The sequence below is a fragment of the Perca flavescens genome, chromosome 19 (genome assembly GCF_004354835.1).
Source record: "Perca flavescens isolate YP-PL-M2 chromosome 19, PFLA_1.0, whole genome shotgun sequence".
NCBI classification, from domain to species: Eukaryota; Metazoa; Chordata; class Actinopteri; order Perciformes; family Percidae; genus Perca; species Perca flavescens.
Window position 1 is genome coordinate 25,184,152 of NC_041349.1, and position 141,602 is coordinate 25,325,753.

At 41.1% G+C, this 141,602-nt stretch overlaps 13 protein-coding genes and 2 long non-coding RNA genes across 26 annotated transcripts in view; 7 read left to right on the forward strand and 8 right to left on the reverse strand.

The window, feature by feature from the left end:
* efnb3b (ephrin-B3b) overlaps nt 1-3,514 on the reverse strand; it is a 76,279-nt gene extending 72,765 nt beyond the window's left edge. Inside the window, exon 1 of the mRNA XM_028564441.1 lies at nt 2,180-3,514. Within this exon, the coding sequence (XP_028420242.1) occupies nt 2,180-2,328 (149 nt within the window). The 5' untranslated portion in view covers nt 2,329-3,514. The remainder of the gene's footprint in view (nt 1-2,179) is intronic.
* An 11,724-nt stretch (nt 3,515-15,238) lies between these two features.
* wrap53 (WD repeat containing, antisense to TP53) lies at nt 15,239-29,860 on the reverse strand. Of its 2 annotated transcripts, none has more exons than XM_028564318.1 (11): nt 29,582-29,860; nt 28,728-29,185; nt 28,381-28,567; nt 26,795-26,890; nt 26,288-26,396; nt 24,155-24,243; nt 20,252-20,475; nt 18,126-18,337; nt 17,124-17,227; nt 16,847-16,990; nt 15,239-15,860 (listed from the first exon to the last, which is right to left on the reverse strand). In XM_028564318.1, exons 2-11 carry the CDS (start codon nt 29,008-29,010, stop codon nt 15,611-15,613), a joined length of 1,698 nt encoding a protein of 565 aa, XP_028420119.1. In that variant the 5' UTR covers nt 29,011-29,185; nt 29,582-29,860; the 3' UTR covers nt 15,239-15,610. The 2 variants fall into 2 exon arrangements, with proteins under 2 accessions (XP_028420119.1, XP_028420121.1); XM_028564320.1 differs by lacking the exon at nt 29,582-29,860 and adding an exon at nt 29,444-29,566.
* Nucleotides 29,861-30,214: 354 nt separating this feature from the next.
* LOC114545645 (uncharacterized) lies at nt 30,215-33,919 on the reverse strand. Its single transcript, XR_003690918.1, has 2 exons — nt 32,717-33,919; nt 30,215-32,590 (listed from the first exon to the last, which is right to left on the reverse strand). It is a non-coding gene; the product is annotated as an uncharacterized LOC114545645 (long non-coding RNA).
* A 1,961-nt stretch (nt 33,920-35,880) lies between these two features.
* On the reverse strand, nt 35,881-51,898 carry gigyf1a (GRB10 interacting GYF protein 1a). Of its 5 annotated transcripts, none has more exons than XM_028564054.1 (24): nt 51,557-51,898; nt 51,393-51,456; nt 48,798-48,927; nt 48,413-48,508; nt 48,104-48,221; nt 47,287-47,395; nt 46,931-47,133; nt 45,292-45,521; nt 44,962-45,082; nt 44,450-44,641; nt 43,170-43,324; nt 42,695-42,860; nt 42,295-42,596; nt 41,679-41,779; nt 41,427-41,527; nt 41,255-41,328; nt 40,853-40,990; nt 40,269-40,481; nt 39,955-40,175; nt 39,608-39,765; nt 39,290-39,456; nt 38,877-38,921; nt 38,166-38,310; nt 35,881-36,034 (listed from the first exon to the last, which is right to left on the reverse strand). In XM_028564054.1, exons 2-24 carry the CDS (start codon nt 51,425-51,427, stop codon nt 35,970-35,972), a joined length of 3,285 nt encoding a protein of 1,094 aa, XP_028419855.1. In that variant the 5' UTR covers nt 51,428-51,456; nt 51,557-51,898; the 3' UTR covers nt 35,881-35,969. The 5 variants fall into 5 exon arrangements, with proteins under 5 accessions (XP_028419855.1, XP_028419854.1, XP_028419857.1 ...); XM_028564053.1 differs by having other exon boundaries at nt 44,962-45,079; nt 45,292-45,554; XM_028564056.1 differs by having other exon boundaries at nt 42,430-42,596; nt 45,292-45,554.
* A 197-nt stretch (nt 51,899-52,095) lies between these two features.
* On the reverse strand, nt 52,096-55,861 carry LOC114545646 (uncharacterized). The gene is made up of 2 exons (XR_003690919.1): nt 55,580-55,861; nt 52,096-52,173 (listed from the first exon to the last, which is right to left on the reverse strand). It is a non-coding gene; the product is annotated as an uncharacterized LOC114545646 (long non-coding RNA).
* A 2,430-nt stretch (nt 55,862-58,291) lies between these two features.
* si:dkey-85k7.11 (endonuclease domain-containing 1 protein) lies at nt 58,292-60,079 on the forward strand. The gene is made up of 2 exons (XM_028563695.1): nt 58,292-58,585; nt 59,426-60,079. Exons 1-2 carry the CDS (start codon nt 58,292-58,294, stop codon nt 60,077-60,079), a joined length of 948 nt encoding a protein of 315 aa, XP_028419496.1.
* Nucleotides 60,080-63,474: 3,395 nt separating this feature from the next.
* On the forward strand, nt 63,475-65,301 carry LOC114545640 (endonuclease domain-containing 1 protein-like). Its single transcript, XM_028564058.1, has 2 exons — nt 63,475-64,071; nt 64,238-65,301. Exons 1-2 carry the CDS (start codon nt 63,781-63,783, stop codon nt 64,826-64,828), a joined length of 882 nt encoding a protein of 293 aa, XP_028419859.1. The 5' UTR covers nt 63,475-63,780; the 3' UTR covers nt 64,829-65,301.
* Nucleotides 65,302-66,095: 794 nt separating this feature from the next.
* si:dkey-85k7.10 (endonuclease domain-containing 1 protein) lies at nt 66,096-67,809 on the forward strand. The gene is made up of 3 exons (XM_028563696.1): nt 66,096-66,125; nt 66,324-66,572; nt 67,149-67,809. The coding sequence occupies exons 1-3, from the start codon at nt 66,096-66,098 to the stop codon at nt 67,728-67,730; spliced, it is 861 nt and encodes a 286-aa protein (XP_028419497.1). The 3' UTR covers nt 67,731-67,809.
* Nucleotides 67,810-68,606: 797 nt separating this feature from the next.
* Nucleotides 68,607-69,583, reverse strand: ufsp1 (UFM1-specific peptidase 1). Its single transcript, XM_028564059.1, has one exon. It carries the CDS (start codon nt 69,389-69,391, stop codon nt 68,636-68,638), a length of 756 nt encoding a protein of 251 aa, XP_028419860.1. The 5' UTR covers nt 69,392-69,583; the 3' UTR covers nt 68,607-68,635.
* Nucleotides 69,584-69,970: 387 nt separating this feature from the next.
* On the forward strand, nt 69,971-73,045 carry LOC114545639 (zona pellucida sperm-binding protein 3). The gene is made up of 8 exons (XM_028564057.1): nt 69,971-70,384; nt 70,563-70,690; nt 70,842-70,945; nt 71,467-71,644; nt 71,891-72,008; nt 72,253-72,344; nt 72,485-72,594; nt 72,772-73,045. The coding sequence occupies exons 1-8, from the start codon at nt 70,070-70,072 to the stop codon at nt 72,858-72,860; spliced, it is 1,134 nt and encodes a 377-aa protein (XP_028419858.1). The 5' UTR covers nt 69,971-70,069; the 3' UTR covers nt 72,861-73,045.
* Nucleotides 72,810-90,132, forward strand: epoa (erythropoietin a). Of its 3 annotated transcripts, none has more exons than XM_028564062.1 (5): nt 72,810-72,887; nt 86,266-86,396; nt 86,972-87,058; nt 87,361-87,525; nt 88,703-90,132. In XM_028564062.1, exons 2-5 carry the CDS (start codon nt 86,286-86,288, stop codon nt 88,853-88,855), a joined length of 516 nt encoding a protein of 171 aa, XP_028419863.1. In that variant the 5' UTR covers nt 72,810-72,887; nt 86,266-86,285; the 3' UTR covers nt 88,856-90,132. The 3 variants fall into 3 exon arrangements, with proteins under 3 accessions (XP_028419863.1, XP_028419862.1, XP_028419861.1); XM_028564061.1 differs by lacking the exon at nt 72,810-72,887 and adding an exon at nt 81,610-81,670; XM_028564060.1 differs by lacking the exon at nt 72,810-72,887 and adding an exon at nt 81,908-82,105.
* Nucleotides 90,133-90,213: 81 nt separating this feature from the next.
* pop7 (POP7 homolog, ribonuclease P/MRP subunit) lies at nt 90,214-92,245 on the reverse strand. Its single transcript, XM_028564063.1, has 2 exons — nt 92,102-92,245; nt 90,214-91,277 (listed from the first exon to the last, which is right to left on the reverse strand). Exon 2 carries the CDS (start codon nt 91,255-91,257, stop codon nt 90,799-90,801), a length of 459 nt encoding a protein of 152 aa, XP_028419864.1. The 5' UTR covers nt 91,258-91,277; nt 92,102-92,245; the 3' UTR covers nt 90,214-90,798.
* Nucleotides 92,246-92,557: 312 nt separating this feature from the next.
* LOC114573959 (interferon-induced very large GTPase 1) lies at nt 92,558-104,975 on the forward strand. Of its 3 annotated transcripts, none has more exons than XM_028606220.1 (7): nt 92,558-92,657; nt 93,671-93,727; nt 93,999-94,076; nt 94,207-94,285; nt 94,381-94,644; nt 94,909-95,166; nt 99,392-104,975. In XM_028606220.1, exons 3-7 carry the CDS (start codon nt 94,035-94,037, stop codon nt 104,065-104,067), a joined length of 5,319 nt encoding a protein of 1,772 aa, XP_028462021.1. In that variant the 5' UTR covers nt 92,558-92,657; nt 93,671-93,727; nt 93,999-94,034; the 3' UTR covers nt 104,068-104,975. The 3 variants fall into 3 exon arrangements, with proteins under 3 accessions (XP_028462021.1, XP_028462019.1, XP_028462020.1); XM_028606218.1 differs by having other exon boundaries at nt 92,565-92,657; nt 93,457-93,727; XM_028606219.1 differs by lacking the exon at nt 92,558-92,657 and having other exon boundaries at nt 93,381-93,727.
* A 6,545-nt stretch (nt 104,976-111,520) lies between these two features.
* Nucleotides 111,521-124,016, forward strand: LOC114573960 (interferon-induced very large GTPase 1). Its single transcript, XM_028606221.1, has 6 exons — nt 111,521-111,746; nt 112,027-112,104; nt 112,244-112,322; nt 112,418-112,681; nt 112,979-113,236; nt 119,234-124,016. The coding sequence occupies exons 2-6, from the start codon at nt 112,063-112,065 to the stop codon at nt 123,895-123,897; spliced, it is 5,307 nt and encodes a 1,768-aa protein (XP_028462022.1). The 5' UTR covers nt 111,521-111,746; nt 112,027-112,062; the 3' UTR covers nt 123,898-124,016.
* A 5,534-nt stretch (nt 124,017-129,550) lies between these two features.
* The window catches only part of nlgn2a (neuroligin 2a), a 214,469-nt gene continuing 202,417 nt past the window's right edge, over nt 129,551-141,602 (reverse strand). For all 3 annotated transcript variants that reach the window (XM_028564269.1, XM_028564268.1, XM_028564270.1), the window contains 5 exons: nt 137,858-138,043; nt 134,107-134,372; nt 132,739-132,892; nt 131,367-131,733; nt 129,551-130,564 (listed from right to left, as the gene is read on the reverse strand). In XM_028564269.1, coding sequence (XP_028420070.1) covers nt 129,730-130,564; nt 131,367-131,733; nt 132,739-132,892; nt 134,107-134,372; nt 137,858-138,043 — 1,808 coding nt within the window. In that variant the 3' untranslated portion in view covers nt 129,551-129,729. The remainder of the gene's footprint in view (nt 130,565-131,366; nt 131,734-132,738; nt 132,893-134,106; nt 134,373-137,857; nt 138,044-141,602) is intronic.

Below are 141,602 nucleotides of genomic sequence, written 5' to 3' on the forward strand. Positions count from 1 at the left end.
TGAACCATACATGTGCTCCTGCACCTGATTGACACAGACTACTGCTTCTGCTTACTTTGTGCCTCATTTCAGAAGTACAAACCAGATGTGTGTGGGCTCAAACTCTGTCTTTGGAAGATGCACACTATTTGGACAAGCATTGGCTCTCATATTTCAGCCCAGGGCCAAAACCTAGTCTGCCCCGAGGCAGCTGAAACTAGAGTACTCCTCTCGTCATGTAGAGACCGAGGAGAACCAAGTACATGGAAGTGTGTAAAAGAGCCAAGAAAATAAACTGGAGGAATGACTAAGCTGATTAACTATGAACAGTAAGCTTCATAGTATACAATAGGCTTTGTATTTTCAATATATGAGTGAGCAAATCTGTGGAAATGAGTATGGAGTCTGGCATCAAAGCCACCACCCTTCTAATTGCCAGCCATCCTGGCCCATTCACTAAGCCCCGACACCCACCTAATACTAAACTCCATTAGGAGGGAGACAATAGCGTGGAGTCACCTGTAAAGGCCCCAAACGCCTGAGCTGTTATCTTCTCAGTGGAAATTACCCTCCCGTGTCCAACTCCACTCCCTGTTGGGTGAATCCACCCACTGCTGACAAAAAGGCCTCATTAAGGGCTTCATGCCTGGCTCCACAGCGGGGGCCCACGTATAGTTGCATCTGTGGAGAGGGGAGAAACTGGGCAGGCCATAGCCTACAGCACATGGGGACGCATTAAAAACCTGTTTGACTCTTTAAAAAAAATTTTTTTTTAAAAAGCCCCCGGCATGGGTGTGAGCTAGAGATGGCAAGGTTTGGTAAGCTGCTACAGTAAGCCTAAGTGAGTCTCAATTTGCTTTTGTAGGGGGGTTTTGCATTATAAAGTGAGACATGTAGGTAAAGGTTCAAGAAATGGGAGCTACTCTGGACCAGTGTTCCCTTGAAGCTGATAGTCTGGTGGTTAGGGCTGAGCTTGATTTAAGAAATTCTTAGTCGACTAACACTCATTCAATTGTATCGACTAATCGATTAGTTGATTTAATTGACAGATCTGTAAATCTGGGTTTCTCCTCAAAGAGTCCTGCAAAAGCACCACTTTAATTCTTGTGTTTACCAGAGATGTGCTCGTACGTTTCTTGGAAATAAGTCATTAAGCGTGAAAAAAGCATAAAACATGACTAATTGACTAAAGAAATCTAAGTTGACTAAGACCAAAACGACTGATTAGTCGATAGCAGCCCTACTGGTGGCTTTCCTATCTGTTAAGATGAAAAATAGTAAGTATCATAGTTCATGTCGCACACACATGTAGTTGCATGTTGCAGAATAGAAGCTTGGTGCCACTAAAATCCTTCCATCACCTCCATACAAGCAGCCTTGTTATTCTCCAGCCCCCCCTCTCTCTAGCACCATGCAGGCTCTATTCAGACACTGGGAAATTGACAGAGGTGTGAGAAAAGTGGTGTGGGTTGTTAAGGTCGGACGGCCGAGAGGTGTTTAAAATGACATTTCCTCCGCTAATGCCTGGCACCTTCTCCAGAGGAAAGAGAAAAATGCAAATGAGCGTGGCCGGCCGGCCGAGCGAGCACGCAGGCTGTTTGAGAGGCCTGCGGGCCGGGGCCTGCACTCTAATCAACGGTCATCCAGCAACAGCAATTACAGCACCACGCGCGCGCGCGCACGCACACACACACACACACACACACACACACACACACACGTCTTTATTATGCGACACGCTGCCTGCAGCTTACAGGGACTTTACCAATAAGAACAACTACAGCTGGTTTATAGCCACATTAATCAATGCTGCTCGAGCTGTGCATTTATCTAACTAAACTGGTTCTATTGAACCCCTGCAGGACTGCAAACAATAACTATGATCGGCTATGATACAACTGTTATTTTCGGGGTTAGAAAGTGCAATAAATTGGCATAGTAATAAATTCCCGTATGGAACTTCCTGGTGTTTTTTGTATAGCATATATGCCATGTTGCATTACCAGGCACTTAAGAGTTACTCGCATTCATTAAAATGTTTTCTAAATCCCCTCTTCTCAGCGTGTCACACTTCGAACATGAAATTAAAGTAATTATTCGATCTTTTTTTTCGCTCTATCGTGGGCTGGAAACTTCAAGTTCAAACCTGCAATTAAGCGAGCAGTGAAATGCTGAGGTCTGCCTGCCTGCATGCTCCTACCTTTCGTTCAGAGAATTCCAGTAGATGGGCTCCATATTGCTGGCCGCCGTCCCCAGTAAATCCAGTAAGAATATTAGCAGGATCCACAATCCAATCCCACTTCCTCGACACGCCATTTCAACCCTGACACCCAGAATATGCAGCCACATTTAAAAAAAAAAAAAGAAAAAAGAAAAAGAAATGGGCAATACTTTAAATGCTGTGGCGAGGAGGTTCTCAAAACAATGGATGTGCGACCACAGCCGAGCAGGCTATAGGTAGAGGCAGTCAAAGTGTGGAGTGAAAGCCCGCTGTGTACAACCTCATGGATCCACAATTGATCAAAAATGGACTGGATCAAACCAAAAGCAGACTCTGAAACGTGCAGGAGAAACTTGTTCAATCCGTGCGTCTGGATCTCCAAAAAACGACGGGGTTTTCTGCGCGTCCACGGTCGTTACTATTTCAGTGCCAATCCCATGACTTTCCCATTAATTTGTCATCAGTCCTCCTTGTTTCCAAAGCAGTGCTCCTCTGCTCAAATATAACTCCACTGAATCAAATTTTCTGACATGTATCGCCACCCAAGAGCTATTTCTGTTGCCTTTCGGTGCGCCCTAATTGTCTTTTTCCGAACAATGTTCCCTTGTTCTCTGTGCCGACTCTGTGTGATTTCTCTCCCATTACCTTGTTTTCTCCAAAGAAGATCTACCTTCCAACATGTAAGGCTGGACCGAAAAGAAATGTTGTCAGTCTGTTAGAAGGAAAACAGTCGATATCGGACCAAAAACTGTCAGGGTCAAGCGTTTAAAACGGAAAAAGATGACACTCGTGTCCACAGCTCCATCCTCATAAAGACATGTTGATGCTCGGTGGGCTTGAGTCAATGCGCATTGCAATCCTTCTTCTCCTCTCTGTGAAAACGCACAGGTTCAGCGCGGGTTGTAAATCCGCAAATCCGTCAGCAAACAGATTCGTCGGAAATTAAAACAAAGACTAAATCCAAATCGATGAGTCGGACAATCAAACACAAGAAAACTGAGAGAAACAAACCAAAGAGCTCGAAAAGCACCTCCACTCTCGGAATGGCGCAAAAGACCAACGCGAAACTTGCTAAGTGATTTAAAGAAAAAAAAAGGATAAGATGCGAGTTGTTGGGAGCATCAGTCCCGGTTGGAAATTGACGCCTGTCTGATGTAGCGCATCATTTGGATTCGCTTCTCGGCCAGAGGGAAAAACGCTTCATTCGTTATCTCATCCGTCTCTCTGCCTCAGAATCCCTCTGCTTTGACTTGGCCTAATGCTCGCAGTACATTGACAGACCGACTGGCTTGTTTGAAAGGAGGAGGAGGAGGGAAAAAGGGGACGTAGTTGAATGGGGAAAGGAAAAAAAAAATCCCCATCCTCCGACTGGAAGGCAGGCAGGGCGCACTGACGGAGCGCAATTCTTCCAGGCTGTCCGGGGAGGGGCGGTATCGAGTCCCTTTTCAGCACCTCCTCTCTTGAGTTTCAGGGGGCCCCCCGACTCGGACCTCTGGACTCCCTGGCGCTCTATCCTGCCTCCTTTCAGACGCTGAAGAAGACCCCCCCTACCCCCTTCCTCTCTAGACGCTCACCAACGTGCGCCCCCCACCTCCCACCCCCCACCGCCTTTGCTCAGCGCCGTGATGGAAGAGCAAGAGCGCCCTCAATGCATTTAGTTGGCATCACACGTGGCACTGCAACAGGATTGTATTAAAATAATCCAGCTGGGATTTTTAGGAGGACATTATACAAACGGCACAGCAAAGCTCTAGGTCCCTATAGAAGTCTTTATGGTTTATTAAACATGAAATATGCCTAATGGTCCAGTAGGAGCTCATTATAGGTGCATTCAAGGAATATTATGACAGCATTTTAAAAGCAGAACACAGTCACACTAGTAGCACCTTGTGTATTCTTTGGAAAACATCTTGAAAAGGATGATGTCACGCATGACCACTGGACTGGATTCACCTCATAGTCAAGTCTGCAGCCCAGTCTAAACAAAAATAATCCCCCCCCTCTCTCTCTCTCCCTCTCTGTGTGGGAGAATGTGGTCCTCTCATCTCCTCTCTCTCTCTCCGTCTTCCCGTTGACAGCAGGGGAAGAGTCCTAACATCCAGCACCAACACTTCAAAGTGGGGCCGTTCCGCATGATGAGGTACAGGACGAGCCAGGTGACAGGCCCCACTGAGGGCCACACACACCACTGTTTACACTGAGGCCCCCGGTCGCCAAGAACACTGACACTGATTCATTTATACACTGTTAACAAACACACACACACACACACACACACACACACACACACACACACACACACACACACACACACACACACACACACACACACGAGGACTGTCAAAACTGTGGCTGTACTGCCCCCATGTGGTACACAGTGCATGAACCTGACTGCACTGCATAGCTCCATACATCATTTCCTACACATTAGAGTTATACATGCTCTCTATCCATCCACCACTTCCTGGGATCTTCTTCTCCCTTTCCAGAGTTGCACCTGAGAACAAATGTTACACGGACGTAAACCTAAAGAAGTACTCCACCAGTTTTTCACATGCTGTTCAGTTTACTCGTCAAGTACTCCTCAGCCTGTTGTATAATGTCGTTTGTGGCTCTGAGGGGAACTTTCTTGATATTGTGTGATATTTTGGTTTTGGGCTTGAGACTCTGATTTTTACTACTTTTTTTTTTAATCTGCACTTGGGAGTCTCCAAAATATATGGAAGTGCGATGCTAAATCGTTGGAGTCCCCCTTTAAGAATCTTAAGGTGCATTTGACTTCTTTTCTTCTATAAAAAAAAAGTGAGTGAGTTTTTACTAACATTATCGGACACAAAACATTGTTTTTCTGAGACGGAGATAGAGGAGAGCATATGAGGGGCAAGGCTTTAGTGTCTTGCTCAAGGCCACTTCAGCAGAGCAGATGCGTGATCTTACACAAGCTTTAACCAGGGTCTGCAGGCTGAAGTATTATCTGCAAGTAAGACGACTAAAGTGCAGGCATTTCCTCTGCAGTGCTAAATTACAGCATGCTTTCAACAAGAATTGTAATTGCAGGTTATGAGATCCAAACAAGAAACAAATACAGCGAGGAGATTTTATAGGGATGGTCAGAGGCGAAGAGAAAAAAAAAAAAAAAAAAAAAAAAAAAAAAAAAAAAAAAAAAAGAGAGCAGAGATGGAGGCGTTTGTGTTGCGCTGACCTCCCGAAACCTTGGCAAGGCAGATGACAGAGCTAAATGTAGTGCAGGAAGACCGACTAGTTTAGAGACAACAGTAGTTCAGAGGTGGAGCTGGCATGAAAAACAAACCTCCTGTTCTGTCTGGGAATCTGTGTGGGAAAACTGGCTGGTTTGTGGCTCTGCGATTGGAAGATGACTCAGGTTTTTTTAAAGAAAATGCACAGCTATAAGATCCCACCTACATCAGGTCTGTCATAGTGCTGAATAACTGCATGTACTTTCTGGGGGTGATATGTGAGCAGGAAGAAGGAGTTGGACAATGTGATTTATTTGTATGCTTAATATACAGCCATAGCTGGCATGTCAGTGTGTATCAGCGCTTATTTATCCATGCTGACCTCATTTGCCTGCACCATCCTTCAACTCTTCCTTATAAGCGCATCCTCTCCCCGATGACTACAGTCTGCTCCAGCTGCCAGACCTCACCACACACACATAATGTAATATAAATACACACAAGCATACACACGTCCACACAAAATCGAGCACCATTGGCACACAGTAGGTATATAGCTGCAAACATAAGCAATTACAGTAAGTGCATGGTTAACATTATGCATGTAGTGGCAAGGATTAAGGTTAAGGATAGACACAAACACACAGACACCCATGGTGGCGGCAATACAAAGACCTCAGACAGGAAAACATGCACCCTGGTGGGAGTGAAATTCAAACCGAGGGTGGTACAGAAGTCTGTGTGTGTGTGTGTGTGTGTCTCAGAGCATGGCACCCTTGCCCGACTTGCAAGTTTATAGATCTCAGCTGCATGTCTTTATTCTTTTGCATCTGTCTGCCTCTGTGAGCTTCCACCACACACACACACACACACACACACACACACACACACACACACACACACACACACACACACACACACACACACACACACACACACACACACACACACACACACACACACACACACACACACACACACACACACACACACACACACACACACCTCCTGTGACAGAGAGAGATGGGGGGGCGAGGGGATTGTGAGTGAGGGGTTGCGCAGCATGTGATGTGCGGATCACACGTGGATCATACTCGCTGATTCTGCATCAGTAAACAATTTGTACCTGACAGCTGATCTCTCCCACACACCTACCTACATTTGCATACTTAAGCAGTCTGTGTCATCTATGCTTCTTTCCCAGGACAATCTCTAATGCCAGCAATTTTCCAAATTGACCGAAATCTAGTTCTAATTCTACCCTAAAAACCTCAAATCTCAACCTTAACCTTGCAGCTGCACACAGACAGAGAGATTACACTGCATGGCTGGCAGGTGCAATTGAATGAGTTTCTCTATAGTCACTGGCCAGACACCTTCTGTACTTGATCTCTTCATCTCAACCTTCCTTCGGCTATTAAGAAAAATAAATTGATTTAGAAGAGTGCAGCTCAGTTTAGTGACATTATGACTCATAGTAGGTCATTCGAGGTGCATTCCACTCACCAACCTTCTGGGCTGGAAACCCTCTTAAAAAGAAGTGTCTGCCTGCAACCTTACTTATGGGTTGAATACACAGCATCTATGAGTTGTGAGCATTTAATCCTCTAAACCTCTCAGTTTGTTCTATCTCAATAATTGGAAGAGGCCTAAAGAGATTAAAAAAAACATCCAATATTTCACAAGAAAGAAAATATTAGAGTCATTAAAGTTGGACAAATAATCTGAATTGAATTAGGAGAACATCGTTTTTCTTCCAATTGATCAACTCCTCAGATTTGGCACTGCTGCATACTGTATATGGAATTAGGACACAGCACAGATTTGTAGTCCTTGCATCAACAGTAATTGCAGTCAACTGTGTTCACCTCATGTCCCGGAAGTAACCCCTTATGAGGTGAAGGCCCCACACAATGTGGACATTTGATGCAAGAACACACTCGCACACAATTCTTTTCACACTTGGGTTTTGGCTTTCATGTCCTCTGCGTGTCTTCGCCTCCCATCCCCTCTGCCTCCCTTTTCATTTTATCAACAGGGCGCCTCCTTGCTCCTCCTAATCTCCTCCTCCATCTGTCTCCTCGGCCGCGAGCAGGGCACCTCTGACCCGGCCCACTGCTCCACTTGCTCCCCCCTGACACCACTCTGCCTCCAAACTTCTCATCCGCCGAATCCTCCATAAACCTCCCCTTGCAGCCGCTGTGGAGAGGGGAATGAGCGAGGGAGGGAGGTTATGGAAGGGTGTAGAGAACAGACAGGCGCTGGGACAAGGGTTGTCCATGCAGCCTGAGGGCAGGTAGAAGGATGAATTTAGGCCCTACTGCTCTATCTTTCCCCAGAGTGCAATTACACATGCAATTATTCTCCGTGGGCATCGCACACCCCGCTAAACCGCCAAGATCACATCCAATCTGTCAGGGTCGGCTGGGATACTGGATGCTTAGTGTACTTCAATAGGCTCACCCTCATGATAACTAGCTACGGTGATGGCCAGAGGGAATGTGTGGAGGAGAGGATGAGAGGATGAATAGAGGCACACATGCGAGTACATGCCTTAAAGTTGATAGTCTATATGTATAAGGGCTTACACATCCGTGAGAGAAATGCCAATGCAGAGCTGCTCCTTTCAACCCGTCAGCAGCTGTAGAATATGATGATATGACACATCTTTCCTCTGTATTAATCCTCCCAGCCATTTCTGATAGATATCCATGTGTGCGTGTCTCCACATCTGGAGTGAATAGGTGTGGGGGGAAATCAGATTCCAGAGTGAAATGAAACCTCATGGTTCTGTGCTTTTCCCTGGCTTCAGAGCATGTGCAGCAAATACAGGTGCCAATTATTTTTCCCATCCAATGTAAACCAGAGAACAAGGACGCGTCAATCACCGCCGCCGCCTTTTGGAATGGAAATGGGATGTGTTCCGAGGAACGCAGCTATTTTGGTGGCTGATGAAATGGGTTGCTTGGGACTTGTAAAAATATCCCTGCATTTTCAGGCTTTTTAAGGAAAACCTCAAGTCATCTGAACTTCAGACTGGTCGGTCTATAATAAGCAGAAAATGGGGCTGTGTGACAATTGCATTCGACTACTGACTGAACAATAAGGGGTTTCATGTCATAATTTCACATTCCCTATTTTGGGATTTAGCTGCTATCCTAACTAGTGATAATAACAGAAGAAGTCAATGATCATCTGCAGGTCGGAAATGCACGTAGCCCTACACTAAAGAAATGCTCCCAGCTAGGCTAGCACCTCTGTGAGTTTAATGCTAACGTCAGAATGCAAACACACTCACATTGACGACGCTAATGTGTCAATAAGCAAGTCTAGTTACCATACTTACTTTAGCAGGTTAACATTTGCACAAAACACAAATGGCTACAGCTAGGGCTGATGGGAATGTCATTAGTTGTGCAGGTGCACCTGATGATGGCGCTCGATGAAAAGTTAAGGGGTCACCAAAATGGGTACAATACATACTGAGGAGATCGGGAATGTCTGTACTTAAATGCAGGGTAGAAAAAGGGTCGCCAAAGTAAGGAGTCATCCTCTGGGCATCACAAATATATCATGCTAGAAAATAAAAAGCAAAAAAACTGCGTTGCTAATTTGACTTAAGTAAAAGTACAGAAGTATCATCAGCATAATTGACTTTTTTTATGCACTCCGGCATCAAAATCAGTCAGTGTCATAATATTATTACTGATGCATCACCTTATAAAAAGGGATTTCATTTTGTAGCTGGTCGAGGTGAAGCCAATTTGGGTAGTTTTATCATGTTTATGTAAAATCTGAATCTACAAAGTGTAACTATAGTAGTCAAGCAAATGCAGTGCAGTAAAGAAGTATATTATTTCCCTCTGAAATGGAAATACTCAGATAAAGTACAAATACCTCAACCCTTGAGTAGGTGCACTTTTGAAGACTAAAAGTCAGGATGCTGCATCTACAGTGACCGTTATTTTTCTTCTCTCTCTACCTAGTCTCTCAACTTTATGAAAGTGCAATACCAGCTGTGTTCCTCACCTCATGCTGCTCTGAATGTTGTCAAACAGGTTGTAAACCTGGCTCATGCTGGGGATCTCAGAAGCCAACGCTGGAAGATAATCCTTCCACCTTTTGTGCCGTGACCAGGATGACTACAGTATATACAGTCAGTGGCCACTTCACTTCTTGTAGCTAACGCTGTCTAGTAACAGGTAGAGCCCATAATTGCCCCCTGCACAACCTAACGTGGGAAGCACGGATTCAACAAGTCACTGAAATGTTTCACTCTCGGAGCTTCATGATTCAAATTGTTTTGTAATGCTACATCTTGGCTCCAAATCTTGCCCCAATGCAGCCCAGATTTAATCAGGCTGAGCTAGAGCTGGGCAATATGGAGAAAACCAAAAACCACGATATTTTTGACCAAATATATCGATATCGCGGCGATATTGTCGGGTTAACTATTGGTGTTTTCAAAAAACATTAACACAATGAGATTTGTGTTAAATAATGAGCACTAGTGGGGATATAATGACTAAGTGGGTAAAGGCAGATATAGAACAGCTAGAACAGTCTGCTGAGGTTAGAAAACTGCATCACTTTCCTGTAATGGAGCCTTTAAAAAAGGGGTCTTCAGCGTTTTTTAGGCCAAGGACCCCTCAGCTGAAAAAGAGACGGAGCAGGGACCCCTGACACTATATATTGTATAAAATTGAGTTGCATATTAAACTGTAGAACTACAATAACGTGTAGGGTGGCTTAAAGCCTTTACACATAGCTTTTTGTAGTGCATACATATATATTTATTAGGGCTGTCAAAATTAACGCGTTAATTTTTGCGTTAATTTTTTAATATTTAACTCGTTAAAAAAAATTAACGAAATTAACGCAGCTGTTTGTTTACTTCATGTGGCGACTGAGAAACCTAATACGTCTCCATAACAGCAGGCGGCGCTACTCGGTATTGTTGCCCAAGTAATGAAAACTGGCAGCTGATTGGACGAACGCGTCACATGGGTTTGTTTTCTCCGGATGTTGAGAGCTGAGAGCCAGACTGTCATGGCGGCCGTTCAGAATACGATCTCATATTGTACTAAGATAGTTCACTGAAACGTGTTTCTGAAAACATTTTAAGCGAGAAATAGGCCGTGCAGTTGCTGAATCTGTCTTCATTTCAGCTCAACAAAAGGTCAGTTTAAAAGATTTTCGTCAGATTTTGAGACTAGTCACCTCATTCCGCTCGCCATTTCCGGGTGAGTCCCGACTGCCCCGCCGGCGACTAAACTCTCGGCTCGTTGGAGATGAACTGCTCCTCGCCTGTAAAGTAGACGAGAGCAGGCGACAGCAGCCGGGGACGGTGACAAAAATCTGCTCTCAAGTCAGACAGTTTGTAGCCGTTTCAGCAGCCTTCAGCAGGACTAAATAAGCCAAATTGTTGCTGCTGTTGTTCTGAAAGATATTAAACATTCTGAACTTAGCAGAACCTCAGACAGGTTTAAAAAAAAAAAAATATATATATATATTTAAACCATCGAACAATAATTTGGTGGCCCCCCTATTAAAATCTCTACTTTAAAAGCAGGAAAAGACAATACTTATATTGCAAAATGTAAGACAATATCTAGCCTCATATACTGATAGATATAGTGCCCAGCCCTAGGCTGCCATATCTCTCTGCATGATACACACTCATTCCTAAAAGCTTGAGCTGTACCGAATAAAGCGGCAGCGGGGTACATGCAGTACATGACCTATTAGGTCTGACGTAAACTGGATGTGACAACTCTACTCTACTGGTGTGTGTCAGAGCCGGGCCAGAGAGAAGCCCTGTGCTAAGCGCCTGCCCAACACATTCAAAGTTGGGCATCTCTGGGAGATAAAATGAGCAGCCCCTTTGACATTTTGAGAAATGCCATGTATGACAGCCTCTAAAAGCTAGAGTAAATCTGTTCCCTCTGCGTCATGTTCTAAAAAGCCTTTTCCTTTCAAAAAGGCAGCATGACAAACCAGAGTGCGGTCTAGACATTATAGCATCTCGGGCTTCAGAGCTGTGTTCCTCTTTTCCTCCGAGCCAATTCAGCCGGGGTCACACCGCTGAGTGTTTGCTTGAGTGCTTCGCTGTGGGATTAGGAGATTCAACAAGCAGAACAGCCATTTGAATAATTGTTTTCAAATGTCTTTCTTAATATCAAGATCCCATTACTTACTATTCTGCACACTCTGGTGCTGAGCGCTGGGACTGTTAAGTTTGTGCGCGCACGCCTGTCTAATGGAAGGCACTTATGCAAGGCCATGGAGACTCACTCAGGATGCGACGTAAATGGAAGCACAGAACACAGGAACACAAAACACTTGATGTGGATTGGCTCATTAACTGCACAAGTGGAAAGACTACACTGCAGCCACCTAGGGATGAAGATAATGGCTTTGCTGGCATCTGTGTGACAGCACTAAGGGTTGGCTGACACGGCTTTCTGAAGGCAGTTTCTACACCAACATACAGACGCACGTTCATGAAAACGAATGACAATCGTTCAATGTAACCTCTAGAATTTCACTGACGGCAAGGTGGACTTGGCCTATAATTAAATATTAGACAATGGAACCGCAAACCAGTGCACTCAATGTTGAAATCAAGATCTATCATAATTATGCTATTATTGTGGTTTTAGCCTTGGGGGACATTTTTGGACAATCAGAATACAAGCCTAATTAAACATTAGGAATAGTTGTACATTTCAGAGCTATACAGCTGTATTGTGGTCATGTTTTGGATGAGATTCGACCAACTTTGTTGTAAAAAAAAAAAAAAAAAAAACAGCATAAAATGTGAAAAAATAAAGTAAAAAAAGTGGACTAAAGATCATGGCAAAAATTAGCAGATTAGCCTTGGCAAGGAATCTTATTACAGCTGTCCAGCACCGACTCGATGAATGCCCAGATTTTAAATCAGGACAAGAACATATATTTTCCACACTTTGTTATAGGCTTAATTTAAAGTGGATACCTTTTTCTTATTAATCTACACCACGCAGCCCCAAAATTAGCAAAAATGTTTTCACCTAATCATGAAAGCAAAAGGGTTTTTCAGTGAACTACTAAAGCTGCATTGATAGATTGATATTTTGACCACTACAAACTGTAAACACAACATTGACATGACCTAATGAAGTGGATATGGCAAACGTGTTCGCAAAGTTGCCTATTTGCACACCCAGCAGATACAGAATGACATTAGCATTTATTTGGAGAGGCATTTTTCATTTACAGTATATCTGACAAACTTCAATCCAACATTGACTCTTATTTTTAGCTTTGTTTGCTCTCCACAAAGTCCAGGGACGAAATACAGCATCTTTTTAACTGCTAAATGCTTCATTATGTCCACCAACTTAATTGCTTATTTTGCCTAACTTGGATTGGGGAGAGTGGAAAAGGAAAAAAAATAAAAAAAGAAAGTTGTGGGCCATAAAACTAAAACAATGAGTTAAGAGAGGCTACACGTGAAGTTCGTCATAACCAGCAACCCTTTCACATTACACATAGTAATTGTATCCTTAGCCAATAATACATATTTGATTAGAGCAGCTTTAAAACTCAAATACAGGAACAGCCTATTGTGTTCTGTGTCCTATTCAGACCCCTTGCTCTGACACTTTGAATTGAGCTATAGGGGCATCCTGTTTGCTCTGACCATCGTTGTATAAAGACATAATTCTTTAGATCACTGGCCAGTTCTGTTAACTACATATGGTGTAGAAAAGATGACAGAATGTAAACATTAAGCCCAAGGAAGTGCCCATAGATGGACTTGATTCACAGTGCCAGCATCTTTGTGCCCTAAACCACTTCCTATCCCACCCACCCCCACACAGTACGGTTGAGATTAAGATGAGTCCATCAGACAATCAAGTAGCAATCACTGAACCTCTGGATTATTTATTACACCTGTTTGGCTTTTTTTTCTTTTCTTCTTTCTCTGCCCCCAATTTTCTTTCTTGTCGTCTTTTTACCTACTTTCCTCACCCAAGGCGGAGACGGTTGCTAAGCAACCTGCACAACACAACAGTGCAGCTCTCCAACTTGGCCCTCTACTCGGCGTGCCCCTGTGGTTTCAGACAATCAAACACATGAGTGTGTGCGCACATTGATACAGAATGTGTGTGGGAAAGGTGAAAGCTATGAATAGTTTCAATCTCATAAGCGAAAGCCAATAGTCCCTTTAGCTTTTGAGAGCTGCCTCTTGACTCGAGAAGAACATCATCTTGCATTCATAGGGGATTTATTAGAGGGCATCCGACTCTGAACTGCCTTAAACAGAAAGGACAAAAACGAATTAGACTGAATATGTGAAGAGATATGCTTTTAATTAACTGCAGCTCGACTAAAATAAGTAGAAAGCCACTTGTCGCAGACACAGCCATCTATCTAGAGACTATGTCACAGCATCAAAGGCCTACACGTGGTTCTCTAATGCTTCCTGGTAGAGCAAATCTGTGTAGTATTGTTTAATAGTAGCTCCACAATCGTAGCTACTATTGCTTGGCAACAAATTTGAGTTCCAAGAAGTGAAACCTGGATCAGCGGAGGCTTCAAAATGGATAAAATCCCCAGTGTCTAAAAGATACAAGGCTTTGGTTGGAGCTGTGCTTCCTCTGATCTACCTGCAAAGAAAGCCTAAAGCAAAGCACACCCCACTGATGGCAACATTAGCATTAAGCAAATCACTGCAGTACATTATTAATGCAATTTTACAAACAGTGTGTTTTGTGCTGCCACAGTCACAGTTGCCACTCAACACAGTTACAAATGTAATCCGAGCATAATCTGTAGAAAATAATAGATATCACTTGTTTTCCAGGTGCACCCAACGACCTAAAGACTTTCACAGATTGTTATGAGGTTACAGTTATCGGACTAGCTGCTTACAGAGTATACATTCGGAAAATTTTTAATGATCATCGTGGCTTTACAAAAATATACATTTGTGAGCATGCACAGAGCGACACAACACTTGGTGCGTCCAATAGTTTAAAAAAAGAAGGTAAAAACAGGAGATCCCCATCAGTTTACAAAAGCAAAAGCTCAAGAACAAATGGCACTTACTGTAACTATAGCAGTTAGGAATCTCCGGGGCAGTATTATAGACACACACACGTAAACAAACACTCCCACAGATACAACTCTGATCGGAGGTGCGATCAGTAGACACACTGGGCTGCTTCACACCAGTCAAGGTCTTCAATTCAACCAAAACAAAAAAGTTCCAATAAAGATTCATAATATTTAATCTTGTCCGGTTTAAAATAAATCTTCCACTAATTAAATAACAAAATTGAGAAATATCAGGTCTGAATTAGAGCCCGACCGATATATATCGGCGGGCCGATATTATCGGCCGATATTAGGCATTTTCCAAACTATCGGTATTTATAATGGCCAATAAATGAATATTTAAAACAAACAAAAACAAAACTGACGAAACCCCCTTCGGCCATGTTCTGAGTGTTGGCGTTGCATAGTCTGTCCCCCAGAGGGCGCTCTACAACTTCCCTTTTGGCTACACTCGCGTTTAACCCTTTAAGTTTCATATCTTAAGTTTGCATTTTATTTATCAGAACTTTAATATATTTTGATGTTCCTCTGTTCTGACAATAAAACAAGTTTATTATTAAACTGCATTATATTATTTTAGTGAGGACTCAAATAACTAATGGTAGATAGATTGGTAGATAGATAGATAGATAGATAGATAGATAGATAAATAGATAGATAGATATATATATATATATATATATATATATATATTTTGTTAAGCGTTTCTGGATTTTTTTTTAATCTATCGGCCGATATATATAGAATTTTTAAATCCCAAAATATTTGTATCGATATCGGCCTTAACAAATCGGTCGGGCTCTAGTCTCAATCCAATCCTTATGCAATCCACATCTTATCTGAGACATCTGTTCTGTACTGACCTGATGAACAATGTTCTATAATTCATTCATTTTAACTCTGCAGGTGAAATACTGCGTCAGTAAATGTGGTAAACTTGCAAGCGATATGTTAAGAATCTATTTCAGAAATTGATTTTGACTGTAAATGTTTAAGGGAACAATGAAAAATGAATAAATAAAATGATCCAGAAAATACTTCCCCACCTGCTGATGCCAAAAAGACTCATAATTTGCTTTATCCATACCAAACATTCCCAAAATAAATATCACATGGCAGGTGGAACTCCATCTGTGTCAGCGGGCTGAACTAACGGAGGCTCTGGGTCCCCCTCGGGGGCAGGGCCGAGCGGGCCGGCCCACCACAGGCTCAGGGCGTTGTCTTGCCGGACCTCCGGAGGTGACATCACAGCTTCACCTCCCTCGCCCTCAGAGGCAGAGTCGCCCTCACTCTCGCCGGGCCACGGGAACTGACGCTGCCCGCTGGATGTGGCCAACAGTGGCATGAAGGGATGAATACTGGGGGAGAGAAAGGATGGAGGAAGAAAATGGAGGGAAATGAAAATGATGGCGTGCAAAGAGAACTGATATGTCTGGTAGTTTGAACTGCAGCGCTGCACTTGTTATGCATTTAAAGTAGCAGTAATGCATTGAGATGTGTGTCTCACACACACACACACACACACACACTCTAATCACATTGAGATCAAGATCTCATTTACAAGTGAGACCGAAGTACACAATGATAAATCAAACAAAAATACAATCAAATGAAAATAAAGATTTAAATATCAAGACAACAGTATGCAGCCATAATCTGAAAAATGTATACAATTATTTTATACAAATAAGTTAAGAATGAAAAAAACATTTATATAAAAGTGCAATTACAAAGATGTGTGACTGTACTATGTAAAACTGTTGTTTGAATCGACCCATTGGTATAAGTGCATCCAATATTAGATTACTCTGTAAATTATTCCAGAGAAACGTGGCAAAATATCTAAAGGCTGTCTTTCCAAGATTACTTTTTTACTGGAGGGACAGAAAGTGTAAGCCAATCCTGAGAACGAGTGTTTTGAGTATGGTGTCTTTGGCTCAGGAGTAAAGACAGGTATGTAAACACTAAGAGGAAATAAGTCCTAAAACAACTAAATTCATTCAAGTCCAGCTTCTATACATAATTGCAGCACATTTGCACAGCCATGATAAATCATCTCTAGTTCATCAGCTACTTCATCTCTTCGACACAGAATACAGAGCCGTTTACTGGAAAGTTGTATAAATGCACACAGGCGCTGTAGTTGTTCTCTGTAGCAGCAATACAGTTGTGTGATAGAACTGAGAAGCTTCTGTTTTTACCTTTTATTTTACAAAGTACAAAAACAAAGAGCAAGCATTTGGTGCAACAGTGGCGAGGAAAAAAAATAAACGTTCTTTTTCCAGGCAGAAAGGTATGTGTCGGCCTATGGGATGGGTTAGCTTTTTACTTTTAGCTGTCATACCTGACGCCGTTGGTGCAGTCCCAATGGGCCTGGAACCTGAGCTGAGGCTGCAGTAGGTCCTCATTGCCATCAGGAGGAGCTGTCAGGGTGTCCCAAACCGACACCACTCCCTCGGTGTTGCCGCTCAGCAGGTACCTGCCTGACCTGTACAGAAACGCACAAAAACATCCGTACACAATCGTCACAACGCAACTACCGACAGGTCACAGGTGACTGATCGAGTTCAAGCTCACACACATATCACTGAGTAGAGTTGTAGTCAGTGAAGGAAACTTACAGGTCAAGATCAAAGTAGATGCGTTGGTTAGTGGCCACGTTTCTCTTAAGTGAAAACACAACCTTGCCCGGCTCTCTTAGGTCCCAGCACAGGATTTCTGGATCCTACACATATCCACACAGAGAGAGAACGTATCCACACATGATGATCAGTGGATAAATACAACAAAAGCACACTATGACAGAAACAAACACACACACACAGACAGAGACAGAGAGAGACCCCCCCCTTTGGCTATATTGATGAAATGTATTCCGTAAACATGAAGGATACACACTGCTGACCTGTATTATTATATTGTCATTAAAAACCAGCCCTACCAACAGACTTCAACTATGACTACATACTTGTTGGTTTCACACAGACCTGCAGTGTACAGTAAATCTGTACTCTTGACCCTGATGCTAAATTGTAGACAAATTAACTGGCAGTGACATACTACAGAGTAACTTCGTAGACTGGACTGCTTAAGTAGTGTATATTTAATCTAAACAGGGTAACAGGGATGAATGGGGGGCATTGAATCACACAGAGGCTGATGGTTGTTGAAGTTGCCAACGGAACATTGAGGACAACTTGTGTGATGTCAAACTAGGAGAAGACTCCAGATACTGTCTAGATCTGGAGGGAAATAAATAGGTGGAATTTCAAGCTCCTGTGATCCTGCAAACCTCTGCAGCACCCTTGTGAACCACAGTGAATCCTTTAGACTTTCCCTTTTGTGGGAATGCCGTAACATCTAATCAGATTGGTTACATGCTGACTCATGCTATCAAAGACAGGAAATTAGCATATAAAGCGCTTGTCCAAAAGCTTTGACAATACTTTTGTGAACCAATATTCCAATGTATCAGAGTAAAGTTATTTGTTACCTGCATAACACACAAAGCCTACTGATGGTGCGTGTGTGGGTTGTTCATTCAAACAAAGCAGCACTATTACCCTCAGGTCTCTTGTCTGCATGCAGTGCGTGTGTGCGTGCATGTGTGTGCATGGGTTGACCTTGCGCCCGCCGGTGTACAGGTAGTTGCCGTCAGGGGAGAAGAGCAGATGGGTGAGGCCTCCGTGGTGGCGGGTCGGCAGCAGAGCCAGCAGGGTGCCGTCTTGGCAGGAGTAGAGGCCAGCGCAGCGGGAGTACGAGCCACAGGCATAAACAGACTGGCAAGGGCTGAAGCCAAAGCAGGAGATGATGCCACTTTGGCCCTGCTTCTTCACTGCAGTTAAGACAACACAGTGGCATTTGGCAGGGCGGTCAGCCTTTTTAAAAAGGTTCAAAAGACACAACTCCCAATCGTTTCTACTCAAAGTTGACTTATTTGGCAGCTCCTGTATTCCTGATTACATTTTTAGGAGGAAAATATTTCTCAACGCACACATGAAGTCACATTTGGGTCATCTGGTTCTTTTCAATATCTGTTTTCCTGTAATGTTACCTCCTTTCCCAATCATCCTCATTCTTTACAAAACTGCTTTTAAGCACGTTTTAATGGACAAAATAGCAGAGCCGAGGGTTTGGCACTTGCATGTATCACATAACTTTTCTTTGAGATTAACCATACATTTCTGCATAATTTGCAGTTATTAATTATCATGCCGAGCTGATGGAGCCAAACAGACAAGAAACCGTATACAGCAATGATTCACCAGAGCACCACAGATGCCAGCATAGCAGAGTCAAGGTTTAGTCATTACATAAAAAGCCTTATTCCAGCCTCAGAATCGAGGGCAAAAAAAAAAAAAAAAAATAATAATAAATGTGTTGACATTTTCAAGGATAATTTTGGTGCTTCAGAATACTTTAGCCCGTTAACTACAAGGCAAGGTTCACTTGTTTTCAGTACTTTACAAAAGCCTGCCTAGTTTGAAGTGTGTGACAGATAAGGAATTCATCACAGTTAACATTTAGTTTCCTTCATTATTTGTTTGTCAGAAACACATAATAAAAACTTTTTGATTTGTTTGAGGAGACTTCAGCCCGTTGGATGGGGGAGCCAGTGACAGTTGAGTTTGGAGCGCCCTTCAACTGGGAGAGTTTTCAAAACTGTCCCTGCTTCTAAATTGGAATACACATCCTTATTATTCATAACCAATAGTTATCCTTCTTAGTGCACATGAATTTTCCACCACTTTCAAAAAGCTTTTATATCAATAAATAATGTGAGAGCACGGAATAGATCAAGTTTGTAATAGAATCAGAATGAACATGCCTGTTAGATTAGACCCTTGTACTGTCAAGTGGGGCTGGGTATTGGCATTGACCACACGACTCATGTCTGATACTTTGTGTCACGATCACAGGTCACAATACCATTCGATACATCACGCAAAATCAATATTCATACACGTAGGTGACTGAAATACCCGGAGAATTCATTACAGTACCTTATAGGGCTGCACGACATGAGGAGAATATCTAATTGCATTTATTTTGAGTGATATTGCGATATGATTCACGATACTAGGGAGATAATCATAATTGATTTATCATTCTCATTGAAAAATAATTAAAATAAATGTAAATGATTATAGTGTGATTTTTGCGAGGATCTGTACCAAAGATGTTTTCTTTAGTATGTAGGATATTTGTAAGCCAGGACATCTCTGCAGCACCACCACATGTCATTCAGAATGGTTAGACACATATTTTGCCTTTAACAAATATACCTTATGATATTTGTGATATAACATTATGTGCATCATTGATATGGTTTAGAACAATGTGAACCCAAAACTGATTCCATCATTTTTTATTAAGCAAAGAATAAACCATGATGATGTAATTAAGTACTACCATGCATAATGTCAATGCGCTCTGGTGCGGCGCTGGCTGAGTTCTGATCATCTTGTCAAGTGGGGAATGCAAAAATGACGCTATGTTGACTCCTACAGGAGTGGAAAATGAAATGTGCTTTTATTCTACACTTGTTTAACAACGTTAAACGTTACAAGTATCGATAGAATTTTCTAAGTCAATATTGAAATTGCCAAACTTACATTATAATACATGGATTCATTCATTTGTTTTACCCAGCGCCACTGTAAAGTAGTAGTAGTACATGATTTGTAGTTTAAAATCCCCAGCATGTTGCTTTAAGCTGAAAAGTGTGCGAGAGCGGTTGATAACTGACCTACGGTAGGCCGCTCCTCACAGTCCCTTCCAGGCCGATCGGTGTAGAAGACCCTGACAGTTTTGTCGAAGCCGCAGTAGAGCTGCGTTCCATCGGGCGAGAAGCAGAGGGAGTGGGCAGCGGTCAGCTCATCTAGGTGATTGTAGGGTCGGAAACTGGCTCGCACCTCCCCGTAAAATGCATCCCACACGTGGACTGGGTTGTCACGGCTACTACTGGCTAGACTAAGGAAGAGGAGCGAGAGGGCAGACAAAAAGATTGGCAAAGAGTGAGTTATTAAGACATATGGGAAGAGGACTGAAAGACAGGCAGGGAATAGAGAGTGAATGATACAAAAACACATTAGTGAGCTGTGACTTAACATCCCTATTTTGGATACTCCTGTGTGACTTACATACTTGACAAATTAAAAGTACAGAGTTTTTCCTCATTTTATTAACATTAGTGCAAAACATGCAAAAAAAGTGGATTCAGAACGTAGCGTCATTGAAATAATGATATACAAATATTGCTGTAATGCAATTCTGGGTGCTAGTATTGAGATGACATTTCAAAAACGAAGATATAGAAAAGTATATGAGATGTATAGAGATAATGTTTTGATTATATATATTGTCATATCGCCCAGCCCTAGTTGGATTGGACATTAAACAGGCTTTGCACTGCAGCTCGCTAGTAAAAAGTCTGTGTGATGTCCAGTTGGGCCCACGTGTGAATAGAGCAGCTCATTGTCCAGAGAATTCACAGCGAGTGAGTGGCGTGTTGATGACGTTTCTATCATGCGACTGGCCCGAAAGTGGAAGAATTCAAACATCCAAGTAGAGGTGCATGATATATCGACTCAATATCGTTATCACGATATCAAGTCGCGCAACATTATTTTGAAAGTGTCGCGATAAGTATGCTATATTTAGTTTATATTGTGGAGCGTTGCGTCCCGGCCATTGGCTGTGTGGCTTAGTTGAGTTTGATTTAGAGCCCGCTTGAAACGCTATAATGATCATCATTTAGTTGGCCAGTTACCGTGCCACTGGCAAGTTAGTGCACGTCATCGCATGGGTCCACTACGTGACAAACCCTATGGAGCGTACCACGGGTGTGCATATTTCAACAGAGTGACAGTGTAAGTGAGGAAATAGACAACAAAATGGAACTAATCAGAGAAGAGAAAGAAAAGTTGTGTCCTGTTCTCTTTATTTATTTCATACTGTCCAACCACTACAACATGTCCTGCTCTGTAGACATGGTCCTTATTCATTCATTCATTCATTCATTCAGGTTGGACCAGTCCAATATGACAAATGAAATAAACTGTGGGTTGTATTTGCCGTGAAAAAAGTCCAACTGGAGAGAAGATAAGATTCGGACACTTGTGTCTGTAAGGGCAGACACCGAAATCGTCAGTCAAACTCAGGGAATGGCAAGAGGCTCGGTTGTTTATCATCAAATTAAGACCTGGCTACATGACCGCGGTGTGGTCTGCGATATATGTCCTGCATGCTGCACCCAGGCGCCACAACTCCTCTAAACCAAACGGAGTATTTCCAGTGAGAGAAAACGCGTATGTGAGGAAGGGAAACTCTGGATAACATCCGGCCCTAATTGGAAAAATGGATATAGTGTCACAATCAGTCTATAAAAGCAAAACAAATTGACTAGTGAAATAAAAATAAGCGTTTTATCTGCATCTCCTAGCATATATACCAGATTTAAATTAAATACGCTGCCAAGATTCTTTTGAAATATACATTAGGTATGACCACAAACATCTTGTTGGATTTCTTTTGTTGTTTCTAACCTCCACTGCACCACATCCACCTGAATGTATTAATGCATCAAAACAAATATGCAGCATTGTGCTATGCCTCATTAAGGAGACAAGACCACAGCACAATATTCCTTTTGATTCAAATCAGGGCCAAAGACTGAGCCATGCCTTTTTAACTCTAATTACTGGCACCGAACAAATGCCGAAACATCACTGCGGCTCAATTAGACAAAGGAAATTAGCCCCTACCACTGCTGCCGTGTTCGGTTATGGTCCCCGCAGCTTTATTCCAGAGCAGGGAAATGCCCAATTATAATGCTAGACTGCTGCTAGCTTGGAGCAATGCCTAGAACTCAGTGCAACTTTACCGAGCCATAACAGGGGCCCTTACTCCCTCTCTACAGGAGGGGCATCAACAACACACGGCTTTTGGCAGACAGTGTTCAAGGAGGGCAGGGGAGGAATGAGAAACAAAGTGGGAGATGTGAAAAGAGGGGGGAGGAGGGAGGATAAAGACAGAAAGGGCACTAGAAAAACAGGTATGCCATGTATGAATTTAATAATTAAAACCATAACCTTTCATCTGCTTGCCTTGGCCCTTAACAGTCTACCTGAGCTTGAGCTTGTCCGACCCCGTGTGTGCCCTGCATGAGCTCCCCTGTGATATATAACATTGATCCGAGGAAGATGAAGAATATGTGCTGTCAGCTCTTCTTCATGACAGTCAGGTCTTTGTACAGCTTTGGCAGATCACACAGGCCTCTCAAGTGCTTCATTGTCCACATGAGGCGTTTGTTGATCATCGCGTTGTTTACACAACTCTCATCTCATCTTATCTCTTCATACAGCTCCTGACCCCCCACCCCCTCCTTCACACAGTGAAGGTTGTCTGGTGTTGGGGTGGAGTGTTGCCAATGCTGGGCCTTGATCAGAGGGATCTTTCAGAGGGTGGAGGTGGGTGGGAACTGGAGGATGATGGGAGCTGGGGGGAGGAGGGGTACACACAGAGTGAAAACTGTTGGCAACTTGACCTCAGCTCGTTAGCACGGCCCTGTCGCTCTCGCCACAGACGATATGCAATCTCCACGGTGATGGCTGAGTGTTACGGATGTTGGCTCTGTTTAACAGAGCACACACAGTCATGTCACAATTACCACATTTCAAATGCCTGCTAGAGCGTGCGCCTGCGCCTGCGCGCGCGCACACACACACACACACACACACACACAAGATGAAAAGAGAAGCCTCAAGTCAGAGAATCACAAGGCCCTTTAGGTGTTTGTCTGGACCCGGGAGAGCCGTTAGTGGGCTGAATCATTCTGAAAAGCACCGTGGGCCTCAAACAGCCGAGCGGATAGCGGTGGAGGCAGACAAGACGAAGGCCAACTCTTCACTCATAATGAGAGACATCGGAAAGCTTTTACAGCCATCTCCACGCTGCCAGCCGCAAACACCACGGGGATCAGAGTATGAGTCAAGCATAAAACAGTATCCTCGATATTCAGATTCAGTCTAACACACACACACACACACACACACACACACACACACACACACACACACACACACACACACACACACACACACACACACACACACACACACACACACACACACACACACACACACACACACACACACACACACACACAACTAATCACCAACTGAAACCAGCCTCGATTAACAACATAGTGCCTTTTCTGTGTATACATCCTTCACAGTCTGGCGGGCTGAACTTTAAATGTCTCACTTAAGATCGGAGGCTCAGGGCATGCTCTGGCATCAAGTCTTGCATTGCCAGACCTTCCTCCACAGCGCTGCTGAGGGTGGTATGGCTAGTCCACACAGCATTTTCTGGGATGGGAGAAAAACGTGCTCTGGTTTATTGGTTTATTATGTGTATTTCTTTAAACCAATCACAATCGTCTTGGGAGGCGCTAGGCCCCGGACGCAGGTACGGTGCCACTACAAAATAGCCTTGTTTCGGTGAAACATTTGCTCCTAGGAGTTTAGAATGCCAACACAAAGAAAGTGGAAGGTGAGGGACATCCGGGGGAACCTCGACGGCACCGGAACAATCCCGTAAACGAAACGCCGTCGATATAGACTAACTATAGATATCGAGTCTAACTCACAAGCACGTGTCCGCGTCCAGAGAGCTCATCTTGGGGTACCAGCAGTAGTCGTAGATGGTGTCTCCCTCTGCCATCCTCAGCACTGGACTCTGCCACAGAATGAGAGAAAGGAGCCAGTCAGGAACGTGAAGACTGAACACACAGTATAAACTAGTTGTAATGACAGATGGGATCTAAATAGGTGGCAACAAGGGAATGTCACAGGCTTTTGCTTTTAGTAAAACTTAATATAAAAAGCCAGTGGCATGAAATTGAGCAATAAAAGCTAAATTTTCTACCCTTTTCACAAGTGGTGAGAGATCTCTGTAATGGAGTAACGTGGATTTTATTTCAATTATTTTTGTTCAGTGATCCCAATCTACCAGCATGTAATACAATTAAGAGATTGGCCCGCCACATGATATTTCCCCAAACCTAAAAAGGACAGAATGTCTATTCTATTATAACTTAAATCTTCAGTAATACATTTTCTCAAGCTGCTGCCTGTATTTGATGGACATGTTTTTTAGTTAGCTGATTGTAACACAACATACTGTACATGCAGAAACAACACACTGACAGTCGGCAGGCTGATGACCTTTACTGGAAATATTTCACAGTTTAGACAATTTAGAATAAAAAAAAAAAAAAAAGTGAAATATCTTCATAAAACATGATTAAGGCATTAAAACATCCATAGTGGTGCAGAACACAAACCTCTAGAAATCTGTCGTATTTGCAGTCAAAAACTGGATGATTTCTAACACTGAAAGATGCTATTTGTTAGCTCTAAATTTCAAAGCCCTACGTATCAGACGACAAACAACTGGTGGATTTTGAATGCAGTAATGTGGTCAGTATTAATGGGAGTGAATCAAAAGTAAATTGTGCTCTCCATGCGTTTGTTTCACAGAATAAATGGTAACTTAACTTTGAAGAATGGGTTGCTGTGGGAACAGAAATATGAGTTGAAATCTTCAAACCAGTAGCCTGAAGTTTGACCGACACCCAGGTTTGGAGAAGAAGATTATGGCTTTACAAATTTTCTGGACTCCCTTGACAAAAACAGTCTAGCACTGCCTCGATTGGTTAGTGCGTTTGTGTAATCTGCGAGTTTGGTGAATCTGAACTAAGCCTTAAAAAGAAAAAAAGAAAATAAAGTCACACTTAAAAACACAAACAAACTAACCGATCAATGAAGCGCTAGACCAGCAACTCCCGTGTTCTGCGAGGTAAAATTACTGTTTTTGTTAAAAGGAGTCTGGTGGCTTTAAATAACAGCTTCAGTTCCCTGTCAGAAAAGGCTGTCTCACGGAACGGTAAAGTGGTGCACACTTAAACAGGCAAAGGGAAATTTAAGACCTTATCACAACATCAACTAAGCCCTAAATTCTAAATTATTTATTTAAATCAAGCCAAGTATCGCCAAACTTGGACTTCCCCATCGCTGAAGAATAAAAATCTGTTTTACGTCTGTACAATCTGAAAGAGACTCGCACCAATAACACGAAATCTGATTGGCTGCAATATAAGTTGCACGTTGGTCTCATTTGTAGTCGTGATACAGCGAAATTATATTTGGACCAGCGAAAGAAAGAACTACAACACCACTTAATAATAAAAACGAGAGCATTAGAGGTAGCGTTACATAGACGTAGGAAGATTGAGACCTGTTTAAAATCATTTAAGACCTAGAACACACACACTTGAGCGAATGTAAGACTTTTTAAAAGGCCAAACATTTAGATTTTTAAATTTTAGACTTTTTTTAACCCTGTTAAACTAATAGATGTTTTTAGGTGGCCCTTTTTTTTATTGTCTAAAATATGTTTAGCTGCTGCCCCTGTCCACAGCAGTACATTGCTTAGCTTCTGCATGCTTCTCCAAACCGGGGGCGTGCCGACCCACATCTCCTGTAGGTAATACATACAACCCCACTTCAAAAAATCCTAACTATCCCTGTAAGGTTTTCCAAATGTTGGAAGGATTCTCCCAGTCAGCTACTTCCTCCACCGCTACGCAAACATTTGGGGAATGAGTCAAAAGCATACAACAATATCCTCAACAATATCAGATACAAGAGATATAAAACAGGCTCAGGCACACAGAAAATCTTACACACACACAAAAACTCAGTGTCAAACTCTAACTCACCATCTCAGGAAGCACGTCCCAGTTGTAGCTGTAAATCTCTGGAGGGAGGTTGTACAACCGGAGCACATTGTCTGCACTGTTGGTCAGGATACAGGAACCATCGGGGGCCCTGGTTTAGAAAAGGAACGAGGAGGAGAAAAAGATGATGGTGTATTAACAGCAGTGAAGTGAGAACATGTACACAGGTTGGTTTTATGCTATTGTATGCACCTACAGTACAGTACTTTAGTTTGGACTAAAGGTGTCATAGCATATATTTTTTAAATCGTAACTGTACTCAATGGGGGGGAACTGTACTTGATTCATCTCAACTATGAGATAAATATTTTTTGTCACTAGTTGCCTCACTTATACCAAATGTACTGTCTGCCCTAGTGTTTCCACTATGGCCTGAAAGCCATTTTCCTAGCGTCATTTGCACAGAAAGAAAATCATATTATACTTAGCACCTCCAAAAGCTTATCCACATGGTAAATTATGCAACATGTTAATTCTAGAAGAGATTACCATTTGCAGCCTTTGAGGTAATTCTCTGGAACGTTGGAGTACTCGGTCCAGGAACCAGTCAGCATCTGGGGATTCTGGGTAAAATCTAGGCCAAGGCTGTAAGCAAAATAGAGAGAAGGGCAATTCTTCGGTTAAATCACTTTAAAAGACAGGAATGGGATCGTCACATAAACTGAAAGACTAAACTTACCATTTTACTAATGCTGAGGGCGTAACGTTATCAGAATGAATGCAACCACAATCCCAACATGTAGTTCTGCCTAGAATTTGTTTGATTAAGTTTAATACAATCCAATACATTTTCCTAACCTGGGGAAAAACTGTTGCTGTATACAAACCACAGAGTCAACTTGCACAAAGCCCGACAGGAAGATTTAGACAGTGTCACCACACAGTGGAGTGGATTGTTAATTACATTTCACACCTCTACAGGTTCATCCCATGTCATCGTCTCCAAATCTTTCCACTGTGAAGATTGACGGTGTTTTAATATTTAATCAGTTAAAGCTATGGTGCACTTTCTGCCCAACTTCAAAATCAGTGCTATTGTAAAATGCACAGAGGAAGCAAAGCAACCTTTAACACTCACAGGCAATTACACGTGCTCGAATAGCTGCCTGTGACTGTGCAATTACTGTAACATTTGGATTGCAATAACTATGGTTGATTGCATCAATGTGAGTCAAACTAATTATTTTAGTAAACTGCTTTTTTGACAATTAGTGATGCCAGGTGGAAGACATTTTCTACATTTTTTATACACATTAGATTATGGTGCATGGGTTGTTTTACTTATTAATACTAAAATAACATATCTAATATTTTATATCATATCATGTGTAGTCTACATCTACGATGTTCCACTTCGGGATTGTTCAAGTGCTGCCGGAAATTTCACCGGATATCTTTCATTTCAGGCAGCTGTCCGTTACCTTCCTCTTTCTTTGTGATGGTGTTCTAACCTCTGGTGGATTTCTAAAGACTATGGTTAACTTCTCCTCAGATCTCTGCAGGGTAAATCCAGACAGCTAGCTAGACCATCTGTCCAATCTGAGGTTTCTGTTGCACGACTGAAACAACTTTTGAACGTACACGTTCCACCAAAACAAGTTCCTTCCCGAGGCTATTTTACAGAGGCGCTGTTGCTCCGTGTGGCGCTTAGCGCCGCCCGAGACATTTAAAGAAATGCCAGAACACGCTTTTCTCCCATCCCTGAATGGTGTGTGGACTCGCCAGACCCTCCTCCACAGCGCAGTGGAGGAAGATCTGGCAATGCGAGACTAGTTCATGTGTAATTATGATGTTTCATGGGTGCCACATCATGCATTGAAGAGCAGTAGTGCTCCTGGTGAATAGAAGCTACACCCGGGAGTGAGCGGTACAAAAAAAAAAAGAATATAACAGCTAAAAATAACAGGAAGGATCTTTTAAGATGATTCGCCAGCTGATGTGTGGTGAGCGTCTGCCCCCCCCCCAAAAAAACATCCTGCTTGTAATAGCTTACTTGATGGTGCGTCTGCTGAAACTTTACCCCTAGTTATATGGGTTAAGGGGTTAAAATAAACTTGACTTCTTCCTCCACTTACCGCTGTCCTTCACTGGGGCTGTCTGCAGATCCGATACCGTCATGCTCCTCCTCTGGTTTCGCCTCTCCTTCTTCTAAGGGAGCATCAAGTCCTCCATCTCCATTCTGACAGCATTCTTCTTCACCTCCCACACTGACAGGCACCTCTTCCCCTACGCCACCGTTGTCGCCACATTGTAGTGGTTCTCCTGCATCAAAAAGTTAATTTGTGCAGGTTAACTCGTTAATCTCCAAGCCAATCCTGAATCATAATCTCTGACCGACACCCACAATCTTAATTTGACTGAACACATTTCTTCTTCCCCTTTGTTTTATTTCATTTGATACATGCATCTGCAGATACTCTACTTTGTGCTGGCGAGGCTGGGTCTTTCCGCAGCAAGCCAGCCTGTGCTGGCGTTTCTTCGTGCATCTTGACAGGTTTATCAAGCTGCTCCAGTTCCTGTCCCCCCTCGCTCAGTCTGGGCCGCTTGGCAGACGTAGGTACCCCTTTCTCTGAAGTCTCGGCTACCTCTAAGCGGTCGCCTTCAGGCAGAGGTGGTGGCCGATGAGGTGGCTCATTATCCGCTTCTGCGTCCTGCCCTGCGCCTGTAACACCACCGCTTTCACCACTTCCAGCTGAGTCCGACATCTCTCTTGGTTTATCAATCTCTCCTGTCAAGTCCTCTACCTGGCGTCCGAATACCTTGTGTCCGGTGGTTGACTGTCAGACGTGGGTGAGGTAAGTGCTACTGGGATAGTGCTTCTTCCTGCAGTGTGGGTGTTTGAGTCTGCTGGGGGTCGAGGACATCACAGCACCCACTAGCCTAGAAAACAGTGAAGAAAGCTAAAACGAAGGCAGGGGGGCAGGGCAGATGAAGCCAATAATACACGAAGACATGTCAAAACAATGCAAAAATAATCACAGAAGTCGTGACGTTTCCTGATTAGAGGAATAACTAACGTTACAAACTGCTCGTGCAAACACCCTACAGACACCTGTGGCTAGTCGTGACGCGCCAACCACTCCAAACTAGCATTAATGTTAATTTTGTTTACGCTTGCTACTTAGCTACATCACAAACCTGTGCACGCTTCACTCAATGCATGCGCTGCAGCACTAATATAAAAACTCGAATGATGCTGCCAAATAAGGAAACAACAGCAAATGCCAAGCACGTAACGTTAGCATTAGCCTATGCTAGCCGTCTGGTGCTACTAACCTGTGTTGTGGCTTGCCTGGCCTTTGGTTCTGCTCGCAATTTGGCTATAAACGGTTTGTTGTCGATGGTGTCAACCTGTCACCTGAAGCCAGAGAGTACCAATGATGCGCAAAAATATTCGACGTTCTTCTACTTCGGGAGGTTGCGTTTCTATTTACCAGTTCATTGCGAGAAGTTAACACTGTAGGCGGCCATGTGTTTCGAACGATCGCGAGAGTTGCGCTGTGCTGATCACGGTAACGCGCTCATTTGTTTGTCTGATCGGTAACGCGCTCATGGATGCTCATCCTCTTAATACATCCATGATGCACTCTAACACACTCACTCAAACACACACACCTGTATCACTATCTTTGTGGGGACTTGTCATTGACAATGCATTCCCTAGCCCCTTACCATTACAACTAAATGCCTAACCATAACCTAATTCTAACCCTAAAACCAAGTCTTGACCCTGCTGTGCAGACCCCACAAGGATACTGTAGTCCCGGTACACACACACACACACACACACACACACACACACACACACACACACACACACACACACACACACACACACACACACACACACACACACACACACACACACACACACACACACACACACACACACACACACACACACACACCCCTTTATTTAGTATTTATTTTGTTCTTCAAAGCCAAACTATTTACACATCTTGCAGTTGTTCTTTTCCAAAACTTGTACATGTATGCTGCTATTTTAACAACATTCAAAGACTTATTAAGCAAAGGAGCTGAGCTGACTGGGGGGGAAAAAAAAAAAAAAAACTTTCATTATATCTTTTAGGCCAATATTGTTGAAACTATAGTTACCAGAGCTCAAATAAACCAGATGATCAACTCCATACAGTTAAGTGGGCAGAGCGTGACAGGATCTTTTCAAAGGATGCAACCAAACATCCAGGGCTTTTTGACAACACAACATCGCAGTTTATCTAATCATAAAAGCTTGCATAGCGCAAACAACCTTGTTTGACTTTTTGTAGACAGACTGACTGACCAACAACTAATACTGCACAATATCCGCTTTTAAAAATGTCAAACACAGGTATTTCTAAAGTCATTCACAAATAAGAGACTTGATAGTATCATCATATGGTTAAAGTCAATTTCTTTGATTTGGCAACTGATAACAATAAGCTTAACCATTTAGTATCAATTCAACAGTTAAGACATACTGGAGCCTACGGTGCCTACGGCAGCTTACACAGTTAGCTATAGCAGGTAACTATCCACCAAAACCACAAGTCTAAGTTGAAGGTATTCACAGAATATCAGTTGCCATTTGGTTTAAAAACATCATTGTTTAGTTATCGAGGATACAAAGATAACTACTGGTTGACTAAAAGCATGAATCTTTCCAATCCAATCAATATACATACATGGAACAAGTTTCAAATTTCCTGAACATAGAATTTCCTTTCAGATAACACCGCAACTGATCAGACAATATCTACTCAGCGCCATCAGAAATGGTCAGCAGTACTACCTGGTGCACAGACAGAGCTAAAGCAATCTGGGCCAAGCTGTGACCCGCCTTAAGGTTTAGTGTCAAAACCCACAAATATTACAAATCATGCAAGCTTGCTCTTACAATCTTGCCTCTTACAAGCCTGATTTAACATCTTAAACTATAAAAAGTACCTAGTTGATCCAAAACATTTAAGTCCACCGGAGTGTAAAAACTTTGACCAAAAAGCCCCAACTTGTATCTCTTTAACGAGGACCCGCCACTCTGGTTCAGTTTTGCCTAGAGCAGTATATCCAACAATAGTTAGCACACAGCAACAAGTCTGTGCTTTAAGCCAATTCTGTGCGTCCCACCCTGTCAGCTCAGCTCCAGACAGTACAGACTTCAGCCCTTTAAGCCTGCACCTTCAGCAATAATCTAAACAGGAAATCTGAACACATCCACTCTTCATTTTAAGGAAACCAAAAGGGCAACAAAAGCTAACCACCAGCAAAATCTGATTAATCAAAAGACTGTTGCTGCTCTATTCTGTAGCAAAATAGTAACGTTCATGGTGATCAGATGTACACGTATCAAGTTAATACAGAACAGACTGCCAACAGTAAACAGTCTTGTAGAAAGCTAATTTCTTTCTTTGACTTTAGAGGACAGTTAAGGAGGTGGTTTCCAACTTAAACATTTTCAGTTAGCCGTTCAAGACCGAACTATACAATTTAAGGCATGTTGAACAGAGAAATAAATCAAAACCACTAAGAGAAAAATCAAAACACAAACTTTTACATTTACAAAGCTCAGCGTTTATATTGGTGAGCGATGATGCTTGTGTGTGCGTGCGTGTGTGTGTCTGTAATGTGTAGGATTTGATATTGTATGTAGCCCCGTTATGTGTGAAGACGTGGTTCCAGAGGAGAGCCACTGTAACTGTCTGTTGCTTTTGCTGTAGGTGTGCATGTAGTGTGTCTGCAACTCTAGAATCTATGTGACATGTAGCTACGTATTCGTGTTTTGTCGATGTTTCAAAAGTCTTTGTTTTGTACAATTATTTCAGTTCATCCAGTTCCACATCGGCAGGGATTTCTGGGGACTTAGGTGTAATCCAGCCACGTCCATCGAAACCCAACACGGCTCTCGGTCCCTGACGTCTGGGCAGGTCTTCTGTCCCGCTGGTTAGAAGACCTCCACGCAACCACCTGAGTGTTTCAGGCCGAGGTGGGTGATGACATCTGGGCAATACGTGCCTCTTTTTATCTCGCTCGCCGGAGAGCGCCCGATCAAATCCCAAACCTTACGCTTCCAACACAGATGGGCTCCATGGTCGAGAAACCTGCAACTTCATCCGGTAACTGTTCAACTGATAATGCCAATGGCGTTCCCAGTCCGAGGTCAAGACTGAAAAGTTTCTTAGGATTTAAGTTCAAAAAAGGGACAGGTTTAGGGATAACTGGTTCATGGGTTGGCTTGTAGATTAGATCCTCCATGCAGAGGGCAGCAAATAAAGCACAGCCAGACTCCTGCGAGAAGACAGAAAGAAAGAGCACGAGCCCATCATCACCACACAGTTCAAATGATATAATAGTAAATTGATCAAATTAAGTCCTTAATATACAGTTCCAAGAAATTAAGCAAGAATATCTTACCATTGCCAAAGATTTTTCTTCCTTCAGTCACTCTACAGCTCTCAAGGCAGTCATCGGGTTGGGGCACAAAGTAGAAGCATCCTCGCCAGCAGCTCTTCAAACCCATGGCTGCCTCTTTACTGTGCATGTTGATCTAACACTCTTGGCGTGGGCTCTTTGTAGCGACTGCAGCATCCATTTTGATAAGTAACTATCAGTCAGTCTTGGAGCCACTGCAGCATGTCCAACACCTCAGTCCATGGTTTTTTTTTTTTTTTTTTTTCTCTCTCTTCCATCCCCGATTATTTCAGGGTTACTGGCAAAATAAGGGAAACTCTCAGCGAGTCAATCGCAAACTATATTCAAAAGATTGGTTTTCTTGAAGAACGTTTTCCCTCCATATTATCAACGTCTCATGAATTTTCCTTCATCCATTTGCAAATTTTTCTTTCTACTCTGAAAGATAATACAAAAATATGGTTATATACACAGGAGGTGGGAGAAGACGTACTCCTCGAGTCGCTTATTTTCAGTTTGGGAATATCTTTTCAGTGACTTTGTCAAAGTCGTAGCAATCCTCCTGTTGTAATTGTGCTCCCATCCCCAAAATGGTACCTCACAGCTTGAATGAACAAAAGTGCATAGGTGAGTTGGTGAGGGGCAGGGCGTGAGTGCTTATGAGGGGTTGAGGTGAAGACAGGTGCACTAACCAGGTGTACTATTTCGCCCTCTCAGTTCCCTCTAGGGTTATGCACTCCGTTCTCCACAAAACAGAGCACATCCTTGATTTTCCCGCCTCCGCTCCGTGGTTGATTAAGTCTCAGAATCCACGATCACACATACAAAGGTCCGGTTAGAGGATCTTGTTCATGTTCTTGTGATACCTGCCACTCTTCCTTAAAAAAAAACCCCAACACCACTCAATGTCCATATGGCAGAAGCGCACTTGCAAACCCCACCCGTCTTATGTGGGAACAAAAAGAACAAAATTAAAACCAACAAAAAAAACTGCACCCACAGATATCCATGTGGTTTGTAAACAACCAAAGCTCCAGTATGGAATAGAAAGAGTCCTTTCTTTTTAATTCTTAGTCACTATTTGTACGACCAGGATTGTAGAGGCAGTGTGTTCAACTGTATCCATCCCCAGTTTTTTTCTCTCCATTGTGTAAATAGAAAAAAAAAAAAAAAAAGTTCTCGCTAAACTCTTTGAAGCTTTTTTGTATTTTGTTTCCATTTTTGAAATCTTCTGAGGAAAAAAAAAAAAAAAAATCTGGTATCAGCACGGGTTTCTTGTCATTTTTTTGGAATACATTCAATATTTTCTTAAGAAATAATACACACACACACTTCACATGGCGATAATGAAACAAAATGAAAAAAAAAATTAAGGAAAAAAAAATTTAAACACACAACAAAAATAGCAGCCCCAAGTGCTCATTATCTTAGTCCAAATACTTTTTAAACTTTGTATATAATGTATATATTCATATATATTTTTCATTAAAAAAAGAAAACTCGTCATTATCAAATTGCAACAACGAATAAGTAACACAATATGCTAACATTTCATGCACCGTTCTGTGCACTTGCACATTAAGATGCTTTTTTTTGTCGTTTTTTTTTTTTTTTTTTCCAGAGTCAGAAACTCGACACCTTTCATTCACAAGTTCGAGAGCTGACAAAAGGCAATGTGATCACATCCCAGGTAAAACAGACCGGACTAACCTTCCGATGGATCACCCCTAGACTGAACTAGAAATATTTACGATATAAACTTACATACTTTACATACACTGTGCTGAGCACTGACGCACATCACACTCGCTCTCAAAAAAGAGTTAATGTCTCAATGGCCACGCACCCTATCCAAGTTCTTAGGCACAAATGTGCATTCATACACATACAAAAAAAAAGCACATGTATTCAAAATGAGTACCTGTAGTCTTAACTCATTTCTATGAACAGTAAATGAACATGCACTCTGAAAACACAACACACACACAAAGTCTCATTCTGATGCACACACAGTAATGTCCCTCATGATTCGCCCTGCCTGCTAGTCCTCACAGGTCAAGCGACAGCTGCCCATGGGGAGAGGCCAAGGGGAATAAACTAGTGGTGGTCATCTTATGATGAGCGCAAAGCTAACATTTACAAATGTATGCATTTCTATTTTGTCTATCTGGGGATGAAGAGCTGGTGAGAGAAAGGATGTGTTGTGCAATTGCCCTCTCTCTCTCTCTCTGTTTCATTCATTCTTTCATCTCTCTCAAAACATACAGATCAAGTCCCTGTTTGGAGAAGGGACACACACATACATACACACACACACACACACACACACACACACAGTCTCTCCAAACATGAGAATACAAAATTACCATTTGAACAAAAAAAGACAAAAATGGCCTCTTATGTTTCATACATCTTGGTAAGCAACAAAAGAATGAAAAAAAACAAAACAGACAGACATTGTGCAGACTGGTATATTACTGACACAAACCAACCATCACACATCAGTCACTCTTACAGTCATCCATACACATTCACAAAAATATTTACTTCTATAACTAACCCCATTTGTTTGATTTTTTTTGTTGTTTTTGTCATTTCTTTTTTTAGGCAAGTGCAAATCTTCAAGTTTTTTTATAATCCATTTTTCAATAGCTTTACTTTTTATATAAACGTAAAAAAATGCTAAACAAGAGAAATATCAACAGTGTTTGTCTTTTGAGAAAGGATTTGCTCTCTGATAAGGTTTCAACTAAAAGGTCCCCCTGACTTTGAAAACCATTCACCCACCGACTGTTTCACCGACCCCTTCCAGTTCTGATGCCAGCCACACAGATAATGTGTATGTACACATACCGTATGTGCACTGATTCCCAACACACACACACACACACTCACACACACACAAAGAAAAAAAAACTATTCAAATCCCATCTCAATAAAGTGCATTAGTTCAGTATAAGGTGCTTAAATCTTTTGAGTGCCAGAGGATACCCAACATACTTTTAACATCACCCCTCCTCACCCCTGCTCAAGTGATCAACTGGTGCAGCAGGGAGCCCTTTTTTTCTTGCCAGAGGGAAGCAAGGAGCAGATCCAGGCGCCTCCACCCTGCACCTCCCCACACACTTGCTCCCTTCCTATCACCCCGCCCCCCACCCCCACCCCCAGTACCCCCAGCAGTGCACATTCGTTATCAGGTTTGTCTGATTAAAAGACAGAAGGCCTCAGGTAGCTATTGCTGCTGCGCTGCGTCACATCAGTAATCCTCCATCTCCATCTCATTCAGGCTCAGACACTCGCCCGTGTTGTGGAATGAGTACCCTGCAGGGAGGAGGGGGGTGGGCAAAGATGGCACAGACAAGAGCAGAGTAAGATCAGAGGAGGATGGGACATGGGCGAATTAGAAGGGGGCTGGCAGGGATATAGTTTAAATGCGAGCCGGAAATAATTTGATCAGAAGCGCACTCTGTTCTGGAAAGGTTAAAAAGGGACAGTTCACCCCAAAATAAAAAACATACATCATTTTACTCTTACCTGTAGCATTATTTATCAATTATCAATTTAGATTGTTTTGGCAAGTTGCCCAGTGTTGGAGATACCGGCCGCAGAGATGTCCCTCTTATATGACTAATGTCTCTTTCACGACATCATGACCCGGTTACTGAAGATAATCTACAGACCTGGTTGTGTGCAGTTTCATGTAGGAACTATTTTCTTTCTACAGAACTATACTTGCCAATAAAAAAATAATATTAAAGGCTGAAACTACACAGATTACAATATCTATTATTACCTTTATCACATTTGTTTGACCACCTGTTTACATCTACTTTGACAGTGAGCCATATCCCAGAATATCGCTGGGTTTACGCTCCCAACAGCTTATGGGTACATAAATAAACTTCAGACATAAGCCAACCCTACGAGCACATCCTACCCACCTGGAGTGGGTGCAAACAAGTCATCAAGAAGACACGATACTTTATGCTGGTGCTTTAGAAAGTTGGGCGTCTTCCTTTGTCGCTTTTGTTAAACTCAATTTGTTTCCAGACACTAAATACATTTAGGCTCGCTTTGTGTATTAACTCTAACTTTGATGCACGAGTGTGTGGCTGGTGTTATTTGTTGACAGGTTGTGTTCTGTATTATCACAATGCTAATCTGGGGTCAAGAGACTTAAAGGTATAGTGGAGGATTTTCTTTTTCCGGGTGGATCATCAAGACTATTGGTCCTCCTGGTTGTCAATCATTCTGGTGATATGTTTACGTAAGGCCGTCGTACGTGCACGTCCCTAGCTTTCAGGTGTATATGTGTGGTGAGCTTGAGCTACGGTTTCAGCCATTCATTGAAGCTTTTGGAAGAATATTTCACACGCTGGCGTGCGCTAAAAGCACAGGTTGGGCTTCCCACTGATGCCTCAGTCGTGAAGTTTCTACTCCACAGGTAAAGTTTGGCATGCTATTTGGAGAAATCCATTTAAAATCACTGCTAGTAAAAATTGATGTAAGCTATGATTAGCGATGCTAGCCCTGGCACAAGTCACGCACACACGGTAAACATCTCAATTTGTGAAAAAGTGCAAATCTTCTTTTGGAAAGTAGGCTTGTATGAGCCATGCCGACAGCAACTTGTAAACAGTGCACTCTCGTGCACACGTTTAATAGGCGTTCCCTCTCGGGAGCAGTCAGAGTGTTGCGCTAGGGCTGGGCGATATATCGATATTATATCAATATCGTGAGATGAGACTAGATATCGTCTTAGATTTTGGATATCGTAATATTTTTCCTGGTTTTAAAGGCTGCATTACAGTAAAGTGATTTACTTTTCTGAACTTACCAGACTGTTGTAACTGTTCTATAGTTCAAATCTGATCCTTGCTCCAATGAAGCTCCTGACTCCTTTTGGATTGGTCTCTTTTATTTTATAGGCTTTTTATTTAAGATATTTTTTTTATTTAAATGTGCACCTTATGGAGCTTTGATTTATAAAAAAAAAAAAAAAGGTACTCCTGTTGTTATACAGTATTTATGTTTACATTATATTATTTGAACAGCTGAGCATTTAATCATGAACAAGGTGAAGAAACCTGTTTATTATTTATTCATTTGATTTTGCAACTGTTCACTGAAATAACCGGTTTCTATGAAACTACTTGTGACATGTCATATTTGGCTTTGACTGAACTGCTCTCACTCTGCGGAAAAAAATATCGGGATATATATCGTATATCGATATTCAGCCAAAATATATCGGGATATGACTTTTGGTCCATATCGCCCAGCCCTATGTTGTGCATGTGCATTTTTTCAAAAAGTACAGAGGGCGGTTCTTTCCTAAAATTCGTGAAAATCCTCCACTATACCTTTAAAGCAAGCTATTTATTGATTCTGACCGGTTACAGATAAATGATGTCAAAAGGAAGAAACATTACATGCTGGTGAGGTCACATACCTAAGATGCTGGGGTCAGAGTGCAGCATCATGGGCTGTTTCTTCTTCATCTTTCCCCCCTGGTTGTCATAGAGACCAGCCTTGCCCATGTGGTTAGCTTGAAACATGGACTGCAGGGTGCTTGGATTCATACCTCGCATTGAGTCCTAAAAAGAGAAGAAAAGGAAAATGTAAAAAAAAAAAGAAAAGACAATCATACAAATGCTAGTTCTGACATTGTGACGGCTCTACCAGTGTTTTAAAAAAAATTTATTAAAAAATCAGCTATGACAAAATGTAAAATGCATCCATTTGCATCATAACTTTCAATCTTGGAGTCAGTCTTTTCCCTCATTTCTTGCCACAGCCTTTGATAACGGCTATTGCTTTAATATTTTCAAAGAAATGGATTGTTGCCTTAAATTGGAGTCTTGCACTTATGACTAATGTTTTGTTGGAATGTGTGCTTTTTGGGAGTTCTCCCAGGTGCTTTGAAGGATAAATGATAAAAAATATATAAAACAAATGTGGAGTTGTCTTTAGACATTTGATCTTTCCTGGCCCAGTTTTGAGATTCAGAGTTCATAGTTAGTTAAAAGAAAATCTTTGGAAATCGGAGGGCTGTCGTAGCAGCGGGAGACACAAAAACACACATCAACGTCACTGTGGTTCCCACTAACAACTCAGCTCCATCAGTGTTTGCATGTACAGAACAAAATCTATATTTACGTACCTGCAGAGGGAAGTTCATGTTCAATCCAGCCACTTCCTTTGATAACTGGGATATATAAAAAGGAGAAGAGGAGAAATTTACAATGGTCGCAATGAAATAAACTTCAAAGGCTTCTTTTATAGCCATTTTATTTCATGTAGCCTGTTAATATTATATTAAGCATACAGTACATCATGGTGTTTACAAGCCTGACCTTAATATAAAAAACAGTATTCACAAGTATGCATATGCTCTTCTCTCTTTATTTAGTCAGTACGTACTGGGTATACAGCACTTCCTAGTCATGGTTTATTAAAATTTGTAATGATTTTAAGTACATTTTGTTAATGCAAGTATGTACACTTAACATGTTTGGGCAGCAAGGACTGTATCCAACAGTTGATGTTTTTGGTAAATGCTGTTCTCAGGCCTACCTGCTGCTGCTGCTGTCTCTGTTGGTTGGCTTTCTGTTTGGCACGTCGCTCCAGAAACTGTTTGGCGAACTCTTTGGCTTCCACTGTGTCCCCTAGATAGGACCGGATGAAGTCCAGTACTGCATAGGGAGACTCCACCTCCTTCAGGTATGCCACAATTGTGGCAACTTAATAAAGACAAAGTTGAAATAATTAAGTAATTACTAGTAAGTACCTCAATGTGTTGCATTTTTAACACATAGCAATCAGCTTTCCAAGTGTAGGGTTCATTTTCATTACCCTTGACATTGCTAAACACATCAAAGCTGAGCAGCCTACCATCCAGAGAGGACGAGGAGTTGTTGGCAGAGGTGTTGAGAGCGTGCAGCATCTGTTCACACCAGGTAGTGAAGCCGTCCTGAGGCTTCATGCCCTGCAGCAGCTTCAGCAGCTTCTCCTCCTCTTCCGTCCGCTTACGACGCATCATGTACTGATCACTGCAGATGACATACAGGGTTCAGTGCCCATTGATTATGTTTATCAACTAAAATTCACACACACAAATGAATATCACAGTACTATCTACCACAGAAGTGTGTGGGGGGGGGGTAGAGTATTTTAACAGGCTATCACTTATTCCTTTGGCGTGCATAAATAACTAGTTTATTGAATCTGGCCTCATGTACCTGAGTGAAGGGCTGCTGCGGCTGTTCTTCAAGCCCATGTTGTTGTTGCTGTTGCCACGCAGGCCGGTTTGGTTCTTCACAGCCTCGTCCCACATGCCCATGCTGCCTGAAGAGCTTCCACTGCCGCCCTTACCCTCCATACCTCCAGGCCCACCCCACATACCAACACCATCCACCCACTGCCCTCCCATGGAGGAGCTCCCCATTGACATGCCGGAGTGCTGGAATCAGATAGAGAAATCATTTTTAACAAATTGTAATAATTTCCTATTGGCATACTCTACAATGGGAGGACTTTCATTGCTGAAACTCACGCGGTCTCTCTGCTGCTGTCTCTGTTGCTGCTGCTGCTTCAGGAGCCTCTCTGCCTCCTGCTGCATTTCCAGCAGAGCCAGAGCCGGGGGCTTTCCTGATTTGGATAGCCCAGAGGAGGGAGCCCCGCTCCAGCCTGAGCCGCTTGCCCCAGGACCCTGCTGCTGGGGGGCCTGCTGCAGCAACTTCATGATCAGTTCCTGCTGCTGACGACACTAAAAGGAAGATACGACAGAGGTCAGCACTTTAAAGCGGTAATTTATTACTCTGTGAAAACCGTTTAAAGCCACCTAACAGCCATTCTTATTGCATTTCATCTTTGAACTGAACCATGTGATAATCAAGTTATATTTCATATGATAACCAATAGTGTTCTCTAACTTGATGACATTAACTCAAAAATTAAAAGACAATTTTGTTTAAAATGTTTTGCAGTTTTTATGAGCCAAGCCTGTAACATAAAAAAACCAAACATTTCTTGTTAAAAAAAATAAATAAAATAAGACATTTCGATTTTCAGTTTACAAAATCTGAAAAAAACTGTTAATATTTGTGAAAGGGAAATATACATCACTCTTCAACTCACCTGCTTGCGTCTGAAGAGCTCCTCCTCATCCCTCCTCTTTTGCTCCTCCTGTTGCCTCCTCTTCTCCTCCCTCCTCTTACGCTGCTCCTCCTCCTCGCGCTTTGCCCTGAGTTCAGCGTCTCGCCTCTCCTGCTGGAGCTGGAGGGAAAACATCAGGAGTCAAACGAAAGGCATACGCTTAGATTAGAATAAGCAACAAAAAAGGTTTTACTCTATCTTGGTTTTACATCTGACCCCTTTTGATTACGGTTATTGTGCCTGCTAGCATTGCTAGCAACGTGTCCAGCTAGCAATTAAACAGCAATGCGACAGTGAGGACATGTACATATAACCTAAAAAGAAACTTAGCAAAATGTAGATGTAATTTGGCCTTCTAAGCAGAAGTCTCACAACTGAACCCACCTTTTGAAGCTGTTCGAGAGTTGGACCCTGAGTAGAAGGATTCATTGTTATGTCCCAAAGACTGGCTTCACCGCCTACATGGAAATAAAATTGGGTTATTTCAGCATCATATAAAAAAGGTACAGACATGTGTTGTCATTGTGTACACATCCAGGTGCAGTCTAGAATGTACCTGACGGCTGTGAAGCTGAGGTATGCATGTCCCACATGGACCCTGTATCTGGCACTGACATCGACCTGTTCATCGAAGGCATCATACCCTGCTCACTGCACCTGGAACAAGCAAAGCAAAGTCAAACACTGAAAGTAAAGTCCGAAGTCAACATCTCCTCTGTAAAATGACAGAAACTAGGTCTCAAACACAAATGAATGTACAGTAGTCCAGACATGTAAGGTGAAACCTATATCCCCCCCATAGGCCGACCTGTTAATGAGCTGGAATAGCTGCTGCTGTTGGAGCTGCTGATAAAGAGCTGCTGCCGCCAGCTCCTGTTGCTTTTTCAGTCGGTCCTGGTCCAGGTTTCCCTGAAAAGAAGACAGCGATCACAAGTCAATACAACGCAAACACAAAACACCAAAACACAGCTATCCATATGTTGTGGGATAATGCTAAGAAAGACAAGATGAAGAAAGATTTGTTACAAATGAACCATACAGGAATTGTGCATTCCCATAAGATTATGTAAAATGTAACATGCTGTTATAGATGCAAAAACATCTCAACTGTGTCACGTTCATAGGTAATCAGGAACACATGACAATATCTGTAGTGTTACATTACAGCATTAAATACAGGTATGGAACCTGCCCTGTTCTGCTCCACTTTTTTTGAAGCTTTCATGCAACCAGTCACTTTTACTGGAGGGCCACTGCATTATATGGTTTCATGACTGTGGTGTAAATATTGATAAATGAAGATAGATATTATTATAATATACTAACTGTAACACAATAAAATGACATGTCTCAAAATCAGGTGGGGTCAATTTTCAGAAATCTTGCATGTTAAATTGAATTTGAATGAATCATTGGTCTTTTACCGTAACCTGTCTATCAATCTTCCCTCTCCTCTGCATCCTCCCCTCCCCATCCTCTACGTTGGCTGAGCTCTGACTCACAGTCCCGGCGGGCCCTCGGGTGGGCTGCGGGCGCTGCGTTGTTGGTGGCTGTCTCACCAGCAGGGGCGGCGGGGAGGGCCCTGGGGCGAAGGGCACGCGGCCCCACATCTTGATGACGTCGCCAAGGGGTTGGAAGCCCTCGTCGCAGCCCCGCTTCACCAGAAGGGTCATGGTGAAGTAGCCAGCCTGGAACCACTCGCACATCTCCACTGTGGTGAATGGACCTGGTAGCGGGTGGGATAGACATATTTATGAATCAATATGCTGTGCTTGCATGTATGAGTGTAAGACCAACAGTAAATGCCACGGTGTGCGAGTATACCCTGGATCTCTCCCTGTGGGTCCTTGTAGAACCACTTCATGGCGGCCTCATGAGACAGTGGCAGAGCAGCTGCTGTGTTCCTGCTCTCCTGCTGCTGCAGCGCCTGGGTGAAACACTCCTCCTCCAAAGAAGTGTCCTGCAGTGATGCCACCATCCTCTCTGCCTCCTACACGCACACACACAGGCTGTCAATACACCAGCACATCCTGGCAAGTTCACTTGTGGACAGAGCATTTAGCTTGGGTCTTTTAATTCAGCTTAACCATCAGGTGGATCTGCCATGACGGATATGATCCAAATAAAAGAAATAAAAAATGGGGGTACATTTCATAGATTCTGTTTTATTCACAGTAGTGACTCTAGAATATCCTGTAGCAAAATAATCATTAGTTGATTAGAGTTAAATGTGCTTCCTGTTACAGTTAGATTACGTTTCTGAGACCGCTGCTTGAACTGGGCCTCCTGTTGTTCCTACCTGCTGCAGGTGCTTCATGCCCTCGTCATCCTCTGCGTCTCCTCCAGGTGGAGGGTGGAGAGGAGCAACAGAGGAAGGGGGTGGGGGAGGCAGACTGGAAGAGGTGGGGGCGCTAGGGCTCAGCTGGGCCTTGGAGCCCCCTATCGGAGCCATGTCTGACACAAAAACAACAAGAAACGTTAGTAAAACAATGGGCCCTATTTTTAGTGTTTCTATTTATGGGATGGTGATGCTGGATGTGGCGGGTAGAGCCACCTACTGGCTCTGTATCAGATACAGCAGGAACAGCGGGGCCAGTAAACAAGATATTAAGTGACTCGGGTAAACAGATTATATATCAAAACAAAACATCAACGTCACTAGTTTCCTCCTACACACTCGTGAGACTAAAAGAGATTGGCTGAATGCAAGAAAAAGGTACTTTACTGTCACATACACATACATGTAGCGAAATTCATTCTCTGCATTTAACCCATCCCTCAAGGGAGCAGTGGGCAGCCATTTACAGTGCCCAGGGACCAACTCCAGAGCTGAGTCAGTGCCTTGATCAAGGGCACTGACTGGAGAACCTAGTACATGTTTTTTGATGGTGGGGGAAACCGGAGCACCCGGAGGAAACCCACAAAAAACATGGGGAGAACATGCAAACTCTATTACTTTATAACAATCAGATATAGTACTGGTTGCTCCTGTGCTTCTATTAAAAAATAAATAAAGCACAAGCCCATATTTCTATGAAATCTATTTCTCAATTTCAAAAAAAATTTTTTTAAACTGATCCACTGACAGAAAGTGAAAAAATGCTATTTGGCTGTTTAATGGTTGAAACCTTGACACTGGCAATAATTTGAAAAAAAAGCAGGGTATGACTAATGGTGGCCTTCCTGCAAGCATGTGACAAACACTGATGCCTTTAGTTTCTTAACTGCAAACTCAAAAGGGCTGAAAAAGGTGAGGTTTCTGTTGCCTCTAATGTCGAAATCCACGTTGCTAATCGGTCTGGTAGATAACTGTCGTTAAGGCACCGGTGCCGTATTATCACCGGGTCTTGGACAACTCGCCCCCCAAATAAAAACTCTTAGGATCTACACAATTCATGTGGATGACATTTTCCCATTCAAAATGGCGATTTTCGCCAAAAAGCGACTAGTTTGCAGGTATGTAGTTTGCTACTTAATTCAAACTCATTGCTCAATGAAAAGCATAGTAACGTTGCTAATTAAATCAGTTTTTGTCGTACACATGTCTACTTACACACAAAAACATGGAATAAGGCGTACCTTCACTGGGCATGCTGCTGGCCTTGACAGGGTGGCTGTTGTTTAGCTGAGAATTGTCCACCGCTGGGCCAGCGTTGCTGGACCGAGGCTCCAGAGTTGGAGGTGTACAGTTTTGGAGAGCTGGAGGAGAGGAGGAAGGTGACGCTGGTTTTGTCTCGCCTTCCCCTACTGCAGAGCCACATTCTTTACTCTCTGTGAGGTGAGAGCGGAGGAAAGGAAGAAGAAAAAAAAAAAACATTAAGTGAAATGCCAAAATCAATAGTTATTGATGCTGGGCTTGTGATCAACTAGAAAAAAAAACTGTATGGACAAAGTGCAAACAATATGCTGTTGTGCACATTTACGATGCATTTATGATCTATTTCCTCACGTTTTATTAACATTCCAATTTTGCTTTTAAATCAATTGATCATTGAACATGTATGCAACAATAAGGCTGGCATAGAAAACCCTATGTATTCCAAAAACATTCTAAAACCATACTTTAAAGAAAAGATGAAGTCTCTCCTCACCATTGTCTTTGTCTCCTTCAGCACTGTTCCTCTCAATGTCAGCGAAGTTCTCCTCTTCTTCTTCCTCCTCTATCCCCTTAAACTCAAACTCGTCCTCCAGGATTGTCTCCTTGCCACCCTTCTGACAGAAAACGACCAAGAGAAGTAGAGGAAACGAAAGAGTGTTAAAAATCCTGACATTTATGAGGGCTGACAATAAAATAAATATACTGGCTGAAACACAAGATGATCCTGTGTAAAGACTTTACTAAAACAAGAACTTCACTCACAGAGTCTGCTATTGTGAATATGTTTATAATACCAGGGGTTGAAAATAATTGAAAAACACACCTTCATAGTCATGAAAGCTCCAGAGGAGTCAAACGTGCCCATCTCCCCGTCCTCCTCGTCTGTACACCACTCTGGCAGGCCATCCCTGTCATCCTCTTGTCCCTCACTGCCTGCACGCCGGCGGCCACCACCATGACCCTCGGAGTCCCGGAAATCGAAATCAAACTTCCGACGACGACTCTCCCCTGGACCAGTATGCTCTCGCCAGCCTGCTGAGCGAGGACCACCATCTGACAAAGAGTTGACCGCCATCAGTGAGGATACTGTCATAAGCAAGTCAGGAAAAGATCAATGAAACAGAGTAGGTTCCTACTTACCAAAAATATACAGTGACAAGGTTTCATAGGAGTAACGCATTGCCAAGTTACAGCGGTTGCCCAGACAATCATGTAGTCATGACTTGGGGGTCTTATACCCCACCTGTCGTAGTGCAGCTCTGTTTCAGCCCAGTAAAACCCTACTGTGTCTTTTAGAAATCACCAACTGCCACTAGATGTCACTATAGCTTCTGTTTAAGTTAAACCTGCTGCACACATTGTCACAACTGATCTTCGATTGTATGGAGTAAGGACTGAGGCCTACTCTTAAGTGTGAACCAACACAGTGTGTCATTACTCTAATTTGAATGGTCACATCCACCTTTTTAATTCCCTAAAGCCACAGTGTATTACTGATTTACAGTAACGACAAATCTTAAATCGTACGATATAATGATATGTAATATACCCATTACATACTTAAGTAGGTAAGTAAGCACTTAGTCAAGAACTGAACTGGAAAAATGTGACTTTGAGTTTAGCTGCATTTCAGCTGAGTCAATGAGTCTTTTGACAAAGCAATTGCACTGAAATTAGCAGCAAACTAAAACTAAGAGTAAACTAAACTAGGGCTGGGCAATACGGAAAATAAATAAAATATCACAATATTTTTGATATATTGTGATATATATATATACCTATATATACCTCAATATAGATATTGCGGCGATATTGTTGGGGTTGACATTTGGTGCTTTCACAAAATTGTTTTACAATGAGATTTTAGATATATAATCATCAGTTAACGTGGATTTAATGACTATGTGGGTGAAGGAAAATAATAGAACAGCTAGAACAGTCTGGAAAGTTTACAAAATGACATTTTACTGTAATGCAGCTTGTAAAACCAAGAAAGACAACACTTGTTTCATATTACACCAAGCTAATGTGTGGTGAGCGTCTGGCGTCGTAAGGCTGCCGTGCATTACCCAGGTGGGCGCTACACATTGGTGATGTTAGAAAGTAGTCCCCCCCCCAAAGCGTTTTGAGTGTCTATGATAAAGCGCTATATAAATGTAATGAATTATTACAATATCCAGTATATTTAAGACAATATCTAGTCTCATATCACAATATCGATATAATATTGATATATTGCCCAGCCCTACGTTAAACCCCTGAAACCACCAGTTTAATAAACCCTTTGCCTCCATACTGGTGAACAAAACCATATCAAGAGTGTTTGGACTGCCACATGCATTTTAAAACAAAAATAAATTATGATGCCTTTGCTTTTTCTTGTGTACAGCTTTCATTTTAAACATAAACAAGAGTTTGAGGCAGCACTGCAATAAATAAATAAATGTTTGTGTTTATCGTACCATCCCTGCGGGCTCCAGCAAGTCTCCAGTTAGTGCCCGGCTCCACCCCCTCCTCCTCCTCCTGCTCCTCCCGGAGGATGCGCCAGTTATCGCTGTCAGCCCTTGTGTACTCCTTCCTTCCTGGAACCACGGGACCCACAGTCTCTTCAAAGCCAGGACGCCCCACCTCCCGCCGCAGCGGCTTCTCAAATCGACGCTCACCCCTGAGGAAGGGGGGTGAGAAACCAAACAATCGCAAAAAAATAGGTCATTTTTATCTTTAAGAAATTTGCAATATATGCCTTATATAAGCAATATAAGCCCCCTGGAGACATCATTTATAGGACTTCAAGTAGTGTTTGCTGGGTTTTTCTTACCGGTCATCCCAGCTCTGGCTGCGGTGTATCTCTCGGACGCTGCGTCCGAAACCCACCTCCGCTTCTTCAATACTTCTTTGGTAGAATCCACCTTCACCACGACCTCGTCCTGATTATATACACACAAAGAAGAGGGTGTTTATATTTATTATCATCATCATCTGAATGAGAGAACTTGTGATAAGCCAGTTGGGATTGTTTCACTCACTCGCTACAGTCAGATGTGCTCCTCTCTTTTAAATCAACCTAATATTTAAAACTTTTTTTTTTAATAATTGAACAAACACTTTTATAACTTAACAAGCCCTGTACCTATATTTAATTAGCTTGCATTTCTTTCAAGCTGCAAACAGCCACACACAAGCACATAAAATATGAAACCCACACAGCATCATTCTTTCAAGTGGTTTCCTTGGATGTCCTGAACCGGACGGCTAGTGTTTACATTGGCCTTTTATATGCACAGAGTGGTGTGTGTGCACAAGGTGATTTCATCAGCCCTGTGGCTTTAGACAGGTGTGGCTGGACAAAAGAAGGACTATTTAGACAGGCCAAGAGGAAGTGTGCTGCATCAAGATGGTGGAAGAAAAGGGGGAAATAAACACTTCAGTGGTTGGCTTGAATAAACTGTTTTACTTTCCCTGGATAACAGCCATTGTAGTTTCAGCCAAGGGTTTTGGGCAGCATTTCTGTTGCTGTTGGACTCATGTTAGATAGAGCACAAGTGGTTGTGGATTCATGAGTGCACTTAGGCTGAATCAATGCAGTTTCTCTTCTAATGGGTGTCTGGGAGGGTTTTTTTGCCCTTAGTTTTTACCTCGACCACCTCGCGTGGCCCCTCGTCCTCTGACCACTCCAGCTGGGGCAGCCCCGCCCACCCCTTTTCCCATGAGCCTCAGCACCGCCACACTGTTCACAGACATGGAGAAGTTCCTCTGCAGAGAGAGAATGGAAAGAGCACAAGGGAGGAATGTGAGGAATGTGAACTCACAGCCACATTTGTCAACTAACAGAACTGCTCGCTTTGAAACTGAGGTCGTATCGCAATGGGATATGGCATGACGAGCCAAAAGAGTTCAACATTTGAAGGTATCAGTGTATTTGTGGATGTGCGTTTGTGGCAGACCTGCTCCTCCTCAGTGAGAGGCACCAGTGCCAGTGGCTGCATGGGCTCATCTTGCAGAATAGCAGCAAACTCCTTATCCTGCATGTCCTCTGGGACCTAAAAACAACAACAACAATAATAATAATAATAATAATAATAATAATAATAGGCATTTAGGATGACATTACTATCTATCAAAAACAATTTTGGCTTCGAAAAACAACTGACCTACAAACAGGTTTTTATTTTGGAGCATGGGAAAGTCAATAGAAGTTTAAGTGCTGGTGTTTAAAAAGTGCTTGATCCCTTTTAACTTACTCAACTTTACTAAAGAATTGAAGACGATTTTTCTTATTCAGCGAGTCAAACAGTCCTGAGAGATACTTTGTAGAGCTTTCCCACTAACCTTGTTGTCTTTGATATAAAGTGCTAACATCTCCTCTCGGCCGTAGCGGTACTCGGCCAACTTGTACTTTGGCATGGCGGGGGAAGGAGGGGGAGACGTCACACTCCCCCCACTGGACAGTGCACGGAGCCTGCATGAGCAAGAGTTCAGGAATCTTTAAGACTATGGATGCATTTTTAATCTCAATACTTCTTGAATCTCAAACAGACCAAGATATCTCAGTGTTGAATTTGAAAGGTAGGACTTGGATGGAATGTTTGATGCAACTGTAAAGCTGTAACTGTGTATACATTTTTAACAGTATCAAATAAACCAGTAACCAAAAGCTTCTGGTCACGTGTCAGTGTTTCAACAGGAAATGACTGACTGAACCTTTAAAGCCACATCTTTGTAGTATTTTTTTCTGTCTACTGACTGGAGCTGACATTCAATGTAGAAATACCACTTATAAATAACTTGGTGTAAATCCCTCTGTTGGCACAGAATATTGTGTAAGCGTGATAGAATTCCTATTAATCTGAACTGGAGAAAAAAAAATCTCATGGCATCCATCTTGCAGCAGGGAAAAAAAATTATTTACTAGATATTCTGTGGTAATAAGTCAACCATCCGCCTACGCAGGTCCCCTGAATACACTTGGCTCAACACAGATGATATATTAGCTTTCCAATCTCAAGATTTTATTTTAAAAAGCGATTACTAGCAAGGCCTGCTGTTTAACAATGGCTGCATTCATATGCCTCTACAAAACGTGCCATTGAGTCACAGCCCAACATCAAAACCACATGGCACTCTCAGAGGTGTGGAGGTGGGTGTGGGATGTAAGAGGTAAAAGGAAAGCATCATGAAAGGCCAGTTTATGGCATATCAAAAGAGGGTAAAAATAAGTGCAGCATCCACTAATATGAATAATAAGAGAGCTGAGGAAGCATGCCAGTGGGTGAGATAATAACAAATATCTCTGCATGTTTGTATTCACTTCACTTGTATTTACATTAGAACATTCTGCTTCACTCCCCAACAAGCATGGTATCTAAAAGATCTTCCAAACAAAAATCTATACATTCATAATCCTTTGTGAGAGTCTTACAGAGCAAAGGTTGGCCTAATAGCTGTGACATAAATCAAAAATGTGAGGCAGAATGTTTTCACTTTGAATTCTACCACGACTAACATCTTCACCGACTTTACTGCCAACGAAAGCTTAAATGGTCTAAATAATTTGGTAACGCTAACAGGCATTAAAAGACTTGTAAACATGCTGGCCATACAGCTGTGCATGGTGAGCCCATGAACTGGCCACTATATAGCTGTATTAAAAAGGGTGCATGGATTAAAGTGGGCTAGAAGGGCCACTGAGAGGAAAGCAGCTGCAGATGTGCAGAGAGAGAAATATTCTGCGAGGCTGGCACTGCACCAAGAATGCACACCGCAGTCACAGGCTGTTAGAGATTGAGTGCTAGCAAACTGAAGACTACAAAAATATGAAACTAACAATTATTTTCATCATTAGTTTATCTGCCCATTATTTTCTTGATTAATGACTGTTCATAAAATGTCAGAAAAAAGTGAAAAATCACCTTTTGTTAGAGTCCAAGATGATGTCTTCAAATAGCTTTTGTTCAAACAACCAAAAGATATTTTGTTTACTATCATATGAGACAAAGAAAAGCAAGAAAATCCTCGCATTTGAAAAGCTGGACCCAGCAAATATTTGGCATTTTTGCATGAAACATTACTCAATTAACTGGTCATCAAAATAGTTGCTAATTAATCCTCTGTCAAATGGCTTATTGATTAATCAACTATCGGTGAGGCCAGCCCTATAAATGTGAAACTGTGGGACGAGTCATGGAGTTGCCCCATTGGCCATTACTCTTTCTAAGCAGCCGCTCATTAAAAATCTACCGCACACCAAGAATGGAATAGTCTGCTTGTCTTTATAGACTTCTGAATTTAACAATTTGCACACTGACCATTCACAGTCCAGCCATATACTGGGTTTCGACTAGGTCTTGTTCCATGAAATCTATGATGGACAATCTTGGTCCCCAGAGGATTGTTCCTAATTTGGTCTGTGACAAGGCATCTTAGGGCCAGATTTCTATCAAATATGCAGTGGATTGCAGTAAATACCAGATTTTAATTAACCTCCTGACCTTTCCTTCCACCATCAGAAATCAAAAATGTCAATTTTTAATAAAGCAAATGCCATTAGATGTAATGGACACATTCAAAAAGGCCGTCCAGACAAAATAACAGAATGCGTAAATTTATGTCAAGATTTCCTTAAAATCACATGGGGAAAAAGTAAAAAAAAAAAAAAAAAATGCTCACAATAATATCAATTTGAACATCTACAGTATCATAACTGAGTAAAACATCTGCTGATGAAGACCAGGTGATAAGGTCAAACGCTCCTGAACAAGCAAGTAAAACACACACTGCAGTCAAATCCTAACACACATTAAACTAAAAGTCCATCTAATCACCATGAAAGCAATTACATGTATTTTCTTCAGGAGATAGTTCTCCCTGTATACAGTACTACTTTAAAAATGTGGTAAAATAATGTAAAGAAATCAGATCAGTTACCATTCTGGGCCGAAGTTAAGAGTCTCAGCAGTCATATTCCTCACGTCCACACAGAACTGAGTATCTGAGGAAAAGAAAAAAGAAAACTACTTCATTTTCTGCAGAAAAAAATTTAACTTGTAAAAAATGAGTACGCAAATGAGTAAATGTGCTCCAAACCTTACCCTGTCCAGATGATCGGAGCAGGCTGGACTGGGCTGGACCAGGCTTGAGCTGGCTGGCTTTAGTTAGGCTTAGGTGACTAGAAGGCTGAGTGGTGCTTAAGCTGTGGTCACAGAGCTCCCCAAACACACAGACACAAAGAGAATAGCTGCCAGTTTCAGGTGCTTGAGGAATACCAGGTTATCAGGTCCTAACTAAATAAGGAAGGGGGGAGGGGGTTGACGATAGTTTGGAGAATGGAAGCTCCTGCTACTCACAGCCGAAAAAGGTTTGATAAACAAAAAAAAAAAAAAAAAAAAACAAAAAGAATCTTAGAAATTAACGATGGAACAAAATAAAACACTCTTGCTAGTAATAATGTTTTCTTTTTACAGCAGTTATAACTCACATTAAAGTTAAAAATATGAATTGATTTATCAAAAAGGTAACGCAGGAACAAAATAACAGCCAAAACACTGAAACAGGCTGCTGGAACAGCTGCCAAGAGCAGACGCGACTCGTACTCCTCTTCTTTTCTCTCTTTCCCTCCGTGCCTTTTTGTCTCGCTCCAACTGAAATGTGGATTGACGGAGACCCTCCAGGTAACTCCTTTATTTCCTGTCCTCCTCCCTTTGCACCACTGAAAAGGAAGCACAGTTTGAAAGAGGGGATCAGAGAAATACAACAATTAAAAGACAGATGAAAAGAATCATGTTAGAAGTGTACACTTAATACTGTAAATTAGCTGTCGCTGAAATCCTTTTTCACCACTTGGTAGTCCGCCTATATTGTGAAAGGAAAGATCGTGTGATTTGATTTTCCGTTGTGTAGCCTTGACACACTATTCTTACAGCATGCCTTGGTCTCACTCAAAGTGTATCAGCCCAATTTGATCAATCCGTTACAGCACACTGAGCTGGCAGAAAAACATTGTGGTATACCTACACTTAACAAATGAAACTAGCAAACTATTTATAGTGTAGTGCTCAATCATGGCCATGTCATGTTTCTGCTGCTCACAGGAGATTTCCCATCCAAAAATCTAGGGAATATATTTTAGTGATGTTGTGAACAAGCTGCTTCTAAAATCATGCAGCTGTTTGGGAACGGTCCCTTAAAATGTCATGGCAACTACACCAATATCCAGGCAACCAAATGTCAACAGTAAATGCTTATATGTGGTTAGTATGTCTCTATGAAATGAACTACATTACATTTAAACATGTTGAACCAACTTCTTTGCCATTATGTTTGATACATGAGTAAGCCACATCACTTTAAGTAAAGTTAATAGCGACAGATATACAGCTGGGGCTGTCAGAAGGAAAATTGCCAATCTGGCGGTTAGCATTATTCACAAGTTATACTAATGTTTATGATGGCAACTGTGGGTATTTTAAACCTATAAAAGACCTTATTTTCCGACTTTCTACCATCACAAAGATTGTGTTAGTTTTCACATTCCAGTTGCAGAGAGCACTGTTCTCTAATACACTGCCATCAGGCCAACACGATCTCAACTGAATTCAAGATGTGATTTAACACAACTCCTTCTTTTAAAGTGCAGGGGTGGGGGATGTGCCATGATATGCAATGACACTGATATGTTTCCCAAGCACCATCTATATTTTGCTTAGGCTGTTGTAATTCTGTTTGTTTTTTTTTTTTTTACACATTATGTTCTAGGTTGCTGGGCTTTGTAGGCTAATCCAAGGAGAACAGCAAAAAAAAAAAAAAAAATCTTTATCAGGCAAGATGTTAGTAGGGCTTTTTCTTCTGCGCATGAAATAACTATGATTAAAGACCTGGCACTAAAAAGTCACAACAATTAATTGAACCATAAAACTAGCAAACTAAGCATATGTTCACATTAATTTTAACTTAAGTGTTGTTGTCCTTTGGATCAATGTGTAGAAGGTATCATGGACAATCAATTCCAGTGACTTAAACATCAGCAGATTTTATCAGCTGTACACAATTACAATCACTTTGTAATGTAATATATCTGGCTGTATTAACCCATTGTGTGCAATAACACACACAAACGTATTGGAACCCCCGCTACAGTTAACTAAATAAAATAAAAAAATCATCTTTTGGAAATTGATCTTAATGCCTTAATTGAAATAATTAGGAAAAATACAACCTTTGAGAACACCAATTTTCTTTTTGAATGAGTAATGTATTGGAATTAAAATAGCCCCACATCATCACAGAGCCTTCACCATACATAGAGATTGGCATGGGGTACTTTCCAATGCAAATCAAACCAGCTATTAGGCTAACAAATAAAACCATGCCAATCTCGAGGTATGGTGAAGGGTATGTGATGAAGTGGGGCTATTTTTCCAAAGGCCAAGGGAACTTTATCAGGATGCATAGTATCTTGGATCCATGAAATACCTTTAAAAATAAAAATCTGCCTGCCTCTAAGGAATTTAACATAGGGGTGTGTATACTTATGCCCCCTGTATTTTAAGGAACAACATTTATTTATTTACGATACATTATTCATTCACAAAGAAAATTGGTGTTCTCAAAGGTTGGATTTTTCCTAATTTTTTCAATTAAGGCATTAAGATCAATTTCTAAAAGATGATTTTTTTTTTATTCCTCTTTTTAGTCAACTGTAGCAGGGGTTCCAATACTCATGAGCAGCACTATATATATATATATATATATATATATATATATATATATATATATATATATATATATCTGAATATTTTATATATGTCAACAAGTACAGCAATTTAAGTGACAAAATATAATCTTTATGCAGCTAAATTGGGACAAAACCCCACTGTTGAAAATGGCATTATACTATTTCTATCAGTCCTGTGGTTGCCACAACTGTTTAATAAACTCCATTAAGCTACTGATGAGAATGCCTCAAATATCTAGAAATTATTTTGATACTGGTAATAATACTTTAGGTAATGTTTGGTAATTAAGAGAGCATTGTGACTTATAACAAGTGCATTTTTCTATTATTTGCCAGTTTAAAGGCTGAAAAAAATTAGGATTAATTTATGGCACTAGATTTGAAAATCATACAAGTGACAGATCCGTCAAGACCTATCATAATTTTAATAACCGAAGAAACTTTACAGGGAACTCCAACCAAACATCTGTGGACCGCTTGCGGTTATTGTGGCTTCAAAGTATTTCTTCATGCCACAACAGGCAAATACTTGACATCTGTAGTGTTTAGTACTACCTTTGTGTTGAAAAAGAACTGAAGCAAGGTTACGCAGGTATAACGTTGCTTGAAGAACATATAATTACTTGTGCATTTGGATATTTGCAAATGTTATGCATTTCTAAATGTGGCGGGATAACAATTTAAAACTGCGAGAAGGCCGTCTGAAAAGATAAGCTAAAGCTGGCATTCAATGGATACCAATATGTAAATTTACCAAACTGAGCACTGCTTATTGTTTGGTCATAAAGACGGCTAACATATTGACAAAATAGCTCGAGTTGACATTAGCTAACGTACGGTCAGTGGTTGTGAGCTACATTAGCGTATAACGTTAGCTACATAGTTCGTCTTTCACGAACTACAGTAACTTAGCTAGATCGACTTGTGGGTAACGTTAAAGGAAGAAAAAAATCGTTATAGCTGTAGTTGCAATCCACAATATCATATTTCTGTTGCATTACAAAGATTGGTTAGTTAGCTTGCTACCTAACCTAGCACAAGGTATGCGTTGATCGTAAAGGCCTTGGCTTGTAGGTTCAAATGACACCAGATATGATGGCGGAGGGGGCGGAGTGTTGGGAATCAGACTCCCCGGCCTTCTCCACCAATGTGCAGACCACCACCTCAACTCCGCTGTTGGTGTTAAGCTAAGGCTAATGCGATGCAAACAAAACGACAAAGACAGGAGAGTTTCCACCGTAAAAGAACTTAGTGCAACATGCTTTCCTCGCGACATATAAATCCAAACCATTCGCGCTGCAAGAGCCGAGGTTAGCTTGTTAGCTTACGGTAGCCAGCTAGCTAGCTAAAAGACAAGCTGGAAAGAGGAACCATGGCTTACCTTCACTGTTTATAGCTAACGTTACCAGACTGGTTGTCTGCACCGTGTGTCTACAGCCAATATATCGTATGCATTGGTCTCTTTAAACACTGTAAACTTATTCATTCGACAGAATCGTACTTTTAGAAAGTCGTGCTCTGTATTTTATTTTTTATTTTTTTTCCCTCTCCTCCAACGGTCGCTGCTGCGTATCAGTATGTGTCTGCTGGCTCCTAGTCGCTGCTCTTCTTGTTGTTTGTGTTTCGGAAACATGGCCGTCCGTGTGATACCACGTGACTGGACATTGACAAGCTGCTAACCAATGTTGTAGCAGGGCAAACACACCCCTATTTAACAGCCTCAAAACCGATGTGTACTGTACTTTAAAACGGCATTCTCATATGCAGGGCGTCAATGCTGGAATTAGCCAGTAAACTGAGCAGCGAGGCCAAATTTAGCATTATATTGTATTTTTAAACATACATCGAAAACAGCCAGCTCACTACACATTCACGAGGCAGGAACGTGTAGACACAGAATAACGAAATTAACTTATAACAAAGTTGTTTGATGGACTTTGCAGTCAATAGAATCGTGCTTCAAATGCATAATGCTATATTTTGAGTTATTAGCTATCAAACCTGTTAAAGTGAAGTGAACGACAAGCAGAGCATGTTGAGTAGCAATGTCGAACTGAGCATGTGCAAGACTTTTGTGGAAGGCAGAATAGTGTTAAGTCAGCAGAGGGCGCTGTTGAATAACAGTGGCACTATATGAATGTAGAGTAGTTAAGTAGTAAATGATTTTGGACATGGGCCATTCTTCACATATTGTAAACATGCATGAAGGCTAAATTAGTACTGAGATTATATTGCATGCGCTCTTGACAAGGGGGTGAAAGTAAAACAATATTGAGAAAATGTGCAGAAATAAAAACAAACTTCAGTGTTGTAGGTGTGTATCATCTGGAAATATTTAAAATGGAATTAAATGAAAATGAACATTGAATATGTGACAACATGAATAGAAGAGGTGCAGATACATGTGCATGTGATCTTAACGAGAGGCCAAAATGAAAAAAATTAACATCACAACCATTATAGATACTGAGAAGAATGAAGCAAATCAATTCAACTGCAGTGTGACACTTGCACAATAAAGTGTAAATAAACACCTTTTAAGACAAAATAAAAAAAAAAAAAAATACTCATTAAGTATGTACAAACTAAGTAGAAAAGCTTGCAGAAGGAATTACGGAGAAAATGTAAACAAAAAGAGTAATTAATATAGCATAACACATTTGATAACTTTTAAAATCCTCATGATTCTTCGTTTTGTTTTCATGTTTGGATCAGTCATCGAGGCAGGCATAGCTACAGGTCACTGTCAAACCATGAAAGACTACACTTAATGTTGCTATAGCTTACCCTGTTCTAAAGGAGTCTGAGAGAGAGGGAATTACATTAAGCAGAAAAATTTTGATCTTAATTTAAAAAGTCTTATGACCCTCCACCGGTGGTTTCCATTCCTACCTCACTGAGAGGAGGCAGGTTAGCTGGATCCTCCTTGATTTCCATCCTCAGGCTGCTGCGGGATGACACTCCATCTTGTTGTAGAAATACAAGTTGCTGTGATTCATGGGACACAAAGAGCAAGCATCATGGGAGCTGGGAGTGGAACCCTGAGTGCAGATGTTGGAGGCTGGAGCAGTAGTATTTTGTAGAATGCAGTCTTCACTAGCCCTCCTCATTCCCTTCTTCATTCCCAGGATATTTAACCAGCTGGATAAGGCTTTTTTCTTCCAGTAAGGCTACTAAAGGGAGTTTGGGTTTGGACTTGGCAGGGACGAGGAGGTCGGTAGTACTACTTGTACCCATTAGAAATGTATCTGATAATGTGTTTACCCGTATTTTGCTTGGCTTTATCCAAATGCCATGTACCACTGGTAGGCCTACCTTTATATGTAAGTAAATTGTTATGTACAAGTTATATCTATGATCAGTGGTCAAATGTAACTAAGTTTACTCAAGTACTATACTTAAGTACACATTTGAGGTAGTTGTACTTTACTTGAGTCAAGCATGGCAGTTGGTCAAGGCCATACCCCTGCCCTCCACCTTGCCCTTGCCACCTTGAGTACATTTTCCTGATTATACTTACATACTTTCACTTAAGTTACATTTTCAATGCAGGATTTCTACCAGTAACAGAGTATTTGTACAGTGTGATATTAGTACTTTTACTTAAGTAAATGATCAGAATACTTCTTCCACCACTGTCTATGATGCTAACACAATGTATCTGCAAGAGGAACCATCTCTAGATCTGGTCAAATCTATCAACCTATAAGAGCATGTTTGACAGAGGAACTATCTGGTAAGATGTAAAGTACATATACATAGGTGTGAATTTATGAGATAAACTAGTATACAACCTGGCAGAAGCCTGTGCAGAGATGCATGGCTGCACAGACTTTGCAGGAGCAGATAAGTCAACTGTTCAGCCAATATATCCACTCTGAGCTGCTGCTGCTTTGCATGCATGCATAGTCTCTGTCCAACAGTTATTACACTCGACTAGATCATGACGGCAACACCAATACGGCATGACACATTTACCAAAGATTCCTCATTACCACATGGAATTTCTTTATTCATAGTGGTGTGTGGCAGCACGTCGCACCCCTGAGTGACGAGCAAAGGACCCTGTTTTCGTATTACAAGTTGTGTGACGATGCATCTGTTTTGCACCTGCGCCCTATCCTTCTCCCTGCTGATGGCGTCCCCCCTGGTGAGTGCCAGTGTGTCCAACAGCTTCAAAGACTGCAGCCATTTTTTCTACATGCAGACACCACCTGTAGGGATGAAGGGCACCAACCTGAGGAGGGTCTGCCAGAAGTATGCAGACAAACAGCGCTACGCCACGTTGTATGACAGCAGTCGGCACCTCCCCCTCTACTCAGCCTACATCTTTAAGAAGTCTGATGGGAAGAGGAGGATGGACACACCATGGATGTATGAGCCACAGGTAGATACCAATGTTTTGGGTTTTTTTGTCACTTTTTTTGTCACCTGAGAGAAGCTTAATGTTTTGGGGCAAGGGCCAATAATGATGCTTTAAAGACCCATCAGAGTGGCTGGGTTGGCTCAGTGGTAGAGCAGGTGCACATATACTGAGATGTTTATGCCTCGACGCAGAGGTCCAGGTTTCGAATCCGACCTGGATGATTTCCTGCATGTCTTCCCCCACTCTTTTCCCTTTCTCACCTAGCTGTCCTGTCAAAATTAAAGGTGGAAAAGCCCAAAAAAAATTATCTTAAAAAGACCCATCAGGTCAAAACAGAAATATTCCCCGGACAATCCCCCCAAAACACTTCTCTTAAAATGTTTTTTAAATATGAATAGACTTTTTGGAAAATATGCTAATTTGCTTTTTTGCAGAGAGTTAGATGAGAAAATTGATATCACTCGCCTCCGTAAGGTAAATATGTTCTGGAGCCAGCAAATGGTTAGCTTATATTAGCACAAATACAGCTAGCCTACACATAAAAAAAAAACATATATATTGAGCGTGCAAACATGAGATCTTCTCATCTAACACTTGGCAAAAAAGCATTTCTAAAAACTACTCCTTTAATAATTAAAAACATTAATTTGAACATTATTGTCTAAGCACAAACTAACAAGTCATTACTGACATTAGATTTAAGAAAGAAGTTGGAACTTTTTCAGTGGAATCCTATTGCAGTCAGAGATTAGATTAGTGGTACTGCATTTTAATACTCTTAAAAAACGACTCTTGTCGTTTGGAATACAGTCACTTTGAACATGATCAACACCACATGTCTTTCATTCCTTTTCCTTACAGTTGGTTTCTGATGATGAGAGTGGCAACATGAGAGCCCTTCCCCTTACTGAAGACACCCCCCCTCTGATTGAGGACAGCCAAGCTGTGCTGGAGGACTACACAGATGCTGTAGAATATAGACGTGGCCCACTGAATCCTGACCTGCACCAATCACAGCCAGATGACAAATCCTCCACATATACTCTGACTAATGTAGTCCCCTTAATCACAAACTTCCTGGACGCTTCCTGGAACCCATACTTGGACATCATCCGCCGCCGCCTCAACAACTTCTGCCACGGCACATCTTTCGTGGTGACAGGGGTGACCGTTTCTGGGGGGACCCTCAAACGAGATAACAAGGACCGACTCGCAATCCCAAAACACCTATGGCTGGCTTACTGCTGCCCGCGGTTTGACCATAACTCTCCGTATGAGGTGAGGTTCATGTTCCCAAGTTATGGGGGCTATGCACTGAATGAACAGACTGACCACAGCGTGGTGGAAGTCCCTCTGAAGACTCTGGAGATCTTCCTAAAGAGCCAGTCAGACATAGACAGTGACCTGACTATTTTCTACAAGGGGTGTGTGTCAGAAAACAGCTTCAGGAAGAAGAGAGAGCCGACCAGTGTTTCAGTATCAAGGGACAATCCTGAACGGGATGAACATGGATAAAGTATACCCATAAACAGAACTAGCTTGGATAAACTTGAATAGAAGCAGTGTTAGGTAGTCCTGGCTTTACATGTTTTAAAAAAAAAACGTAATTGGAATTATATTAAGGAGGGAAAGGGCTCTTCATTTTGCCTTAGACACAGCAAATTTAGATTCAGATTATAGCTCTCTATCAGTAGTAGTATGTGAGAAGGGGCTATAGTACACATGACCAATAAGCACCACCAAAGGAAATAATGTGTAAATGCACATTAAAAGGTGCACACTAGTATCACACTCCCATAAAGTCGGGGGCTTTACAAGACACTGATTATAAAAAATAATTATCAAAATCAAAGCAGCAGAGCCTGAGGTATCCTGATTTTACTGTCAAATATCAGCCAAGCCCCCAGGACTTAGATCCTACATTTCCCATCATGCAATGCAACTGTATGGCATGCGTATTTCAAAGAGAAGAAACTCCACTTGTAGGCTATACTAAATCAGATTAGGCATTAGTCCAAGAAATGGGTTTATACTACAGGCCTATATATGGATGTGCTGAACAAATGAAGCGTCAATGCTTCAATATTTTGCAAACTAATCTTATATGAAACTGTCTATGAGAAATATGTTATAAAAAAGGTGCTAAAACATACAAAAAAAGTGCACAAACACGCCAGCGCTAAAGCTTAAAAATGTCTTTATAAGGAGTGTAGTTTATATAGTGAATGCTTTTACTGTGGATATGATTTTTTTTTTAAGATGATTTTTTGGGGCATTTTAGGCCTTTATTTATAAAGGACAGCTGCAGACATGAAAGGGGAGAGAGCGGGGAAGGACATGCAGCAAAGGGCCGCAGGACGGAGTCAAACCTGCGGCCGCTGCGTCGAGGAGCAATCCTCTAAATATGGGCACCTGCTCTACTAGGTGAGCAGGCGCCCTGTTTTCTATTTTAGCTAAAGTTGTATATACTGATTAATGTTTAATACAGAAACTGTAAAAAGAAGGTCTAAGATCAATTACATATCTTTGAAAAAAACATTAATAAAATAAATTAAAAAACAATTATTATATTACATTTATAATATATGTGGTTAAGAGTGCACTGTCTATGGATCTCTAGTGTTTATTACCTCTCATCCCCTATTTTGCCTTTGTTTTAATGAGTAATCTGCACAATTATGTTTCATTAATTAATTTCTCCAGCTGTTTTTATTGTTACATTGTCATACTTTTTTTTATAATAGTAGGCCAAGGGGATGGGAAACTTTGAACAAGTTAGAGATGTAAGAAGAAGTTTTTAGAGGGTGTGAGCAGTGTAACAGCCACTACATAAGGATGTTACTGTTTGAATAAGATACACTGTTGCAGTTTAATCAAATGTTATGTGGAGCCATTGATAGCTAAACCCTGACCAGCACCAGTCCAGCTCAGTGGACACTCAGACCAATGTACAGCCTGCATGGATACTGATTTTCAGAACACTAGGTTGCTGTATTTGCAAAACAATTGCTTCCAAACTTCTGCCAAGGCACGACATAATCAAGTCAAGAATAAATTGCCTTTGATGGTGAAAATTGAAATATTCAAATCCAACAGGTATACAAAAAAATCTAAATGTCTAAGTCGTGCAACTTATAATTCAGCATAACATACATGGCAATCTTTGAAAATCCTTAGAACGTGACTACAAATGTATATAAAATGTTGTGTATTCGAAGCGTGGTTGACCCCAGGGGTGAGAAGGATTAAAGAAGTTAACAAGAGGTAAGAAGATCTTTGCCACCTTCTTAAATTAACTATCTATTCAAGTATGGTACTTAAGTGCAAGTTCGGGTTACATGTACTTTACTTAGTATTTCTGTTTTATGCAATTTTAAACTTCCACTACATCTCAGAGGGAAATATTTTACTGTTCATTTTTAACTGACAGCTTTAGTTACTTTACAGATTACAGTTTTTCATCACCTTCCTGACCGGTAAAAACCATGTATCTCTGTGTTGATTTTAAACACTCTCTTGCCACATGATGTAAGTCGCTTTGGATAAAAGCGTCAGCTAAATGACATGTAATGTAAAAAATGTTTGTGATAATCTGAAGGATGAAGTGAAATTCTCCTACTTCTTACAGTTTTTTTCGATTGCTAAACGACAGTGGGCACAACTGGAGTCACATGTGCAAAACTCTGACTACAGTCTGCACAGCAGCAGTTCATGTGGACCAAACTCTAGTACGTTTTTCATTGCTTGAACACAGTTTTCAAAACTCTACACACTCATCCCATGACTTTAACCACAATGTGCACAACACTGTAGATTTACAGCACTTTGTTCAAATGCTAGCACACTGCTGTCAAAACTGTTAACCACACATTCAAAACAGAATAGATTTCAGTCTGGTGCCTATCAAACACTGCTGATTGCAATTTTAGCTGAAAGCCTAAGCAGGTGTTTTGTTTGAGACTAGTTAGTGAACATATATGGTATTTATATAGAGAAAGCTCAGAAAGCCTTTTTTTGTATACAAACACCAAATAAGAATGAAACAATTATGCACTGTACTGTTTGAGAGAAACGGGTAAAAGAGCAAAGATACCAATATGTCCAGGTAAGATGTCTGAGGTTATGTACACAGCTATAAAAAAAGAAGTGAAAAACACTATCTTTACAATAGTAAAACTGCATTCTTACTGTTTTTCAGAAAGTAATGGAGGTGAAAGCAATAGAAACACCACATTCATTTTTATTTAGAGATGATGCAGACACCCAATGTGATGAAGAAAACTTGCCACATGATGCTGGAGAGAGGCAGAATTAGTCACACTATTCTTTGGTACTGTTACGTATGTACCTTTAGTTTTTTCCCCCCCAGTAATTTCATAAATTACTAGAGACAAAATACTATATTGAAAAAAACTGCCGATCTTCATTCCTTCTTGTTTACCTTACGTAAAAATTGGTATATTATACAATCTATATATTTTAGTAGTGTCAAGTCACTTAAATTGTTCAAACTGTAAAGATGAGAAAGTTTGTAATTTCTGTATTAGTGTTTGATGCTAGTGGTTTTACCCTCAGTGTGTTCTGAGTGACAGTGTGTGTTATCTCAGTGAGGATTGTGCATAGTGTTTGGCTGCACTGAACCTATTTTGAAACGTGTGTTAAAAGTTGTGTTGCTCTGAATGAGTTGTGCAGGTGATGTGAACTGTTGAGCTCAGATTGTGGCTTGAGATTTGCACGTGACTCCAGTTGTGCAAACTGTCGTTTAGCAATCAAAAAAAAAAAACTGTAACATCCCTAAATAAAATATTGAAAAATCCTCTTGGATAAGAAGACGAAAAGTTTACTTTTTGGAGATACATGTTTTTTACAGGACAGCAATGCTAATAAACACAGTAAGTAAAGGATCTGAATACTTGTTTCACCATTGCCTCTTACCCACCAATGAGAAGAATCACGAATGGCTTTGCTATTGGTAACTACTGTAGCTGTTGCTCTAGGTGTGGGTGGATCGGTTGGGGTGTAAGGAGTCCATTGTTTTGCATATTGAGTCCTGATTACACAGAGCAGAGTGTGAAACCTGTGTTAGCCGTTTTACTGAGCTACATGGGCGGCCATAGAGACACATTCAATCATTTTCAGAAGCTCACAGAAACCTATCTGACGGAAAGCTGCCAGTTTCAAATTCTCATCAGACTGACATCAAAACCATCCTGACTATGGCGTTTTGGGCGAAGACTTTCCTGCTTGCCAGCATAATAACATCAGTGGTGAGAGGCAGAGTGGAAAAAGAGCTGTCTCCCGAGTGCAGACAATTCCTCTACATGGGAACACCACCGACCGGGCTGAAGCACCACTCCCTCCAGTTCATTTGTCAACGTTACAACAAGAAGCCACGCTACATGACGCTCTACAACACTGCGGACCACATCCCTGTGTACTCAGCATACACTTTCAAACGCTCAGATGGGGACAAATGCGCAGATGTCCCATGGATGTACGAACCGCAGGTAAATTAAAATAGAATGTTGATTATGAGGTGCTAAGGAAGTCTTTTAACATGAAGAGCATGCTTTTTTTTTCAAATTCAAAAATCCATGCATATGTTGTGTAATATTTCTACTTTCCTATCCTCATCCTCTCATTTGCACTGGCTCTGTCTGTCTGCCCACACAGCTATCCACATCCTCTGGCACAGATGAGATGCAGCCCTTCCCACGTGGCTACATGCACATGAATTTCGAAGATGCCCAAGCTGTTCTGGATGATTATACAAACGCCATCCTTTACGAGCGTGGCACCCTCAACCCAGACGGGCACCAGGACGATCCTGATGACAAGGCCTCCACATACACCCTCACCAATGTCGTGCCCATGGTGCCCGACTTCAACATCAGAGTCTGGAACGAACAGGAGCACATCATCCGCAAACGGCTCAACAACTACTGCCGTGGAACAGCTTACATCGTCACAGGTATCACCACCTCAGGAAAGATGATCCGCCGGGAGAACATGAACCGCATAGCAGTGCCCGCATACTTGTGGTCCGCTTATTGCTGCATTGACTACGACCACAACGCACCGTATGATGTGCGCTATAAGTTCCCATCTTTTGCTCACTACGGCCTGAATGAGGAAGACAATGAGGTGGTGGAAATCTCCGTCCAGAAGCTGAAGGAGTTCCTCAGGAAGACAACCTTCGTAGGCCAGAACTTTCAGATCTTTGTGGGTGACTGTGTCCCACCAGGGTCCAGTAAAACTTTATAGTCAGATATTTAGCTATAAGGCAGCTATGTGCCATTTTGCCTTCCCTATCTTGGTCATGTTCTGTTCTTTCGTCTTCTAGGCCTTTTTGTTTTGACTTGTCATAGTAAGAAAAGCACAGGTGTAACATTAACAATGGCTCTGCTCAAATGTCCCAGTACGCCATGACTGTGTGACAGCATGCATAAAACCAGGACCCTGACATTGAAGCAGCTAAATTGAATTTAGCCAGGATTCATTCTATTATTTACACCTGTGCGTTTTCCTGCTGTGTAACGTCAGCAGCAAACAGTCTATAGCCATCCAATAAGCTATAGACCATTGTCTATTCCAGCTCAACACACTGAAATGTTTAGCAGTGCTTTTGCTGTATTTTACACTTCAACACTTGATTCAAAAATAACTGGGTATTTGTCTCACTGAAAATGTAATAAAAATGCACCTGCTTTGCAGTAATAAACCTTTGCAAACTGTAACTAACCTGTCTTTTAAGCTTTATTTTGATACTTTCTAGATCACTTACAATATGTTACAAATTGCTTGCTATGAATCACAAAAGTAACATTTAAATAAAAATGGTTAGTTAATTCTAAAATCATTTTATACTTCTCACCTATAAAGCCTATATTCTTTCATCTTTTTCCTATTGCCCAACATATTACCACCACATACTATATTCCAGCACCAGCATTATAACTAAACTAAAAACTAAACCTAACAAAGCCTTTTATGTGGTCACTGCTGTTGTAGTTCTTGACAATAACTATAGATTGAAGATCACTACACTGGGTGAAGAGGGTGGATTTAGAGGCCACAGCTGGACAGCTGCTTTGCATTTTGTAGAAATGTAGAAAAAATTTGTAAAAATATGTAATTTAAAAGGTAGGGGATCCCATCTCCTTCTTATATGACACATTTTTGAAATTCTAATGCATATACAGTACAGTACATACATATACTTCATGGCCTACATGTTTTTTTTATTATCTTTTGTTCTCACTCTGTAACCCTCTGTCTCAACACACAAAAAACAAAACTGAATACAAAACGTCATCACTAAAGCTATTTTTGCACAGCTTGAAGGAAAGGTCTCATTTTTCATACAGTACATTAGGGAGTCAAGTCAGCATCATTTTTTTTTTTCATGTCTGCTGTACACAGTAGGCCGTACACAGTAGTAAAATGCTCTCCATGACTTGATAACATTCACTGCTTCTGAATTACTGCTACAACACTTGTGGAACTTTGAATATATGGAAAAGACTTTACAATGGGAGACCAGTTTCAGAGTACAGATGAGGTAAGAAGGGAAATAATGACAGAGCTGGGACAGAGGCTGTACTTGTCAGACAACAGTGGATTGGCAGTGGTGTGTTACAGGTGTGAAAGAGAGACATACGAGCAGACGAAGAAAGGTCTAAAAAGGACATAGATGATGATGCCTACATCAGAGAAGTGTGCCTTAACCCTGGCACTGCTGACATGTGTGTTGCTACAGGGGGCCCAGGCAGGAGTGGTGGGGGACTTCAACCATGTGGAGCGCTGCAAGGACTCTCTATACATGGGCACTCCACCCAGAGGCTACCTCAGCAACTCCTTTACGAGGATCTGCCAGAGGTATGAGAATAAACCCCGCTATGTCACCCTGTACGACACCCACAAACACATCCCCATCTATTCGGCCTATACATTCAAAAAGTCCGATGGGGAGAAGAAGGTGGACTTCCCGTGGATGTTTGAGCCCCAGGTGAGTGTTCTTTTAAGCTCCAAGTCCAAACAGTAGAAGTCGGTTTTCAGTCGCAGTTTCAATCCAAACCCATTGTAGGTTGTTTGTGCATTGTATTGTGCCATCTCAGGAAATAACATTTATATACAGTAGACTATCTTGTATTGTGCCATCTCAGGTTATAACATATTATGTATAATCATTTGTATGCATTTATCAAGAATTGCAATGTCTAGCCAGAAAACAAATTCTCACTAACACATTTCATATATTCATACCGACCGAGCAGTAAAAAGAGGTGGGAAAACTATACTACTGTTGCTACTGGCAACAAAGTAAGCTTAAGATAAGCTACTTTATTGGCTGTAAATAGTCGGCTCTTTCAATAAGATAGTGCTGCCTAGTACCCATAGCTGCCTAGCTGCTAGTACGTAGTTATGCAAATTTGGCACTTGCAAATGTTTTTTGTGAATGTGGTAAATAGCCTGAATTTGAAGAACTCTATAATTATTTTCTGCTCTAACTTTTCAGAAGTAATAAAACTGTCATCTACATTTTCAGGAATAATGTACTCTCCTTTCCTCCCTTCTTCTATAGCTGGCCTCAGAAAAAAGCAGCAGTAACATGGAGCCATTCCCCCAATCTTCAAACATGCATATGAACTTTGAGGACACCCAGGCAGTCCTGGAGGACTACGCTGACGTGGTTCAGTACGAGCGTGGCCAGCTAAATCCTGACGAGCATCAGTCTGACCCTCTGGACAAAGCCTCTACCTACAGCTTGACTAACGTGGTACCCCAGATCAGGGAGTTCAACATGGGTCCCTGGGCCGGACACCAGGATCTCATCCGCAAACGTCTCAACAACTACTGCCGTGGCAAAGCCTTCGTGGTCACCGGGGTCACCACCTCCGGGCACACGATCCGTCGCAACAACCTGGACCGGGTGGCTGTACCCGAGTACATGTGGTCGGCCTACTGCTGCATTGAGTTTGACCAAAATGCGCCATACTTTGTGCGCTACAAGTTCCCCGTGTTTGCCGCTTATGGGATGAACGATCGTGTCAACAACCACATGGTGGAAGTTCCTCTCAAGAACCTGGAGAAATTTCTCAAGGGGAGAATGGATGTGGATAAGAACTTCCAGATTTTCTATAATGACTGTGTGCCAGATAACTGAGATAAAGTGGGTGTGATCTCTGTAATAATCATCATAAAAGTTTAAAATGTGTTAGAAATTTACTTTTACACTGTGGAAAGGTTTGGGGTTCTTGCAGCTCAAAATATACATGGAGTTGTCAAATCATATTATCTATTCTAAGAAATAAAATTGGGAATTGATTGGAGTGTCTCTCATTATGTCCAAATAACAATAATTTCCATTATTGATTTCTCTGCAGACTGTATTTTTGATAAATCGTTTGGTCTCTAAAATGTAAAGAAATAGTAAAAACTTTCCATTACAATATCCCGGAAAACAAAGGAGAGGGCTACAAATTGCTTGTTTTTTCAGACCAACAGTCGTAAATTAAAAAATTAAAAAAAGATATTAAATTTACCATCACATCAGACAAAGCAAAGCTGCAAATCTTCATATTTCAGAAGAACAATATTTGCAATGCCTAAAGTGAGTTTATTTGCTTGTTAAAAATATTCACAATATTGATAGTGTAAAGTGCTACAACCACTCACACTACAACATTCATGTCCTATCTCCTAATCCAGAATTGTTGATAATTGACCTCAATTTGCATATTCAGACCATTGGAAAGACTTTGAAAAAGAATTTTACTTTTAAGCTACAAAAGAAACCATTGAGGGAAATACTTATGTCTAAGAAGATTAGAGATTCAACAGAATTGTAATAAGAAAATAATGAAGAAATAGATCATCAAAGTTGTATCATTTGCTTCTTCAAAATAAATTGTAATTATTGATTTAATCCACAGGATGGCACTACAGCTCATTTTAAATTATAAGTGCTGAAAATGCAGTACAAAGCCTGTCCTAATAAGACACTTTCTATAGTCCATCCTCACAAATAAGAATTCATATGTAAGTCTGAAACAGAAATAGGTCTGTCACTTAGTTTATGTTGCTTTTTTTGGCAGTCTGAGGCATACACAGATTATAAAATGAGGACTGATCCAGAGATGACACTCTTTTCCACGCCACCCAACCCCGCCTCTGCAGCTCGGTCTTCTCCAGCGGACGTCCGTAGTAGTGAGGGTCAACGACTAGCAGGTAGCTCCCCTTGTCCCCAGTGCACACCCCTAATATCCCCTTAGAAGAGTTGTCCCTGTCCCCTCCCATCATGACTGGAGACCCATGCTTCTCAAAGTGCTGATGGAGCTCTTCCACTGCAACATGCTCCAGCTCGGCCCCTCCACCTCTAACATGTACCAGTTTACAGGGGACATCATAGAAATAGTCAAGGGTCAGGGAGGCTTCAAATGTTCCTATCCACTCCCTGGAGCATGTGAACGAGCCTGGTTTGTCCCCCATGGCAACCAAGGCTTGCTGGACTTCCGGGAGACTTGGTGGAGATCTCTGTTTTTCCTGAAGTGGAAAGCAGTTATGGCAGAGCCAGGAAGCCATTGTCTGGATGGTGCGGTAGCCACATCCCCAGCCTCGGTCATCCTGTCCATCACAGCCATAATGGAAGTAGAGATAGTCTCCTTTTATCAGAGAACATTTCACAGGATCTGGAAGTGGATTTGAAAGGCCAGTGTGGACATTCTTGGATAAGGTTTTGGTCTTCTTTAAAATCTTCCCCTCTTCAGCTCCACTTCCTCCCCAGTCAATCGCCTCAGATTCCGCTGCTACAACCTTTTTATCCATTTCTACTATTTGTAACTACCGAGCAAACATTTCGGGTTTAACCTCATATAATATGCATTTAAATTCAAATTGTTACTGTCATGAATGTGAATTCGTCTGGTGTAACTGCAACAACTGTCCCTTCGGTGCACTTGCGATAATACTTGTTCCGCCTAAACAATTGTTCCCACACACGATGATGCCTTCAGGAGCCTTTCGTCAGCTCCGTTTAATTCATGCGGTATTAAAGTGTCGTTTGAAATTTACTTTGGAACATCAATGACATATTTTACTAACTTAAAAAAATAAAAACTGAATTAGGCTACTGTTAGCTTAGGAAAAAAAGTGGAATAATGCTGTAGTAATAAGGAGCAGGGAATCCGCCCTGGCAAATTGAGCTTTTCATTAATAATTAATTACAAGTTTGTGGGATTTCATTGTATAAATCTAGGCCTACATCATATTTTTTTCATATAATCATAACAGCGAAATATCATCGTTTATTGTCGTTGTTTAACATAAGCTATATGTTTCTGGGTGTTTCAGACTTACAACGTTTTTAACCCTCTTTGAAGATAACATAAGCGCTATCCAGTGCTCGCGAGCACAACACATCACAACCAACACACCTGGCTGTAATTTATTTGACGCTAATTAATCGCTAGCTTGATTTTTCTTCAAAAAAAGAAAAAGAAAACAATGGCCACCCTGGTAAAATATACAATATTCGTCTCGTTATTCGTGCTTTTGCTGTCGGTGTGCGTTTCCTTGGCTGAAAAAGGTGATGCAGGAACTCGTGAAAGCGTCGGACTTGAAATAAAATGCGGAGAAGTCGAAGTGAGAATAACCGTAAAGTCACAGTTTTTTAAGAAAAAACGTATTCCGTTCAAACCTGAGAATCTTCGACTTGGAGCGAACTCAGCCCAGCAGAGGTCCTGCGAAGCAAAGGGACCGGTGTCCGGCTCTGACATGGTCATCTCTGCAGGGCTGCATGAATGTGGGACTGAGTCCAGTGTAAGAGAAGAAAACATGAAGAAACGTTCAACTCCAGATAATAACGTCTCTCTTGTGTAGCTAGAGATGGGCACACACTTCATTAATAAATCTGTCAGACATTAAAAGCTTAACATTGAAGCACAAAGTAAAGCTATTTTCATTCATGGTTTCACTTATTTTTTTTGCTACTATCCAGGTTCATGGTGAGTGGCTTGTGTATTCCAACGAGCTGCTACTGTTTCCTGCTGTGGTTCCCACCTCTACAGGCAGTATGATAGTTAGAGGGGCAACTACTGTCATACCTGTTGAGTGCCATTATAAAAGGTAAGGCAGATGCCATATTATTGTATGAATCCTCATTTCCTTGGTTCAGGTTTCTTATGATGTATCATATTTTAAAGGAACAATGTCAAGAGTTGCAGTGAGCTGTCATCAACACGTAATTGTATAACAATATAACTTTGTGTGAGTTCAGAAAGCAGACAGTGACTGGAGACATATTAACCCCAACCTGGCTACCTATGACATCCACTATCAGTGTCTTTGGCCTTCTGCACTTCTCCCTTCGTACCATGGCAGGTGAAACCACCAAATCATATAATCTAGACTGTATCAATGGAAGATTTCTCAGACAATGTATAGCAATATCTGGAATCCAGGGTTTTTCCTGCATAGGGGAATTTTTTGAATCCCCCCCCCAAAGTGGTTTTAGCCAGCCCCAAAGGAAAATCGCCTACACCAAAATGATAAGAATTAAGAATAAAAATCCTCTCTACAAGTGTTTAGGAGCAATTTACCAAACAGCCGTTAAACAAGCGGAACATAAACTTGAATAGGACCGCTATTCTCAGTTTTATCTCCAGAGTTGGGCTGTACCGGACTCTCCTGGTGATTTATTTAAATATTAATATTATTTTTTTTAACCAGTTTTGAAATACATAGACTTCTGTCAAATAAGGTAACACAGATTCTTTGCCTTTACGCTGACCGATCATGGTTACTGTTGTGTGTAGTCACCCCAAAGGCCCATTCTGAGCCAGGAAAACCCCTGGAATATGTATGGCATTTGGACTAAAAACAAATTGTTTGATCTTGTGCAGATGACTGTACCTCTATACGTAGTTCCTCAGTGTATCAGCAGGGGGAAGCAGTGTTTTTGGAGGCCAGCGTGGCGGCCCCGCTACACCCTCCTCTCACTCTATATGTGGACTACTGTGTTGCTACTCTGAAGCCTGACCCGCTCTCCTTGCCCAGCTACAAGTTTATCACCAAGCATGGGTTAATAAAAAGCTTATTATTATTATTATTATTATTATTATTATTATTATTATTATTATTATTATAGTGCAGTACTCAATCTTAGAATCAAATGTAAGGTTAAATCGATTGAATGGATAGGCCTACTCACAGCCAGTGATCTTTCAGCATTTATCTGACTAGGTTGGAGGGGAAGCTAGGCTGGACATGTCCTAATTTGATGCCGTTCATGAAATCATTTCAGCATGTGTTGCTCCTCCTTAACAGATGTCTTATGGACAGTGTATTGCCAGGATCTTCATCTAAATTCCTCCCTAGGGAGCAAGATAACAGACTGTGCTTCAGTGTCCAAGCCTTCCACTTCAACCAGGAGTCTGGAGAACAGGTAACAAACATCTTATTGGACAGTAGCCAGTTCTTACTTACTCATTTGAGCCATCATTTTAGCATAAAGGGGGCTATTTGTGTGATTCCTTGTGATTATTTTATTCCTTTTGCATTTCCAATACAGAGTATTGTTTGTCAAGCATTTCACATTTTTTATTGATCAAGGCCTAAAGATATTTACGATATCGTTGAAATAAATCATGGATCACATGCGCTTTATTCATTTGGCTTTCTTCTTCTAGATGTTCATCAGCTGCCACATTAGGGCCACTCTGAAACACAAGTCACAAAGCCACCTAGATAAAGCCTGCTTCTTCCATAGGCCCACATTCAGGTTTGCAAGCTGTTGGTGCCCTTCAATTGTTAAATAAGTTCATCATGATTTGGTCTTATATGTGATTTTCAGTTTGAACTTTAAGCTTAAGTGTATTTTATTAACTGAGGCATCCCAGCTGAGGTGTTTTTGTCATTCAGCTGGCGTGCCACAGGGGGAGACGATGCTCTGTGTGGATGCTGTGACTCTGATGACTGCTTTCGAAAGATGGAAGAGGAGAACACTGGACACACAACTCTACCAGATACAGGTTGCTCAGCCCTTCATAAACAAATGCAACTTACACAGTGTTGGAGTTGTATTTTTTTTACCAGTTGTGCTGAATGTAAATGATAGCATGGCCATAACTTGTGTATTTGATGTTTACATACAGTAGCCTATCTAATTACAGGGTCACTTAGCTAATAGTTTTTTTTTTTATTTACAGAAAGGAAGCATGAGGCGGACACAACAGTTGGGCCACTTCACACCCTGCCACGCTCTTATTGGACAGGCCGCCTGTCAGTCAATCACTAAAGAGCCTTTTTTCAACTTTACAATTAGGTAGGTGTCAAGACCAAAACTAGGAGTTAGGGGACAGAGACAATGAAGAATCCGTCACATAGTAGTATAACACTTCAATGCTTAACGTAACACAGACCAATTTTCACTGTGATGGTTTCATTTTTGTAATGATTTATACAATAAACATGCATTTGTGATTGGTATGTTGAAGTTACTACAATACATGCACAGTAGGGGCTTGAACCTATTTTTCTCATCTCAATATGTTTAAATGTCTTTGAGATGACGACAGGAATCCTGTTTATAAATGTGTCTCATCCGAGACAGTCCAGGTATTTTCATCATGACTGAAGAATGGGTAGTTTTTCATTCAGCCATGAAAATTGATAGCCACAAAAACAAACGCATGAGGAATTTCCACTAAGAGGCCGAAGAACTACAATGGAACCTAAAATATCTCGGAGGCAACAAGCACACTAGAATAAACAGACATTTGAGTAAGAATGGGACAGCTACACAGCCATGCACTGTATGTGCTTTACATCCCCTGTCTGCACTAGAAACACGTGTCTGGTCGCAGGAGAGGAAACGTGACAGACCACTTGGGAAACTTGGTAGATTTCCTAGGGCAGTGTCTTATTCCATGACATCAGGACTACAGTACTTCTTGATCTGTATCTCTGATAATAAGCCACTGTATTAACGTAATTACCTATTCCATTTTAAAGGGGTTCTTTTTAGGATTTAAAATATGCTGGCCATTCTCTTATCTAAAATGATTTTCTTTAAATTGCTTTACAGATCAACAAAGAAACAATGTAATTGTCTTCTAGAGCAATCATTTTGTGAATGGAATAGCTGAAACTGAGCAGTTATATTAACTTCTCTGGTGTTAGGCTTTGTTGTTTGTGGTTTGAACAAATGTGACTCGTTATATTTAGAAACCGCAAAAATGAATATCTGTCAGAAAACTTTAGGACGCATCAGTACATCTAATTCACTTGGACATTAGTGGCTTTTATTTTATTTATGAATTGTTTTTGGAACGCATGCATATGACCCCCTAAATATACTGGATGGAAATAGACATGTACAGTTGAAATGGGAAACTTGTGTAGATTTCAAGGACAAACTTATGTAGATTTCATGGACAAACTTTTTTATTGCATATAATTTAAGTTTATCGCAAATATTTCAAATGGAGTGTTTTTAGATTTAAATGTGTGCATCCAGTGTGAGGTGTTGGATGCAGATAAAACCAGGTACACCAACTTTAGTCCACCCAGATTCAGTATTATAGTATTCTGGCAGTGGCCAATTAAATGGTTAAATAGTTTCTTAATCTTATTTGTAGGCATTGAACAAGTTTATCTACCCCTCACCCCTTGGATAAGTTATGTGTTTAGTGTTCTCTGTTGTTATATTGAATGTTGTGACTCATATGTTTCACTAGAGTGTGTGTGATGCAAGTATTGATCTTGGCATTGCATATCAGATGTTTGGCTTGTGGTTTGATGTCTCCCTTAGTTGGAGCCTCTCAACACAGACAGGGTAAAGTTCCAACACCAAGGTCCTCCTAGATTGTTTTTCTTAATTATTTATGGGACAAGCACACTTTTGCATGGGAGATACTAATGTCCTCTGCTGCATTACTATCCCTTGGTCAATAAACATGCAATCTTAACATCACAAAGAGGAGCTGTTGACTTTAGCGCCCACTTTGGAAAAGATTAAAATATAGCTTGGACTTTTAAGTTGCAAACTCTGGTGCAGTACTCCAGAGTAACTCTGATGTTTGCCATTTTGAACATTGTTTAGGTTCACAAAAAGGCATCCCGGTCTCCTAGTCCTATACTACTAATTTAACATTGAGTTTAAGATTCTTCTTCTCACCTTCAAGTCCTTTCACAACCTTGCTCCTCTGTATCTCACTGACCTCCTCCATATCAACACACCCACTTGTACTCTCAGGCCTTTCTCATCTATTCACCTCACTACACCTCCAGCCCATTTGGCCACCATGGCATTTAGAGCCTTCAGCATCTCTGCCCCTTGCCTCTGGAATTCCCTTCCACCAGACATTTGCAATATTAACTTGAAAACACAGCTTTTCACACCAGCATATCCAACATGATCACCACTCATCTGTATCTAGTAATGTTCTTTTTGTTTTTATTATTACTATTTTATTGTCTTGTAAGGTGACCGTGAGTGTCCAGAAAGGCGCCCTTAAATAAAATGTATTATTATTATTATTAACAGCAAATGTGTTCTGAATGTATCTGCAAAACATTCAATGATAAAACATTTTATTTCCCCCTACAATATCTCAGCATAACATTTTACATTAGTTATTTTAGGCACTCACAACACTTGGATAAGTTCAATAAAGATCGGGGTCTTGGTTAAATATTGAAACTGTTAAATGTGTGATTTCACAATAATGAGAGTGACAACATGGAAGGGACCCAAACGCAGACTAAGCAGGCAGACAGGATCAGTTCAATAATTTATTGCCAAAGTAGGTATACATATACTGTACATACGTAGGCTAACATGCAGGAGGGCAGACTTGATCAGGCTGGAAGCAGGCAAAAAGTCAGTAGTCCCGATTAGGCCCAGGGAGGCAGGTAACGGAGACTCAAAAATCGGTGACAGAAAACCGCGTTGCAACTTTGATGAACTGAAAGAGGAACAAAAGGATCTGGGCCAGTATATATATAGAGAGTGGTTGATGAGAGAAGTGGGAACAGGTGTGTAGATGGGTGGGGCCGTTAGGTGATGGGGAAAGGAGGGTAAGTCCGAGAGCATCTGGTGGATGGATGGAAAATGCCAAGAAAAAACTTGAACCACAAGAATTGCAGTTTTTACTTTGTTTACATTTAACCAAAACCAGCTTCATTCCCTAACCTTAACCAATGTGCTTTTGTTGCCTGAATCTAAAACCTTGTGGCACTTATGATTGATGTGAACCACTGTCCTGGTGTCAAAGTCCTGGGTTGGGATGCTTACCATCCACTCCAATCATTTACCTACAACTGGCATGCATAATACAAACGTAGTACTTCCTTCATTCAGAAAAACACTGCCACTCAACATTATCCAAGTTGGCAATTATGTTTCCTTCATAACGTGTTTGGCAGTGGTAAAAAAAGGATGCCTTTTCTCTCACAACACATTAGTTGTCATGTGTATCACAATTATTGCCATGACTAACTCTCACATGGGGCTGGTACTGGGATCACTCGCCTCTCAGGTGTGTGCTTGGCAGCACAAGGCTGGGGTCTTGCTTCAAAAATGGTCCACAGCATCCCTATTCTGGGCAGAAGTCCCAATAATTTTCTTGAACAATTGACAAGCATCTGAGATCCATTTACTATGCACAGTCCTACAAGAAACAATAATTCTAATTACTTAATGTAAAAGGTAGACATGTACTATAGATACATAATTGTTGTAACAGGAACCATCAGGCTTTTTAGTATATGTATGGTCTCCTTTTAAAAAAACTGAATTTATAACATTACCACAGAATAAAACTGTTAGTTTCATTAGAATAAATATCGCCTAAATGAAGTGCACACTCAGATTAGTACGGTGAGAGATAAGATACCTAATGGGAAGTGTGCACCTTCGCAGTGCAGACAGGCAGTTGTGTGGAGCTAATGCAGTGAAGTGGGTTAGATAAAAAAGTAATTGGCAATTTAGTTGAATGCAAAACAAGACCGATGTTGAGCCCACAAATATGCTTTAGTGTTTTTACTCCACTTTATGTGGCTGTAAATTTCAAAAGCACACATATACTGGAGTAATCAGATTATCACTAAATGTTAGACAATTGTCCTATTGTCTATCAGGCTTATATTTTCAGTAAGTTGTTAAACATAAGTGTAAATAACCCAACCAGACAAAGTCAAAATCAATGTGTGCACATCTAAGGAGACATTATTTGTGCTTAATGTTTATACCCAGATAGTATAGAATACAAATGGAGTTGAAAGGTTGTGTCAAACCTGCAGTCTTAAGCACTACAAGGCATTCATTCAGGGCCAGCAAGTCAGGGAAAAAGCAGACTGGACAGCCAGACGCCGGGGAGGAGGGGGGGGCATTGGATAACAGAAGGTGTGAGGCTCGGGGCAACGAGGCCAGATATAATACCACACAAGTCAGCTTGGCAGCAGGGAGAATGATACAGCCAGATGACTGCTCACAGGGCAACAGGAGAATAGAAAATATCTGAAGACACAAGACATAGGCTAAGGGACATATTGGATGGCAAAGGTGAAAAAGGAGGGAGCCTGGTTGTGGAAAGGAGATGGTTAAATTTTACAGTATTAAGCAGGTATGGTTCAAGAGCAATGCCTTGTAAGTAAACTACATGTAGAAATGCAAAGGATGCCGAGTGTAATCAATGGGATGAGGGCTTTATCAACCAGTGCTTTACATTTTTTTCCAATTATTTGCCCTGTTGATTGTATTCTTCCCGTCTAATATGGACCAATTTAAAAAAATATACCATATTAATCTAATGACATATTTGGCTGAGCAGAAAACAGTACTCTTGAGGTCCAGAGTTGGGAACCACTGTACAAGGAATTACTATTGATTTAAAGATTTTTAGCCATGCTAGCGGTGTGGCTCTATGGATTGTAATATCTGTTGCTTTGGTCCAGACTGAAATGTCTCGACAACCAGTGGATTGCCAGACAATTTTGTAAAGACATTCATGGTCCTGTGAGGATGAAACCTATTTTGTTAATTGCTTCACTTTGTCTCTTAGGCCACCTGCAGGTTGACATTTATTTTTGTGAAATGTCTAAACAACTATTTAATGGATTTCCTGAAATTTGGTTCAGATATCCATGGTGCCTAGAGGATAAATTCTCAGGACTTGGGCGATCCCCAGATTTTTCCTTTGGCTCCACCAGCAGGTTGACGTTTGTGATTTTGAGTGAAATGTCTCAACAAGCATGGATGGATGGACAGATACATCCCTGTTAGGGGGATTTGTAATAACTTTTGTCGTACCTTAGCTTTTGCTCTGGCGCTATCATCAGGTCAAAATGTATGACCTAATACTTGCAAAACTAATGATATTCCCATCGGCCTCTGGTGTACAAGTGTTAACTGCTGATTGGCGAATATTAGCATGCTAACCTGCTGAACCATCATACCTGCTGAACACCAGCATTCGGGCAATAGCATCTAGCTCAAATCAAAGCTGTGTCAAAGAACAGCCTCCCAGAGCGACTAGCATGGCTCTATACTCTTGGCGTGGCATGTTCTGACACACTTGCCAATCCTTGGCGGCACATGAACACGCACCTCAGTGCTCAAGACGGCACGTGTAGGTACTGGGGCAGACCCTTAGTCGTGTTAACCCATTTTATCTGAGAAAGTTGAAACACATATCTTTGCATTCTTCAGGAATAGTTGCCATAGAGGTGGTCTATACAGTTACACACATTTTGTCTTTTTGTGTGTTGTTGACCAGCAAGTAGCTCCACCGAAGTATTTAGGGGGTTAAATGCTTGACTCATGGGCAAAATGACAGCAGGGAGAAAGTCCACTGATGAAGTTCCTGTCTCCACACATGTGGCCATCACCATGGGATCACAATATGTTAGACAGAGGGATAAGATCCTTGTCACCGTGGAAGCCGGCTGAAACAATAACTTCCGACCTCGACTGTCTTGACTCCTGCATTGGCTCCTGTGTCCCTCACAGACAGTCCACCCCTTCTTTTATGTCAGCTTCCTGTCTTGTGTCGCGCCAGAGGAGTAGACGTAGCTGGCTGCGAGCCCAAAACCTGGATTAGAAAGTGTAAAACACACAAACCCACACACACTTTCACTGTCTTCTACAGTATATAGTATGATAAAGCCTCATTCTCCTTAGGTTAGGTAGGCATCACGCCTGGCCGCCAGTGAAAGATACTTTGGGTTCATCCCCAACTTTACATCACCCCTACTCTAATCACCTTAAATCCAATGACCGTGTCCCTTTACAACCAAGGAGTCATTGTGACTGGAGGACCCTGCCCCCGCACTCCCCACACATCCCTCACCTCCCACCCCAATCATGAAGCATGGCTCACAGCACGTACCTTGTCTCCCTCGCCTCTCTCCCTCTCATGTTGGCTCAGACATAAGCAAACAGCCCTTTGAGCAAACAGTGTAACAATTTGTCAACGTTGTCCCCAGCTTAGCACAGTGGTAACCATGTAGTATTAAAGCTGACTCATATCAGTAATATTTACACGTAGAAAAGAATGTTTAAAAAAAAAAAAAAAAAAAAAAAAAAAAAAGACCCTCATTTATGAGTAGAACATTTTTAATACCTGAAAGACTATTTTTATTAAATACATATTAATCCTCTAATTGGGGCATCACATTTTTGGCATCATAACTTTGAGGTGGTAAAAATACAGAAATGTTGTGTAATGTATAAATGTAAATAATCACTGATCAATATGTCGATATTGATATCAGATACAATATAATGTTAATCATTTCTTGTTTGCACTTGCATGTGTGCGTGCCGTACATGCACCGTACATAGGCTTATGAAATAGTAAACATGCAAAAGTGTGGGTTTGGTAACTTTTATCAGCGTTTCCAAGTATTTCTGTGTCACTTGACATTGCATGTTGGCTCCTGATAATGTGTATGCAAACATACTTTTACTTCCTGGCTGATGGAAAAGCCTCCTGTAGCCTCTGGAAGACACCCCTGTCCTCTATGACACACAAAAGGGACTTCCAGGAAATTTCAATATACATTTCCCTTACTCTGGCCCCAAAGGGGCCGTTTAGGTTCAAGGTGGGAACGTGGGACATAAACACGCCTGCTTGAAGTACAGAGAATAGAATTGCTACATGACATCACATCCACACTGAACTTTAATAAATAATATATAATAAATAATTTACAATTTACTCTACATTTTATTATATTCTTAACTTTTATTGAATGATAACTGACAACATGAATAATTCAAGTAAATTTGATGTTATGCACAGAGTCAGTGATGCCATCCTGGCTCCTATATTCGTCAATCTTGTTATGCCACAGAAAAAAAAATTAAAAATAATAAAATCTATCCATCTCTCAGCCTTGTCATCCAGGGCAGTGGCTGGTTCCATTACAAAGCCATAACTGCTGGAGCAGTTGCTCCCTGCCAGCACCCAACCACCGCCAGCGGTCCAAAGCTTCTGTGCTAGCGGTGTAAACACCAACGCTCCCCTGTACTCCAACCTCCCAGTCCTGGCAGCACGGCTTATCAAGTTAACTAGCTGATGGCCGCTACAGTTAGCAGCAGTTAGCTGTTAGCATTACTTTAGCAACAAGTAAAGATTGCTGTCTATCAGGAAACTCCGTAAATCACTGACCCTGCGTTCCAATATCCATACTATCATACTATTTAGTATTCCAGAAAAAGATTAAGTATGTCCCAATACATGGTATGTCAACTGCAGTATGCCTACTACATCCGGTCAGATGTTGCAGTATGCAAGCAAGCATGCTTTCATGGCTATTCTGACCCACAATCCTTCACGTAGCATATATGAGCAAGAGGGTCAAAGTTGAAGGCGCAATGGTTTGAAGAAGTCCCAGTTTTATGCATACAGTAGGCCCTTTGCAACCGTACCTACTATGTGGCATGGTGTACTATGCAGTACATAAGAATACTAAAAGTAAAAAGTAAAAAAAAGTATGCGAAAACCAGAAAACATTTTCTCCATAAAATATGATCCAGTTTCACCAAAATCAGTGGTAGTGGGAATGACCGCAGCACCATTCTCCCTATTACAAGTCAGTGTAGCATCAAAATGATTTGGAAGTTGTTATTTTAAGGTAAAATTGTTACGTAATGTTGCTTTAACCGAGATAATCCTATAAAATAGTAAATATGAACTGTAAATAACTGAAAATGACTTACTTTGCATTAAACGCACAAAAGGAACTTCTGAAACTTCCCACACTAAACAGCACAAACTGTCTCTGTCCCTTACTGCTGGAGCTCCATGCAGTCTTAACAAGGTGCAGGCTTCAATCAAGCAATCAAGCAAGCATAGGAGGTCTGTCCAATCCCCTACTGCCTCTAACAATGAGGTCACTCACTGGCTTTGGCTTTGGGGGGGTTATAGTTATTCCTGTGCAAAGTGCTACAACTGCCATTAAACATGTTTACTGATCTGCTGCTGATCAGTAGGCTTTACATTCATAATCTCAAGGTCTAATTTTTAGATTGGGAAAAGGTTTATTTCAAAATTTGATGACTTGATTTCTGTGTGACATCATTTGACCACTGTGGTCACTGAATGTGTCCTGGCATGTGACAGATGCCTGTGATGGTCCTAAAATAAAAACGTAATATTTCTGACAATCAGGACCACGTAGCTCATTTCATATCTTTCGATATTTACACAATCAGTGTTTTGGAAAACATAGGCGACTGTAAATGACCGTTTCTTAAAACCATCCGAACAATGGATGGGAAGTGTCCACGCGGCTTTTTTGAGACATTATTTACTTGTTAGGCCAAACGTTTTATAAACAGGGATAGTCTATTATTTGGGTAACAATGAGAGAAAACTTAAGGGAGGAGGTAGTTTAGATTGTCATAGAAACAATGCAACTTTATTTTCAAAGTCATCAATAAAAAATCAAACGGCATCAGTTTTTAGAAACACCTACCGGATAAGTGCAGGAGATCCACAAAAGAGCTTCGTTTCCAATTAATGGGCAATAGACGGACCTATGGGCCAAACCGCGAGGACCCTGTGAGGGGCTATGCGGATACCGCTATGGAGTTTCCCAGTGAGTTATGCATATGATTTTTTTTCTCTGTACACCGGCTTGAATAGTTAGTCTATTTTCACGCTTTACGCAAAGGGGGACTGCATGCATGGGTTGATGTTTTATCGCTCACCGTGGTGCGTAAAAAGGCGCGTCCTCGTCCGTGCAGGCTATCACGTTATCTCTATATCCTTAGGGGAGGTAAATAAAAGGTTTTGCCAAAGCACAGCAGTGATGCAAAGTCTGGTAGGTGACTGCTCTCACCAGCAGCGTACGTTTGTGACACGGCCCTACATGCCGGTCGGACTAGCGCTGGGAGCCGCGCACTGGGTTGTGTGTTGGACTTATTGGATTTGACCGGTGTCTTTAACTTGAGCCGAAGAGCTTGTGCATATATTTAAACACACAATGTTTTTAAAAGATGTGGCACCTGTTTGCGAATGTTGCAGAAAACGGGTAAGAGTGAGCGCCTGTAATATATATTATGTAGTCTTGTGCGTTATTTTGTGTACATTGCCTGTGTGCTCTATATCCTCAGTATTTTAGAATACGTTTAAGTATTAACATACCCTATGTGTTTATGAGTGAATACTTAAGATTATTTAAAGCCTCTCTGGAGGTCTGGGCTTCTTTAAAATGCCTGTTTTTCTCTTTGACATGTGCAAAACTCCACATCCTGCATGTTTTAAGACCTTTTTCTGCATGCTTCATGATTTAATTTATTAACCATAGTTCATGGCAATAGATTGAGTGATTCAAAAGTAAAAAGACCAATAGTAATCTTTTAATCACTATTTGTATTGAGAAGTCTTTCTGACCGAAAGCTCTATTCAATCAATTAAAGCAGACAAGTGTGTAGGGATTTTTGGGGATATGGATCTTCGGGGTATTATTCCCTTCAACACAAAGGAGACAAAGCAAAATGTGTGTTGCTTTCTACTCATTCAATAGATTGTGTAGCTTCCAAAAAAAAAAAGCGCCAAATTAGTGCCAGGTGATGTACATCGAACAAACCTAATAATGGGGGGAACTAACACTATTCAGTCTCAAAAAGACAATCTTCTTAAAGTTGCTGATGAAGCCAGTACAAAGCACCATGATCTTTTTCTGTCTTGTTCACTGGGAAAATACACCTCGCAACATTGTTCTCTAGCATGACACAGCAGAATGAAAAGTTAGAATGAAAAAGCTGAATCTGCAGTTTTTGACACAGTCGTCACATACTTATGTCAGCAGAAAAGACAAAAAGGTTATCAAAGGTTGACAACTATAAGGGATTCCAGCAAAGCCAGACAGGAAATGATGTCACACCTGAGTCATCTGATAGCTACTTATTTACAACTCTGCACTTTGCCACGGGGAAGACCCATTCAAAATAGGAAGGAGGTCGCAAGGCATTCAAAAGCAGCCATCCCATACCTGAGATGCACTTTAAATATAGCATTGCCTTATCAGCCCTTGACATTTAACCATTAGTACATTGAGTAGTTGGTTTAAATTGATGAGCTCTTTCTGCGCACCTGTTTTACATTAATAAGTTAAAATAGCTCATGTCAGAAGGCTTTAGCTCACGTGAGCATCTGGCCATCTCTCCAAAGCATCTGTCACATACCTGGAGGGAAGCTTGCCATTATTCAAAGCACTGCCACTTGTGGACCACTGCTATTAATTTAAAATAGCAACATGGTTTTGGCATCTGATGATGGTAGAATGTAGAGAGAGAGAAAGAGAGAGAGAGTGTGAGTGTGAGTGTGAGTGTGTGTGTGTGTGTGTGTGTGTGTGTGTGTGTGTGTGTGTGTTTAGATTGATACATTCTCACGTAGGCAATGGCGGAGGTGAAAAGGTCAGCGATAATCCTCAAGCTGAGTCACACACTCTTATTTAAAGTTATTTAAAGTGGCAAATGTCAGAGTGAATGGAAAAGAGGCCATTAGTTTTTTTTGTGCAGACATCACTTTGCCTCTGAAACTGCCAAATTAATTGGTTCAGGTTAAAGATTAAGACCACATTGTTGATCTGAAGTTTTGCTCTTGAACGATAATGTAGAATGATCTTGTATCAAGTATCATAGGAGGTCTGAAAAAGACCACATGCACAAAGATTTAAAAGTTGTGATTTACTTTTAAGTGGAAGAATTAACAAAAGTCTATATTTACCAGTGTCTAACTAAAGTGGAGCAGCCACTTAACAGCCAACAGGATAAAAATAGGTCCAGTGTAGTAGGATTCATTCCCTGTGTCAAATGCTTTGTAATAAATCACATTCATTCCCTACAATGCTTACAGTTTGAATTCATTCGGAGTAAATAATAATTTACAACGAGCCTATGAATAACTCTTGAAAAAGCATGTCTGTAAGTAGACTACTAGTGAATGTTACACACCTGACGACAACATGTATTTGCATGTATTTGTGTGTGTTCATGTTTACTGTATTGCAAGTCTGCAATGCTTGCTCAGCCGAACAAGCAGGCTGCAATACTGTTACTAATGCGCAAAATAGTCACTTGTGAAGTTGTCGGACACACTGTGCATAACTACCACCATGTACATACAGTTTGGAGAAAGCTCTATAAAACATGGGGTTGGTCATTGACAGTCTGATAAATGACATTAAACATAAGTGGTTAAGCTGATTAAAGGACCACTACTAATGTAGTACTAGTAATTGGTATTATAATTCCTGACGTTATTTCTTATGATCCCTCTTTTTTTGTTTGCTGTTCAGCTCAATTTGTGCTAGTTGTCTGGGAACTTAATCTAGCCTGTATCTGACCCGCCTGCTTGGGAAGATCATCTTTATTTTCTATCATCATTCTTTGTCACACAGCCAGGCTGCTGTGAAGGCATGCATTCAGCATGTGGCACAGATGGAGCGAGGCGGGATGCCCACATGACCCACAACAGAACCATTCTCATTGTCAAGTGTGCCCTTTGAGTTCAGAGTGTGCTATGCTTTCAATTGATTTACCAAGTTTCTTAGAAGGAATGTCTAAATTTGTGAATCAGGCTGACCAATTGCCCGATTATAGAAGCACCCTGTTCTTAATAAGAGTTAAACAAGGATACAGTCATATCTGCATCGTCATGATATCTGCAGGTTTCTGTTCTTAATCCAGGATATCACATGGCTTCTTACTGTAGGTGTCATATGCAAGTATGAAACTAAATGAATGGGATATTGATTAATCATGCTGATTTCACATGATACAGCCTGTAGTGGCAGAAAACTTAAGGTTGGGGTTTTCCTTTAACCCCTATTCCAATTCTTTCAGAGAGTGTTTACTGTTCAGTGTTGCTCAGAATTTATAGCAAAATAAAGTAAATTGTCCAGTGTCCATTCAGTCACTTTAAATTTTGTAGCGTTGCAGATTTCAATTATCCACTGAGGCTGAGGTCAATGACAGTATCTGCTGTCTTCTCCTCACTAAGTGCCATTCACACCAACGTAAAGAATAGCTAACCTATGGAAGGTGCGCACTTAAATGTTAAATGATGCTCCTCTGCCCTAAAAGTCTGTAATCTGTATTTTTTATATTGACATGTCTGTGGCACCCAATTACAGAAATGTAATAACTACTGCAATGTTAATGAAAGACTGATCCCTGAGCAGCTAACTTATCCAGATAACAGCAATAGATTTAACTTGTGTTATCTGATAACATAGGTCATATGACATCAGTGGTGTTGATGTCATATACCATATACCCTATGTCAGTCAGTACCCCTGAAGGTCTTGGCAGAATTGTGTCCGATGCATGAGAAAGTCAACAAATGTCTTTTTCAATGAATTTCAAAACACACAGTTGTTCCTAAAGTCTTGTGGTGCTCATACATTTGAAATGTTTTGCTCTTTGAAATCCTGGCCATCCCCGCAGCCTATCCCCTCTCCCTGTCACAAGGTTAACTGGCTGTTAACTGAGATGGCCTGGAGCAAATAATCGCCCCTGGCCCCGATGTACAGCTGGCCTGTGTATAACTGCATAAATCTGAACGTGAACCTTCCACCCACAACTCTAGAAACTATAATTGTGTAAAAAGATGAAGTTTCTGCATTCATCTCAATATAATTGGTACTCTCACTCTGAATTAACAGTTTGAAACAAGCGTTGTGGTTTCCTTAGAGATATTGTTCCAGCCATCCTGGAAAAGGTACACGATCCTCCAGGATAATGACTGCTCACATACTGGTCAGAGATGTGGTTATCACTACAGTCTCTGTATTGGTACTGTATTCTTAAACTAAGTAGTTCAAGTTAAACATGTCAGAGGAAGAATAGTCTTTCAAGAAGAGTTGTCAAAGCTCAACCAACAGTCATGCAGATAAACAAAATACATACAAAAAACAGACAGGCATACTCGTCTACTGGCAATGGGAAATAAGTCTATTGGCTATTTTTTTAGCAGGTTTACCGGGGTTTAAAAAACCTGCATATATGCACGCACATTTTGGTGTAAAAAGGGTAATTCCCTGCTACTTTTCATAGGAGTGGTTATCATGACTTAGTTAAAGGTTATTCCACATTAATACGTACTGCTGCTGCTTACTTGCTACTTTCTGTCACTTGATACTTCATTTAAGGGACTGCATTTGTGTTATTTGTTGTGTCTGTGCAGGACTGCTTGCCTTGCTGTTGATGGTGTTGGAGTGGACCCGGCCAGGCCTACCGTCCCCGCTGAGGCCCATCTGTGACCTGAGGGTCCTGAACCATTTCATCAAAGAAGCACGAGACGCAGAAGACGCTATGGTGAGAGGAAAATGTATGCATGCACTCAGATCTAAGAGCAGGCGCTGAGATATTCAATTTAATATTATTCACTGTATAGTGTCAAATCATATCAGAAGTTATCTTGGGACACTTTAGAGATAGAGTAGGTTTAGACCCCACTACAGAATTTATACAGACCCAACCATTCCCCTAAGAGCAATTGCACTTAATCTGGTGGCCGCGAAGAAAGAGAGAGAGAGAGAGAATAATACTTTACCAACACAATCCAAGGCTATCTGTGAGGAGAGAAAGCACAAGGACTCCAGGGAAGAAGCCAAGTTAGTAACATGCATTAATTTGACATAAATGCATACAGATGGAGTGAGAGAGAGGATAAGCGGAGCTCAGTGTGTCATAGGAAGTCCCTCGGCGGTCTAAACCTATAGCAGCATTACTAAGGGCTGGTCCTAGGTAAACCTGAGCCAGTGCTAACTATAAGCTTCATTAAAGAGGGGAGAGTTTTAAGGTATAATGTGGTCCTGGAATCACCCATACTGAACGTTAATGCACCATTGGATAAAAGTATCACTGACATTACTTTCTTGTTTTCTTAGAAATCCTGTAGAGAAGGATGCAGCCTGTCAGAATCAGTTACTGTGCCCCAAACCACAGTCGACTTTGAAATCTGGGAGAATAAAAATGTAAGTAACCACTAAGAACAGCTGAATGTTAAAACAGCTGGCTGCAGATTTAGATTAGCTATGAAGCATAATACAAGTTCATAGACATTTGCTGCCTTTAAGCGTGTAATCGTTCAACCATAAACACCTCTCAGGAGCATAACCTTTCTAGATTAATATTTTGCGCTTTAAGTTTCTTTGGGGCTACCTGTAACTCTGGGACCTGTTAAGTTAATTTCTAATGGGAGAGCTGATTACCTGCTTCCTTTGTTACGTATAGCTTCCATAATAAAACTCTTTCCCTCTTTCTTTTTTTTGGCAAGGGATCGGAGCAAGCCCAGGAGGTGCAGTCTGGGTTATATCTCTTACAACAGGCCCTGAGCTTGCTACGGTCCTCAGTCACCAACACAGCACTGCACAGCCACATAGATAACTCCCTCAGAAACCTGCTCAGCATCAATGCTGTGCTGCGTAGCCTCAACATCCAGGTGAGTTACAGCAGTTACAGAGGTACAAATAAAGAAAATACAGCAGCTAAGTTTACTGGGAGCCTTTTGTCACCTTAATACTATGAAAAGAGCATAATTACAATATTATAATAAAACATCAGCTTGAATAAACTGTCACATTCCAAATGAAATTTAATTTCCTTTAAAGGGATAATTTAAACCTATTGAAAGATAAATGATTGGCATGTACGTGCTCTCTCCGATGAATATTTATTTAGATATCTATACTCTTTTCAATCAGGCTAGCTCCCTGATCTAGTCAGACCTGTTCCCCTGGGGAAATACCCACTTTTCCACTGCTAGTCTGCTGCAATTTTTGCTGTCAAACACCTCTCTAATTGGTTAATCTCTCAGCATAAATTACATTGCTTTTACTAGCTATTGCGTGATACAAAAGGTTGTATTTCTGTTGTGCAGCAGCTAGCTATTTTGATTACCTGTTTCATCAAAATAAAAGCAGCGCAGTTAACCAATAAAAATGTTTTTCTGGATTCTTTCTGATCACCTTCTGTTGATGGGCATATAAATTCATTATTTTTTAAGAGGACAAAAGGCCTCAGTAATTTCATCCTGTTTTTTGCCTTCTATTTAAGATATCGTGGTCACACTTGAGCTCAAGTTTAGCTTGTAATTAAATAATGGTGTTTTCTGCGGTAATAGAGAAACTGAGGAAAGTCATGGGACATTCTAGTGTAAATTTAAGCCTTTCGTGACACCGCCGTGGGCACAGGAGCTGCTGCACAAGCTTAATCTTAGATTACTGACATTGTGGCAGCACGGCCTTTGAAATGATTCAGGTCCAAGCAGAGGCCTTGTGATGGACAAACTAAAGCTGAATGAACAGCCTCTGTCAAGGCTCAAGGGTCTCTGAAATATTAGTTTCATCATTAGTAACAGTGAACAGGGGTCTACCACATAAAAATCCAAGACAAACATTTAATAAAAAGAACCAAAAAGTTTACTAAGCCTGGAAAGATTCTATATTTATCTTGTTGATACCAAAACAAGACAGATAGGATTACTATAGTGGGACTGTGAGGATGTCACAAGCCAAAGGAAATGGCGTGAAACCTTTCAGATGCATGTGGCTTTGCTTTAAAAGATACATTTTCCAAATTAAGACAAGAGCAACACGCTTCTTTGTATTGTCTTTCAGGAATATACCCCACCAGCAAGTGCAGCAGAGCTGGAGGGAACCTGGCGGTTGTCCACGGCAACAGATTTGCTTCAAGTCCATGTCAACTTTCTGCGAGGCAAAGTGCATCTCCTTCTTTCGGATGCACAGGCTTGTCAGCAAGATGTCAGCTGATCACCCTACTCTAGACAAAGCTGATTTGTGTTTCCGAAGGCTAGAGAAGGGACACGGTTGACCTGCACGCTGGCTGCTGGAAGCAGTGCGGACAGAGAGAAAAACGCAGCTGTCCTCACATACAGGGAGGAAGCTGGAAGGAGAGGACGGTCCCAGCTAAGCTTTGGATGGACAGGAGATGATTGCACCTCGGGATGCCAATGTGAAATATGGATAATTGCAAAGCGCACACTGACCAAAATGAGGCCTGTGTGAAGCACTGCTCCAAAAGCTGTTCTTCTGGCACTCTCTTGCACTTCTGTGTGTCTGTACGTGTGTGTGTGCGTGTGTGTGAGAGAGTTAAGACTGCAAGTTTAAATCTATACATAGTGTCAGTCACCTCTTTAGAGTGAAACACAGAAAATATTGATTGCACCTGGAAATTGGAGGTCTGTGAGTTCGCAACAGGGCATCCATTTCCAATACCACTGCAAAAAAGCAAAAACCAATGTGGCCTCGCACCACAAGCCTTTAACATTTTTCAACTATGCCTCACAGACACATTAGTCTCTTCTCTTGGATTTTTTTCAATGAAAATTTTTATACATTTGTAAGTTGTGTGATTACTATTTATACAGATTTTCTACTTTTAAGCTCCAGTCTTTGTATTTTTTAGCATCAGATCTTTAAGAATCTAGTTGGGCTCTCATTGCCATGTTCTCTTGTGTAACATATTTACAAAGCTATCGGTTGACATCATTTACAATGGCACGCTGCTGTCTTTCTTTTATATGTACCTGACTAGCTGTTAGTTTCACATTGCATGCTCCAGAGGATCAGTTACAGTAAACTAGTGAGCAAGAGGTCAGTGAGGAGGCGGTTCGACGGTTACATGAGAACTGTGAAGCTGTTCTGTCATTATCTGTGTTTTTGTTACTGCCTAACCAACACTTAGTCCCAGTCTCTACACTGATAGCCAGACTGCCAGGAAAAATGCTGTTTGGCTTTTACAATTTACATCCTGTGAGGCTGCAATTGCAAAAAGTTTCCCAGTGTCTGACGTTAACACGGTCTCTTCCCTTCCTCTATTGCACGTCATCAAAAAGCAGGCAGGCAATTAGTTAGTCCTGGGAACTTGAGGCTTTCTATAAAATGGATGCTCAACGCTTTCAGCCCGGTTAAGTGCTCTTCCTTGTTTTTAATTCCGTATTTCTAAATCATGTTGTGGAAGTGCAAGATGTTTTTAAGGATGTTTGTGTTTGTACATGTTTTCTTTCCTGTTATTTTTGTGTTTTTTTGTCCCATCTCTGTAAAATTTGCTATTTAAATACAAAATATTATTCTTGGATAAAGAAAGGATAGATGGAAACACAACATGAGGAAGTCTGTCCATTTCATTCATTAGCTTTGTCTTATTCAGGTCAGTGGAGTAACAAGCAAGCTTCTGCAGTTGAACACCACCTACAGTCCAACAATCTGAAACCACATTTGAATAGATTTAAACTACTGACATCTAGTGGACATTTAGTACAACAACACCTGCTTGAAATGTAAATTAGGATTCCTCAGTTTTTAAATTAATTCTGTCTTTAAAAACAGATATGAAATTGTAAACACTTACAGCAAATACCCATTTAAAATATATATATATATTTTTTTTTTACATTTGGCACAGCCCTGAAGTAGCTATTACATAATACAGAGGTTTCACCTGATGAACACCACTGTTGCTTCAAGACATGCAAAGGGAAAAAGGAAAAACAGTCACAATTTGCAACAGACTTAAACACATGACAAAAGAGCTTAATATATTAGTCAACTAAAGTTGTCCCAATTGGAGCAGTAGCATGCCCCATTCTGCAGACTTCTGCTGCCGTCAAAGTAGGTCTTCCACCCCGCCCCCCTGCCCCAAAACAACAATGTTTTATTGGTCTCATGGTCATCCTCTGCCCGACACATCTCTATTACGGTCCCTGCGGGTCAGGGTAGAACACCTTAATATGAATTGCCGAGTTGTTGCGTGTACGCGTCATGGGCTCCCCGGCCTCGTCGGGATCTTCAGGTTCCAGGTCGTCCACGAGCTCCACCGTGGAGGTGTTGGCGGCCAGCTGCAGCGCCCCCTGGCTGCTGGCCTGCAGCTGAAGGGCGATGTTGATGGCCCTGTTGATGGCCAGGCCCAGGCCGTGAACGCAGATCTCCCTGTGACCCCCACCTTCCAGCAGCTTCTGACAGCGTGCCAGCTGAGCCCGGAAGTCAGTCTTCATGTTGACGTAGACGTCGTTCCGTCTCTTTGGGAGTTTCCGGGGGAGGCGCTTCCTCAGGGTGTACTCCACTGGGTCCATCTCGACAGCCGGAGGGGTGGAGTCAGTGTGCACTGGGCCTGTCTGGATAGAGGACATTCCTGGGCTGCGTGGCTCGGTCATGTTTCTCAGTGAATAATGTGCTGAGAAATAAAAGGTGGTAGACAGAAATTAATGATATGTGGTCATGATTCTCTCAGAACAGCAACTAACAATTACTTTCTTGATCTCATAATCTGCTGATTATGTTTTCAAATAATTGTTTATCTATAAAATGTACAGTAAGTAGTAAATAATTCACATCACAATTTTCTGAACCACTTGAGAATAAATCTAACAGTCCAAAACCCAATGATACTCAAGTTAATATCCCATAAGACAAAGCAAAGCAACAGATCCTCACAAATGCATTTTAGCTTGAAAAATCCATTGATTATAATACAGGGTAGATACGGATTCATTTCATATCCATCAAGTTATAGTTTCAGAACTACATCCCGGATCCCTGCAACTTTAAGTTGATTTATATTTTGATAACTAATTAGGTTGTATCAGCTTCTTATTTGCCACTTTACATCACTGTAAACTGAATTTCTGTAGGTTTGCACTGATTGTTGTACAAAAAAAGATTGTGATGGGGATTTTCACTATTCTCTAACTGTTTATCGACCAAAAATGAATCAAGAAAACTGGCATATAATAAAAAAAATAAAGGGACACTACACAACTGTCAGCAAATTAAAAAGCTGTACCATAACCATTGGCCGGGAGCAAAACCACCGTTTAAATCTCATAAATACACTATGTGACTAGATCTCGGATCTCGTGCTGAGGTAACAAATGGGGCTAACCTATGGGCTAGCTGCGCACACATTAGCTAGCTAGCTAACGCTCCTGAGCCCAAAAGCAGTGGGTCAGTTAGCTAACCGTGTGATTTACGGTTTATCCATATGATGAATACACTTACCTTTAGAAGATAATTTCAAGCAGCAAATGATGCCTTATCACATCGCTAACGTCTGTATTTCTGTAACAGTGGCATTCGCTCATGGATGTATAAAGAAGGCTTTAGCCAAACAGCTGTTTATTTCCTGTTTACCCCGGAAGTAGTATCATAGGGAGAAATAAAACGATTATTTTACTGAAAATATCCATTGACATATATATAATACATAGACAAATTACACTTCTCCACATAGATACCGGGCACACTGGGTAAAATGATAACTTAAAAAGTTTAAAAATAAAATATGTTTCAAATGATATCAAATAGAAAAAGTAGAGAATATAAATTAAATATAATCTTGATATTGCTAGGGGTACTAAACACTTTAATCTCCTCATAAACTTGAAAGAGAGTTTGTGCATGTTTTCCCTACATTATTATTTTTTCAAGTGCAGAGGTGATTGGCCGCAAAGTAAAACGTGGGGCACGTTCCATCCATGGTTCCGTCTCACGCAGCCTTTTGCTACGGGTTCTGAGTGGATCGATATGTTTTCTCACGTCTTCAACGGGCTTTGAGGTATGTTTTCTCTTATGAGTCCTTATGAAATGTTTTGGCGTTATGTGTTTTCATTGTGATTAAAATATTTTGAATATTTATTAGCGCTTAACATGCAAACAAACTCAAAGCTTTACCTTTATGGTTAGCATGCTAAGGTTTGCTAATAAGCACAAACACAGTAACGCTACAAACGAGACTGATGGAAAAGAAATGAGTTTTGAAGTTATTTGGTCACAATATAATAAGATGATTGATGGTGATCCGTCCAATAATTCTGGAGACATTTCACTAAAAAAATACAGAAACCAACCTCGTGATGGCGTACAAAAGTCAGGAGGTCACAAACCCATTTGGACTCTTCCTCTGGTCACCAATCTGTACCAAAAAAAAATAAATAAATAAAAAAAAATATATATATATATATATATATATATATATGAGCTGATAGCACACCAGCAGATATGAAAACAAACTGCACTCTCAAGCTTTGGTTTTGTGAACAGCCTTTTTGGCTTTGGTTTGGCACAAGAGGATGGCCTATGTCCCAACAACAACTTACAGTATAGGCTTAAAATATTATACTTTTTTCTTTCTGTAATGTTGGATATGGTCAAGTTGAGAGCTGAAAAAGTACTTGCTTACTGAGGAGATATAACTTAATCACTAATACTATGCAGATTCATGTCTATTCTAAGGAAAATAATCTTTTTAATGTAACTATTTAATGAATCACACTAGAAAAGCATTAAATGAAACCTAAACCTATTATTCAAAAAAGAAAAAAAGTTAGACTCTCTCACTCCTGTTCTCCCTACAGCAAGCGGAAAGTACCAGACACAAAGGTTTCGCTTCTCTAGAAGCCAACAGATTTTTGGTAAATGAAACCGGAAATAACTCACAGAAAGAGAAAGGACAGCAAGCAGGACAGAAAGACAAGCCTGCAAGAGGCTTTTGCATTGCCAGGGAATTATAGTACAGAGCTTTGTTCTCAGGACTAATGCTTAACATTTAACAAAATATTGCATATACAGCAGATACAAACTCCTGGATAAAGGAACAGATATGTTTACTATGGATAATCTACAAAGGTAAGCAACCATTTCTTTGTCAGTGATTGCTTTCTCCTTCTTTTAAGACCTGAACTATAGTGTTCAAATGATTGCTTTCCATAGCCTAGAACAGAAGCATGACTCAGCATGTTCTATTTATCCTTTATCTCTCTTACAGTGCACAGATTTTGGTTTTGGACTATATTGTAGTCTAGCAGGCTGCAGAGTACACTTAGCTGTGTGATTTCTGTGTAATATGGATAGTTGTTGGGGAAGAAGGTGTCACAGGGTTCTTTTTTATTATTTACAGTGAGAAGCAGTTTGAATAATCTGGACCAAGTGTGGGATGGCTGAGAGTGTACCCACCATGGAGAACTCTGATGAGGAGGTAAACAGCTATCTCTAAAACTTAAATAAAAGTACAAGACAAATATGTGTTGTCTTTTCAGCTTTTGCAAATGTTATTATGAACTGATTCATTGTACTTTAAAATGTAAATTCTTTTCTCAATTATTAAGGACCTCTATAATGTACCGGATTCCTATCTTAAGTCATACTGTGAGGAAGAGAACACTCCACCAACACCACAGTCTGACTGTAAGTGTGACTGTCAATAACTGATCCAGTTTAATGACTAAATACATGCTATACAGTGGAAATACTGAGATGTATTTTTTCTTATGTTATGACAGATGTTCCTCCACCAGGAAAAGTAACAGTTCTCAATGCTGGCCAGGAGACAGTTTCTCTTGGCTTTTCCCTCCCTGATAACTCTGTAAGGTATACACTGCAATTAGATTACTCCTGCAACACACAGAGAGACCGTTTGATCACAGAGGACTCCAGCACTGTGAAGGTTGAGGGGCTGACTCCTGGGACTGAGTATACTTTCAGCATCGTAAGGATTGCAGACAATGGAAATCAAAGCAAAGCAACCTCCCTATCTGTCTTCACAGGTAAATCTGAAAAACATGTAGCAAAGTCTTGTCTGAATGATCTGGCCCATAACCTAAACAAATGTTAATGTGTGTACTTCTTACATTGTGTATTCAGACTAAAGAGTTGGTATATTGTAAATTGTGGGCATTAGGTTATTATATATGTGGCTTTGTCTTTTACCCCACCTCTTTAACTTGGCAGTCAAACAGCACTTTTAAATATAAACATGACGGAACATGATTTTTACATTTATAAGTGATATCATTATATTGTTCCCACAGAGCCCAGCCCTCCTGTGCAGCTTACAGTCTACCAGGTCAGCAGTGAGTTTCTGTCTCTGCGGTGGGACACCCCTGCTGGTGAAGTGGAGAGTTACATCGTGACTTGTTGCAGTGAGGGAGACATTGTGCAAGAGCTGACAACGGACACAAACCTGACTCTCAGCAACCTGAATCCAGGGGTGTGTTACTCCCTCCAGGTTTCTGCACAACTTAGGAATGGAAGAATAAGCAAGCCAACTGTAACATCTGTCCACACAAGTAAGTAAAATCTAATTATTTTGCAATAAAAAAATTAGCTTTAAAGTCTTCAACGGTTTAGAAAGATTTAATTCACCTAAATGTATCTTATAAACAAAAACATTTGAAAAATATTGATGTCATAAATAATGGTATAAGACATGAAATCTGTCATGAACATGAAGAGTCTCTATTCTTGTTTATGGCTGTTGTCAATAAGTGTCCTTCTGTAAATAATGACACTTTTAATGCAAAGTTAGCATTGTTTGAGATGTTTGTGTTATGACTAACTTGACATTAAGCAAGACAGCAACTTGTCATAAACATGTCATGGCAGGCCTAATTATCAAACTTAGAGAAACTTTTTAGCTTTGTGTTAACATTACATTAAATTGTCATAAGTGGTTGTTTTTTACATTGGCTGCCATTAGACCATTATAATTGTGTCAAATAATTTTCCTTGACCTCAAGTAAAGTGAAAAAGTTTGAACTTATCAAAAAGTTGTCATAAAGGTTGATTACAATGTCAAGTGGTATTATAACAGTGCAATGAATAATTTCCTTGCCCTAAAGTAAAGTGAAACCATTTGGACTTTTTATTAGGATGTCATTAAAAGTTATAACACTATTAGTTTGAATTAGTTTGACGACACAGTCTATATCAACGAAGTTTCATTTTCAGGATTGTTCAGGTGCTGCCTGAAATTCTGCTGGATGTCCAACATCTTCCGCTTTCTTTGTGTTGGCATTCTAAACTCCGGTGGATTTCTGAGGACTATGGTTAACTACTCCTCAGATCTCTGCAGGGTAAATCCAGACAGCTAGCTAGACTATCTGTCCAATCTGAGTTTTCTGTTGGACGACTAAAACAACTTTATAACGTACACACGTCCCATCAAAACAAGTTCCTTCCTGAGGCTATTACCATTGCTCCATCTGTCGCTTAGCACTGCCCAAGATGATTGTGATTAAACCAGAGCACGTTTTTCTCCCATCCCGGAATGCTGTGTGGATTCGCTAGACCCTCCTATGCAGCGCAGTCGAGGAATATCTGGCAATGTGAGACTAGACGTCGCTGAATACAGTACTGAGGTGGTTTACCGTGTTTTGGACAGATAACGTTAGCTTTAGGCTACTTGTGGCTAAAGTAACCACTAACTGTAGTTAGCTGTCGTTAGCTAGATAGCTTCGTTAGCTGTACAGCTGATTCAGACCCGGGGTGCAAGAAGCCAAACTTTGAAGAAAAACATCTTGGTACCGTATTCTCTGTCTTAAAACTGGCCTCCTCCGTAAATCAAGTTGTGTTTGTTTCCGTCCGTCCGTGTTTACTGAGAGCCCTGTTAAATGTAAAGGCGAGCAACCTCGCTCTTAACTTGCCTTTCTCTGCCACTAATTTTTACCCTAACCAATCTCACTCCTAATGCCTAAACCATAACCAATCCAACCAACGGAGGCAACAAGTACTAGCCAATCAGAGGCTAGGGAGAGACTTACTGTATATATTGATTAGTATTTAAAGTAGCCAATAGCGCTGAATGGGAGTTAGGTTTATCCTATTCAATTTTATTTATAGTATCAAATCATAACACAAGTTATCTCGAGACACTTTACAGATAGAGTAGGTCTAGACCACACTCTATAATTTACAAAGCCCCAACAATTACAGTAATTCCCTCAAGAGCAAGCAGTGGCGAGGAAAAACTCCCTCTTGGGAAGAAACCTCAGACAGACCCAGGCTCTTGGTAGGCGGTTGTGGCTGTGATGAACAGTGGCAATAATAGTCACATTAATAATGGAACAGTGACTTCAAATGGTAGTTGTAGTAGTTCATGTCCTATCAGGGCGCTGCAGGGCGTTACAGGATGTAGTGTGGCCCAGCAGAGCATGGATGGACGTAGCAGGAAGCAGCAGGGTTCAGCAGGACGCAGCCTGACATTGCAGGGCACCGCAGAGCTTAGCAGGGAGTGCAGCAGGACCACGGCGACAGCTGCAACCAGGATCTTGGTGCCAACGTTCTCCAAGGAAATACGCTGGGTGAAACAACATAAGGACTAGGATAAAGCTAGGATTAGTAATAAGCATTTCTGGGACAGGATGCACACAAATGGAAATAGAAAGGGAGAGGAGTGAGCAGCTCAGTGTGTCAAAGGAAGGAATTCCCCCGGCAGTCTAGAACTATAGCAGCGTAACTAAGAGAGACAGGTCAAAGGAGAGGTAGCCTGTTCGGGCTTGGAACTCTCCCCTGCCGGATTGGGCTGTGCTGGCCTGCCTCCCTCTACTTTTGTTATATTATTAATCTGACGACTATGAAGAGAAGCAGGTGGGCTTGGTTAGGCAGACGCTACAACTCCTCACTCCCTAACTATAAGCTTTATCAAATAGGAGAATTTTAAGTTCATTCTTGAATGCGGTGACAGTTTCTGCCCCCCAAACCCAGATTGGGAGCTGGTTCCATAGGAGAGGAGATTGATAACTGAAGGCTCTGGCTCCCATTCTGCTTTTAGAGACTCTAGGTACCACAAGTAACTCTGCATTCTGGGAGCGCAGAGCTCTAGTGGGACAATAAGGTATTAGGAGCTCTTCTAGATATGATGGTGCTTGACCATTTAGAGCTTTGTAAGTCAGGAGAAGGATTTTAAATTCAATCCTGGATTTTACTGGAAGCCAATGCAGAGAAGCTAATACAGGAGCTAAGCTAATATTTCTTAGTTCTTGTGAGAACACGTGCTGCAGCATTCTGGATCAACTGGAGAGTCTTAAGGGACTTATTTGAGCAACCTGACAGTAGAGAATTACAATAGTCCAGTCCGGAAGTAACGAATGCATGGACTAGTTTTTCAGCATCGTTTTGAGACAGGATATTCCTAATTTTGGCAATGTTACGAAGATGAACATTGATTTGTTTTAGATGGGCGTTAAAGGATATATCCTGATCAAAAATAACTCCTAGATTTCTGACAGTAGTGCTGGAGGCCAGGACAACACCATCCATCATCCATCATGCTAGCTGTTCAGCTGACTCTGCCGTGACTGGGAGCTTTCAGTGAACACAGCCGGAGTCACTGGACTGGTAGCATAAACAGACTCTGAGACTGAGAGGGAGTTTTACGACAGGGAATACAGTACCGAGATGGTTTTCTTTTCCGGTTTGGCTCCTTGCACCCTGGGCTCAGCTAATTGGAAAGCTTTACAGCTAACTGAGCTAACTAGCTAATGGCAGCTAACTACAGTTAGTGGTTACCTTAACAACAAGTAGCCTAAAGCTAACGTTCAAGTTCAAGCACTTTTTTTGTCATTGCGTAGCACAAAGATTACTTTGTGACAACCCAAGGGTGTGCTAAAATGTGATAAAATGGATGTTTGGTAGTACTGGAACAGTAAAATAAATCTGTAAGTCTATCTAGAATAACATACTTTAAAATAACCTAAGATAATAAAATAAGCTACAAATAAATAAAATAAATTATATAATGTATATAAGTTTGATATATGAATAAAAGCTAAACTTATATAAATAGGAGCTAACCATAAGTGCACAAGTTGTGTTATGGCAATGTTATCTGTCCAAAACTCTGTAAATTCCCTCAGTACTTTATTCACTGTTGTCGAACTAGTCTTATAACTTTTATGACATTTTATCGTGACACAATTATAATGGTCTCATGACAGCGAATGTAAAAACCAACCACTTAGGACATTTCAATGTAATGTTAAAACATAAATCTAAATAGTTTGATAAATAGGACTGCTATGAGATATTTAGGTTTACATTAACCCAGTTGTCATAACAGAGATTGCTGTATTGCTTAACGTCAAGTTGTCATAACAAACATCTCAAACAATTCAAACTTTGCATTTTAAAGTGTCAATTTATCAAATGCCACAAACATTCATAAAGATTCGTTCATGTTTATGACGTGTCGTGTCATGTCAGTATTATGCAAAATCCTTCAAATAAAGTGTTACCCAAAATGTTTTTGTTGACAGCAGTAGGAACAGTACTCGCCCATACTATAATCCAATATGAGAGATAGGTATACATTAGAATGTAATGAAAGTTGAATAAACACCACTCAAAACAACATAACATTGTGAAGGTTAGTAGAGTGCAAGGCTGTTGTATTAAACCACATGAGTTTTAGGTGTACACTGTCAACTGAGTATATGTTAAAATTAAATTGGATCAGTACTATGGACTATTGAAATAACCAGTGATGGGATTATCATTTAATTTTCATGTCTACAGAGACACACCTAGAAGGCCTATTGGAGGATCTGGGGTTGGAGCAGCACTACACAGAGAAGCTATCCCTGAGCACAATACTTCAGATTGATGAGAAGAACATTACTGATGAACCTGCTAAGTGTAATTCAGATATTCCATGGTATTTTCTAAAGAAACTGATGATGGTTAATGTGACAGCTAGGAATGTGAAATGTACATCAGTATGTGAGTCCAACTATAATGATCCGTCAGGGAATACAGTGTTAGATCTTGATAATCTGGTCAACAGTCTATATTCAGGTGACATGCTAAACCCCCTTGACATGATCACTGCTCTCTTTCTGTGTTCTGATGGTTTTGTAAATCAGGAAATGGCCCTCAAAATGTCCATGTGTCAGTTTTCTGTTCCTCTGTTGCTTCCTAATTGTGACACAAATCAGTGCACACTCATGCTTTGGGCCATGAGAGACATTGTTAAAAAGTACAGACCTCAGTCACTTTTACAATCCAAGGGATTCATTGAACAAAGAATTGTTCTCTCTGAACTTCCGATGATATCTTTTGTGAGACTGGGTGAAAGCTCAATGTCCAAGTCAGAGATCCTCAATAAGCTTCTGAGCAATTCCCAGCAGTACCACGATACCTTTGTTCATCATGATATGGAGTGTGGTGACAGCCCAAGAAGAATATCCAACGGACTGGCTGAAATTACTTGGTACCTTCCATGTGGGAACAAAAACATGGATGTTTTCAGTGAGCCAGTAGCTGTAGCTAACCTTCGTGGGGACATTGCTTTGTTTGAAACACAATTTTCTTTTTTGTGTCAGACATCTGCAGCAGTTTTTGTGTTCTTTGACAAGTGGGACTCTAAATGTGAGCTGCTTACCAACCAACACCACAAGGCACAGATCTTCTTGGTGGGTAACCATCAAAGCAAACATTTCAACTTAAATGCTCTAAAGAAGGTAGCAACCAAGTTGGGCTTAACTAACAGCAACATCATTTTGAAGGCTAAGCACATGAATGATGCAGACTTTGTCAAAACCCTGCGGAAAACAGTCAGCAATGTTGTTGAGAACTCAAAGATGAAGATGCGAATTGAGCAGATGGCTGACATCGCCCATGAACTGGGAATCTGGGTTGATGAAGACACTTCAGAGTGCCAGGCTGCCAAGAAAAATGCAGATGTGATCACTGCAGATATTAAAAATATCCTTAAATACAAAGAAGGTCAGCTACCCTTACAAGGCCAAATATGGAAGGAACTGACTTGCTTAGAGAAGGAAGAATTTCGGCTTCGAAAAGTTGGATCTGAGGACATAGAAAAATACAAAAGTGACCTTCAGGTACAGAAAACAGAACTGCGGAAAAAACAGAACTCTTATGACATGTCAAATGCAATGACATGTTTCATTAACGCAATATCAAGCCCAGGGATAGAAAGGAGCTATTTCCTGAAATGGATGCGAATGAACCTCGATAATGTGTCTCGAGAAAAACTGTCTGGTCTCAGGGAGCAGTACAAAGAAAAATGCAAAAATTCAGAGAACAAAGAGGAGATCAAAGACATTGACAAACAACTTTCCAACAGCTCACTGGGGACTGAACACTTCTTCCGTGAAATGGGTCAGATCTATGAAGCTTCGCTTTCCCTTCCAGAAACCGACCAATCACGTCAACAATTACAGCATCTGCCCAAACTTTGTGCAGAATTGTTACTTGATGGATTCCCTCTTGAGCTTGTAGATGGAGATGCATCCAACATACCTCTCCGATGGGTGAGTGACGTTCTCTCTCAGCTCAATGACTTGGTGTCTCCTAAGAACAAGATACTGGTAGTCACAGTCCTTGGAGTGCAGAGCACAGGAAAGTCCACTCTCCTCAACACCATGTTTGGAGTGCAGTTTGCAGTCAGCAGTGGTCGATGCACTCGAGGTGCCTTTATGTTGCTCATCAGAATTAATGAACATCTTAAAAAAGAACTCAACTGTGACTTCATGGTGATTATTGACACTGAGGGCTTGAAGTCACCAGAGCTTGCACAACTGGACAATAGCCATGAGCACGACAATGAGCTTGCAACACTTGTTGTGGGGCTGAGTGATATCACCATCATCAATATTGCAATGGAGAATTCAATAGAAATGAAGGACATCTTACAAATCGTTGTGCATGCTTTCCTCAGGATGAAAGAGGTTGGCAAAAGGCCCAAATGTCAGTTTGTTCACCAGAATGTGTCAGATGTTTCAGCCCATGAGAAGAACTTACGAGACAGGAAGCTGCTCTTGCAACAGTTAAATGAGATGACCCAGGCAGCAGCCAAAATGGAAAAGAAAGAGGAGAACAAGAGCTTCACTGATGTGATGGAGTACAGTCCAGACACTGGGAACTGGTACATTCCTGGACTCTGGAATGGAAACCCACCAATGGCACCAGTCAATGAAGGGTACAGTGAGGCTGTATATGAGCTCAAGAAGAACATAATCAAAATTTTGGGAAGTTGTGATTCATCTGTCAATGACATCTTGGAGTTTACAGAGTGGATGAAAAGCCTGTGGAATGCAGTAAAGCATGAAAACTTCATCTTCAGCTTCAGAAACAGCCTGGTGGCTGATGCATACATGAGGCTGTGCACAGAATTCAACAAATGGGAATGGGAGTTCAGAAAAGAAATGTACACATGGGTGACAAAATCTGAAACAAGAATTTCCAACTACGGTACAGTTGCTGTGAAATCTGAGGTATCGGACATGAGAGAACTTCTCACACGTTTGAAAAGTGAAGCTTGCACAGTGCTGTCTAAATGGGAAACAAAACTCCTCGGAAATTTGACACAGTACTTCAAGCAAACAGAGGGTCATGTCTATCTTGTTGAACAATACAGAGAGGACTTTGCAAACAGTGCAAAGAGCCTTCGACGAGAAATGGAGCGCTCTGTACTTAATCAGCTCACAGCAGCAGCTGACATCAGACAGGGAATGACAGAACTTGATAGAATCAAGGAGAACCACACAAAAGAATTAGAGGGGAGAGTAAGTGGACTGATTGAACAATGTCGGGAGAAAAAAGTCCAGATGACAGACAAGGAGCTCGACAAAGAATTTGATAAGATGTGGAAACAAATGGTAAATGAACTATCCTTTCCTGAACAAAAGGCCGCAAATGTCATCACAAGTGTGTCCCACCACCTGCGAGAAAATCTATCACGTAAGGGGAGTCATGTATGTCAATTATTAAGTCAAAAAAACCTGAAAAATTGTGGACTTCAGCCTTTCACATACACAGCGGAAGGATTTTGCAAGAAGGTTAAAAACAAACTCAGCAAGTTTTTCAACATTGAAGATCAGGTAATGGCTTTGCAAAAAACAGCTGATCATATCTCAATGGACTGCACACAGTTTGTGACTGAAAAATTGGGAAAAAAGAACAATTACCATGAGACTTACATTCAGGAGATCCTACACATTATTGATGAGAGGCTGCAAAACAATCAGGAGACAGACATTGAGTTTGAAGTTTCCCTGAAACAGCACATCTGTGGATTTGCAGCCAGAGAGTTTCAGAAAATGCATGAAGATTTCATCCATGTGAATGATCCCTACAGATGCCTGAATCAAAACAAAGAAAAGTTTCGAGCTGATTTTAAAGATGTGTTCCATCAACGAGACCAGTGCCAGAAGAAAGCAGAAGAATTCACGAACCGCTGCTTGGAGCCTGCAGTCGAAGCCTTTGTCAACCGTTCCCTGGGTCCTGATATCATTGGTGAAATGTTGACTGGCCAGCAGTTCAGTACACGCATGTTCTTCCAGTATTCAGTTTTACTGGATTTGCTCTCAAAGGATGACTTTAAAAACTATCAGAGCTATATTTGCTCATATGAGGAGTATGTGAAGAAATGGACACTCGATCAAATAGTGAAACACTTCTCAAATCAGTCTACAACATTTAAGTTTGAGGATCAACATCTCCAGTCAAGTGTCAGGAGCATAAATAATGCAATCAACAAAGCTAAAACAAGAAAGAGTGGCAACTTGAAGACATTCGTTAAAAATGTCTGTCAGGAACTTGGAGATAAACTGGTCATTTCCCAGGATGCTCTTGGTGCTTTCATGATCCTGAACAATGCTGACCAGGAACAGTTTGCTCACTGGCTCACAGAGTGTGTGAAGGACATGACAAACACTCTTGGAAAAAAGTTTAAACACACTAACATCCAAATGAAACTAAAGAAACTTCATGTGAATCCTCAGGACGAGCTTTTCACCAAACTGATCGGATGTGGTAATCAATGTCCATTCTGCGAAGCGCCTTGTGAGGCAGGAGGAAGATTCCACACTGAGCACTGGACTTCACTACATCGGCCAGAGGGTCTGGGTAGATTCAGGTGGCGTGAGACAAAAAAACTTGTCACTGACGTATGCTCGTCCTCGGTGATCAGTGACAATCGTTTTCGCTGCAATGCTACAAATGGTGAATGGCACCCTTACAAACGTTACACAGATTTTTTTCCAGACTGGAGAATTGCTCCAGATGCAAGTCTTCAGGCATCCGACTACTGGAAATATGTACTGACAAAGTTCAACAAGCAGTTTGCTGAAGCATATAATGCAAAGCCTGCTGATATTCCTCTAATGTGGCGATATATCACACCTAAGCAAGCAGAAGCAAGCATCAAGGAGTCATTTAACATCAAGTAAGAGACTACATGCTCTGTAGTTACAGAGGGGCACATCTTCCTCATACAGAAGGCTGAAGATATTGTCAGTACACAGTGATTTTACCACTAAGGCTTACAAGAGGAACATATAAGAAAATCACTGCAATTAGTACTCACCTTTACCTGAGATCACATTTAACAGTTTTAATAAATGATAATCTGGTTTAACTCTGTTTATGTTGATGAGGACATCGTAAATACTTTTTTGATACTTTGAGTCATGTTAGGTGCATTTCGTATGTTTCTTAAATGCACAGCACATTGTTTCTAGTTTGATTAAATCAGACTTTCAATTATGTTTTTGTGGGACAGATGAATGCTATTATGTTGTCACTGAAAAGCACAGTTAATCAAATGTGATCTTTTATTTAGTGTTTCTGTCAAACATTTATATTTTTTTATACACCACTCAGTTTTATGTGGTATTATAATAATAGGATGGACTGTTTTTTAGTATTATCTGATTAAGTATGGTATGTGATTGTTTACTCAAAAGTTAGAATTCATTCGTTTTTGTTTCTGTGAAGTATCTGATACAAAATATTAATTTTCAGTGTATCAAAAGATCATTCAGTCTAAATGCCAGCATGTAGGTTTACATGTTTTGCTTTCCTTCTCTTCTTTCTAATTGAGTATAATATGCAATTTTGTTACTCAAAATTTCGAAATTTTCAATTAAGTATCTGGTTCCAAATATTTCAATTTCTAGTGTTTGTTCTGTCTCTTTTATTCTGAATTTAGAATGTTTATTTTTTGTGTATACATGACATCATTTTTTTTTACTATTTTGGAAAAGTAAATCCAAGATAAGTCATTCTATATGTGGTATTGTCAACATGTATACATTATTTACTTATGTTAACTGATTCATAAAGAGACAAAATGGCAGACTGGTTATCGTCTTTAATGTTTAATCTCAAGTGTTGGCTTTCTTAAATCAATGAAGAATGAAACAATAATAAAGGTGTGTTCAGACAGAAAAGGAATGCTGCCACTAAAATTCATCTTCAGTTTTGTTTCGTCTGAACACACGGTAAAAGTCTACATGCTAGCAGCTCAGTGAGGCTGTACTCTGGCACAGCGATGCTTTGAGCTAAATGCTAACGTCAGCATGCTAACATGCTTACAATGACTATGCTTACATGCTAGTGTAGAGAAAGTATAATTTATAATGTTCACCATCACGTTAGCATCCTAACATGCCTTCATTAGCACTAAAAACAAAGTACAGCTGAGGCAAGATGGGAATCAGTTTGGCAACTATGTAGTCATAAATCAATGTATTGGACACACATTTTTGACCTGATGAGGGCGCTAGAATAAAAATTATAGAAACGCCAAAGTTATTCCAATCCAACATGAGAGGACATGATTTCATGGCAGTTCATCCACCAGTTGTTGAGACCATGAACTCAACCAAACATGTCCACTCATGGTGGCGCTAGAGGGAAAAGTCAGGACATGGAGTCATTAGAGTTTTTTTCAAGAATGTTTATTTTGCTAATCCATGAAGTAGAGGTTGAAATATTTAATTGAATTACACAAAACTATAACATGAAATCACTAAAGTCAGTAAAATTCATCCAAGGAAAACATTGCACCTTCTAATGGTATTTGAACCATAAGAAGTAAGTGATGGTTCGGAGTAATTTACCCTAGGGTCCTTTGCACCATGACCTCGAGCCACTTCTCAGCCCCCCACAGGTGCTTTTTCACCTTGGTCTAACATTGAGGAACGAGATTTAGCCCTGGTCGTGGAACAGCGGTTAGCTCGCTGACTCTCGCAAGGATCCTGGAGGGAGCCTGGGGGGCTAATGGACATGTGTTTTTATCTCTTAAATGACCGGGTCCCCACTAATAATGCCGAAATGGGGATACCAAGGGCTCTACACTAGTACATATAGGTTATGCACTCATAAAGCGATGGATTTGAAAGTTTTTGTCAGTACCTGTTTGAAGTTTATGTAAATAACACTTGCCTGCTGGGGATCTTCTGCTCTTTGCTGTTGTTGCTGCTGCTGGCATCATCGGCCTGTGACCTTCAGCACTCACGTCTAATTACACCACTTGGGATGAGGAAAAGAGATGCATCAAAAATATTTTTAATTTAACTTATTTTTTTAAAGTAAGTGCTGTAATATAACAAGCAGGAGACAAGTAATAATTGAGGTAAGTTTGGAGACATTACCTTATTTAATCATTAAATTAATAAATATTTTTGTTGTATCTCTTTTCATTAGTAATATGTAGATGGCCCTGAAGCACTGGGCCATAACTGCAGGTAGCAGCAGCAGGGCAACAGAGAGCAGAAGAGAGCAGGAGGGTGGTACATAAACTTAGGTGTACTTGACAAACTTTCCAATCCATCGCTTTTATGAGTGCATAAGGTATATGTACATAGTGTAGATGTTGGGTGTATCATTTCAGGCATTATTAGTGGGGGGCATTCGGGAAGACGAGAGGACAGGTGGAGGGATTCCATTCTCCCCTGGCCTGGGAAGTTATTCAGTCGGAGCTGGTTAATGTTGCTCGGGAACGGGAAGTTTGGGGTCCCCTGCTGGAATGTTAGACCCAGGTGAAAAAAGCTTCGAAGATGGATGGATGGTTTTTGGATTGAGGTCATTTAACATTAAAGGACCCTAAAGGGTAAAATTCATCCAAGGAAAACAACCATCAAACTTTAATTTCTCGCACACGTGTGATGTAAACCATTTTACAACAACCAAGAACAAAGTGCAATGTAACATTAAATTTAAACCAAATAACTTTGCATTGCAGGTTTGTATTAATATGAAACAAGCAAACTTGATATTGTATTAAATATTTGATCCGTTTTGTTCCTAGACTTAAAACAAATGCTAATCATTGGTAAGAACATACATTGGTAAGTACATACATTAAAGCCACTTAACTTATGTGTTTTTTAAATTGATATGTCATAAAAAGTGTGTTGCTTTCAGCCCAGTCGTCTTAGTGTCCTGGGTCAGAGCTGGGGGGAATAAATCCACTGAAGTAGGTTATGTAAAGTTATCCATGTAATAAAAGCCGTAAATGGCTCTTATTTTAGAATATTCTTGATTTAATTTTTACCATTTATATTAAAATTCATCACAGATTTCCAAGTCTATGGTACTGTATATGCCAGCATGATAACATAATTGTGTTAAATTAAACCAATAACTTTTGAACTAGCCTATAGTTACGGACAACTTAAAACATTTTATAGTTTGCCAATTTTAACTCCTTTACAGACGGTTGGATAGTTTAATCTTCAGCAATGCATCATATTCTAAAATATCATTTGTTGTAGCGTTGCTAGAACCACGTCTTTAAAAAGTCAACTTTTCAAGAGCTTAGAAAACAGCCCTGTTTTCAGCTTTGTGATGAAGCATTTTCCAGCTGATCCAAGAGGTTTTGTAAAGGGTTTATTTTGTGTGTGTGTTAATTTTCTTCACACACGAACATTCATTTTTATCAGAAAAAAATTATATTCTTTTGTGTTCACTGGACAGGAAATGTATGAAAAACTATAATCTGATAGGAAAAAGAACAATATTTAAGTTTAAAGTTGCATAAAAGGGTAAGTAAAGTACAATGTACTTAGTCGAAGTCCACTTTTGTTACCAGTATTGTAATCCCCTATTTCAACAGTAAGGAGCTAAATTGTAGGTAAAGGCTGCATAAAGAGAGAGGGGATGAGTCTCGGGTGCATCCAACAGACCCTTCTTCAGTCAAGAATCCTCTACTTTGTAGCTATTGGCAATAAGAACAATAACCTCTGATGTTAATTGGTTTACTTACCATATTAATTAATATTTTGTTAACATTAATGTTGATATTGGACGATGTCATTTTGTGTCATATGTGCACTTCTTATATTATCACAATCAGTAAAAACTGAGCGATCAAGGTACTGTAAGACCCACAGTAAGATGGAAGGGGAAAAAAAGTAGCAGAGAAATATCAAGCTACAGTACATATAATTATTAGTCAACACTGCATCCAAGAGTATGAAGTTGTCATACAGCAGTAACAAGATCACTAAAGTTAATATTTGACCACAAATGCAGTTTTAAACCAGAAATTACAAACTTTCCAACTAAACCTTTTTTTCCAGGATGGTACATAAATTATACAGTAAGAATTATACTATTCCAAAATACAACCCATGCACAATTGTACAGAGGTATCTTCAACTAGTCATAGTTGGGCTCAACTCTACACACATCACTGGCTCTGGAACCAAACTGTGGAGAGGGCCAGGATTGATCCTCTCAGTAAAACGCACCTTAATGACCTGTAGCCCACATGAAAGACGTTTTTTTTTTTTTAACTAATTGATCTAAATGTTTTTGTATGATAAATCAGGCGTGTAGACAGGGGTGGTTTGAAAGACCCCCCCCCCCCCTTCTCACTGCCAAAGGTCCATGATTTTAGTCAGTTTATTTTTAATTTTTGGAATTAACAAGTGTCTTTTTAAATAACGACTGCCCTAATCTTGTTAAAAGCACCACTTCTGTGAATGTGTTAACTAGCACGTTACAATCTAACGTCTAATGTATCAACAATCCACGCAACTAACTTAATGCACTCATAGCAAAATCTGTGAGGCCAAGGACATCAAAATGAAGTATTTGAACCTCATGATTAAAAAAAACTGCTGAACTGAACTATTTATTTCAGGTCATAGCTTGCTTCCTCTCCGTCGGTCTGCTGGAGGCAGGTCCTCTGTGAACTTCAGGTTGTTATCTTTCAAGAAGATGGAACTCATTACAAAAGAACTGGGAAGTAATCAGTTACCTCATGCACTAATGGTCTACTTTCTGCTGTCTGTAAAAGATTGTCCATTAAACAATATAGAACTTAAACTTTACCACCACTCCTTATATCATGCTAGGTGAAGTAACTTTCTGTTTTGATTCCCAGAAACCGTAAACGATTATCTGATTTCCAGTACACCAGGTCAAGGGGGTGGCGTTGGGAAAGTTGATCAAAAGTTTTGATTTTTTAAATAATTTGATTGACCAAATAACAAAACGGATATTTCCATCAGCCTCACATGTACTTTGGGTTTAGTGCTAATTAGCAAATGTTAGTAGACATTAAAAATAAAAAATAGCTGACAGACAGATAACAAAGCCAAATTTCCAAGTCAATAAATTTGACTGATATGATAAGCTAAGGACGAGGAGTTTGGACATAGCCTCTATCCTAATCTTACAAAGACACGTCTTACACATTAAAACTTTGTAGGCCTTCAAACTCAGCAGTGTATTGAAAACTAGTGACTAGTAACTATCCAGTTAGGCTTCAATACAAAGCACAAACTGGGGGTACTGTATAGCAGAGGTTTCCAACCATGCAAAAGGATCCACTTTTTGGAAAAAGCCCCCCCCCTTTTGCAGTTTTTCCCTCATTTGTATTTAATCGTGAGGGTCAAATACTTCATTTTGATGTCCTTGGCCTCACAGATTTTGCTATGAGTGCATTAAGTTAGTTGCGTGGATTGTTGATACATTAGACGTTAGATTGTAACGTGCTAGTTAACACATTTACAGAAGTGGTGCTTTTAACAAGATTAGGGCAGTTGTTATTTAAAAAGACACTTGTTAATTCAAAAATATAAAAATAAACTGACTACTCAAAATCAGGATACTTTTGTTGGTGCTGTGGCCGCAAGTGATTAATATCACACAATGGTGCCAGGTCTACCACAGTAAAAATAGCTTTAAAAAGTTATAAAGTTGTTAATCCATCTTTTTTACAGCCTTGTGGCTCGGTAGCAAATGTTAGTGGCTGAGTACCAATCCACAGCCTCACAGTTGGAAACCTCTGCTATACAGTACCCCCAGTTTGTGCTTTGTATTGAAGCCTAACTGGATAACGTATATAGTAATCACTAGTTTTCAATACACTGCTGAGTGTGAAGGCCTACAAAGTTTTAATGTGTAAGACGTGTCTTTGTAAGATTAGGATAGAGTCTATGTCCAAACTCCTCCTCCTTCACCTCTCCCCTTTGAACAAACATAAGATTATGATAAATTAGCTTATCATATCAGTCAAATTTATTGACTTGGGAATTCGGCTTTGTTATCTGTAAATATGAGGCTGATGGAAATATCAGTTTTGTTATTTGGTCAATCAAATTATTAAACAAATCAAAACTTTTGATCGACTTTCCCAACGCCACCCCTTGACCTGTACTGGAAATCAGATAATCATTTACCGTTTCTGGGAATCTAAACAGAAAGTTGCTTCACCTAGCATGATATAAGGGAGTGGTGGCAACGTTTAAGTATTACATTGTTTAATGGACAATATTTTACAGACCGCAGTCGTTGGCAACAAAATTCTTAGATCCCATGCTCCAACAATGCTCATAAAACTATGTATAAACCCTGTCCCTGTCCCCAAAAAGACAATGGAGTGGGGTGAATTGGCAGCTGGACAGCAGGCAAAGGTGGGACTCCTGGCACAGTGAACTGGTTTTAGGGATATGGAACATAACCTCTCATGTTTTTTTGCACGTTACTGATACAGCTCGTCCATTAAACAAGGATTAGCTGCACGTATTTAAAAAACAGATACAAATACACCACAAACAACCAGGACACATGAATGTCACAGCCTTTAATGCATCCACCTATAATGCGTTCTTTAGGATCCCACCCTGTGTCCATGTGTGCCACAGGTGTGCCAAGCACAAACACTCGGCTTACTGTAGACGTACTACTCATTTTCTACTACTACTACTCAGTTACCATTAACACCTGAAAGTGGGGGACAGAAAGTCTCGTCCCCCCTATACCTGCTCTTTTTTCGGCTGAGCAGAGCTGCAGAGCAGACAGCTTCATTTGTTGTAAGTTAAGTACATCCCCATTTAGAGAGACGTCAGGGCATTAGAATCCCTCCTCTGTGGACCTTGAATGTCTCTACAAACGTTTTTGGCAATCTATCCCATTGTTATGATAAGTGGGGATATGCTGTATATAACAGCACATCAGCACAACTTAGTCACTGTTAAGTGCGCTCTCAAGCTCTGGTTTTGTGAACATCTTATTTGGCATTGGTTCGGCACAAGTTAATGGCCCATGTCCAAACAACAACTTATATTATAGGATAGTTTATAGGAGACATCTTTTTTCTTTACTGTAGTTAAACTTTCTGTAATGTTGAATATGGTCAAGGTGGGAACTGCTGTTAGTAAGTGAAAAATGACTTGCTTGCTGAAGGGATAATATTCAATCACTAATATTATGCAGATCCATGTCTATTCTAAGGAAAAGCGTATATTTGAGGTAACTTTTTTTATATATATATATATATATATATATATATATATATATATATATATATATTGTTTTGTATCATATGTCTCACATGGACATGATTAGAAAAGTCAAAAGACTCTCCTGTTTTCCCTCCAGCAGAGGGCGTATACCAGACAACTAGGTTCACTTTACTGAAAACTTGTTCTATTTCTGAGAAATGAAACAGAAAGTGACTTCACTTGGCAGAATAAAAGGAGACGCTTGCAATGCCAGGGAACTTCATCCTCAGGACTAGTAATTAAACTATAACAGAATATTGTATACACAGTAGACAAAAATTCCCAGATAAAATATGGAATATCATGTGTAACATGAATAATCTACAAAGGTAAGCAACAACTAATCTGTCAGTGACCGTAATTTCTCTTATCGTTAGACCTGAAGTAGTGATTGCTTTCCATAGCCTAAAACAGACAGGCATGACTCTGCATGTTCTATCTGTCCTTTTAAGGCTCCCTAAAGGGGGCTGATTACACTATTGTTTAGTTTGTTTTGGTCTATATTGTAGTCTAGCAGGCTACAGAGTACACTTAGCTGTGTGATTTCTTTGTAATATGGATAGTTGTTGGGGAAGAAGGTGTCACAGGGTTCTTTTTTATTATTTACAGTGAGAAGCAGTTTGAGTAATCTGGACCAAGTGTGGGATGGCTGAGAGTGTACCCACAATGGAGAACTCTGATGAGGAGGTAAACAGCTACTTTATACAACTTTAAAACTTAAATAACAATACCTGTGCATTATATATGTTGTCCTTTCAGCTATTGAATGGGATTATGAATGGATTCATTACATTCAAATTTAAATATATTCTTCTCAATTACCAAGGAGTTCCATGATGCAAGTGATTCCTTTCTTGAGCTATACTGTGAGGAAGAGAACACTCCACCAACACCACAGTCTGACTGTAAGTGTGACTGTCAATAACTGATCCAGTTTAATGACTAAATACATGCTGTACTGTGGAAATACTGAGATGTATTTTTTCTTATGTTATGACAGATGTTCCTCCACCAGGAGAAGTAACAGTTCTCAGTGCTGGCCAGGAGACAGTTTCTCTTGGCTTTTCCCTCCTTGATAACTCTGTAAGGTATACACTGCAATTAGATTACTCCTGCAACACACAGAGAGACCGTTTGATCACAGAGGACTCCAGCACTGTGAAGGTTGAGGGGCTGACTCCTGGGACTGAGTATACTTTCAGCATCGTAAGGATTGCAGACAATGGAAATCGAAGCAAAGCAACCTCCCTATCTGTCTTCACAGGTAAATCTAAAAAACAAATAATTAAAAAAGATCCAGCAAAGTCTTGTCTGAATGATCTTTTGGCTCATAATCTATACAAATGTACTAACTACACTGAGGTATGCTGTCAATTTATGTAATACAAGTTAGTTTCAGACTAAAGAAGTGTTAAATTGTATTCCTACTGTACTAATTAAGTGCATGACATAATTAAGTGGCTTTGTCTTTTACCACACCTCTTTAACTTGGCAGTCAGTATAAACATGACGGAACATGATTTTTACATTTATAAGTGATATCATTATATTGTTCCCACAGAGCCCAGCCCTCCTGTGCAGCTTACAGTCTACCAGGTCAGCAGTGAGTTTCTGTCTCTGCGGTGGGACACCCCTGCTGGTGAAGTGGAGAGTTACATCGTGACTTGTTGCAGTGAGGGAGACATTGTGCAAGAGCTGACAACGGACACAAACCTGACTCTCAGCAACCTGAATCCAGGGGTGTGTTACTCCCTCCAGGTTTCTGCACAACTTAGGAATGGAAGAATAAGCAAGCCAACTGTAACATCTGTCCACACAAGTAAGTAAAATCCAATCATAATTGTTTTTCACTGAGCTCGATCAAACAGGTGTGTGTGTTTTAATTGTAAGAATGGCTTTGTGAATTCTTCATATTATTTTTAACACAACGCTGAAGATGACGGGAGTTAAGGGGAAATTTAAGGGGAACTTAAAACTGTCTGATTCAGCAGGGAAACATAATTTACGTTGCTAAGTGACTGATCCTCCATTTTTTGAACCTCTTATTGTATTGAATGAGTGTTTTGAATGAGTCATTAAGGTACATTATGAATTATATCTAAAACACATTTTTCGATTTGTGAAAGCTTTATTGCAATAAATGGAGATTTTACAGTTTTTTGCATATGTAGACCACATTGGACCAGGTCCAGATCCAAAACCACAATACCTAGACTTGTCAAATCTGGACTAAATTATCCCAGAGAGGCTAAAGATTGTTAAAAACCCAGTTTCAGATTTGTGAAAGCTTTATTCTTTTTGTGAAAATGCAATAAAGGGAGATTTTACAGTTTTTTTTGCATATGTAGACCACATTGGACCAGGTCCAGATCCTGTAGCCTCTCTGGGATCATTTAGTCCAGATTTGACAAGTCTAGGTATTGTGGTTTGGGATCTGGACCTGGTCCAATGTGGTCTACATATGCAAAAAAACTGTAAAATCTCCCTTTATTGCATTTTCAAAAATAGAATGAGGCTTTCACAAATCTGAAACTGGGTTTTTAAGACTCTTTAGCCTCTCTGGGATAATTTAGTCCAGATTTAACAAGTCTAGGTATTGTGGTTTGGGATCTGGATCTGGTCTAATGTGGTCTACATATGCAAAAGATGTTGAAATCTCCCTTTATTGCAATAAAGCTTTCACAAATCTAAAAGTGTGTTGTAGACATAATTAATAATTTACCTTAATGACTCATTCAAAACACTCATTCAATACAGTAAGAGGTTAAAAAAATGGAGGAGCAATGTAAATTATGTTTCCCTGTTGAATCAGACAGTTTTAAGTTCCCCTTAAATTTCCCCTTAACTGCTGAATCGGAAGCTGTTTATCGGATGCCAACTTCAGCGTCGATTTATTTTACACAATAGTCCCAGTTACACACAGTTTCTCGCGTATCATCCATCTGCCGTCAGTGTTGCCGCTCCTCATTTCACCTGTTTCTCACCCATTTCTATGCATAGGCCTGGGTCAGAGTGTCCGTGGAGGACATCCAAACAACTCGGACAGCAAAGTAGTATCTGTAGTGTTGTCTTCGGTCACGTATCTTAGCTTAGTCCTCAGTAGCGCCTAGATCGAACAGTAATAAGCCGCCAGGGGACCGGTTTATTCCGCTGAGCCACAGTGGCGTGGCATGCCATCAGCCACTTTGCGATCTCTGCATCAATTCAATTCAATTCAATTTTATTATAGTATCAAATCATAACATAGGTTATCTCGAGACACTTTACAGATAGAGTAGGTTTAGACCACTCTATAATTTACAAAGCCCCAACAATTCCAACAATTACAGTAATTCCCTCAAGAGCAAGCAGTGCGACAGTGGCAAGGAAAAACTCCCTCTTGGGAAGAAACCTCGGACAGACCCAGGCTCTTGGTAGGCGGTGACTCATCCTTCTCGTGACATGTCCCCTCCCCGTATGGAGCTATGCAAACTAAGTAGTCTCCACTCAGCCTAAGTGAAAACACATGGAGATACCTGTCACTATGCTAACTTTCTGTTGAAAGAAGCCAGTAAATCGCGACGTTTCGGTCCTGAAATGAGCTTATTCAAACTAGCTAAAGGCAGTGGAAGATAGTGTTGTGAAGATGTTTGTTTCAGTACAGACTTCTTGCCCAGTCAAGCTTTGCTAACAACATTTTGTTTTGACATCTGCAATGATTTGGACTTTGATTCGGACAATTTCAAGTTATGCCATTTAAGTTACGCCCCTCTCTTACAGTCCACAGACACAACCTTGTCACTTGACGCAGGGGGAATAACTCGAAGGGTCTTACAGGCCCCAGACAGACTCAATTGTCTCTGTGTGCCTGAGCATCAGTCTTGCTCTAGAGAGAGCTGAGAAGTTAGATGACCTGGGTGTTTTATTTAAAAAATTGTTTTATTTAGTAAAGTATCCAGCTGTGCTGTGGCGTTCATGTGTTTGATTACCTACCCAGATCGACACATTCACTGCTGGATTGCAGAAGATACACTGAAACCATCGCTGCAGCGTGCAGGCGCTCCGCTCCTGATGCCGGTGGCACCAGACAGATTGGATAACATGGGCGCCGAAATGAAAATGGCGATGATGAAAGGAGGGAAATATTTAGACAAAAAAGTCACAAAACTAGGCTGTCAGCAACTCTAAAGAATAGGTCAGAAGGTTGCCAGAACATAATGTTTCATATTTATGGGTCCCAAGTGTTGGACAGAGGGATAACTGACTAACAGCCAACATCAACAGCCTTTGCCACTAGTGGAACAACCAGTTTACAAGGTGGAACTAGCTTAAACTAATGCAGTCTAATAATACAAAAAGAGTAATAATTCATGAGGATTAGAATGTGTAGTATTTATATTATTATTTATATTTAGTGTTTTTAAAAGATGTTGATTCAACTTTATAGAAATTTGGAGGCTGGTGTTTGTGTTGCAGTTTAATTGTGTTGCTTTACTGAGTTTTTCTTTTCAAAATCTTTTCAACCCTCAATGATATAATTGGGGTGGACAAAGTATTAGAGACCCCTGTCATTATGCCACTATACAATTTAACAGCATTACAAAATAAAGCCCCTAAAAGGACCATAAAGTTAAATCTACACTACTCAAAGCAACATAATAATTGTGTGAAACTAATGTAGCCTTACCCAGGGCCAGCTCTAGGCTTTTAGTGGCCCTAACGAAGATTTGGTTTGGGGTGACCCTCATTGTAATATGTTGCCACTTAACCCAGCGGTTCTCAAAGTGTGGGGCGCGCCCCACTGGTGGGGAATAGAGACGTGACAGGTGGGGCGAGCCAAACTGGAGTAAATTTCCTTTTTATGCCTTTATATCTTTATATCTTTATCCCGAAATCCCAACTGTCCAGGACGTTCCGGGAGTCTCCCGCATATTGATAGCGGCTCCTTGACGCCCGCAAATGAGATCAAATCTCCCGGAATCTGGAGCAAGACCGTGCACTAGACTAGAGAGTGTCTGTGTGTGTGCGTGTGTGTGTGTGTGTGTGTGTGCGCGTGTGTGTGTGTGTGTGTGTGTGTGTGCGTGCGTGCGTGTGTGTGTGTGTGTGTGTCAGGGTACCCGCGGGGTCTTAAAAGCATTGAAAAAGTCTTACATTTGATCGTCTCAAATTAAGGCCTTAAAAGCCTTGAATTTGGTACACAAAGTCTTGGATTTCGTTACAAAGGTCTTTTATTTTTTGCCTTCCCTAGGATTAAGTTCATACCGTAACAAAATAGCGGTTAAACTGATCGGAGGATGTGATGAATGTGTCGGTGTGTCGAGCCTGGTTGGCCACTCGGCGCATTCAGACAAAGCTCAAGATAACAGGCTAACGGATTATTAGCTAGTCAAACACCGAGCGGCTCCATATTAATCTGCTCGGTGCGCCTTATAACAAACGGAGCGAGCAGCCGCCGGACTCTAACATCTGTTGATCCGTGCAGGACTTCACTGTGAGCGGACTGTTTAGAGACCATGTGACCGGCAGGTAACGTTAAAGGTTCGCTGCTACTGTAGCAGAGCTGCAAGGAAACCAGGGCTCTCAAGTGTCACACATTGAGCGTGACTGTCACGCTCTCCCGCCACACGTTGTATTTCTCACGCGGAAAAACTATTTATAACATATTTAATATTCTGCAGCGCCCAGAAGTTTTCTGGCGAGCCGCTCTCACTATGGAACTGACAGGAATCAAGCGTGGCTCCCCTGGAGTTCTTAGTCAAGCCTGCCACTTATCAGCCAATCAAAAAAATAGAAAGGGGCTATACATATACAATAGCCAATCAGAAAATAGCACTTTTGTATCTGGGTAAGATTTAACGCAACAACCAATGAGAAAAAAGCATAGAGCAGCGTACAGACACTTCCCTAAACGTTCCCAAACAGGGCTCTGAGTCTGTCAGAAGGTCTGAGATCTACCGTATCAGCACAGCAATCACGTAACGCACAGCAGACTATGATGTAGGTAGATTATTTTATAGTTTTTTTTTAGGTACTTTATTTATCTCAAAATATCACAACTCCTCCAAATCTCAGAGAACACATATATTTTGAATGTGCACAAAGTTTTGAACATGAGCAGAAATCTTGCTCAAAACACATCTGAAATATTACAGTCCAGGGGTGTATTCATTCATTAAAATTAATGAATTTATCATTGAGGTGAATAATTGTCATATGCACATTTAAGGAGGTTACTTCCTCAACAAAAGTTGTCACTGCCTGTCCTTAAAACTTAAGAGCCCTGAGTAAATGCTGTACTGTTGCACTAGTGTGTTGTTGGTGATCTCCAGAGGTGGAAGACTTACTCACATCATGTATTTCAGTCAAAGTAGAAAAAACTGTGTTGTAGAGTTACAAATTACTTGTCAGTTAGAAGTCCTGCATTCAACATTGTCCTTAAGTAAAACATACTGTACTTAAAGTACCAAAAGTAAAAGTGCTCATTATGCAGTGTAATATATCTTATTTTATTGGATTATATTATATTATTATGCCACATCATATCTCTGTGAGATGGGCTTTTCAGCTGTTTCTTCACTGAAAACAAAGTACAGATCTCAGCTGAACATTGAGCATGACTTGAGAGTGGCAGTATCAAGCCTGCAACCCCAGTTTGAGAAATCGTCCGATGCAAAACAGGCTCATTGCAGCCACTAATGCAGGGATAAATAGACCTGTCTTGCCAAATGGATTTCTCTTCTTTTCTTTTTTTAAGAGATTGCAAAGTGGCGCTTTTATATATTTTCTATTTTTGAACTTGATACAAATTTTAACACAGCTGTACTTTTATTTTCTTTATTTTTGAACTCGCTGTTATTGGATGTAGATTGTTAGTTTGTATTTAGATACAACTTGTTACTATACTGATACTAGTTGTTCAATAAATTGGAACAGTTTAAGCTTGTTGCGTATTTCATTAGCATTGTGTTGGGCTGATGGGGGCAGGTGGGGCTTGAAAATTACACCTTGTCCAAAGTGGGGAATGACCGAAAAAGTTTGAGAACCACTGACTTAACCTGACACGTGCCAGACGGTTTGTTAACCCAAAACCATCTGAGAATTCATCACTGGAAACTGTTTGGAAAAGGGCAGACACTTTCAAAAAATACCTGGCAGGTGATTGGATGAACCATTCATCAATCATGTCCATCATACTGTCGTTGTTTTGAATGGCTGTTACAAACACATAAACCACGGCCGTAGCCGTCAGTAGCTCCTCAGCGGGTGCTAATTGGTTTGATCCGCTGCTGTTCAGACACAAATGCATTGACTTGAAACCTGACAAGATTGATTTTCGTGTGATAAGTGATCCCGCATTTCTCATGTGACCGTGTGATATCACTAGAATCCAGCTGCACAGCTACTCCGTATTTCTCCTTTTTTTTGCCAGCGCTGCAGGAGAATTTGCGCCATCATTTCAAACCTTTTTTTTATCATCATATTGCACTTTGTTGAAAAGAGGAACTTCACCTCACTGTAATGATTAATTGTTGGACAGTTGTTGCAGCACCTGTGCAAATCAAATCCATTCACAGACATGATTGTCATGCCCCCCCCCTCTGAGTTAGAGAGCTGTTAATTGGCTTTACACAATCTTTAATTGAGTAGTGGCCTGCCTGTACTGGGTCAAAGCTATTGAATTGCTTTATGTCTCCCAGCAGCTTTCTTTATAAAAAAATAAAAAAGGATTGCAGGGGCAATTGTATAATCAATGTATAGGACTGCTAGTACTGGGTGAATGAAGAATGTTGAAAAAAAACAATGATAAGTTTAATATCCATTGTTTTCATGTCTACAGAGACACACCTAGAAGGCCTATTGGAGGATCTGGGGTTGGAGCAGCACTACACAGAGAAGCTATCCCTGAACACAATACTTCAGATTGATGAGAAGAACATTACTGATGAACCTGCTAAGTGTAACTCAGATCTTCCATGGTATTTTCTGAAGAAACTGATGATGGTTAATGTGACAGCTAGGAATGTGAAATGTACATCTGCATGTCAGTCAAACTGTGATGACCTGCAGTTAGATGTTGATAAACTATTCAACAGTACAAATTCAAGTGACATGCTGAACCCTCTTGACATAATCACTGCTCTCTTTCTATGTTCGGACGGATTTGTACAGCAGGAAATGGCCCTAAAAATGTCTATGTGTCAGTTTTCTGTGCCTCTGTTGCTTCCTAATTGTGACAAAAAGCAGTGCACACTCATGCTTTGGGCCATGAGAGACATTGTTAAAAAGTACAGACCTCAGTCACTTTTACAATCCAAGGGCTTCATTGAAGACAGAATTGTTGTCTCTGAACTTCCGATGATATCTTTTGTGAGACTGGGTGAGTGCTCCCTGTCAAAGTCAGATATTCTCAATAAGCTTCTGAGCAATTCCCAGCAGTACCATGATACCTTTGTTCATCACGATATGGAGTGTGGTGACAGCCCAAGAAGAATATCCAACGGACTGGCTGAAATTACTTGGTACCTTCCATGTGGGAACAAAAACATGGATGTTTTCAGTGAGCCAGTAGCTGTAGCTAACCTTCGTGGGGACATTGCTTCATTTGAAACACAATTTTCTTTTTTGTGCCAGACATCTGCAGCAGTTTTTGTGTTCTTTGACACTTTGGACTCTAAATGTGAGCTGCTTACCAACCAACAACACAAGGCACAGATCTTCTTGGTGGGTAACCATCAAAGCAATCGAGTCAATAAAGATGCTCTAAAGAAGGTAGCAACCAAGTTGGACTTGACTAACAGCAACATCGTTTTGAAGGCTAAGCACATGAATGATGCAGACTTTGTAGAAAACCTGCGAAAAACAGTCAGCAATGTTGTTGAGAACTCAAAGATGAAGATGCAGATTGAGGAGATGGCTGACATCGCCCGTGAACTGGGAATCTGGGTTGATGAAGACTCTTCAGAGTGCCAGGCTGCCAAGAAAAATGCAGATGCCATCAGTGAAGAAATTCAAGACATCCTTAAATACAAAGAAGCTCAGCTACCCTTACAAGGCCAAATATGGAAGGAACTGACTTGCTTAGAGAAGGAAGAATTTCGGCTTCAAAAAGTTGGATCTGAGGACATAGAAAAATACAAAAGTGATCTTCAGGTACAGAAAACAGAACTGCGGAAAAAACAGAACTCTTATGACATGTCAAATGCAATGACATGTTTCATTAACGCAATATCAAGCGCAGGGATAGAAAGGAGCTATTTCCTGAAATGGATGCGAATGAACCTCGATAATGTGTCTCGAGAAAAACTGTCTGGCCTCAGGGAGCAGTACAAAGAAAAATGCAAAAATTCGGAGAACAAAGAGGAGATCAAAGATATTGACAAACAACTTTCCAACAGTTCACTGGGGACTGAACACTTCTTCCGTGAAATGGGTCAGATCTATGAAGCTTCACTTTCCCTTCCAGAAACCGACCAATCACGTCAACAATTACAGCATCTGCCCAAACTTTGTGCAGAATTGTTACTTGATGGATTCCCTCTTGAGCTTGTAGATGGAGATGCATCCAACATACCTCTCCGATGGGTGAGTGACGTTCTATCTCAGCTCAATGACTTGGTGTCTCCTAAGAACAAGATACTGGTAGTCACAGTCCTTGGAGTGCAGAGCACAGGAAAGTCCACTCTCCTCAACACCATGTTTGGAGTTCAGTTTGCAGTCAGCAGTGGTCGATGCACTCGAGGTGCCTTTATGTTGCTCATCAGAATTAATGAACATCTTAAAAAAGAACTCAACTGTGACTTCATGGTGATTATTGACACTGAGGGCTTGAAGTCACCAGAGCTTGCACAACTGGACAATAGCCATGAGCACGACAATGAGCTTGCAACACTTGTTGTGGGGCTGAGTGATATCACCATCATCAATATTGCAATGGAGAATTCAATAGAAATGAAGGACATCTTACAAATCGTTGTGCATGCTTTCCTTAGGATGAAAGAGGTTGGCAAAAGGCCCAAATGTCAGTTTGTTCACCAGAATGTGTCAGATGTTTCAGCCCATGAGAAGAACTTACGAGACAGGAAACTGCTCTTGCAACAGTTAAATGAGATGACCCAGGCAGCAGCCAAAATGGAAAAGAAAGAGGATACCAAGAGCTTCACTGATGTGATGGAGTACAGTCCAGACACTGGGAACTGGTACATTCCTGGACTCTGGAATGGAAACCCACCAATGGCACCAGTCAATGCAGGGTACAGTGAGGCTGTATATGAGCTCAAGAAGAACATAATCAAAATTTTGGGAAGTTGTGATTCATCTGCTAATGACATCTTGGAATTTACAGAGTGGATGAAAAGCCTGTGGAATGCAGTAAAGCATGAAAACTTCATCTTCAGCTTCAGAAACAGCCTGGTGGCTGATGCATACATGAGGCTGTGCACAGAATTCAACAAATGGGAATGGGAATTCAGAAAAGAAATGTACACATGGGTGACAAAATCTGAAACAATAATTTCTAACTATGGTACAGTTGCTGTGAAATCTGAGGTATTGGACATGAGAGAACTTCTCACACGTTTGAAAAGTGAAGCTTGCACAGTGCTGTCTAAATGGGAGACAAAACTCCTCGGAAATTTGACACAGTACTTCAAGCAAACAGAGGGTCATGTCTATCTTGTTGAACAATACAGAGAGGACTTTGCTAACGGTGCAAAGAGCGTTCGACGAGAAATGGAGCGCTCTGTACTTAATCAGCTCACAGCAGCAGCTGACATCAGACAGGGAATGACAGAACTTGATAGAATCAAGGAGAACCACACAAAAGAATTAGAGGGGAGAGTAAGTGGACTGATTGAACAATGTCGGAAGAAAAAAGTCCAGATGACAGACAAAGAGCTCGACAAAGAATTTGATAAGATGTGGACTAAAACAGAGAAGGAACTTGTCTTTTCACAAATGAAGGTCGAGGACATTTACACCAATGTGTTTCACCACCTGAGAACAAATCTTTTACATAAGGGAGGTCAAGCAAGTAAATTGTTATGTGAAAAAAAGCTGCAAGGTTGTGGACAAGTGCCTTTTAAATATACAGCTGAAGGAATCCTCAAACGATTGAAAAACACACTCAGTGAGATGTTTAACGTCACAAGTCATACAAAGGCTGTACAGCAAATTGCAGACAGCCTTATAATGATTTGCACACAGTTTGTTAGTGAAAAAATGCAAAGAAAGAACAATTACCATGAGACTTACATCCAGGAGATCCTACACATTATTGATGAGAGGCTGCAAAACAATCCGGAGACAGACATTGAGTTTGAAGTTTCCCTGAAACAGCACATCTGTGGATTTGCAGCCAGAGAGTTTCAGAACATGCATGAAGATTTCATACAAATGAATGATCCTTACAGATGTCTGAATCAAAACAAAGAAAAGTTTCGAGCTGATTTTAAAGATGTGTTCCATCAACGAGACCAGTGCCAGAAGAAAGCAGAAGAATTCACGAACCGCTGCTTGGAGCCTGCAGTCGAAGACTTTGTCAACCGTTCCCTGGGTCCTGATATCATTGGTGAAATGTTGACTGGCCAGCAGTTCAGTACACGCATGTTCTTCCAGTATTCAATTTTACTGGATTTGCTCTCTAAGGATGACTTTGAAAAGTATCAGAGCTATATTTGCTCATATGAGGAGTATGTGAAGAAATGGATACTCAGTCAAATAGTGGAACGCTTCTCAAATCAGTCTACGGCGTTTAAGTTTGAGGATCAACATCTCCAGTCAAGTGTCAGAAGCATAAATAATGCAATCAACAAAGCTAAAACAAAAAAGAGTGGCAACTTGAAGACATTCATTGAAGATGTCTGTCAGGAACTTGGTGATAAACTGGTCATTTCCCAGGATGCTCTTGGTGCTTTCATGATCCTGAACAATGCAGACCAGGAACAGTTTGCTCACTGGCTCACTCAGTGTCTGAAGGACATGGCACAAACTCTTGGAGAGAAGTTCAAAGAAACAGACATCCAAATGAAACTAAAGAAACTTCATGTGAATCCTCAGGACGAGCTTTTCACCAAACTGATCGGATGTGGTAATCAATGTCCATTCTGCGAAGCGCCTTGTGATGCAGGAGGACGATTCCACACTGAGCACTGGACTTCACTACATCGGCCACAGGGTCTGGGTAGATTCAGATGGCATGAGACAAAAAAACTTGTCACTGACGTATGCTTTTCCTCGGTGATCAGTGACAAACATTTTCGCTGCTTTGCTACAAAGGGTGCATGGCACCCTTACAAGCATTACAAAGATCTTTTTCCAGACTGGAGAATTGCTCCAGATGCAAGTCTTCAGGCATCAGACTACTGGAAATATGTACTGACAAAGTTCAACAAGCAGTTTGCTGAAGCATATTATGCAAAGCCTGCTGATATTCCTCTAATGTGGAAAATGATCACTCGTGAGCAAGCAGAAGCAAGCATCAAGGAGTCATTTAACATCAAGTAAGAGACTACATGCTCTGTAGTTACAGAGGGGCACATCCTCCTAAACAGGGGCGTAGCACAGAATTCTGGGCCCTGTAGAAAGGCATTTTCTATGGGCCCCTCCCTGCATCCACAGCTATTCATTCTAGCATCTTTTTGGGCCCTCCTCACATGAGGGCCCTGGGTACTCAGTCCCCTTTTTCCCCCCAGTCCGATGCCCCTGCTCCTGAATACATTCTTTAATTATCCTGTCATGGATATTTTGATCTTAATGGTTTAATATTATATAGCAGAGAATCACAGATCGTAACATGCTGTATATAAGATGAAGATGAAGATATAGACAGACATTTTACCACAAAAGCTTGCAATAGGGACACAAGAGAAAATCACTGCCATGTGTGTTCACCTCCAATCTGCTTTAACTGTTTATGTTAATGAGGACACTTAAATACTTTGTGATATGCAGTCTATATGTACATATTGGCAGCACGTTAAGAAACATACCAAATGTTTTCAGTTTGATTAAATCAAAGTTTGAATTTATGATTTTGATATGCAATAGTTTACTAGAAAGTTAGAATTTGTTTGTTTTTGTGACGTATCTAATGCAAACTATTTGATTTGTGATTTTGATTATTTATCTCAAACAATCAATGTTGCAAAAGAAAAAAAAAGAAAACCACACATTAAAACAAACTGAGAATATATCAAAGATTCACATTAATATGCAGGTGTAACTTTTTTCTTATCTAATTGAGTGTAATATGTAATTTTCTTAACTCAAAGTTTGTAATGTCTTTGTTTTTATTTCAATTAAGTATATAGTTCCAAATCTCTACATGCTATGGCCATGTTATCTCTTGGATCTACCATATTATCTCTGTCTGGATATAGAATGTTTGTTTTTTGTTTCTGTAATGTATGAAATACATTTTTATTTGTGAATCAATTAAAATATCATCCAGTCTGAACGTGTGCACTTGACAGAAATTTAGTTTTAATTATATGTAATCTTTTTTTATTCAGAATCTTTATCTGATTCAAAATATTTACTTGTTCTTTTATTTTTTTAAACAGAGTATTTATGGTGTACTGTCATCATAGGACAGTTTTATCTGAGTTAGTATGATATGCAATTGTTTACTGGAAATTTTGAACCTCTGTTTTTTTTAAGTATCTGATGCTCAATATTTACATTTACAATGTATAAAGGTCACACATAGGTTATACATGTTTCTTTTCTTATCTAATTGAGCATATGTCATTTTTGTAACTTACAATTTGGAATGCCTTCATTTCATTTCAACATTTACACCAGTGTGTTTTTGATTATGTAGTTTTTGATGTCACATATTTAAAATTGTTTGATCAATTAAAAGATCATTCATCCTGTATGTGGTATAGTCAACATGTATACATGACAGAAAGTTTCAATATCTACATACTGCCGTTAACCAAATCAATAAAGAGACAGAATTGTCAGACTGGCTATGAATGTCTTTAATGTTTCCCAGATCAGAATCACAGCATACAGTGTATAATAACTTCTAAAGTAAACAGAAATATCATCACCTCATTTATTTATATAGTTTTACTATACTTTTTTTTTTAATAATCATCTTGTTTTTAAAACTCCATTATTTAACATTTTTCTTCATCTCAAGTCTTGGGTTTCTGAATTCAACAAAGAATGTTAAAACAAGACAACAGGTGCAACTTCACAAGCGAGACCAAGCTGGAGATTTAAGGGAGTGACCGGGGTGTTAACCATGTGCTGACACGCACCACAGACCCGACACACAGAATCAAATAACCTCGGCGATATGAAGTCATTTTGGTCTGACTGGCTGACCGCAGTTTTCGGGCATATTGAAATGAGAATAAAACCGAAATCTAGCCCCAACTGTGTGAGCCACAGGGCAGCAGCGAGTCACTTTATAACCCAGACCAGGCCAAGTGTGTGTCCACGTACATCCAGTCTGATCCACTGTTAAACACAAATGCACGACTCTGAAAGTGCACTGGATCTTTTCAGATTGACTTAACATTTCATCTATCTCTAAACTCCCTGCTACATCACTGTCAGGTTAACACAGCCTCCGTACCCACAATGCAACACAGTGCCTGTGGAAAGAATAGCGCAGACCACATTGTGTGATCTCCTTACTCTACGAGGCATCTTATGGTATCAAAGCCCTCGGGTCAGTCCCACGTGTGTGATTTAAGTGGCTACATGTAAACACTGCTACATGTGAAGTGAGCTGAAGCTGAATTGACTGAACCTTGTGTTTAGTGTCTCAGTTTAGAAGTCCTGACAATGAGTCACAGGCCAGTTCCCTACACCGCCATGACATTAGTTGGCTGGCCAACGCTGGCTTTTACAAGCGCTCTGAGGTTTCCGTAAATACTCTGAAGTTACATGGATCACGCAGCACTGATTCTTCAGAAACGCCGTTAGATCACAAGATGTATTTCAAAAATAAAGACCAATGAGCAATGAAACTACAGACTTAAATTTATACTTTTCAAATTTGAAAACGTAATATTCACTGGAAACTAGCATACGCCAACGACAGGCCCTCTGTCGTGCGGGGGCTGCAGTGGAGATGAATTTCTGCTACAGTGAGTGTCCCGGTTAGGAATCATGATGCTACAGGATGCCCACGTTATAGTGGGCGACGCGAGACAACATTCACAGTCATTTTCTAATGGCATGAAAAGTGATCCTTGGCAAGCACTTTGTACCCACCAGTGTTTCTGAAACCTCAAATTATTGGCCTTTTTGTTGTTGTTGCAGATTGCACCTGTTGTCTATTTGTTGTCACAAAATAAGCATTTCATTCATTCACTCGGAAAGAAAAATGAAAAGAAAAAACAAACAAGAAACTTAATATTTACAAATATTTTGTCTGTTTGATTCTTACACTTAAAAATGTACAGTTTTGATCCTCTTCCAGATGTCGTGTGTCCGTCTCTGTCCTTGTCACCTGGTTTGGTATTTTTCCTCACACATCCAGAAGTGTCCTCAGACTGTCAGTCAATCTGTCACAATGGCGCCCTCCAGTGTTAGCTTATAAAATAGACCGGGAAACCAAACTAAATACCTTGTTTCGGTTTTCACCTCCTATGGTGTCATTGTAGCTGTGTTGTGGTGAGGTTTACCTCACAGCCCCTTACCGCCTCCTTATGTCTATATATATCTATATGTATATATATATGTTTCTGATCAGACATATCAGAGCCTCCGTAGGACAGATTACAAACATTGTGGGTAGAAAGATGGCCATGCCTTTGAACGTCTCACTTCATCCTCTTTTGATTTGGATTCCTACATTTAAGGCTGTGAGTCTTTTTCCAATCTCCTCCCAAAGTCTCCTTCTCTATAGCGTGCACCTTTTCCTTTCGCTGTCCATCATCTGTTCCACAGCATTTAGCCACCTGTAGCATCCCCCAAGTCCATTGTTTTGTGTTTTACATTGTGCACATTTCCCTTCTCAGTGGGGCTTAGAAAATCTCTGACCGACAGGAGCAGCCAGGTACATCTGTCCCCCCCCTTCAGCCCTTCCCCCGCCACCCCACTAGGCAGTTATAAAATAGAAAACAAACAAACAAACAGGCTAAAGCACAAGCAAAGACAGCACCGGTGACTAACTTCTCCCATAGTGGATGTAGGCTACCATGTGTTCCTGTGGGCTCACACAACAGTTCAGTTCACATACTGTATCAACCAGAGTATTACCCATGATCCATGTTTGTGAGCCGTAGCAGAGAATTGAAGGGGGGGGGGGAGGTCTGCACATTCTCACCCGAAAGAAAAGAGCAGAATCAGAAAACAGCATTTGTCAACTGTGTTGCTTTTTACCCTGTTTAGGAGATCCGAGTCCCCCCCTCGTTTTTTTTTTAAATCTTGCAGCTCTGCGCCACTTACCCTCGGTGTGCTTAAGAGTTTCATTTACAACTGACGAGCTCACAAAAGAAAGTCACTAGCTTCTTGAACTAACCCCTCTGAATGTGAGGATAATAGCAGAGCGGAACTGAGGTCAGATATTGTGTAGAATGCGGCTGACACAGTGAAGTCTGGTGTTTGGGAGTTCTGTGGTTCACAGCGGGGAGTTGATCACGGGTGATCACCGCAATATGGACATCAGTTTGGAATAAAAAGCTAGTGTACTGACGGAGGGAGCAAGTGATGTTGATACGGGGGGGGGGTTGTTTGGGTACGCAGCAGGAGGGAGCTCATTCTGGAGTCAAAGTTGTTTGTTGTTTTTTTTTTTTACCATGGGAGCGATCCAGCCTGTCTGCCTCTCTATCTCTTTGCTGTCTAATTAGGACACACACACACACACACACACACACACACACACACACACACACACACACACACACACACACACACACACACACACACACACACACACACACACACACACACACACACACACACACACACACACACACACACACACACACACACGAAATAGGGGTGCCGACAGGACAAGGAAGGTATACATAAAAGAGCAAAGGCTCCCCCTCCCTGCTTCGTTTCTCACCCTTACTGAAATACAAAAATAATTCTGTACAGGCAAGCTACAACAACAGATGTGGTACCTCACGTACCCTAAAAAAAAGCATCATCTCCATACAGATGGGAAGAAGGAGGAGCTACTGTAGGATGATGGGCTCGCTGTATCACCTGGTTGGAGAAAACCCTCTGAATAACATGGTGTTCTGTAGAAGAGAATGAAGTATGTTCACAGTTGTTCAACATCTTCCGAGATGTGTGGCAATGACCCTCGGGTTGGGTTTCTAACAGGATTTTCTGTGACGTTCTTGTTCTGCGAGATAAAACAAAATATCCAGAGTGGACCGATATGATTTGATTAGATTTGGGAAACGTGCATTGACAAATACAGTGTCCTTTCCCCCGCGTCATCATCTTTAAAAATAATTCATGCATAGATCCCCGCTGAGAAAACCCATTTATATACTTTCTCCTTTGTACACATTTATATATAACTATGTATAATATCATTTCTCTATATCTATATTTTCAGCAAAAAAAAAAATCTTTCCACAAAAAACAACTATTAAACAAATGCTTGAAAAAAAGAAACAGAAGATGAAAACACAATCGAGGGCCAGTTTGGCACTTTGTCATGAGAACACACAGCATCTGTTAATTGACAGTAAATAGGAATACTCTAGAATGTTCTTCAGTTTTTTTTTTTCTCCCTCGATGAGAAAGCAAACACAGTAGTACATACTTGGCACCAAGAATGCTGGTAGAATGAAAATATCAGATATCAATGTTTTCATAGCTATATGATGGGTGTATGTATTCTATGCCCCCTCCTAGAACTCATTAGTTGTTAGTCCTTAGAGCAAAGGAGTGCTAGGGAGAGGGAGAGAATCACATGTGGAATGAGAGAAACAAAGCAGGAATAAGACACAGACGTAGAGAGGAGAACGGTATTTGCACATAACACACCAGGAAGAGGAAAAAAAAAAAAAAAGACAAAGCCAAAGTAAATTAAAAAAAAGAAGGGAAAACTGCAAGGGGGGGCGAAAAGCATTCGTCCTTTTGACAAATGTCAGGGAGCTCGAGTCTGGGAACAGCAGACCTTTGAAAACAGTATCTTTGAAAGATCTAAATCCCCCCACACCCCCAAACTGATCATCTGCTGCCGTGCAGTTCAGTTGCTTCTCTACCCGCCACCGGTGGAGCTGCTAAGTTCGACAGCACATGAAGGTAGGAGATGGGGTTGTTTTTTTTAGAGGAACAAGAGAGTAAGAGAACCGAACGGAGGCCCCCCATCCGTTCTTCCTGCTCCCTAGGGCCAGTCACTCCCTACTATACCCTGGTGGTGGAGTGGGGATGGGGCAGCGTGTTGTTGTGACCGGTTGAGGGGAAGGTGTTGAAGGCGTGAAGAGGCTGCATGCTGGTGATGGTGCTGGGGATCATGGTGATGGTGTTGGGCGTCATCAGCGGCACGTCGTCGGGCGCGCGGCGCAGCGCCAGCGTGTAGTCCGGCGGGCAGGCGGGCCGCAGGATGTCGTGGGGCCGGAGCGGCTCCATGTCGTGGTGAGCGTCGTGCTCCGAGTGCTTCATCTGCAGGGACATGATCTCCTCCTCCTGGCTGTGGGCCAGGTCGTTGGCGGGCCCGCCGCGCTGCGGGGACAGCCGGTGGCGCCGCATCTCGTGCCGCTTGTCGCGCTTGTAGTAAAGGGCGGCGAAGGCCAGGATGTTGAGGAAGAGGAGCGACGCCCCCACAGCGACCGTCACGCTCAGCTCGGTGGAGTAGTCCCGGGTGTCCCCGGGGAAAAGGTCCTGGTGAGGACGCTCCGAACCCTCAGCCTCCGGATCAGAGGGGAAGGTGGGGTAAGGGTGACGGGTGGTGCGGGGGCCCGGTGTCCTGGGCCAGGGTCTGTGGGTGCCTGGGCCAGGGCCTGGCGGCGAGCGGGTAGTAGTGGGGAACAGGTCCTCGTGTAGACTATGGAGGTGGGGGACTAATTCCAGCCAGAAGGCCACCTTGTTGGCCCTGTAGTTGTCTCTAACGCGAGGCTTCAAGCCAATGTGGAGGTACTGCTTGTCCTTGGAGTTGAACTTGGTCCAGATGACCTCTTCAAAGCGGTTGGGCTTGGTGTGAATGAACTTGGTGTCCTGAGGGACCGGCAGGTTAGGGTCCCTGGTGAAGGACAAAAAGATTTATTCATTATGAGGAGAAAGAGTTATGACGAGAGAAGTCATAAAAACACCATACAAAGGCCTTTTATTTTTTTGTAACCAACCCTGAGTGCCTGGTTATGGTGTTTTTATTCCTCCTCTGAATGTACTTTACTCCCTTCCATGAGCACCAGTGGTTAAAAGGATACACGGAGCGTTCCTGCCACTTATTTCTATATTGTGTTAAAGATGCAGTAGGTAAGACGTATAAAACTAATTTTCTGTCATATTTGCTGAAACTGACCCTATGTTCCAGTAGAACTACATGAAGCAGGTAATAAAAATCAGGGCCAGGTGGGGGGTCTAACTGCGTGTCAATCACTGCTCATGCACACGCATTCAAGGGGCTTAGGAGACCGTTTTGGGCTTTAGCAGAAAGGGGGGGTGGGGGGAAGATGAGAAGTTGTCGATGTTCACATTTTTTGGCTAAGTCCTGGATCTTCTCAATCCTACCTACGGCACCTTTAACATCCAAACTCTGAATTCAACCTTGTGTTCTAAGTTTTTATTTATGAACTTACTAGGTCTCTCAGCAAAGAGAGACGGGACACTAAACTTTTAACAACTCTACCGACATCTGGTTCGTAAGATCAGCCCCTAATCCTAGACACGCCACTCTCATTAAACAGGAAGCAAAACCTTCGGAAAGACTCTTCAACTACACTTCTGAACTACGCTAGCTAGTTTATCCTGCAGTCACGCCACAGAGCAAAAAGAGAACTTCTAATATATCGACATGAAATAAAATCATCAACAAGGCTTACCCAGTCTTGGCGAAGTTGGTCCAGTAAGTCATGACCACGGCACTCAACATCACGTCATTCTTGGAGAAGTTGCACGGGAACAGATCGGTCGCGCCGATCATGGGCACGCCAAACACGTACGGTATCTCGTCTCCGTGGGCGGCGTCGGCCCATTCCGGCCGCGTCTCGGTCTGGCAGTGGTGGTAGAACGTGTAAAAGTAAACCGGGGACTGAAACTCGGCGTGGAGTTTGGCGGTGGCCACGGCCGGCGCCACCCACTGGTGGTCTGTAAACAGAGCTAAGAGGGTCTTCCTCCGCATGTCGCCATTGTCCCTGTCTGCCCAGTCTGTGTACATGAATTTAATGGTCTCCCTCAGGATGTCTTTGCCTGGAGGATAAGACGCGGGAGGGGGGGCGGGGAAGGGGACAGGAAAAAAAGGGGTAAAAGGGAAAAAAAGAGAACATTGTGATAAGTTCAGCGGAAAGTAATGACAGGGATAGAACATTTTAAGAGATGAGAGTGGTCAAGAGACGTGAAACAAAGAGCGGAGGAAGATAAAAGCACACGTTGCTAAAATAAACCTGAATGACAGGAATAGGAAGAAAAAAAAATGAAAGAGGCTTCTGTGTTTGTATGTATGTGTGAAAGACAGATAGTTGAGAGAGAAACTGAAAAGGACAGACTGAGCGACACAAAGGGCAAAAGAGAGAATGAGTGACAGGCACTTGAGAGGACGCGTGACTGCATTATCCAAACGGGTCTGTATTTTGACTGTGTCCTGCTGTGAGGGCGTTTGCAGGCTGATCTGTCAGGAACAGCAGCAACGTGATTGGGAGCTGGCTGCCTGGGGGATGATGAGAGGCAGAATTTGTGCCCACGGCGCCTCAAAAGGCCAAGACACAGACCTACCATGGTGAAAGATAATCTCGATGATAGGCAATCTCTTTAGTATGCCTGTCGTGGTTCATACACTTTGACGGGGCTCATATTTTATTTTGCATCTGTCTTTGTCCAAGAATTGAGCTGTAGTTTTGTAGTTTCTGTTGATTGTATTTTCTTTTTGTAGAAAAGATTTGATAACGTGACAACACCTCTTGTTCTGTAGTTTGTAATGCCCCATCTAGCTCAGGTATCAGGTGACATATTTAACCGGTTATATTCTATGTTTAGGTAGTCCCCATATTGTAATAATGCTGTTTACTTTTATAACTTTGTTCTTTTTATCCTTTAATTTCAGTCTTGGTTGTGTGGACCCCAGGGAGAGTTCATCTAATGGGGCTTCTACTTAGTATAAACAACAACGCTGCAATGTTCTGTCATCTGGGAGGCGGTAGATGGCATAAAATGAAAGCCATTAAAGCCTGAAATAAGTATAATGTTGGCAATCCTCACCCTCAGGGTAGCCATAGAGGTTGTCCACAAAGTTGGAGATGGTGTAGTCGAACGCTGCGGCTGAGATGCCGTCGTTGTCCTCGCTGTCGTCCACAAACTTCAGCCCCTCTCCTTGGTTCACTCCTATAAGGATGTCATAGTTGAGGAACTCCCCCTGGTGGTGTAATAGGGGAAGAACATGTTGAGTGCTGATAATGTATTCAAAAAGGACAGACAGGGTTTTCAGTCTCTGTACATGTGACGCATCTAAAATCACTACAGCCACGAATGCTGCTTAACACTATGTTTTGTGTATCTGTCAAAATCCGCCTCGGCCATGTTTTGTATGTGATATTTATGCCAAGAAATGAAAATCTGAAGGGTGTCACGTCTTTGTATTATTGTGCAGCTTGTGTAAGAGACCAGGACAAGATATCTAGTTTTCTGTTTTAATACTGCCATACATTATCGTCAAATACGTTCGTTGTGCTCCATCATAAGATCTTGCAGAGTTCACAACTAACTGATGTGGCTAGTTTTCCTCCACAAAATCAGCCAGAAACCTTTTGATGCTCATCCCTAATTATTTTTCACAGAGGGGATTTCAAATAGAGGGATAGGGAGAGTCTGGTAGCCTAGTAACAAAGTAGCTGGAAAAGTAGTAGTCTTTTTTTCCCTTCTTTTTTACTTCACCTCAGTTTTTCTAATCGTCTTCCTTTCAATTGAGAGCTTTAAACATACATTAGTGATAAGATAAGTGAAAGCAATATGGAGCTGGTGAAAGTTTTTCCAGTTAGGAAAAAGGAAGTCATGTGCTTGTAAAATGTGACATGACTTGTGGCTGCACTGTGTTATAGTCAAAACCTGGAGGTCACAAGGTGAAATATGAAATGAGGAAAACAAATAGGTAATAGGAAAAGAAAATGAAATTAGCTAGATATAAAATTAAGTTGATTATTTTAGACTATTTCTTATTTTGCCTTTGTTTTTGTGAAATACTATATGGTTACCTCTTTAGTCCACTTAAAAGTATTCCAATGAAGTTGAGAAGGAAAAAAAATCTGTCACTTCCCTGCCATGCGCCCTGTGACAAAGGGTTTGCTATTACACAACGCTTTGTATGAGATTGTGAGCCATGAGTCTAGAATATACCACCGAGGCAATGTGCTAGTGTTTTAGGATGTGAGTTCACACCAGCTGGTAAATGTCCCTGCCAGACTCCCAAGTCTGTGGAAAGATCACACTCACACCTACTGCTCACACCTAAGTTCTTCATGTCCTCTGTGTCAGGTGTGTCATCACAGCTCAACTCAATCTACTCCTACAATGAAAAAAAGAAGACGAAAAAAGACCACAGGCCATGTGTGCAGTGCCACCTTTGATACTCACCTGCTGCATGAGGATCTCCGGATCGTCGGGCACCACGTCTCCGTCCACCACGGGGCCAAAGGCGATGTGGTAGCGCGCCGGCTGGATGTCCTGGTCCACCAGCTCCCGGAAGTTCTTACGCCTCAGGCAGTCGACCAGGTCAGCCGTCTCCGTGTAGGTGCAGCCTACCTTCCGGGCCAGGATCTTGGTGTACTTGAGGGGCTGGTAGTTGACAGACCAGCTGGAGATGGCAGTTCCACTCTGGGCTATGGCCCTGTGGAACAGACCTGAGGAGACAAGATGGAAACGGGGCCTTTATTTTATGGTATGGAGGGGGTCAATTTGACATGTAAATAAACTGTGTAAAATGTTAGGTGATCTCTCTCTAAACGTCATGTGCATTTCCCCCCCCCAATGTTTCTTGCATTTTTGCAGGCAGGATGGATCTCTGGGAAGTTGTCTGACTAAAGTTCAGTTTTTGGGTAGGACGGGATTTGAGAGGGACTACTTAATGTGGAAATCACATATCGCTCTCTCTTTTTCCATTTTTAGAATTTACATTTATAAAAAAAAAAACTAGCACTTTTGACTATTTTTCATCTCATCATTCTCACTGGAGCAAAGTTAGCAGACACAAGATGGGACTACAGACCCAAAGCATCTCAGATGGAGCATGATATGGTGCTGTAGCTCAGACAAAAAGAAGAAGAAAGAAGTAAGAAGCAGGACTGGGAATAAACTCATCTGAGAAGTCAAGAGAGACATTTTTCTCTTCCTTGTGCTGGCTGTTTCTCATCTCACACTCTCTCTCTCTACCTCCCTCCCTGTCTTCCTCTTTGTCTCTCTCTCTGTCTCTTTAGTTCTGCCTGTCCTGTGCCGTTTGAACCACTCCAGTGGCTCGTTAAGAGGCTGCCTATCTCACTCGTTTCCTCTCGCGCTCCCTTTTTCTTTCTCCCTTTTTTTTTTTCTTTCTCCTCTCCTGGGCTAAAGATTGGTCAGTTAATTATTAAGCAGAGCTGCAGAGCTCCCTTTCCCTGGGAAATCAATTATAGTAAGAAGTAGCTAGGAAACAGCTATACCTACATATCTGCACTGAGAAAGAAAGAAAAGGGAGAGACTGACTAAGAGAGAGGTGGAAAGTAGGTATTATTTCATTTGTCTTCTAAATAAGTTTCTTTGTTACTCCCTAAAGCCCTGCTCGGTACTTTCCTACATTTGGCTATTTCCCTTATTTTCATATGCCATGTCAGAGTATATTCTGTCCTCTATCTCTTACCTCAACAACGCTATTACCTCTCCTCCTCCTCCTCCCTTAGGATCCCATGGGTAATGTCTTCCCCTCTACATCCCCCACCCTTCATCTTATCAGTATCACTTACAACCCCTCCCTCCATACTGTCTAGTGCTTCCATCCTGCCATTCATCCTGTGCGTATCTGCTGTCGCACTTGATTTGTGACGCCGTGTTGTTGACATGATTGGTGTCCCTTAAGGGTGGGGATGACAGACTCCTTACCTGGCATCCCTGGTGGGGGAAGGAGGAAGGAGGGTGGGGAGGGGGGGAGCATGACAGACAGGTGGTCGTCTACAGGGCTGATGTTACACCGTTAGATGGCGATGAAGACGAGGAGGATGATGCCGATGGGGGTGATGACAAAGCGAAGGCATGAGAATGGACTGGTAGCAGTGTGAGGGGGTTGGTAGTCAGCGACACGAGACAAGGGGTTAATACAGGCTTTCCCCAACCGTTAGGGTCCCTCTGCTGCTAAACTGGGGGCTCCCCTGAAAGATTAATGAATAAACTACAATGACTGCCAATAGTTTGTTGCTATGTAAAAACAAACAAGCAAGCATTGGTGGGTTCAAATGTCAGTGATGCTAATAATGTGTAATTAAAGGGGACATATCTTGAAAAACTCACTTTTGCAGTGCTTGTGCACATACATTTGGGTATCTGGGGTGCCTAACAACCCAAAAACTGTGAAATAAGAAAGTCAGCTTTTTTGTTGGCTATCATAGCTTGAGAACTACCTTTGCAAATCAGCCAATCAGAGCAGACTGGGCTTTTTCGGGAGGGGGACTTAAAGAGAGAGGCGCTAAAACGGAGCATTTCAGACAGAGGGTGAAAAATAATCTGGTTATGATATATCTCATTTAAGTAATGGGTTGCAATGCCAATGCAAATTGTTAATTCCTATGCACAGTACACGTATTTAAGACAAAACTAAACTTTTCAAACAGTCAACATGTTTTGTATTTGCCCTTTATGCAAGTCACAAGCACTCTGGAACCACTGTTATCATGATATAAACATATTAACAGTTAGGGCCTTGGGAGGTTTCTAATGGCTATGTAGGTCACCTGCCAATAAGGGGAAAAAGGTTAGTTGTGCCTGGGTTAACATGAAGGGTTAACAGACATCAGTGGTAATTAGAGAGGTTGTGTTAAATGGACACAGTGACACGGCAGCAGTGCACAGATGCTCACTCAAGCTTTGACACAACACATTGTTCTTGAGGCACAGACCGAATGAATCAAATTTAGAGACGTGTCGGACACACACACACACACACACACACAAACACACGTGATTGAAACAGAGTGTAGTTGTGTGAACACGCCGTCTTCTAATCTCTCTCTCTCTTCACCCACCATTTCTTCCCTGTTTCTGTCCTTTGCGGTTTGTGTGTGTGCGCGAGACGGAAAATGAATAGAGGAGAGAGATATTGAGGGAGAGTCCTCGAGCAGCGCAGAGAACAGAGAAGTTACGATTGGCGGAGGACAGCTTCGAGAACAGCATGATCAAAGGCAGCGAGTGCGTGACCATTTGGCTGTGGCCTCGTCTGCCACACTGATCTCAATTCAGATCAAAGTCGATTGGTCCGTGGGCCTCACTCTTTTGGTGGTGCAATGTTAACACTTAGCCCTCGGGGTGTTTTGTTGGTAATGGGGTGCATGAGGTCACATGGATGTAGTTTTTTTTTTTTTTTTTTTTTTTTTTCGACAGGAGGTAGAGCCTCTGCTTGCTGAGCAGTGGACTGTTAACAGAGCCTGGAGCGCTCACCAAGTCAGGTGATGTGGGCTAAGGTTGCAGCTCCAGCGTCATTTATCCTCCACCGACATGAACGACATAACCTGGATCAAACCTGGACTCGCTCATTAACCACATTACTGCTTAAAGTCTTCAGTTCAAAGGATAAGCGGTGTTTTCTTCGGAGGATAGAGGTGTCAAGCGAACATCATAGGACTTAACGATTTGTGGGCTGGACGCTGCCCTCTGAGCTTCCATCCGACTACATGGCTATAGCAGGGTTATGGTACTCATTACATTTACATGGGTCATCAAATGGCTAAAGGATAAATAAGGCTACATTTACTATACTGAGCATGACACAAGTAATTCCAAGCAAACAAATACGAGAACATACATTTTTTTGTTGGAGTTTCAAAGGTTGAATTGGACATTCAGGTGAGCATCGCCATCTGTTCCCAGCAAATATATAGAACAAATACACACAGATGGTTTGTAAATATGCACTGTGGCTATTGAGGGATTAGCGAGGAATGAGCTACACTAAGGACTGAAACATTAATGGATCGGGTGGAGTTCACGTAAGCAGCCACAACCCATGTGTCAAGAAATTTGTGGAAAAGTAATGAGTCATTGGCAGGGCTGGATCCAGGCTATTAGCAGTTAGGAGTTTTTCCTATGAAAAACGTGTTTCTATAATAAAAAGAAGCAAACGACACAATGCAACAGAGTCTTCATTTACCCTCCGAGTGGTGCGAGAGGATGAGGAGGTTGACGCAGGACGCCCCAGCTCCTGAGCCGAAGATGGTGATCCTCTCTGGGTCTCCGCCGAAGTGGCCAATGTTCTCGTTGAGCCAACGCAGGGCCTGAATCTGGTCCAGCAGGCCGTAGTTCCCCTTAGCCGACTGATCACCGGTGCTGAGGAAGCCTGGGTATTTGTATACACAAGGATGGATGTAGGAAGAAGGCGAGGGAGGATATTTAATAGAGGAGAGGGATAAGGACAAGAGGGAAAAGAGCAAAGGAAATGAGGATATAGAAGGAGAAGGGATGCAGAGATGGGAGGAGAATAAAGAGACAAGAGAGACAAGATGACGTTAGCATCAGTACCTTTAGGATTTAGTACCTGTCTGGGAAATGTTCCCCACTTTGGCCTGTTAAATCAGCTTCTGGCTGAGAGGGAATTGCATGAGAACAAGTGTGAGTGTGTCATCAACAAGGAGTGACAGACGGCACAAGAGAAAGCAAATTGCTTTTTCAGCTGCTCTCTTAATGACGTTTACTCTAATGGCACTGAGCAGGGACTTTTACACAAAGCCACTTACAGACTACCAGCCTGCACTCCCACAAATATAGTAAGTGACTCTAATCGGAATCACACCCGTAACTGGATTACAAGTGATGACACACCGTGCTTGGAATTTAGGATTGTACAATGTCTCTCTTTTTTATTTTTGGAATTTTTGGAGCAAAACAACTGTCCATCAATATTGTTATGGCGTGGAAGTTCAAGAAGAAACATTTTACTTTTACAGCAGCACCGGTGTTACAGCAAGCCATGGTGCCATGTGTGACAGTGAGCCAGCATGCACTGAAGCTGAAGCAGCTAAATGGAATTCAGCCGTCATTCATTTTCCTACTGTGACATGTCAAAATGTGTTCCAGGAAAAAGGTCCTGTATTTAAGAAGCCAATATAGGATATCCCTTATCCTAATTTAATGTAATGTACATGTAATGTAGAAACCATGGAAAATTAGAGGTTGAGGTTAAACCTTAAGCTATCTATATTTTAATTACCTGTGAAAGTAATACCTGTATATTTTTATCGATGGTAATTGTATTTTCTTATTGTCTACAAATGCCATATTAAAACTGAATTAATTCCACTACCCAGATGTGTATCCAGCGTTTTCCTTTGTGCCATAGAGCTATTTTATATATTCACTAGTAGAGCTGGGCAATATATCGATATTATATCGATATCTTGATATGAGACTAGATATCGTGTTAGATTTTGGATATTGTAATATGGCATAAGTGTTGTCTTTTCCTGGTTTTAAAGGCTGCATTACAGTAAAGTGATGTTTTTTCTGAATTTACCAGACTGTTGTAACCTTTACCCACTTAGTCATTATATGATTATTTATCAATAATCTCATTGTGTAAATATTTTGTGAAAGCATCATATATCATTGATGTATCAATAGAGGTATTTGGCCAAAAATATTGTGATATTTGATTTTCTCCAGCACTATTCACTAGAGCACCAAATGTCTATTAATCCTCAGCAAGAAACAGTCCCCAACAAGAAATGTGTATTCCTGATTGAGTAACATTTGCTAAAAAGTACAATGCCCAGCTGTTTTATGAAATTACTGACAAAAAAAGGGCCAGTTTAAAAAAAAAAGATTTACATGTTCAGTAGGAACAAATCGGCCTGGCGCTTACACGCAGCACTGTTAGCACATTAGTAATTAGTTCAATACTTTGAGCTTATGATGTTTGTCAATGTCTTCAAAATTGTTGTTTTATGGGTATACAGGTGACAAGAAATCCTATTTGCATATCCCAATTCTCTTGTGGAATGATATTGTACTGCACATTCTTCAACGTTTAACTGTAAGGATAAATTCAACATAGCTATTCTCATGATTACGCTCATGATTACTGCCGGGTATCTTCGATTGTTCCTCCAACAACCTAAATCTTTTCTATTTAAGTACCAATTAACAGGCAGCCTCTCAGATCCTAATGGGACCCCTAATTAGAGCTTTATTAAAAGGGAGGTGCACATGAAAGGTCATCCATTAAGCCTATACAGTAGAGGCTAAACAATTGTATACAGTTAGATGCTAGCATCCATTAAAACACAAACATCTGCTCTGGGCGCCTAATTAGTGTAATCAAGATATTTTATTAAGATTCCCAGTCAGACCCAATGCAAAGTCACAAGCATTGTTACACTTCCATTCTTCTGTTTGGTGTTAATTACATTTTAAAATAGGTTTAGTTGCAAGTTAGGCAGGTCAGGAGTCGGGTATTCCTTTCAAAATATTTCCCATGAGCCAGCCTCCTCCTAAGAATGTGAATAAGGTGCCACCTTGTGGCGAAAACACAGCAACGACATGCACTTTCTATATTATATATCATAGAAACATTACAGAGCACATTTGATTCAAAACTGTAAAGCTGAGCAATAAAATACACAAAGGCTGAGGCATATAATTATGACATTAATTAATTATGTAGAGGCTGTAACTGTAGCTGAACAATTAATTATTGCGTTGACAGCTAGAATTTATACCTACTGAAGTTCACAATAGCCAATCATTTCTGTCTTCATCCTGCAAGCACAACCCAAATCAATATGCATCATCCGAGATGATCCACAAAAACAAAAAGTACACATCAGTAAGCACTTCATGCATTTCCTGGCTTCAGTGTTGCTCTTTAAAACACCACAAACACACAAAAATAAGCTGCACGTCTGAGTGCATTCATTAAGCCGAGGACAAACACGAGGCATATAAGCTGCCTAATGCCCTACTGTAATCACCGTGATATATTAAACTTCACCAATTATGCTTATGAGGTCATTAATTAAGCTAATGAATGCAATACTTCTATGTCAGCGTCATTTCTTGCACACAGTATGTGAACAGTGTTCATCTAAAGTCCAGATATTAAAATGCGGAGAATATCAAAATCACTGTTGCGCTTTTTTTAGATCTATTATATATATCTATAATTGCTCTTTAATTTCCATTCTTACAAACGTGTACTGTGCTGGTGGGACGTCAACAAAACAGAAGCGACAGAACTGGACTACACAGAGCCACAAGATCCTATACCGTTATCTTGTTAGAACCAAAGCCTCTGTCTTTCCTGCACCTTCACGCTGCATCCACCTGACTGTGTGTCAGTGTACAACAGCGGGCCACTTCACCCATCCTCCCCTTCCTCTACAATCTGATAAAAGGCTTGGGAAAAAAATAACAGAGGAGCTGCTTAAAACGCTGCAATGCAAGATGAAAGCGCGGCTCTACATGAATAGCCTTTAAAATGTCTGTGGTAAAGAATGGTGGTTAGCAGGGGTAAGGGAGAAAGAGAGAGAGAGAGCGTAAAAGGAGAAGGAGAGAAGGATAGTGGGTGTTCTGTGAGTCCCGGATAGAGACACAGTGTTTCATCTGCCTCCAAGACACCAGGGGTTGGCGCACGCATGCACGCACGCACACAGGGACACTGATCAAAGGCTGACACTACAGAGAAGACTGCCTCCTTTTCTCTCCACCTCCTCTCTCTTCCACACACACAGAAAACAGACGCACACAACACGCAAACATGTGAGCACACAAAGACAGAGGAATAATGCAAACACATACTCTCATCTCTTTACGACTCCATCGCACATGTAAACAGCGCACACATGCAAACACAGAGCCTATGTATAATCATTCAAACATGCTAGGGCCCACACACCCAGTGC

Excerpts from the sequence above, each read along its gene's own strand:
- wrap53 (XM_028564318.1), bottom strand. The coding sequence starts at position 29,010 with ATGTCGGACTCAGCTGGAAGTGGTGAAAGCGGTGGTGTTACAGGCGCA. Across the intron at positions 26,891-28,380 it reads AGCCCCAGTGAAGGACAGCG|CCTTGGCCTAGATTTTACCC; the intron begins GTAAGTGGAGGA and ends TTTTGCTTACAG. Across the intron at positions 24,244-26,287 it reads GGGACGTGCTTCCTGAGATG|AGTCCAGTGCTGAGGATGGC; the intron begins GTGAGTTAGAGT and ends ATTCTGTGGCAG.
- gigyf1a (XM_028564052.1), bottom strand. The coding sequence starts at position 51,427 with ATGACTGCTGAGACTCTTAACTTCGGCCCAGAATG. Across the intron at positions 45,083-45,291 it reads GAGCTTTCATGACTATGAAG|AAGGGTGGCAAGGAGACAAT; the intron begins GTGTGTTTTTCA and ends GTTTTCTGTCAG. Across the intron at positions 40,176-40,268 it reads GACAGCAGCAGAGAGACCGC|CACTCCGGCATGTCAATGGG; the intron begins GTGAGTTTCAGC and ends ATCTGATTCCAG.
- si:dkey-85k7.11 (XM_028563695.1), top strand. The coding sequence starts at position 58,292 with ATGCATCTGTTTTGCACCTGCGCCCTATCCTTCTCCCTGCTGATGGCG. Across the intron at positions 58,586-59,425 it reads CATGGATGTATGAGCCACAG|TTGGTTTCTGATGATGAGAG; the intron begins GTAGATACCAAT and ends TTTTCCTTACAG.
- LOC114545640 (XM_028564058.1), top strand. The coding sequence starts at position 63,781 with ATGGCGTTTTGGGCGAAGACTTTCCTGCTTGCCAGCATAATAACATCA. Across the intron at positions 64,072-64,237 it reads CATGGATGTACGAACCGCAG|CTATCCACATCCTCTGGCAC; the intron begins GTAAATTAAAAT and ends CTGCCCACACAG.
- si:dkey-85k7.10 (XM_028563696.1), top strand. The coding sequence starts at position 66,096 with ATGGGAGACCAGTTTCAGAGTACAGATGAG. Across the intron at positions 66,126-66,323 it reads AGTTTCAGAGTACAGATGAG|GGGGCCCAGGCAGGAGTGGT; the intron begins GTAAGAAGGGAA and ends GTGTTGCTACAG. Across the intron at positions 66,573-67,148 it reads CGTGGATGTTTGAGCCCCAG|CTGGCCTCAGAAAAAAGCAG; the intron begins GTGAGTGTTCTT and ends CTTCTTCTATAG.
- ufsp1 (XM_028564059.1), bottom strand. The coding sequence starts at position 69,391 with ATGGATAAAAAGGTTGTAGCAGCGGAATCTGAGGCGATTGACTGGGGA.
- LOC114545639 (XM_028564057.1), top strand. The coding sequence starts at position 70,070 with ATGGCCACCCTGGTAAAATATACAATATTCGTCTCGTTATTCGTGCTT. Across the intron at positions 70,385-70,562 it reads AATGTGGGACTGAGTCCAGT|GTTCATGGTGAGTGGCTTGT; the intron begins GTAAGAGAAGAA and ends GCTACTATCCAG. Across the intron at positions 71,645-71,890 it reads AAGTTTATCACCAAGCATGG|ATGTCTTATGGACAGTGTAT; the intron begins GTTAATAAAAAG and ends CCTCCTTAACAG.
- epoa (XM_028564060.1), top strand. Across the intron at positions 86,397-86,971 it reads GAGACGCAGAAGACGCTATG|AAATCCTGTAGAGAAGGATG; the intron begins GTGAGAGGAAAA and ends TTGTTTTCTTAG. Across the intron at positions 87,059-87,360 it reads AAATCTGGGAGAATAAAAAT|GGATCGGAGCAAGCCCAGGA; the intron begins GTAAGTAACCAC and ends TTTTTTGGCAAG.
- pop7 (XM_028564063.1), bottom strand. The coding sequence starts at position 91,257 with ATGACCGAGCCACGCAGCCCAGGAATGTCCTCTATCCAGACAGGCCCA.
- LOC114573959 (XM_028606220.1), top strand. The coding sequence starts at position 94,035 with ATGGCTGAGAGTGTACCCACCATGGAGAACTCTGATGAGGAG. Across the intron at positions 94,286-94,380 it reads ACCAACACCACAGTCTGACT|ATGTTCCTCCACCAGGAAAA; the intron begins GTAAGTGTGACT and ends ATGTTATGACAG. Across the intron at positions 94,645-94,908 it reads CTCCCTATCTGTCTTCACAG|AGCCCAGCCCTCCTGTGCAG; the intron begins GTAAATCTGAAA and ends TTGTTCCCACAG.
- LOC114573960 (XM_028606221.1), top strand. The coding sequence starts at position 112,063 with ATGGCTGAGAGTGTACCCACAATGGAGAACTCTGATGAGGAG. Across the intron at positions 112,682-112,978 it reads CTCCCTATCTGTCTTCACAG|AGCCCAGCCCTCCTGTGCAG; the intron begins GTAAATCTAAAA and ends TTGTTCCCACAG. Across the intron at positions 113,237-119,233 it reads TGTAACATCTGTCCACACAA|AGACACACCTAGAAGGCCTA; the intron begins GTAAGTAAAATC and ends TCATGTCTACAG.